The sequence below is a fragment of the Primulina huaijiensis genome, chromosome 2, assembly GCF_012295235.1.
Source record: "Primulina huaijiensis isolate GDHJ02 chromosome 2, ASM1229523v2, whole genome shotgun sequence".
In the NCBI taxonomy this organism is placed as follows: domain Eukaryota; kingdom Viridiplantae; phylum Streptophyta; class Magnoliopsida; order Lamiales; family Gesneriaceae; genus Primulina; species Primulina huaijiensis.
Genome location: NC_133307.1, coordinates 804,238 through 948,416, shown reverse-complemented (window position 1 = coordinate 948,416; position 144,179 = coordinate 804,238). Strand labels below are relative to the sequence as shown.

The 144,179-nt window shown below is 32.8% G+C and overlaps 9 protein-coding genes across 19 annotated transcripts; 5 read left to right on the top strand and 4 right to left on the bottom strand.

Annotated features, from left to right (window-relative positions):
* Window positions 1-11,984: 11,984 nt before the first annotated feature.
* LOC140962960 (protein argonaute 10-like) lies at window positions 11,985-19,687 on the top strand. Of its 5 annotated transcripts, XM_073422101.1 has the most exons (23): window positions 11,985-12,261; window positions 12,350-12,391; window positions 13,465-14,108; window positions 14,412-14,620; window positions 14,977-15,126; window positions 15,220-15,353; window positions 15,450-15,559; window positions 15,646-15,752; window positions 16,173-16,311; window positions 16,393-16,509; window positions 16,636-16,743; window positions 16,833-16,904; window positions 16,991-17,113; window positions 17,204-17,363; window positions 17,436-17,557; window positions 17,636-17,773; window positions 17,852-17,994; window positions 18,078-18,140; window positions 18,542-18,605; window positions 18,697-18,832; window positions 18,925-18,998; window positions 19,089-19,215; window positions 19,355-19,687. In XM_073422101.1, exons 3-23 carry the CDS (start codon window positions 13,611-13,613, stop codon window positions 19,531-19,533), a joined length of 2,973 nt encoding a protein of 990 aa, XP_073278202.1. In that variant the 5' UTR covers window positions 11,985-12,261; window positions 12,350-12,391; window positions 13,465-13,610; the 3' UTR covers window positions 19,534-19,687. The 5 variants fall into 5 exon arrangements, with proteins under 5 accessions (XP_073278202.1, XP_073278231.1, XP_073278221.1 ...); XM_073422130.1 differs by lacking the exon at window positions 12,350-12,391; XM_073422120.1 differs by having other exon boundaries at window positions 12,254-12,391.
* Window positions 19,688-30,710: 11,023 nt separating this feature from the next.
* LOC140962955 (transmembrane emp24 domain-containing protein p24beta3-like) lies at window positions 30,711-34,591 on the bottom strand. Its single transcript, XM_073422088.1, has 4 exons — window positions 34,247-34,591; window positions 32,378-32,564; window positions 32,169-32,276; window positions 30,711-31,105 (listed from the first exon to the last, which is right to left on the bottom strand). The coding sequence occupies exons 1-4, from the start codon at window positions 34,469-34,471 to the stop codon at window positions 30,972-30,974; spliced, it is 654 nt and encodes a 217-aa protein (XP_073278189.1). The 5' UTR covers window positions 34,472-34,591; the 3' UTR covers window positions 30,711-30,971.
* Window positions 34,592-38,119: 3,528 nt separating this feature from the next.
* On the bottom strand, window positions 38,120-39,024 carry LOC140958730 (early light-induced protein 1, chloroplastic-like). The gene is made up of 3 exons (XM_073416297.1): window positions 38,797-39,024; window positions 38,579-38,671; window positions 38,120-38,475 (listed from the first exon to the last, which is right to left on the bottom strand). The coding sequence occupies exons 1-3, from the start codon at window positions 38,941-38,943 to the stop codon at window positions 38,125-38,127; spliced, it is 591 nt and encodes a 196-aa protein (XP_073272398.1). The 5' UTR covers window positions 38,944-39,024; the 3' UTR covers window positions 38,120-38,124.
* Window positions 39,025-50,015: 10,991 nt separating this feature from the next.
* On the top strand, window positions 50,016-51,075 carry LOC140962944 (early light-induced protein 1, chloroplastic-like). The gene is made up of 3 exons (XM_073422077.1): window positions 50,016-50,255; window positions 50,436-50,528; window positions 50,634-51,075. The coding sequence occupies exons 1-3, from the start codon at window positions 50,112-50,114 to the stop codon at window positions 50,976-50,978; spliced, it is 582 nt and encodes a 193-aa protein (XP_073278178.1). The 5' UTR covers window positions 50,016-50,111; the 3' UTR covers window positions 50,979-51,075.
* A 4,058-nt stretch (window positions 51,076-55,133) lies between these two features.
* Window positions 55,134-58,994, top strand: LOC140971862 (uncharacterized). The gene is made up of 6 exons (XM_073434395.1): window positions 55,134-56,238; window positions 56,353-56,748; window positions 56,884-57,015; window positions 57,184-57,498; window positions 57,727-58,593; window positions 58,645-58,994. Exons 1-6 carry the CDS (start codon window positions 55,134-55,136, stop codon window positions 58,992-58,994), a joined length of 3,165 nt encoding a protein of 1,054 aa, XP_073290496.1.
* A 6,634-nt stretch (window positions 58,995-65,628) lies between these two features.
* On the top strand, window positions 65,629-70,354 carry LOC140962928 (early light-induced protein 1, chloroplastic-like). Of its 4 annotated transcripts, none has more exons than XM_073422048.1 (3): window positions 65,629-65,958; window positions 69,734-69,826; window positions 69,927-70,337. In XM_073422048.1, exons 1-3 carry the CDS (start codon window positions 65,812-65,814, stop codon window positions 70,269-70,271), a joined length of 585 nt encoding a protein of 194 aa, XP_073278149.1. In that variant the 5' UTR covers window positions 65,629-65,811; the 3' UTR covers window positions 70,272-70,337. The 4 variants fall into 4 exon arrangements, with proteins under 4 accessions (XP_073278149.1, XP_073278139.1, XP_073278165.1 ...); XM_073422038.1 differs by lacking the exon at window positions 69,734-69,826 and adding an exon at window positions 66,298-66,390 and having other exon boundaries at window positions 65,639-65,958; window positions 69,927-70,330; XM_073422064.1 differs by lacking the exons at window positions 69,734-69,826; window positions 69,927-70,337 and adding exons at window positions 66,298-66,390; window positions 66,482-66,863 and having other exon boundaries at window positions 65,693-65,958.
* Window positions 70,355-72,493: 2,139 nt separating this feature from the next.
* LOC140962922 (early light-induced protein 1, chloroplastic-like) lies at window positions 72,494-73,990 on the top strand. Its single transcript, XM_073422024.1, has 3 exons — window positions 72,494-72,761; window positions 73,191-73,283; window positions 73,566-73,990. The coding sequence occupies exons 1-3, from the start codon at window positions 72,612-72,614 to the stop codon at window positions 73,908-73,910; spliced, it is 588 nt and encodes a 195-aa protein (XP_073278125.1). The 5' UTR covers window positions 72,494-72,611; the 3' UTR covers window positions 73,911-73,990.
* A 276-nt stretch (window positions 73,991-74,266) lies between these two features.
* LOC140971861 (uncharacterized) lies at window positions 74,267-77,019 on the bottom strand. Its single transcript, XM_073434394.1, has 4 exons — window positions 76,010-77,019; window positions 75,074-75,883; window positions 74,869-74,987; window positions 74,267-74,782 (listed from the first exon to the last, which is right to left on the bottom strand). Exons 1-4 carry the CDS (start codon window positions 76,224-76,226, stop codon window positions 74,267-74,269), a joined length of 1,662 nt encoding a protein of 553 aa, XP_073290495.1. The 5' UTR covers window positions 76,227-77,019.
* A 9,002-nt stretch (window positions 77,020-86,021) lies between these two features.
* Window positions 86,022-126,552, bottom strand: LOC140962904 (heat stress transcription factor A-2c-like). 4 transcript variants are annotated; one of them, XM_073422003.1, is made up of 4 exons: window positions 126,308-126,552; window positions 125,936-126,219; window positions 106,784-107,609; window positions 86,022-86,289 (listed from the first exon to the last, which is right to left on the bottom strand). In XM_073422003.1, exons 2-4 carry the CDS (start codon window positions 126,212-126,214, stop codon window positions 86,144-86,146), a joined length of 1,251 nt encoding a protein of 416 aa, XP_073278104.1. In that variant the 5' UTR covers window positions 126,215-126,219; window positions 126,308-126,552; the 3' UTR covers window positions 86,022-86,143. The 4 variants fall into 4 exon arrangements, with proteins under 4 accessions (XP_073278104.1, XP_073278088.1, XP_073278097.1 ...); XM_073421987.1 differs by having other exon boundaries at window positions 125,936-126,549; XM_073421996.1 differs by lacking the exons at window positions 125,936-126,219; window positions 126,308-126,552 and adding an exon at window positions 108,717-109,338.
* Between the last annotated feature and the right edge of the window lie 17,627 nt (window positions 126,553-144,179).

Below are 144,179 nucleotides of genomic sequence, written 5' to 3'. Positions count from 1 at the left end.
TGATGTATTCGTTCCTATTTGTTATGAAAATCCTTGAACCATGTGTTGTTTGATATTAACTTTAATATTTGAAAGCATGTTTGAAATCATTGAAATGCACTGTAATGATTCGTGTCACGCCCCGAGCCCAGGCCCGCTCCTACGTGGCTGCACAAGGACCCATATAGCAACTAATTCATATTCGTTCTCGCTCTACGAAAATGATTAACCCAAGTTGCTATAGAAGTCCATTGTAAGCCATTATAAACCCATTTCAAATATTTGATTTTTAAGATGTGGAACAAGGGTATCACAATCACTCTTCCTTCAGAACGCGACGTCCTCGTCGCGGCCTGACCCCTCGATCCACCAACACCGAGAATCCTAGAGGTGGCTCTTACATGTTCAAGAGATGGCTCCCGTCATGCAGCAATTTGCCCCGCAGGTTCAAGATGTGGCTTCCATGCACGTAGCACTTTGCCCCGTATATCACTTATTTCCTGGTGTTCCATGTTGATGACCGGCTCTGATACCATTCTGTCACGTCCCGAGCCCGAGCCCGGGCCCGCTCCTGCGTGACTGCACAATGGCCCCTATAGCAACTACTTCGTATTCGTCCTCGCTTTACGAAAATGATTAACCTAAGTTGCTATAGAAGTCTATTGTAAGCCATTATAAACTCATTTTAAATATTTGATTTTTAAGATGTGTAACAATGGTATCACAATTCGAATTAGAAATGACAAGAAAATTCTATGTTTGATATGTTTTGACCCTGATGCGACGGGATATAATAACCGTTCATTTGGTTTCACCCCTTAGATGAGTAACATATAGGGAACTGATCAGTAAACCTTAAAAATGAGATGATTTTCAGTGTTATGTTTGTATTTCGGTTCGTATTCGATTTAACATGCTTATTATTGAAACTATGATAATATATTCGTATAATTATAACCTTGATATTTGATATGGATGATCGACCTCCATTTAATGAGTATTTCCCCAAATACTCACACCTTACATTCCCACCTCAGATAAAAACAAGGAACAAATCGAAGATAAAGAACAACAATATTTTTGATGATGGTGATGAAGCTAATCCAATTCAAGTTAAGTTTTGTCATTCGGTCTTTTAGTTGTATTATCGTGTTTTACGCTTCCACATTTCGTTTCAATCGCACTGTAAAGACGATTATTGATTTATGTAATAGACATGTTTTTGGTTATTTGATGTACTATGTGACTTGTTGTTATACGATTTTAAATTGTTAAACAACGTCGATGACAAGTCTCGGTTCCAGGACATGACAATATTGGTCTAAATTAATGATAAGTAAAAAAAATGAAATTATTAATTAAAACTTTAACTATTAATTCAAACAAAAAAAATTTTTTGAAACTTTTTTCTATATATGTTTTAGAAATCAAACCAAACAAATAATTTCAACAAAAAAAAAATCACATTAAATAATTTAATATATTACAAAAAATAATATATTACTAAATGTTTTATATTTTATTAAATATTTATTTAATAAAATAATAATACCAACTATTTCCCCCCTCTCCTGCTTGCAGAAGCAATGATTTGGTGCATTCATTGCCCTGTGAAGTGTCGATATGCATGCACTTGTGATTCCTGTTGTAGTCCATAATTAATCTTGCAGTCTCGTGATGTTACTTAGGGCTAAGAATTAAATATTTTTGAAAATTTAAAATAAGTCTGATTATTCTTGCTATATTCAATTTTATTGTATTATCAAATTTCATTTTTATTTTGTCATCTTTGTTTTCTTTAAAATATAATAAAATAATATTTGATCATATGAACATGACACCGATCAGACATAAACATATCATACTACAAGAATATGATATTAATATGTACAACGTCACGTCAATATTTCTAATAAAAAACTAAAAGTTTATTTTGCCAAAATAGATTTCGTATCTAATTGAGTTTATTGATGTGTAATATAATAAAACTAAGTAAACAAATACAAAAAACTCGAAATTTTACAAAATTTATTAAATATTTTTTCTAAAAATTTATGGAACCACGTAGCTAGACTTTGTCACGAGTGACAATAACAATAGTGGTCCTTCAAATGGCTATTTTTTAAAAAAAAAAAAAAATTCATTGGAATTCAAAATCTTAAAATGAAAAATCTCTGAACAGAGATAAGCTCGTACCTCTGAATTGCCTAGCTCCAAGAAAATGACTTGACATTAATCTGCGTTTCACTTCAGTTTGTTGTATCTGAAAAAGGGTTCTTTTTTTTTTATATTTATATAGATTTATTAAATGGTGAATATTTATTACTATTTTTATCAGTTAAGGGGAATTATATATTCCAAAATGTTGTTTAATTTAAGGGTTGAAATGCACACCGAACGGATTTTCTAAGAACATAACATGAATTTATATGAAAGAATTTTAACTTTTCAAATGCGCGCACACACACACATATATATAAGTTATCCTAAAAAATTGTTAAGTGAGACTTATACGTAACTCAATCTTAAAAGTTAACGGAAAATGATAACTGTCTAAGTCTTCATAGACAACTCTCAAGGACTTAATCTAGCGACAAAAACTTGTGTGAGACGGTCTCACGGGTCGTATTTTGTGAGACAGATCTTTTATTTGAGTCATCCATGAAAAAATATTACTTTTTATGCTAAGAGTATTACTTTTATTGTGAATATTAATAGGGTTAACCCATCTCACAGATAAAGATTCGTGAGACCGTCTCACAAGAGACATACTCTAATCTAGCTGATGTGAGACATTTAACACAATCATCATGCACATGAATGAATAATTGGAGCTTGAAGTTTGTAATGTCGGGTGATTCATAGAATAATTCAACATATAACGGTGAATTTTGGGTCCGATATGACAAGACATTTGACCAGAATTGGTGTATAACATTTCAGTGATGATAAGTTTGAAGGTGATAAAATACCGAACTTTTGCAGCTTGCAGCTTTAATGAAAGTTGTCACAAGAGACGATAATCACAAAGCCAAAGGCTCTAGAAATCAAAAGAGACCAAAATGCAATGAGTATCCCCAATAAGCATGCTATAATTTCCCTTTTCGATTCAAAATGTTATAATTTAAGGATCCACATTTTGATTTTGTCCCATTTTCCCGACAAACCAAGTACGAACACACACATACACAAAAATATACGCAAGCATTGTACATAAATATGATATACTGTATCGTATCGATAATTATGATATAAGCAAATTTTATATCGATATCGTACCAAAATTTTTGTATACTGATTATATCGAAATTATATGGTATATTGAGATCTCGGTATATTATCAGTATATACTGTTTTATACCGAAAAACCTTACATTTTTTAATTTTTTAAAATTTATTGTTTTAAAATATTATGTATTTTCAAATTTTTATATATTTTTTCGTTAGTTCAATATTTCGATATATAGCTAAATTTTCAAATTTCATACTGTTACCGTACCGTAATATTCGATATCGTTACCGTACTGAAATGTTCAAAATACCATATAATAGCGATCGTGGTATATACTATATATGTGTTTAAATAATAAAACGAACTATCCAAAAATTAAAATCGAACGTCTCGTGAATATGTGAGATTTTTTTTTTTTATCATCATGATTATGCAACATAAACAAAAATATTTAGAAAAAAACTTTTTTTTTGGCTAATTATAATCCATACATTATATTTTGTGAAGAGCCACAAAGTACATCACATTTACTAAAATCTCCAGAAAAAAAAAATCCAAACAAAAAAAAAAAGGTAAACATCCACAGGCCACTCGTATCCGCACACGTGTGATGTGGACCCCACCCCATTCGCAACCCTGTAGAGCTCCAAGCCGACCGTTGCAGCTTACCAAGAGGGCTTGACTGTTTTAGTACACAAAAGATTTGGGGGACATTTACCAAAGATTGTAAGAGCTGGTCTAGAGAGAGGATATATACATATATATTATTATTATTATTATTATTATTATTATTATTATTATTATTATTATTTATTTTTTTAAAAAAGACAAAAACTTGTGTGAGACGATATCACAAGTCGTATTTTGTGAGACGAATCTCTTATTTGGGTAATCTATGAAAAAATATTACTTTTTATGCTAAGAGTATTACTTTTTATTGTGAATAGCGGTAGGGTTGACCCGTCTCACAAGAGACCTACTCAAAAAAAAAAAATAATTGCAATTAACTGAAAATATTTCGAAAGATTTTAAGTTTTTTCCCAATAAAAATATAACGATTTTTAATATGGGTGAATCTTAAGAATATTGATAATTTTCTTATTTAAATTAAATGAGTATACGATTCGTTTAGTAGGAACGAAATCATCTGCTCTGTTTTATATAACGTTTCTTTATACATATATACATATTGATCTACCCTATCTTAATTTTCATTACTTGAAATAATATTTCTTTTATCCGCACAAAATATAACAGATGATTATATTCTGGATTATTAATTTTATTACAATGTATATGCTTGGTTTTTTCAGTGTAATAAAAATTTAAAATAGAAAATTTTATATAATAATATTTATATTTATAAATTTATTAAGGGGAAAGGCATTGAAATCTCTGCAGAGGGAAGGGGACTGCCAAGTTCGAATTATTCTTTGTTCTGTGTTTCATTCATTGGTTTCATAATCCTCTCTCTCTCTCTTTCGGTTTCATTTAAAATACACACCAACCTCCCAACCCCACCCTTTTCAATGGTCTCTCCCCCAAAATATGTTGTACTCTATATCAATCTTAATTGTGTAAATTGTTGAAATTTAATATTTTAATATTGAATGTTTTAATATTGAAGGTTGAATATTTTAATGTTGAAAATTAGGTAAAATTAGGTGTTGAATATTGAAATTTGTGTGTGATAATGAAGGTAATGATGTAATTTATTTTTAGATTATTTGTAAATATTTTCTATAAATAGATCTCTCATTTGTGAAGAAAATCACAATTGAGTTGAGAGAAAAATATTATAAAGTGTGTAGTGTGATAATTTTGAGAGTTTGAGATTTTTACTTTTTACCGTAAATTTTTACTTTTTCACAACACGTTATCAGCACGAAGCTCTAAAAGTCCTCCATATTTTTCCAAGCTCCAAAACAGAAGAAAAAGATAACAAAAGTAATAATATTTATTTTATTGTTTATTTATTTATTGTTTATATATTTAATATATAATATAATGTTATTATAAATAATAAAAATAAATTTTTCAAAAAAAACTTGTTATAAATTTTGGGAGGATGTTAAGACGACATCCCACACTCCCGGTAAGGGATACGACAAGTATAAAAGCCTATAAGATTTTTTAAACAAAATATCTTATGACATTTCATTATAATATTGTGATATGATATACATAATTATTTAAAACATTACTAATATTATATACACCATATTATTATCATAAAATTATACAAATACATACATTTATTTTTTGTACATCAACTGTCATAAATGGTAACAAAACGGCTAGTTTTCGCCCTATAAATATGATCTCACAAACATATTCAATCACTCCAACTTTCTCTTCTTCTCTAAAATTATTCTTCATCAAATTTTTGAAGAAAAAAGAAGATGGCTTTCACAAAGTTAATTTTAATTATTTTGGTTATAATACTCACGAATCTTGTACTTATCGGAGAATATCCTCCTCGTGTGTTTTCTTTATTTTTACGAATGCTTGTATTTGTTGTTTATCCATTACTTTGTATTGCAATATTCATTAACTAATAAAATGCATCGTAATTTTTTAGTACCACCATGTCAAACTTGGCAAAGCTCGAATTCATTGCTCTTGATATTACGGGAAAAAATTATATGCCATGAACTTTCGATGTAGAAATGCATCTTGAGTCATTAGGTCTAAATGAGACCATAAAAGAAAATGGCATATGCACATCACAAGAAAAGGCAAGAGCCATGATATTTTTGCGTCGACATCTCGACGAGGGATTAAAATGTGAATATCTGATTGAAAAAGATCTCATGGCTTTGTGGAAGGGATTAAAAGAAAGATTCGAACATATAAGGGAAGTTATACTTCCGACCGCCCTGGATGAATGGAATACGTTGAGATTCCAAGATTTTAAGAAAGTCGGTGATTACAACTCGACGATGTATCGAATAATCTCGCAACTGAAATTTTGTGGGCATGAGATTACTGAATTGGAAATGCTTGAAAAAACATTTTCCACTTTTCACGCATCGAATATAACTCTACAACAACAATATAGAGTGCGTGGATTTTCGAGATATTCTGAACTAATCGTCTGTCTTCTTGTGGCGGAAAAGAATAATGAGCTTTTAATGAGAAATCATCAGGCACGACCCACTAGTTCAACGACATTTCCTGAAGTAAATGTCGTAAGCAAAAATGAATTTAAACCTGGAAACCAAAATTAAAGTTATAGACAAGATTTTGGTCGAGGACAAAATCGAGGTCGTGGTCGTGGACGCGGCCGTGGTTTTGAAAATAATCGAGATAGTTATTTCTATAACTCATCTCAAAAGAGCGTCCCAAATCATCCACCGAAAAGGCATCAAGAGAATATGAGTGTAAATGAGAATCACTCAAAAAGATTTGAAAGTTCTTGTTTCAGATGTGGTACTCTAGGACATTGGTCCTGTATTTGTCGAGCCCCTTAGCACCTTTGTAAACTTTCTAAAGAATCAATAAATGAGAAAGAAAAAGAGACCAACTTTACTGAACACAGTGAACCTTTGAGTGGTTCAACTCATTTTGATGCTGGAGATTTTCTGATTGATTTCTCAGATAATGATCAATTTGCTGGTGGAATAAATATGTAAGATATTTTATTTTTTCATGTACTTGTATGATAATGTTTTATAGTGTGTTATATTGTATTGTATTTTATTGTCAATAATTTTATTTCATTGCATATTTTTTTGAAGTTCAAAGATGGAAAATGCTATGAACCAAGCTGAAGTTTGCATACCTGATAGTGGTACAACGCACACTATCCTCCGAGATAAAAGATATTTCTTGGAACTAAAACCAACAAAAACAATGGTGAATACAATATCAGGTCCTGTAGACTGTATTAAAGGATGTGGTAAAGCACAATTTTTGTTACCTAATGGTACAAAATTTTTGATCAATGATGCTTTGTATTCACCACAATCGAAAAGAAATTTGTTGAGTTTTAATGATATATATTCCCATGGGTATGATACTCAAACAATGAAGGAAGGGAATGAGAAATATATGTGTCTTACCACATATAAATCAGGAAAGAAATATGTGTTTGAAAAACTACCAATGCTCCCTACTGGATTGAATTATACACATATACGTCCCATTGAATCAAACATGATAGTTGATAATTATTCAATATTAACCAATTGGCATGATCGAATAGGACATCTTGGTTCAACAATGGTGCGAAGAATTATAAAAAATACACATGGTCATGCGTTGAAAGACCAGAAGATCTTTCAGAATAATAAGTTTCAATGTAAAACATGTTATCTTGGAAAACTTATTATAAGACCATCACCAGCCAAAATCCAAACTGAATCACCAATGTTTCTTGAACGTATTCAGGGTGATATTTGTGGACCAATTCATCCACCATGTGGACCATTCAGATACTTTATGGTATTGATTGATGCCTCCAGCAGATGGTCACATGTATGTTTATTGTCAACTCGAAATGTTGCATTTGTAAGATTACTTGCTCAAATAATAAAATTGAGGAATCAATTTCCCAATTATACAATTAAAAAAATTAGACTTGATAATGCTGGTGAATTTACTTCCCAGACTTTCAATGATTATTGTATGCCTATGGGAATCATTGTTGAGCATCATGTTGCTCATGTACATACACAGAATGGATTGGCTGAATCATTGATTAAACGTCTGCAAATGATTGCTAGACCAATGATTATGAAAACAAAGCTTCCTATTTCTATATGGGAACATGCAATTTTACATGCTGCTGCATTAATTCGCATCAGACCAAGTGCCTATCATAAATAATCCCCATTGCAGCTTGCATTTGGTAAAGAACCAGACATTTCTCATCTGAGAATTTTTGGATGTATGGTGTATGCGCCTATTGCACCACCTCAACGAAAGAAAATGGGACCTCAAAGAAAGATTGGAATTTATATCGGTTATGATAGTCCATCAATCATTCGATATCTTGAACCTCAGACAGGCGACGTGTTCACAGCACGTTTTGCTGATTATCATTTTAATGAGGAAATCTTCTCAATGTTAGGGGGAGACAAGAAACATACCGAAAAAGAAATTACATTGTATGTATCATCATTGTTACATCTAGATCCAAGAACACAACAATGTGAAAAAGATGTACAGCAAATTGTGCACTTGCAAAGAATAGCAAATCAAATACCAGATGCATTAACAGATGCGAAAAGGATAACTAAATCATATATACATGCTGTAAATGCTCATGCTCGAATTGAAATTCAAAATAAACAAATTGAACAAAGTTATGATGTCGTAAAACGCCTGAAGCGTGGAAGGCCAGTCGGTTCCAAGGATAAAAATCCTCGAAAAAGAAAATTTATAGAGAAACACAATGATCTAGAAATAGAGAATGATGTTCCTGAAGAAACACATGATGATCACAAAATAGAGAATGTTGTTCCTGAAGAAACACATGATGATGAAAATGTTCTGTCAGAACCACAAACTGAAGAGAATCATGAAATCTCTATCAATTATATTAATAATGGAAAAATATGGAACCGAAAAGATATAGAAGAAATTGATGATATATTTTCTTATAATGTGGCAATCGACATCATAAATGATAATGAAGATCATGAACCAAAATCTTTTGGTGAATGTAAAAATCGACAGGATTGGATAAAATGGAAAGATGCCATCCAGGTTGAATTGGATTCGCTAAATAAACGTAATGTTTTTGGACCTATAGTCCTTACACCTGAAGGTGTAAAACCTGTTGGATACAAATGGGTTTTTATTCGAAAGCGAAATGAGAAAAATGAAATAGTAAGATATAAAGCTCGACTTGTTGCACAAGGTTTTTCTCAAAGGCCTGGAATTGATTATGAAGAAACGTATTCTCCTGTGATGGATGCAATTACGTTTCGGTATTTGATTAGCTTGGCAGTATCTGAAAATTTAGAAATGCGTCTTATGGATGTTGTTACAGCCTACTTATATGGATCACTTGATAGTAATATATATATGAAAATCCCTGAAGGATTTAAGATGCCTGAAGCACAAAGTTCAAAACCCAGAGNTATGTGTGTGTGAAAATCCATGAAGGATTTAAGATGCCTGAAGCACAAAGTTCAAAACCCAGAGAATGTTATTATGTGAAATTATAAAGATCATTATATGGGTTAAAACAATCCGGCCGAATGTGGTATAATTGGCTAAGTGATCACTTGATGAAAAAGGGATATGTAAATAATTCAATATGCCCTTGTATTTTCATTAAGAAAACAACATCCGGATGCATAATTATTGCTGTATATGTTGATGATTTAAACATCATTGGAATGAATAATGAAATTCATGAAATTGTGTCATATTTGAAGGAAGAATTTGAAATGAAAGATTTTGGAAAAATCAAGTATTGTCTGGGTTTACAAATTGAACAAAAAGAATGTGGAATATTTGTTCACCAGAAAAATTATACAGAAAAGATCCTTAAACGTTTTAATATGGACAAATCAAATCCTTTAAGTACTCCAATGGTTGTTAGATCATTAAACATAGAAAAGGATCCATTCCGTCCATGTGAATATGATGAAGATATTCTTGGTCCAGAAGTACCATATTTAAGTGCTATCGGTGCCCTTATGTATCTTACAAATTGTACAAGGCCTGATATATCTTTTGCCGTAAATTTATTGGCAAGATTTAGCACATATCCAACAAAGAGACATTGGAACGGAATTAAACATATATTCCGTTATCTACGAGGAACGACAGACTTGGGACTTTTGTATTCAAAAGATGCTAATCCAAGTATAATTGGTTATGCCGATGCTGGATACTTATCTGATCCACACAAAGCACGTTCTCAAACTGGATATGTATTTACTCGTGGAGGCACTGCAATTTCTTGGCGTTCACAGAAACAAACACTTGTAACAACTTCATCAAATCATGCCGAGATTATTGCACTACATGAAGCAAGCCGTGAATGTGTGTGGTTAAAATCAATGACTCAACATATCCAAATCTCATGCGGATTATCATTCGACGAGAAGCCTGTGATACTATATGAAGATAATGCTGCATGTGTTGCTCAAATGAAAGAAGGATACATAAAAAGCGACAGAACTAAACATATTCCTCCTAAGTTCTTCGCATTCACCAAGGAGCTTGAGAAGAATAAATGTATTGATGTTCGTCACATTCAATCAAGTGAAAACTCATCAGATCTCTTCACAAAGGCACTTCCTACGACAATATTCAGAAAGCACATATATAATATTGGGATGCGCAATCTACGAAATCTGTGAAGAATTGTTCGTGTCAACATGAGGGGGAGTTTACGTGACTGCACTCTTTTTCCCTTACTATGGTTTTTATCCCAATGAGTTTTTCCTAGTAAGGTTTTTAACGAGGCAGTATAAAAACACGTAATGAAGACAATCATTATGATCATCATCACAAGGGGGAGTGTTGAAATTTAATATTTTAATATTGAATATTTGAATATTGAATGTTGAATATTTGAATGTTGAAAATTAGGTGTTGAATATTGAAATTTGTGTGTGATGATGAAGGTAATGATGTAATTTATTTTTGGATTATTTGTAAAGATTTTCTATAAATAGATCTCTCATTTGTGAAGAAAATCACAATTGAGTTGAGAGAAAAATATTATAAAGTGTGTAGTGTGATAATTTTGAGAGTTTGAGATTTTTAATTTTTACCGTAAATTTTTACTTTTTCACAACATAAATAATATTTTTTTTCCTGTTTATTCCAAATATATAGACTTATATTCAATTTATTCATTTTTTTTTCTATTTTTTCCTAATATACTTCTATTTAATTTGTGATATTGATGTTGGAAAGATGCAAACAATTCACATGAATGAATGAATGAATACTCATTGAACAAGGATAACTTATGAAGATTGTTTGTATAATTATATTTTCAATGAATTTCTTAATCTGTGTGAAGCTATCACGAGGCCTTTAGACTAAAAGAAGATCTGACTCTAAGTTGTTCAAGAATAGTTGCGTTGGTCTCTGGAGCCTTTGACTTAGGATTAGTCGTTCTATTTCTCGATGGGGGCATAGATGACTATATTTATGGGAGCGAACTCCGAGCGAATATGAAGCGCATGGATACAACAAGCTTATATAACTGAGACGGAGATAGTAACAATTATCATGGTTTGATAATCTTTTTTCAACCTATATATAACAACTTCATTTATCTAAAAATAACATTACATTATCAAGCGTAGACATAAACCTCTGTTGAGGTATTTGGATTTCAGTTGGTAACGAAATCTTGTATGTTTTGTAATAAAAGAAAATTGTTAAACTAAATTTCAGTTATATATTTTTCATTTTTTTTTGGCAATTTTAACTTTTTTATTCGAGAGTTTTGATATGATATCGCATAAGAACAATGTCAACATCAAGTAAACACAAATTAGATCAGTGTTACGTTGGAAAAAGAGCTAATTTTGCCAAAAACACAAAGATAATACTAAATTAAATAACATAAAAAATGAACAAATACATGCTTAAAAAATATAATTTTCCCAAAACACAAAACTATACATACACAATACCTATCTATATATACATGGAGAGCAGTGTTTTCTGAAGAAAAAGCAAAAAAAGGCAGAGTAGTGGCTTCACATAAAGCCTTCTACACGTGATAAAGAAACACCAAAAGCACTTGCATGCGTGTATAAAAGATTCATTTTCATCATCATCATCTTCATCTTCTTCACTATTTTCCTCCCCCATTCAAAAACCCACACTTTTGCGCACTTCGAGTCCTCTCTCTTTCATTATATACGCAATCTAAACCCACTCCAAAGAAACCATCTTTTTTAACCCAGCCTTTTCCCGACTCTTTTTCACGCCTCCTTTAAAATTTTCCAGTTCTCATCTTTTTAAACCTGTCTATATTGTAATGATTAAAGCCCATTTCAGGTTTCAAAGCATTGATTCAAGAAAAAAGATCCAGTCTTTCATGGTGTCATCATTGCCCAACGTTGGTGAGTTCAAGTTTTCGAAAATTTTTGAGCTCTTTTAATTGTTTCTAGTATCCAATCTTTGCTTTATGAGGCGTCATTTTCTGTGAAGCAATGCTGTTTGGTTTCATCTTCTTGGGATGTTGATTTCTCGGTGAGTTTTTCAACGTTTATTCCTTTTAATTCAATGGTTTTGTGTATATGCGCTGCTACTAGCTGTTGCTTTTGGTTGCTTTTTTGTTGCTTTCTAGGTGTATTTTATTTTATTCTCTTTCTTGAGCAGTCATATTAGGTCCTCACATTTATTTATGCTTGTGTTGGATAACACACATAAACACTAGCGTACAAATATGTGGCTGTATGTATATGCCAGTATCTATATATGTTTTGTGTCATTACTATCTTGGATTTATTCACATTTCTCTGTTTTGCTGCTGGAAGTCTTGGTTTTGGTTAGGGGACAAGATGAAGGATGGTTTTGTCTTCTGGGTATTTCCACTATTTGATTAGATTTCATTCTAGTAATCTAATTTGAATATTGTTTCTATATATGTGCACATGTGCATCATTTTTTTGAAGATTTTATATGCTTCTTCTTTTCTTGAACGCATAATTGGTTTCAAAACAGAAGATTCGAAGAGGGTTTCGGTTTCTTGGTAGTGTTTGCTTTTGTCTCCACATGTACGTAGTTTTGCTCAGTCCAAGCTTAAATCTCCAACACTGTGAATAGTGGGTTTTTAAATTAATTTTGAAGTTATTTTCTCCATTTATAGTGTTCATTAACGGGCTCTNTTTTTTTTTTTTTTTTTTTTTTTTTTTTTTTTTTTTAACTGTGAGCAGTATGTTTTTTTTATAGTTCACCTTCTCTTGTAAAGGCTGTACAATTAGTAAAGTTCAAGAAATTTATTTTAAATTTACAGTTTCTTTTGCTGCAAAAACTATTACTGCTGATTTGTCTTCCCGGTGGAGTTTATTTTTAGGTGGTTGTTGAAACATATGTGAGCTATTTTGGTCCTTTGAAATTGCAGTGAAATGGAAACCCCTGTAGTCTGCAATACAGATCTGAATTTTTAAATGCCTGCCCTTTTGCTTTTGCGTGTGAAATCTTGATGCGTTATTATATATTTTTTACCATTTTTGCATACGCTTTTCATTTTGGGTCATCCTGCTGACATGCCTCCTTTTCTACTTCTTTTTCTTGTTTTTTTGCTATTTATTTATGCACAGGGAATCTACAATCTTTGAAGGCCTATAAGCAAGGAGAATAAGTGGAAATTGCTTGCTTTTTGGTCGAGAATATCAATTTCAAACAGATTATTGTGCTCTTTACGTATTAAATCTAGAAGTAAAATCCCACCTTCACCATCTCAATCATGCCTATGAGGCAAATGAAAGAAAATTCAGAACAACATTTGGTTATCAAGCCATTACAGAACACTATAAACTCGGTGCAGAAGAACCCAAGGACAATTCAAAATTGTAAACCACCGCCACCTACTCAAGAATCCCAAAACACAAAGCCTCAAAACCAGTCATCCCCAGTATCAAGAAATCGAGGTCGGAGAAGGGGAAGAGGTGGCAGGAAATCGGACCAAGGTGACGCCTTTATGCCGCCAAGTTCCAAACCTTGCACTTCCGCAAGTAAACCGGTTACTCCGGAGCCCGTTGGAGCCATCGTACCTGCTTTATTAAATGGATCATGCCAGAACGGAGGTGTCAGCTTTTCTGAAATGGAGAATGGCTTTCCTTCTTCAAGCAAGTCATTGAATTTTGCATCCAGGCCAGGGTATGGTCAGCTAGGGACAAGATGCATTGTGAAGGCTAACCATTTCTTTGCTGAATTACCAAACAAGGATTTGAATCAGTATGATGTAAGCGTACTTTTTCATTATCATGGCCTTAAATTAGGCATGCTTGCAGGTTACAATGTGTCATAAATGATGCACTTGAGAAGCTCTATGACAAACATTCGGGGCCCTTGGGGCTGACATTCATTATGCTTATGGATGTTTTCTTCATTTTTTTCTGATGTATCTTTGCAGGTATAATTGAGTAGTTCTGTAAGCTCATATGTCCCTTGATTATGTGGCATTATAGTCTTACACGTGGGACATCTGTATCTTCTTGTTTCTTGTTTTTTGTGTCCTTTTAATTGTCTGGTGTTTCGCTTACAGGTAACCATTACCCCTGAAGTGGCATCAAGAACGGTGAATCGAGCTATTATAGCAGAACTGGTGAAATTGCACAAAGAATCTGATCTGGGGATGAGATTACCTGCATATGATGGTAGAAAGAGCTTGTACACGGCTGGTGAGCTCCCTTTTGTTTGGAAGGAGTTCACTATTAAGCTTATCGATGAGGAGGACAATGTCAATGGTCCCAAGTAAGATTTCATTGCTATCAGCATATGACCGACTAACGATTGACTCAGCAGGAGCTAGAGCTTCGCCTAACAAAAATTAAATAAGAATAATTTTGTGCAGATTTCTGAAAATGCTAGTTTACCCCCTCCCTCCCAAATATATCATAAGTCCTCCCCTCAATACAATTCCTGGATCCCGCCCTTTTGAGGATGTTATGGTTCAATTTACTTTGTGAGAATGTCTTTTGAGGAATGTGTAATTTTGGTTAATTTTGTTTTTAGTAGTAATTCATCTCAAGTGTGATCGTATATGTTAGAAAGTTTGCAGTTGTATGTTACAGTAATTAACTCTAAGTTTTGTTTCAAAAACTTTCCAGGAGAGTGAGGGAATACAAAGTAGTGATCAAGTTTGTTGCTCGGGCAAACTTACATCATTTGGGTCAATTTCTTGCGGGTAAGCGGGCAGAGGGTCCCAAGGAAGCACTTCAAATTCTGGATATTGTACTGAGAGAGCTTTCAATGAAAAAGTATGAAAAAAGCACTTCTTAATGAGTTTGATTCTATTGATATTACTTAGTGATGTTTTCTTAAATAGAAGTTTAACACGCGCTTGCTAATAGGTACTGCCCTGTTGGGAGATCATTCTTTTCTCCTGCTATCCGGAAACCACAACGTATTGGTGATGGGTTAGAGGCATGGTGCGGGTTCTACCAGAGTATAAGGCCTACACAGATGGGCTTGTCACTGAACATTGGTAATTGATTATCATTTTTAATGTTACTTGGAAATGTCGCAAACACAAATGCTGTGATATATATTCTTGCTGAAATATTCCTTTCACGGACTGTAGATATTGCTTCTGCTGCATTTATTGAGGCTCTTCCGGTGATGGAGTTTGTTGCCCAGCTTCTGGGGAAAGATGTGTTGTCAAGGCCATTGTCTGATTCTGACCGTGTCAAGGTACGTGCTCATTTTATGTGACAGGGATTAGAATCAGTTATTCATCTGATTTTCATGTAAATATGTTGACCCATAACTTTATCCAGGTTAAGAAGGCTCTTAGAGGAGTGAAAGTTGAAGTTACTCACCGGGGTAATGTACGGAGAAAATATCGCGTCTCTGGCATAACAACTCAACCCACTCGAGAACTAGTGTAAGATATCTGTGCAAATGAATTATCTACGAGTAAAGTTTCTTTTCTGTAGGCATCAGTTTGAAAGAAAGATTATAACATAAAAGTATCCTTGAACAATAGTCGTGTCAATAAATTTAGCCTATAGGAGGAGTTCACAATGCTTTTTGGAGAAACATTATCTTTTAGTTGTCCTTACCATTTGGTGAGTTGCAACTCACTTGCTGTACAAGTATATATGTCATCAAACATTAGAACACAATATAGTCCTGTGGTACAATGAATAATCTTTGACGCCGACTGCTTTACTAGAAATCTTGTATGATTTTAGCTACCCTAATTTCCTTACTATTACTTCGACTTAAATGTTTGTTGAAATAATCTTAAATGGTAAGGTCAACAAACAATTGGAAGTAATCTAGTCATTCTATTTGGTTTTAGATTTCCTGTGGATGACAACTCAACCATGAAGTCTGTTGTTGAATATTTTCAAGAAATGTATGGTTTCACAATTCAGCACACTCATCTGCCTTGCCTTCAAGTGGGAAACCAGAAGAAGGCCAACTACTTGCCGATGGAGGTCAGAATGAGCTAGTAGCAAGTATATTTCAGTTTTAGTCTGTATGACAATTTTTAAAGTGTTCATCGCTATTCTCTCTAGGCATGTAAAATTGTCGAGGGACAACGATACACAAAAAGGTTGAGTGAAAAACAAATTACATCTCTTCTAAAGGTTACGTGTCAGAGGCCAAAGGATAGAGAGAATGATATTCTACAGGTATTCCACGTTAACAGTATCTACCCCATGTAACTTTCATTTTTTTATTTATGGGATTAATTTTTATCTACATCTTATGATAGTTTTGATTAAACCCGATTTCTTGTCTATGATCTTCAAATTCAGACTGTTCAACACAATGGTTATGATCAAGATCCTTATGCAAAGGAGTTTGGAATTAATATAAGTGAAAAATTAGCTTCTGTGGAAGCAAGAGTTCTCCCTGCTCCCTGGGTAAGTAGAGTTGCCATTTCATGAAACCTCTTTCTTTTCCATATTCTGCTTGATTTTGTCCCTCACATTGTTGAGAATTTTATATGCAGCTGAAATACCACGAGACGGGGAAGGAAAAGGATTGTCTACCACAAGTTGGGCAGTGGAACATGATGAACAAGGTTCTAACATTTTCAATGTTAATTTTTTTGTTCCTTGATAAATGCTAGGCTTACACATAATCCTGTACATGGATTTGATATCACAGAAAATGATCAACGGCATGACTGTTAACCGTTGGGCATGCATTAACTTTTCAAGAAGTGTCCAAGATAGTGTTGCTCGTGGATTTTGTAATGAGCTGGCTCAAATGTGTCAAGTATCTGGCATGGTAGATTTCCTTCCATTTTGCAGTTCATCTTTTTTCCTGATATCCCTGTTGAAATACGTCACAAAAAAACTTTTGATCTCATCTTTACAGGAATTTAATCCAGAACCCATTATTCCAGTCTACACAGCCCGTCCCGATCAAGTGGAGAAAGCATTGAAGCACGTATATCACTCATGCATGAACAAATTAAAAGGAAAAGAATTAGAGCTTCTGCTAGCTATTTTACCAGACAACAATGGGTCATTATACGGTATGCCATGTTTGAGATGCAGATTTTTTTTAGAATATTGACAATATGTTACATCCATGTCTCTGGTGATAGGTGATTTAAAGAGAATATGCGAAACCGATCTTGGTTTGATATCCCAGTGCTGCCTTACGAAACACGTCTTCAAGATCAACAAGCAATATTTGGCTAATGTGTCCTTGAAAATAAATGTGAAGGTACGATCACTTGTTGGAACAGCACACGATAGCGCTTAATGTTTCACAAGTTTTTTGAATTGTTTTTCTGTTGAATAGATGGGAGGAAGAAATACCGTACTCTTGGATGCCATAAGCTGCAGAATACCGTTGGTGAGTGATATTCCTACAATCATATTTGGAGCAGATGTGACACATCCCGAAAATTTAGAGGAGTCGAGTCCATCTATTGCTGCGGTATAGCTGATAACCTGAAACAAACTCTTTTGGCATATTAATTGTTTTGTGTATGAAATCAAGATTGCCAAAATATAGGTTGTAGCTTCTCAGGATTGGCCCGAGGTCACGAAATATGCGGGATTGGTTTGTGCGCAAGCTCACAGACAAGAGTTGATTCAAGATTTATACAAGACTTGGCATGATCCTGTTCGAGGGACAGTTAGTGGTGGCATGATCAGGTTCATTGCTTAAATAGCTAAATGTCGATGGGTTACGGATATGCATGATAAATGATCTATATAATCTTTTTCCTCTTCTGCAGGGATCTTTTGGTTTCTTTCAGAAAGGCAACTGGGCAAAAGCCACAGCGGATAATATTTTACAGGTCAATATACTGTCTTTGTTAAAAAATAATAAATGAACAATCGAGAGAAATTATTAAGACAATTTTATGCAAAAATACTTCTCAAATCATAAGAGGAACAACCTTGATTATCTTATTAATATTCTGTTATACAAGGGAGACTATTTAGTATTTACATTGCATTCGTGGTCTGCTGTAGCCTGTACTGTCCTGTTTGTTAGATTCATGGAAATCCATTTTTCACTTTATGGCTATCAGAAATGAACAGCTAGCTTCTTAGCTGTTTGTGTACCACCACATAATCGATCCCAAACAGGGAGGAAACTAATGATGGATATGTGGGAATTAATGTGTTTTAAACTTTGAACACGATTGACAATCTTAACTATATATTATTCTAATCGGTTAAAGAAAATGAACAGGGATGGCGTAAGTGAAGGGCAATTTTATCAAGTGCTATTGTTCGAGTTGGATGCAATTCGAAAGGTCAGTGAGGTCCAGCAACCTGGACTTGATGCATAAATTGGTGCTTCGATATTATGTTCAGAGCCACCAATCAGTAAGAATTTCCATGCAGGCATGCGCGTCACTGGAGCCAAATTACCAACCTCCGGTGACTTTTATCGTTGTTCAAAAACGACACCACACTAGACTGTTTGCTAACAATCATAGGGACAAGAGCAGCACTGACAAAAGTGGGAACATATTACCTGGTAACTACTAATCCTTCCTGTGTATGAACTTTCTTTTTTGAGTGATTTTTCGCACTCTATTGCATTTCTGATTAAATTTGTTTGTGTTTCAGGCACGGTGGTTGATTCTAAAATCTGTCATCCAACGGAGTTTGACTTTTACCTATGCAGCCATGCTGGAATACAGGTACACACCAAAGTGATGTTTCCTTGATCTCTAACATCTTTCTGTGAGAGTAGAATTGTCAAGTCGAGTATACGATTCATTAACTTGCAGGGAACCAGTAGGCCAGCTCATTATCATGTGCTTTGGGACGAGAACAATTTCACGGCAGACGGAATTCAATCATTGACTAACAATCTCTGCTATACATACGCAAGATGCACACGTTCTGTCTCTGTCGGTAAGTAAAAACATCATCAAAGGGTTTCTTGAGAATACATACGCATGCTACCAAGATAATCTTATATATATAGTTCGTTTTACACTAGTTTTTATCTCAAATGTCGACTATACATGTTATTTATCTGCAATTGCCACAGTTCCTCCTGCTTATTACGCACATTTGGCTGCATTTCGGGCAAGATTTTACATGGAACCTGATGCGCAAGACAATATCAGTCAAGGTGGGAAGGGAGCACGTGGGGTAGTTGGAGAGTGTGGTGTTCGGCCTTTACCGGCCCTGAAAGACAACGTAAAAAGAGTAATGTTTTATTGTTGAAATCGGGTTAGCCTCTTTTAATGATATATATGCGAAACCTGGCAGCATGGTTTTGAAGTTAGAATGAGGGATGTAGAGTTGTAGCGATGTGGCTGTATGTATATGTATGATGTATGACGATTCATGCAGATAGATGCGCATGGTTTTGAAATTAGACCAGTGATGTATATTAATGGTAGCATTAGTTTCTTCAAAATATGGCGTGCAATGTGCATCATATTATCTTAACCTGAATGTCATTAAAAATATACATGCACCCTTTTACCTCGTTAAGTAGGCGTTAAGGTCTTATTCAAGTTATTTTTAGATAATTTAAAAAGCATATATGTGCATGAAAGAGAATGATATATGTGCATATGAAGGCTCTGAATATCTAATGAATGCTCGAGTCAACTAGTATAGCAGTAAGGCAGCCAGAATCATCTCGAGGACTGAGCGATCGACCAATTAGTGAATACGCAGAGACAAGTAGCCGTGTAGAGGTCGGCACTCGGCAACTCGACCGAAACACAGTATACCTGCTGTTTTTGCCGTGGCATAATAGGAAATCTACTCGCTAGCTTTGGCAGATTTGACGAGTTAGGCCTTTATTGAGGGGATGGTATTTCAAATCAGTGCTGCAAGTTCGCAACGACATAGATAAAAAGACTTATTAATGTAAAGATTACCAAGTCTTAAAAGTTATTTGCCGATATTCTATCATCTAAAACTTTTAAAATATATATGTATAATATATGTTTTATTCTCAGTATAAAAGAGTATCAGTGTCAAATAAGTAATATTTGATAGATTTAGTAGCTTCGGGTGAAAAATTATCAAAATTTTCAAATTTTGATTTTAATTTTTTTTGAAATTTGACTTTATTATTGTCATGATTTTTCCATAATTTTTAGTTTATTAATTAAGAATATTTTTAAATTGAAATAAGTGGATGATTTGTGATTTATTGCAATTGAAATATATGCTAATTTTTGAAGTTGAAATATGCGTGATTTCTTTTATTTGTATGTATTAATGAGCAGAAGATTCGAGATATATCGACTCCAACAAAAATATTTTGAAGTTGAAATATGTTTGATTTTTTTATTTGTATGTATTAAAATGTGTATATTGTTCTTGCTGATTGTTGAAATAATTCTTTTGTTGAGTTCTTGGAAACCATACAAACTTATCACATAAACCCGAGTTCTAGAATCTAATTATTGGGAATTGATGGAATGTCAAAAAGTTATGGTGGACTCGGACCGTCTCCGATGGAACCTCCTATATTGAGTTAAATATATATTCTTAAGATTAGATTTCGATTAGTTATCAAATATTGAATGACATAAGTTTAAAAGTACATAAAAATTGAGACCATAAATTGAACAATGATTGTAAAGTAACTTACTTGAAATAATGAACAGAAATGTAGAGCAATGACGGAAAAGTGGAATGTGGTCCATGTCAATTGGCATGAGTCTGTCTCTTTATTTATTTATTTATTTTTCTGATAACTAGACATTAAAGAATTGGAGCAAATAATTCAGAATAAAAAAAAAGTAATATAGGATATTTAATTATATAAGACATAATGTAAAATGTTTAGTAAAGAAGGTCATTTTTAAAATTATGACTTTGAAATGGGTTAAAATAATCAATTTTCCTATATATATTGGTATACTGCACACCCACTGTACACATTTATGTGAGCAACGATGAGGTGACACTCACATATATCATACAAATTTTCTATTTGATGAATGACACTTCATAAATACATATATAAATGTGCACTGTGGATGTACATCATGTAAAAAATATAATATATATAAATTGAGTTTTTGCCAAAAATAGTAATTTTCTCAAAAAAAAAATGATATCTATAAAAAAAAACTTCTATATCTCATTTTTATTATATTTTAACATCTTAATTTGCGTTACAAACTAAAATGTTATTAATTAATGCTAATCAATGTAAACAACACCATTCTTTGGAAAAAAATTAACGAGAAGATGTCGATTAAACTTACTATTAAAACCTTGAGAGTGTATTTAGAGTCTAAGATTATATATTTCGATGTTTAAAAGTGGATTTAGGAATCGAGAGGATCGAAGTCTAAGTCCGTAAATATTGCAACCTGATAAAATGTTGAGCCAAAATTTGAATTTTTTGAAATATGACACACACACACACACACACACACACACACACATATATATATATATAGAGTTTTGATATGCTGCACACCTACCATGCACATCTATGTGAGCACCGATGAGGTGTCACTCACCCATTGAGTTAAAAATCTGTTTTACAAAATTAAATCGTGAAACGATCTCACAATAATTTTTGTACCAACAGTTTGGTGAGGGGAAAAATAAATTTCTAACAAAATTTGTAAGTTACTCCAATTGAGTATATATTCCCATGATACATGCCATAACATCTGTGTCATATTACTTAAAAAAAATTGATGGATGTCGATTCATGGAAAGATTCCATTCCTGAAATTAAATGCAACAAACCTAGAAAATAGTGAAGGTGACAAGTAATGGTTCAGAAATAGCAATAGAATAAACTTATACAATTTGAATCAAGGCGATTCTATTTATTTGATATCCACTTTTCTTAATTATAATTAATAAACATTATAATTTTTGATAATTTAGAGATCTATATAATTATTTTTAATATGATTGATGAATTATATATTTTTTTACATGTTTTATAAATGTCAATTTGTGCATATTATGAATTTCATTTTTTAATTTAATAATATTTTTATGTATTTCTATCACACAATATTTGTCAATATAAACTTTGAATAGGTCTCTTATGAGACTATCTCACGAATCTTTATCTGTGAAACGGATCAACCCTATCGATATTCACAATAAAAAGTAATACTTTTAGAATAAAAAGTAATACTTTTTCATGGATGACCTAAATAAGAGATCCGTATCACAAAATACGACCCGTGAGACCGTCTTACGCAAATTTTTACCATAAACTTTATCATTTGAAATTCAAAGATACTGCAAAATAAATTTTATATAATTTTAAAAATAATATAATTTTATTCAGTATCTATTTCAGTTATTTCAAATAATAATAAACTAATTTTTGTCTGTTTCTCTAACAACACACTTGTTTCCAATTTCAATTTCCAACCAAACAACTTTTAACTCCTTTTTAAAAAAAACAACTTTTAACTTCTAAACATGTACATATTTATTTGTCCTTTTAATAAAATAAAAAATCATTTTCTACAATAAACCAAAATAAAAAAAACATAAATTATAAACAACTGAAAAATGATTATAAATCAATAAATCTTCCATCATGGAAAGGAATTCACAATTCACAAATCACAAATGAAACGATTTTCTTTCTTAAATCTGTCACAAATATATTCAATTTTTTAGCTTCAATCCTCATGATAAAAATATTTGATCGAAGATTCTGTTTAGCAAAAAATCGAAGGGATAAAAATTTCTGGATTATTAATTTTTAGACAATTGCACAATAAAATTGAATTAATTTTCAATCGCTACACGCAGGCACTGTCTGGAAAATAAAATTAATAGAGTTTATTCTACATAAAATCGTTAATGAGTACCATGAAGGATTATGTGCTATACATTTTAGTAATTCTAGCATTTCTTATATACATAACAGACCAAATTGTAACCAAATTAAACAAGATATGAAACTGAGAATCCTGCAGTGCCAAAAGTCGACATGGAATACACGAATCAAAAAACGAAAAGAGAGATATGAAAAAAGAAAATGAGCATCAAAGTTTACTAAATAAAGCTAGGGTTTAAAGCAGTAATTTTAAAATTATGTTTATTGGCACAAATATTGGTAGAAAATGTGATGAATATATATCTATCTATCTATCTATCTATCTATCTATCTATCAAGATTCACAATAATTTGATAATAAATAAAAATACTAAAAAATATAGTGGCAAGTTCATAATAAGCCATTAAAGAATTTTTCGTATTTCTATGCTTAATTTCTCAAGAAAATATGGTATCCAATCCAATCTCGAGTTAATTAATATGGTTAGGGTTTGTATTCGATCGGTCTAGTGAACAAACTGAAAACTTTAGAAAAACTAGGCACAGAGGGCACAACTCTCATCAAAACCGAACCAATTGAACGACACCCTATATAAAATGAAATAGTACTCAAAATCATCAATGGGACCGAACCGAACCGAACCGAACCGAATCAAAATATTACATATAACGGTTTGTTTGGCATGTCCAGTTTCAAAAAATAACCAAAACCAATCCGAACTAATTAATGTTTCTTGGTAGAAAATGTGGTAATATTAGATATCCAAGATAGAATGGGCGACGTCAGTTAAGTCAGGGTGGGGTACATTGTTAGCATCACTTGTCAAATGAATCCAAAAAGAAAGGATGGACGAAGATGCCTAGGTTTGCTGTTATCTCCACATCAGACAAATTTTAACTTGCGGTCATTGTTGCACAACTTTGCTACTTCTATACACATGAATCTCAAGTTTCTTCCATTAATTATTTGCGATTTTATTAATCACGACTTGTATACAAACATATATATATGTAAATAAATAAAAGGGTGTCTAAATCTTGAAATTATAATTGTTTTATTTAAGAGTATTCTTGCATCAAGTATATAGACCAATCATCATAAACATAATTTTTTTTTTTAAAAAAATTATTGTTAACAAGGATTGAGTTGCTTCAAAATAACGAAATAGAAGAAATCGTAAAAAGTAAAAGAGGATAAATATTGAAAAAATATGTATATACGGAGATCCAAACATCAAGATAACATCCTTATATAATCAAGTATACTAGAATCTTGAATATAAATTTAGGATTAAAAATCCGGCCACTCCAAACATCGCACAAATGATTGTCCTAAAATCAACAATAAAAAAAAAAGAAACTCAATCCTACAGTCCAAGGGCATAACAAGTTTATAAAAGACCACAAGAAATTAATTTAGGATATATCTGATCACATACCTTTCTGAAAATCAGAAACCCTTTATGATTTGGGCTGATGGGATATTAATTTCCCGAAATTTATTAGGGTTTCTTCGTGCAACAACCTGGAAACATACCTTTCCATATTAACATGAGAATTACACTTAAGATGATTCAGGGTAGTAACGTTTCTTGAAGACCATCACTAGGCTTGCGATTTACTCGGGCATCCGGTATCAGATGAAGCTACCACATGATCCAATCTTTCCTTAACAACGAAAAAAGGAAAAGCTTAGATCATGCTGGCAGCTTCAGCGGACACCACTGCACGACAAACAAAAAAAGTGCAAAATTCTTCAGAATCAGGGCACATAGACCATGAAAAATAATGGGTTTTCTTCAACTTTTGAGAAAGGTTTTGCTGTATGGAGAAGAGTGCAGCCATATGGGGTTTAAATAGAGAATATGGTCGGATAAAAGATAAGAGAATTGGTGAAGGGAAAGCTATGGAAAATCATTTAGAAAATAGAACAAAAAGTAAATAGAGAGAAGGGGTGGTCCCTATTTACAAAAAATAATTGAAAAATGTCACGCCATCGCCTCCAGCATGCAGATTGCAGACAAGTTAGTGAGAGTTTCTATATTGTTTAAGAGCNAAATTGTAATTCGTCGGTAGGAATGTTAGAAGACGATCACACCCGTTCAGCTGAAAACTTTTAAAATTTTACTTTTTAGACATAAAAAAGTTAATTATATATATTATCCTATCCCTATATTTCTTCTGTCCAACCATGTGTTTTACAAAAGATTAGTTAGGATTAGGGGAGCAAAGGTATTGGTTCTTGTTTTCATCATGTGGCTCATATACTTTTATTTCAAGGCTAAGTTGTAGAAATTTTATGTTCAACATGCATTGATGTAACAGTCGAAACGCGTGCATCACAAAAACCATTATTTTTATCATCATTATCTTTGCCTTCGAGAAAATTTCAATTTTGATCATGTATATTCGCAATTTTTACTATTTGTATGATCAAATTTCAGATTCGTTCATATATATTTTAAGTTATGACAATTTTAGTTTTTTTTTACATGAGTGATGATTTGACGCTGCACATGTCGACGATATCAAATATCAATGTCACATTAGCGTCACATCGAAAAAATGACTAAAATTGCACAGAACACAAAGATAGCGGAATAAGACTGAAATTTGACAATATAGAGAACCAAAATCGCAAAAGTCAAATATACAAAACATAAAAGACAATTTTCCATTATCCTCCTAAAAAATAATACAAGGCTAAATTAGAGATGTATATAGACTGAAATTTGACATTATAGATGACCAGAATTGCAAAAGTCAAATATACAAGACCTAAAAAACAATTTTCCATTATCCTCCTAAAAAAAATAAATTAATGCGCAATTAGAGATGAATATGGAATTTACAAATCGATATATCAAGTAAACTATATGTGAAAATATATTCATTTTATGGCTGTTGGCTAGATAATCTGCGAAAAAGGATGCAACATTAATGGATATATGGAATTTATATACCCATATATTTTTTGTTTATTATTATTATTATTATTATTATAAGAAACTTTTGCAATTCAAAATCAGCTCCATGGTCTCGATAAATTTTTCTGCTTGTCAAAAAAAAAAAAAAAAAAAAAAAAAAAAAAAATAGAAGAAAGAAATTAGCGGTTTATATAGGAAATAATCGCTCCTTTAATCGAAAAAATTCTTAAAATATAAATTTATCTCATTTTCTTTGTTTTAATATCAGGATAAATAGAATTATAATCGTTACGTTGATCGTATCGAAATTCTTGATCTTGCCTATGTTAAAAGGCATCTAACAAGGTGCCAGAGATCAATAATATGTAGCAAGAGGGGACCATAGTTTTCCAAGGCCAAATTTGTTTACAAGTGATGCATAGTAAGATTCACACACAAGAGGAAATCAAGAAGCATCTCATCAAAACCAACATATATTTTTTTAGGTTAAATATCACTATCTATATATTTCTTTTATTAATAATACAATAGTGACATGCATTTATGCCATTCCCTTTTGAGATCTTTTCTTTGTTTAGTTCCATCGATATTTAATTGCCATTTCCGTGACACATAATTATCCAAACATCGTCTAATTGGTGGCCAGCTATCTACATTGTAGGGATATCAATCGCATACTTTTTTTTTTTTTAAAAAAAAAAGTGACACCGGTGAATCTCGAGTAGGTTCCCAAACTTATGTATGTTATGAAAAGCTAGTATATATGTGAATATATCGAGCCGATTTGAGTAGCAAATAAGATAAATTTGAAATTTTTGTTATGAATATTTAAATATTAGTCCTATATCTTTCAAATTTTGACAATTCATTCATTTTTTGACAAGAGTGTTAATGTGATACTGCACACCTCAGAGTCATATACCAGAAAAATAACTAAAATTATAAAAATATCACAGTAAAGCTAAATTATGACAATATAAACGTCTACATTTGCAATATGTATAAATGACGAAAATTATATTTTTTCCTTAATATAAATGACTTTGAGAGCATTAAAAATCCCCAAATTTTTTAATATGTTTATTGATGTTTTATAAAAATATTTAGAACTAAATATGAATATAAATTTTATTTACTTTGGAATGTTAATGCATGCTTGCCGTTCATCCCAAATGCTTAAGTTGATTAGTGTTGTAAAAATTGATACACAATGGAAATTCAAACATTATGGGATCTTCATTCATGGGGTGATCATATGTTGTTTTTGAAACAATTTGTGTTTAAACATGTAAGAGTTGAGGATTATATCCCATGATTTACAATAAAAATATAGGGTGTTGGACTCATAAATCCATCCAATTACCATATCGTAATACTATAAATTAGTTATATCGATATTAATAATTAGAAAGAGCTTGACGAGCTCGGTATCATGAGATCCATATCACAAAAGCTCAAAATATGAGCATTTCCAAAGTGAAACTTGTGGAAAATGGAAGTACTACTTTTTTCTTTTTTGTTTTTTGTTTTTTTTTAATGTACGTCAGTTTAACCCACTGTTATAATCCTTGGTACTTATTGATCACAAAGTTCCATGACATTAAATCGAATAAGAATTTAATTAGTGCTTTGTTATATTGTACTCCACTTTTGTGAATAAATTTGATATATCAAGTGGAGTGCATACATATCACAAAATAGAGCGTAAGCATCATCGACCTTTAATTAACTTATTTTTAGTACGTGTAGTGATCGATTTTCAATGGTTCAGATATACCATAATCATAGGATTGCAACTCTCTGTGATTTTCGAAATGATGAAAACTACAAGAACTTCATGCAATATGGTCATTCCATCGTATAGATCTCGATACAATCTTGGTATTAATTGTTGTGACTTCAATATGAATTCATTAAAACCCAAATCATAATAATTAATTATAGGAATCCCTTAATAACTCAACCATATATCCACTCTTGCAAAAGATTTCTGGGATCCATTCACTTGACATTACATGGAAGGCATCCACGTACATATATGAAATTGGCAAATTCTCAATCACTATGCGCAAATTCCTACTAAATCAGTATCAAATGGCATAAATTATGGTCTCAAAAAAAAAAAGGCATAAATTATAATTTCATTCACTTTTATCATAAAATTTTAAAATAAAAACAAAGGATAGTACATTACAAGAAAGCCTAGGAGGGTTATAAATCAATATACTCCTCCTTCCTTCCTTCGGTTCCATGCCTGAAAAGGACGTTTCAAGTAGCAAATTTACAAACCCTAAAACCTAGCTAGAGTGGTCCTCTGCACCGCAGTCATAATTCTGTGATAGCATGCATTATTCACTGTGTGTTGTTAAAACTGCAGGAATAGCTACTCCAGATGAAAAATATATATTATTAAATAAATAAATAAATAATAAATAAATAAATGGCTTCTGTCAACTCATATTTATGCCTTCTGGAGAAAAGACAGCAACACAAGATGATCCATCAGAAAGTATGGGATGTGCATATATGGTTGCAGATTAATAAATTTCAGGCCATTTCTTGAATTAATTCCATTTCATTTAAGAATCTAAAAGAGATAATTAATCCCAACTCAAACAATTTATTATCCTGCAAAGAGTAGGAAAATCAAGACAATCAGCTATGAATTAAAAAGTTCATTAGTTGTCTTACTGTTAGAACTAGAAAAATGTTGAAGTACAAATTTATTATTTATTCTTGGCCAGTTTCAACATTACATTAAAAGTCATAAGATCATATATATATATATGTGTAAATATATTTCTAAAAATATTATTAAATTATTCGCGTATCTTTAATTTTATTATTAGTTACAGACGTAAACATTAATTTTTTTATATAGGATTTTTTGAGCATAAAATACCCTGCCTAAGTTCGAGTTGGGTGCTACTTGAGCTTTGAGCTCATTTGCACCTTTGTCACTTTTTCAAAATTATAACACGTGCTTATGTTTGTTATGATATATAATTCATATAAACGATCGTTTGAACCACCACTTTTGAGTTCCATCTTTTTCGTTTTCAATATACTAAACTAAATGAAGACGAAGCTGTCACGCCCCGAGTCCGGGCCCGCGCCTGCGTGACTGCACAATGGGCCCTTATAACAACTACTTCGTATTCGTCCTCGTTTTACGAAAATGATTAACCCAAGTTGTTATAGAAGCCCATTATAAACTCATTTTAAATCTTTAATTTTTAAGATGTGTGACAAGAGTATTACAGAAACGACTAATATATTAGTTTGACATGAATTAATAGCATATAACGTAAGTAGTTCACATGTATATCATTACACTTAGTTATAATTTTTGATAAAGTGATAAACGTTCAGTCCTATAATTGATATCAAAGTCAAGGTCATTGGTTCGATTTTCATTGATCGTAAAGAGTGCGAGAGAGAATGTTGGGTGCAATAATTTTCTTTGCTGAATAGATTAATCGAAACATAATGCTTTAATTGATGTATGATTTAAAAGATTTGAGTTGTATTGTTATTATTAATTATAATATTAATAAAACTAAAAACGTTCCATCCAATAATATATATGCACAAAATATTTCACAATTTTTTACTAAAATTTTAACGCGTTTTTATCAAAGATACCTATTTTCTTTGACACGGCAAAGAGTTGGTAGCTGTAAGACTGATATTTAGCATATAAGGCTTGGAGTACTTGTTTTGTAGGCTAGCTATGCATGAAGGTACAATTTCATCAATGCTATTATTTGATGGTCAACTAGCCTCAAGTCCCTAATAAATTATAGGGATTTCATAATAAATGTTGCAAAATCTTTTGATTCCGACAACTATCGGACCCAAGATTAACCAAGGACGAGGAAGATTTTTTATAGTGAAAACTAAAATTGATAATGCAATTTCAAATGCAATAATTTTACTTCATGTTCATATTAATTTGGTTTCTTCGTTTGACTCCTTACATAATTTCAAATATTACTGATTTTTTGTTGATAATGTATATGCCACACATGACATTAGAGATGTAATAATATTAAATGGTTTCTATGTGAGAACATTCATAATTCATTGCATAAATTAAAGGGACAATAATATTTTTTATTGTGATTTTTTTTATTTTTCATTTTGAACTTGCATGGTTTCAACATTTTTAGGTTTTTTTTTCATCAGATGATAATGATGAGATAAGATTTTATTCCATTACCTTGCATATTTTTAATCTTATTTTTAATATTTTTCTCCGAAGTGCTATCTTGCAAAAATTAAAAAAAAACAAAAACTTGTGTGAGACGATATCACGGATCGTATTTTGTGAGACATATCTCTTATTTGGGTCATCCATGAAAAAATATTACTTTTTATGCTAAGAGTATTATTTTTTATTGTGAATATCGGTAAAGTTGACTCGTCTCACAAATAAATATTCGTGAAACCGTCTCACGAGAGACCTACTCATAAAAAAATATGCAAATTACGTTGCCAANCCAAGATATTACTTTTGTGTACATAAATCATTAATTGCGTGATTCGTGAAACAAAACGTTGGAGCATTTGGCCTTTCAAGAAAAAAACTAACTACCGATTATTTATAAGCAGAAGTAATTCAAGAATCATACTTCAAACCAAAAAAAAAATGATTAGATAACTTAAAAAGCTTTGGGAAAAAAATAGCCATTCTCGAATATCTCAATCACCTAATAAATTAAAAAGAAGCACCGATATAATTCAAACTCCACTAAGCTAAATACAATTTGAGTCAACAAATTTACTTTACGATTCTGAGGAAAAACAGCAGCTAACACCAAAATAGAGAGTATATTTTTTATCCGAGCCACATAATTTTTCACATAAACTATGTCAGAAGTACGAGAGCAGCCCTCGAAGGAAAGCAGGATAAATTCTCAGCGAGCGCAGTATGTTCATCAAACACGATTGTACGCGACTGTTTTTCCGAACAAGCGACGTATATACACAACTTGGAGTGAACTTGCAAGAGCCAGCATAATGTATTCTCCAACTGTGTAAAATATAACACGCTTTCTTGTGCTCTCATTTGCTGCACCACCAACATGCATAGAAAATACATCGCAAATTTTTAAGCTAAAAGATAGACCAACTGAGAAACCGAATATTTATATCCTGGAATTGATACGGATCAAACAAATGTTGATCTTTTACAAGTATTGTCAAGATAACAATATACCAACCATGTAAAAAAAAACAATGCCCTGGGATTTCGGACATTTATGGTCTCAAATAACTATTCACCAAACGATGAGGTACAGCAAACATAGAGAAAATTCAACAATAAATTTCATCCAGTTCATTGGATTATCAAGTCTTTGTCATGTATTACTATTATAACCCCAATGCTATGGGTGTGTTTGATGGGGGTTAAAGCAATCCACAATGGCACAACATTTCCACTCTACTTTTTCTCAAATGTTTTCATCTGCTTATAATTTATATTTCAGCCAAACTATTCAAAGCACAACAAAAACACAATTAGTCATTTTTATCTCTACATTTTTATGAATTATATTATTTTACTATTTCACATCATCTTTACACTATATCTCTTTCTGCAAGTCATAAAATTTCAAAATCCATATACAAATATCAAATGCAATCTCTCAAATATTTTACTCAAACCTTTTGAGTTTTTGGTTTGAAGCCCAACTAAATGCCACCTATATTGCTAAATTCGAGAATCCGTTTTTTCTAAAATGCTTATACAACTTATTTTTTTGTTGGTCTCAATGTACAAAAAATTTATCTGATGGGGAGGATATCACTGAGTTCTCTTGATCATGAATGTGGGTCCTGCAGACGCAGAAAATCAGTTGAGGGAGGGGAGGGGAGAGGAGGGGACGCTTAGAGACATTTATCATTCAAAAGGACCAAACGGGTTTTAAAAAATTACAAGCAAAATTTCAAATTTCTTAAAAGGAAGATGACTGGCCCCTCATCTTCTACTGGGTCTTTCCCTGGTTCTACCCAACTAAGATTGCAAAGTACCGAATCCAGATAGCCATTCAACTATAGGATCATACAATCTTTATGCTGAGAAGCACAAAGTCATAATAACTATCCAAAAGAGAACAAAAGAAGGTTCTTACTATGACGATGACGAGCCTCACGTGCTTTCAAGTACTTCTGCTCTGCTGTAACAGATTCCAGGGACTCCCTCAGTTCCGCAATCTTCACATTAATAGGGTCCAAATGCTCTGTAAAATGAACAAGAAGTAAAACCATTAATTAAGAAGAAATGGTAGCAATAGACAAATTTTGATTCTTATGATGGTGCGGTTCTAATATCGAGACAAACCATCCTTAGCTAGGTCATGTTCTGTGGGAATATGGCCAACATGAATGTAGAACGAGACTGACTCTGGTGTGGAATGAGGATTGTGGAAACAAAACTTGTACATTCCACTACTGGGGGCCTTAAACTCGAATTTGTCACCAGATGTTCCTTTCAAACTATTGACAACATTACCTGCGGGAGAAGTCACCTACATAGAGATGTCGATTGTACATATAAGCAATGATTCCAAGTGATAATTGGGGTTCATGCAGGTTGACTTCAAAAGGCAAAGAAAATATTTCGCAAAAAAGTCTCCAAAACCAAATTCAAGCTCCACCCTCAAATTATTTAATTTGAACAATGCAATTAAACAAGCAACTTGTGACTCTTCATCCAATTTCAGATGCTATGATTTATTGTTATCTAGTCTTTGTACCTAAAGATTGTTTGTTGAAGATCATCCCAAATTTGAGTCCGAACTTAAGCAGAAGGCAAGGCTAAGGATAAGAAGTTTCCATTTTGAATGCTTCTAGAATGCTCAAAGGAACTAAATTTCACACTGAGTTCTGTACCATCCTTTTTCCTGCTAAAATGCTCAGCTTGATAACATATTGAGTCAACCACAGTTACGACCACTTATACTACATCCAAAACAGTAACACCATAAACTATCAAACAAACAAAAGATCGTGAAATGGGAAAATGTTTCACTTGAAACAGGAAATAAGTAATTTTCCACTCGGGAAAACGATTTCAGGGAAGGCAAACATAGAGAGCCAAATATCATAAAAATACTAAATTAATTATGCATAGAAATCTTCCATATGCAATAATAAATGTTACCATTCAAAAGCCAAATGCTAATTGGATAGTAAAAAATTGTGTTGTTGGAGGCAAGGAAGATAATAAAAGACTTTGGTAGCTAACAGAAGGGAGCAGATGTTAAATGTCCTCCAAAGAACCAATAATCTCAAATATATATAAATGACAATAAGCAGCTAAACAATGATACAAGTTGAAGCCCATACATAAACAGCACATAACAATTATAAATATCATGCTATAAGCTTGCCAATGTGATGACCACAAAAATCTGAATAAAGTCAAAAAATTAAAATACATGGATACACTTTCTGGTGATCTTTTCAAGAGAGAATATTAGTTAGAACAAAATTAGAACTCCTTGTGTTCTTTATTGAATAACTTAGCTGTTTCAAGTTCAAGTTGCCAAAGATGGTTACTTCTAGGAATGACTTCTGGATTTACGGAGAAAAACATCGGTAGGGAAAAAAGCCAGCACACCCACATTCCCAATTGAGTGACTTGCTTGGCTCAACTGATGACATTAAGTTGCCGAAGATGATCAATTCGTAATAGCTTTGTCTACATTTAGTTTTGTGATACGATTTAACTTAATTGACACTAGACTTTGACAATGAAAGTAATTTTCTGACAATAACTGGATCATTCTAAAGAATTCAATTACATTGAAACATAAATATAATATATGCACCAGCCCGAGAAAAGAATAAGCCCCACACTGATTTATTCATTTGTGTGTGTTAATTCTTTTTACATAATTATATAGTCTAAAAACACAAACCCCTGATCAAGCTAAATATGAACATATCCAACTAATTCGCTTTCCAAAAAAATTATAAATGGCAATCTAGCCGTTAGATAACTCAACAAACAAAATGCCTAAAGGGGAAAGATTTGAACTTTCTTATGCATTTGTACCCAATTTCCAAAAACTACACCATTAACACAACAAATCAACCTTAAAACAATTAAAATGCAGGAAAAGTCGATGCGTAATTTGCTAAGACATAAACTGACCAAAACCCAAATATAAATAAAGGGAATATAATACAAAAGTAGGCGTATTACAGTGAAGTCGATGCCAGGATGATCAGAGCCCCAAAAGATATCGTGATCCACAACAACGAAATTCCCCGAAACGGTGTCTCCTTCGTACAACACGTACTCGTACACGCATTCTAAGTCGTTTACGGTCACCGAAAGGGCCGATACAAGGTTCACCATACCCAGAAACAGGAGCACCAACAGGGTGTAAACCACCCTGGCGCCCCGCAATCTTCGCCTACTCTCCATTAGAGATTCGATTTTCGGAGCCCCGAGTGCGAGTTCCGAGCGGGTTTTTGATGAAGCCGAAGACCTTTGATTCTTGGGTTTCTGGGTCTCGGAGAATGAAGGAGATGGCAGACGACGGAATCTGATTTTGCAATTGATGATATTGATGTTATTCACCAATTCGGCGTCGTTCACGTATGGCCTTTATGACGTGTAGAAAGCTGATTGGATAGTGCGACGAGGCATATAGGTGACAGGGCAGACGATGTTCCAGTAATTATAATTATTTTTAATAATCTTGATAAGAAAAATAACAATAAATCTAATGAAATAAATTAAATATCGTAATAATCTTGAAAAGAAAGATAACATTAAATCATATAAATAAATAAATTATAGTAATAATCTTGAAAAGAAAGAAAACAATAAATCATAAGAAATAAATTAATTATTATAATAAATAGTAATAAAATTAAATTTTTTAAATAGTAATAAAGTTAAAAATTTTAAATTTTAAAAAATTAATTCAATCATAAACAATGTTTAATTCTTAATAGTTCAATAGTATCATAACAAACATGATAAAAAATAAAATAAAATTTAGATTTTAAATTATGATTCATAAAGAAAATTAATGATATAATTAATAAAATAATTTTTTTTGTTGTTTAAAAACTATATTTTATTTCTTTATTTTATGATTTCTAATATTGATGATATGTGTGTGTGTGAGTTTATATGTGTATGTGTAAATTTTTAAAAATACATGATTGTATTAATACGTAACATTGTGTTTAAATTGATAATATAATATATATATATATATATATACATGGTCGAATCAAAAAGAGATTAAATTTAAAAATTTTCATCTTTATGTTGAAAATGGATGTAATTCTTTATATCACTTGCTTTATATTTTGTTACATTTTCAAGATTTAGTTATTCCATATTACAATAATATTGCGGTAGAATTTTTAATGTCAACTGACGATGATTGAAATATTTTGAATAACTGTGTTTCTCTGTTCATAATTTTTAAAGAAACAACATAGACATTTCCTGGTTTAATTACCCTACTTCAACTATGTTTCTATCTTTGCTTTTCAATATGTTTTATAAATGTATCGAATATCATGATGATTTTATTATGCATGATTTTGTTTTAAATATAGAAATCATTTTTTAAAATATTTGGAGAATATCTTAATTGTGCATGATTTAGCAATATTATTTGATCCTAGTCAAAGTCAAGATGGGTTAAACGTGTTTTTCGAATATCATGCTAAATTTCTTAGGAATAATGTTAACAATCAAAATAAATCAATCTTGTATTCTATCTAAGAATTGTTTGATTTGTATGCCAATGAATAATGTGAATCGAGTGCACAGTTGCAGGAGAGGCCGACAGATAAAAGCAAAAGTGGAGCACTCAACTTCTTTGAAAGTTTGAAATGACAAAATTTCAAAGAAAAATCGGTACAACAACAAATTACATTGAGATCCAAATTTATCTAAGTCTATATATTGAGACTATATAGAATTTCGTTGTTCTTGATTGGATTCTCAACTTTATCCAGTGTTAGCTGCAATTGCAAGAAATTTCATACCCGTTAAAAGTTCAAGTGTTGCTTCCGAATTAGCATTTTCAGTATGTGGAAGAATCATTGGTGAACAAAGAAATAATTTAAATCCAGGAAAATTTAGCATGCTAACATGCCTACGAGATTGATTTGCAGTCGAAAAAGAATAGGACTATGGAGCGATCAACGAATTTCAAAGCTTAAGTTTCAATGAAGATCTGAAGCATTCAAAATATATTTTAATAAATCATGATAAATTTTAAATGTTCAATTGTAAAAATCGATGTTTAAATTATTTTATTTTTATGATTAGTTAACATTTTTTCAACTCAAAATACTAAATAAAAAATATCAACTAATTAAAGTAATTTTACATTAAAAAATAATAATAATCGGACCCGAAACCTGGAATCGGTAACCCGGACTGGAACCAGTTTATAAATCTTAGAACCGGTCCATGGATCGGATTGATTCCAATGTTTTTACCTTGGAACATTGGAACCAGAACTGATTTCGGCACCACCCGATCCGAAACCTGTCGGAACCAAACCGAAACAGGAACCAATTAACCGTTTAGCATGCCTAGCATGACTGAAGAACCACTCATTGCGATTCCCTTTAATCCTAAAGAGGAATCAATGTGCAATATCAAACAAGGGAGTACTATTGCAGAGCTTATTTTACAATCAACACTTATAATTTGGGACAAAGATCCAATGACGCATAGTTTTTTTTAAAGCTTGGAATAAAAGCATGAAATATATAATGAGATTCGGCGATCTTTCAAGCCTTCATATGCGTTTTAGAGGCAAAATAGTTGCTTTCGGTGGAGATTTCCAACAAATATTTCCAGTTATTCCGAAAGACATTAGACACAATATTGTTCTTGCCAGTCTCAATTCATCGTACATGTGGAGACATTGCACATTTTTTAGATTGATGAAAAACATGAGACTGTAGAATCTAGGTTATGATGAAGAATGCAAAGAAATGAAAAAAAGTTCGAATTGGATTGCAAATATAAAGGATGGAAAACTTGGAGATGAAAATGATGGTCATGCCACAAGTGATATTCTCGATGAACCTTTCTTGAAATATTGCAATGATCCAATCATAATAATTGTTCATGTTACACATATGCCCTTTGGCATTACTATCAGTGATACAACATATTTTCAGTAGAGAGCTATATTGGCATTGACACTAGATGTCTACGGCAAAATAGTTGTTTGAACCATTCTGAGGGAATGTTGTATTTAAGTTCGGATACAACATGTCATGCAGATAGAAATATTGATCTACTGCATGATGTGCATACCCCTGAATTCTTGATGAAATAAGATTTTTCCGAATACCAAAGCACGATTTTAAATTTGAATATCGGAACTTTGGTTATGTTGTTGCGGAACATATATCACTATCTTTTCTTTTATGCAATGACACTAGATTGATTGCGACAAGACACAAAAACTATGTTTTGAAAAGAAATATTCTCAAGTAATACAGGTCACAATATGAATATTCCAAGAATGTCATTGACGCCTCTGGTCCAAAAATTTCTCCTAATTAAATTCCAACTAATACAATTTCCTTAATTGTGTCATACACTATGACAATAAACAAAAGTCAATGTCATTTATCTAATGTAAGACTTCTTTTGAAGAAATCCGTTTATAGTTATGGTCAGTTGTATGTTACAGTATCCAAAGTTACGATTCTCAATGATCTAAAATTTTTTATGTATCATAGCATAAAAAAACTTCAACAACTCAAAATTTATAAATTATTATTAGTATTTTTTAATTATATGTTTGTTATCAATTTAGTTTATTTGGACTTTAAAAACTTTCCAAAATTTCACATTTAGTAACTTTTAATAATTAATTAATTATATAAAATGACATTCCGTATATGAAATATGTGAAATGCTAGTTATTAAAAAAAGCTCCTTTCGAAAATAATTATTGTAAAAATTCTCATAAAAACATCATTATATTATTCATATTTATAATTATATATATCAGTTTCTTTACATAGAATTTCTACATAATCATTGAAACAAACACATACTTTTCTTTACAATATGTATGCTCAGACAAGGGGTCCTCCCTTCAAATACTCGGTATATGCCAATGCCACTAGCCCGACCATGGCAAGCCTCCCATTCCATAGCTCTGCGTCGGATGACATCAATCCTCCGGGTTTCGATGTCGCCTTCGCGCTCACCCCTTTAAAAAGCGGGACAAGAGATGCCACGGAGAAAAGAATAGTCGTACCGATGAACCACTTGAAACCCCCACTTTGTATTTGTGTGAAAATGTCCTGTCCTCGGGTTAGTTCCACCGCAATGGCTGTCACAAATCCAAGCATGGCTAGACGGCCGTTGATCCTCTCTGCGGCAGGCCCGTCAAAGGCCATGATGTCTGTAGCCTTAGTGCTCTCCTGCAAAAATAGTTTGAGGTCGCAAGTCAGCAATATATATGTAACAAATTTATCATAAAAATAAATGTAACAGTACTGAAACATTATTTTGATCTGAAATTACCTCAGGTTGCGGTCGTGGAGGAGGAGTGGAGAACACCTGTGGTGGAACTGGAACTGCTGCTTTTTCTTTCTCCTCAACAAAATCACCACCATCCTGTTGAATCAATAATTAAACTCAAATATTTCATATTCAATCAAATCATACAAGTATCAAAATATATGACCATCATATATATTATACACACTGACTTAAAATTTATAGTTTAACATTTTACTCACCTCTACATTGCTTCGAACTCTGAACTTCAAATCTCTCTTGAAGAGTGGCACGCTTCTCAAAGGAACAAACTGGCTCAGACCAACAACTGATCTGGAACTCAAACCAGCTCCACAGATCACTTGCATTCCAGTTGCAGCAGCTGCCATGTTGTGTGTTGGTGTGTGAAATAAGACACTTCGAATTGGTTTGTTTATTTCAAGAAAATTAAGGTTAATTTCGAACACAAGATTCGTACTTAGTTTGAATGTAGGGAAGTAGAGCAAGCGGTCTCATTTATTTATAGTTGCATGGGGCAGACCAAATTGTGGGCAATATTTAGGACACGTAAACTGGGTACAATTGGTACAACATTGTACGTAACATGGATTCACGAGGCACCGCACAGCTAGCGTAGGTATTTACTTAGATTCATGGCTACCGTACACATTTCTCTACGTGTCTGTCTTTTGTACATTAGGTATCACGAGAAGCAAATCGTGTTACTTTTAGGCACGCCTTTCAAAAATTTACTCGGAATTATTTTTGAAATGTGCAATTTTTTTGTTTTTTTTCCTAACAAATTGAATGAATCGCCGACTCTGACTTGTATTTATATAGTCGAGAATAGTTAATGGGTAAATATTAAGTGTATGGTTGATACGTTACACGTGTAGATACATCATTCATATTTTTTTTAAAAAATATTTAGTTTTGAGATATTAATTATTATGGGACAATATATCACAAACGGATTTGGGCCTTTTCCACTAAATTAAATTCCGATTCAAAGATTATTCTCAGTCATAAACATAATTTTTTTTTATTACAACACGAGCAGGGGAGGGGATCGAACCCGAAGAGGGAAGCCAGCTAATCTGACGGGTGAGACTACTAGGCTACAAGCTCGTTCTCATGAACATAATTAAACATATGATATATTTTTATTGTTTAATTTAAAAGATAACGAAATTGTCGAATCTACTCAAAAGCTGACATATGATGAGAAACAATCGTTTTACTAAAAAAAAATTTAGTAGAATAATGTAATTACAAGGAAAATTTATAATTTTGATTTATATATTTGTCTCTTTGTAAATTTTGATTTTCGTATTGCTAAATCTTATTTATATTTAGTTATTTTTTCAATATGATACTAACGTGGCATGTATGAGCAAAACCAAATTTTACATAGGGAGTGTTTAAGTTTATCGGTAAAAAAATAAATGGAACAAGAGATCCCCTATATTATTTTAATACGTAAGTCAAATAATTTGTGTGTGTGTGTTTTTTTTTTTTTAAAAAAATTGGTATACCACTCTCCTTAGAAGTGATAGAAAAAATAAAATTTTATTATGTCAGTGTTCTCTAAATCTAATTTAAAAATTGGATTATATTTAAGTGATTAAAGTTTTTTTCGAAGAATAAATGAAAAAAATAAAAAAAAATTGATTGGATAATTTTTTGGATTTTCTGCAATAATCGAATAGTTCTTAATGTGTTTAGAAACTCTATCAATCTTGATTTTGATGATAATAAAAAATTTTATTGTGTTTTTAACATATTTACTAAAGTGTAAAGTAGCTAACTCAATATGAAAACTGAAATTCGAATTTTGCCAAACTGAAAACCGGGCAAGCTAGAGTATTTCGACGATATCTCAAAGATCGGTGATGTAAAGGACCAGCCGCCAAAAAGATTGAACAAAAAAAATTAGGACAAATCGTATTTCACGTCAGTTGAGCTAAATATAATGTTATTTAGAAAAAATTATGGTTGCAAGGCCAAACTGATTGCAACGAAAACAACAGTCTATTGAGCATGAGCAATTGCAATATTTTGATCTGCTTAATCAGCCCAGTTATCCAAATGAAACGATTAAGTATGCATTACAAAGCTAATACATTGATCTACAAATCATATTCACAAATCGAAGTCCGAATAAGAGTTTAAGATGTTGATAAATGAAGAAGAATCTACTAGTTCTGCACAAGATGAAATTAGACCTCCTCGGTTTGGTACATTCTAGCCGACGAGCCGAACTAAATGAGAAGTCTAGCTGATGAGTCAAATTGACAGCATACATCAGAATCAGTCAGGCTTGAGAAAGCGTCCAGCAAGACGGAAATGACTGTTTTAATGTCAGAAACTATCCAGAATCTTTTCAAACAATCATGTTTTTTTTGCATAACATATATATCATTCTTGAATCCTACAAATACAATATCTTGAAGATCAAATACAAGGGTTGGAAGTGGATTCAAATCATGAGCAGTCTAAATGAAGAAATTAGTTGGAATGAGAGCAAACCCAAGTGTGAGGATACATTCGATATATAAATACAATGTAAAAATTCTCACACACAATCACTCACACATATACATGAGACTAGTTGAGCATCAAAGTTTAGATGAGTGAATCTTTATACAAAGACATTAAAGATTGTGTTTGTAGTCTTGACATAAGAGACGTTAAAAATTATACGGATTGTGAGGTTGCCACTTACAATCGAGATTGTGCTAGGAATTTCAATTAGGCAAGCGATAAGTCCTAAATTGAAATAAGTTTATACAAATAGTTGTATAAATCAAATATTAAAGATATAAAAAACAATCAATATATAGCCCGTATAAATTAGAAACTACTAAAATTTATAACGAACACATTGCTAAAGCTCATATAGTCAGTATATCACACATTATTGGATGGGCCAGCATGAATCTACCCACGTCACATATATATCTCATTATTGGATGGGCTAGTATTAATACATAAACCCATAGTGGATGGGCTAGATATGATGCAATATATTTGAATTCAGCTCAAATTGAATATATTCGAGTTCGAGCTTAATTCGAAGCTCGATTTTTTTTTTTAATTTTTTTGCTCTAGTTCGAGTTCATCTCGAAATCTTCGAACCTCTAAGCGAACTATTCGAACTATTGTTCAGACAGTAAGTTTCGAGAATGAAATGTCCGAAAGACTCGAAATGTCTGAAAGACTCGAAATGTATATATATTTAGTATATAATTATATTAATAAATTAATGCTCGCGAGCGGCTTGTGAACTATCGAACAAAATTATTTCGAATCGATTTCGATATATTCGAATACAAATAAAATATTTATCGACCGGGCTCGAATATTTTACATCTCTATTATGCCAGTTGATTCTCAGTCCTAACAAATTCCAGTCGAATTATGCCTTTTTCAACCAAATCTCGAATAAAGTGATGTCTTATGTCTATGTGTTTTGTTCGAGAGTGTTGAACATGATTCTTAGAAATGTCTATAGCACTAGAGTTGTCACAATATACTATCATGATGTAACTATGAAAGCCATAATCTTCAATCATTTGATTCATCCAAACAAGTTGTAAACAGCAACTTGCAGATGCTACATATTCAGACTCAGCAGTGGATAGGGACACACAGTTTTGTTTCTTACTGTACCAAGACACAAGGTTATTCCCTAGGTAGAAACACCCACCCGAAGTGCTCTTCCTATCATCCAGGTCTCCAGCCCAATCAGCATCAGAAAAACCTACCAGATTTGTGTTTGTCTCTTGTGTGTACCACAATCCTAAATCTAGTGTACCTGCAATGTATCTAAGTATACGTTTCACAGCTTTTAGGTGTGAAAATTTTGGATTTGCTTGGTACCTAGCACACAAACACACATTGAACATGATATCGGGGCGAGTAGCCGTTAAGTACAAAAGGCTATCGATGATGCTGCGGTACATGGTGTTGTCAACACCATCGACAACATCATCCTTAGACAATTTTTCACTTGACCCCATGGGAGTTTTCATATGCTTAAAATTATCATTTAAGAACTTTTTAACCAGATTCTTAGCATACTTGGATTGACACAAAAATATACCATCATGCAATTGTTTAACTTGCAATCCAAGGAAGAAATTCAACTCTCCTACCATGCTCATTTCAAATTGTGATGACATGCATTCAACAAAGTTATCAACAAGCTTTTGTGATGAAACATCAAAGATAATGTCATCTTTATAAACTTGGCAAATCAAAATATCATGCTTCAATTTTTGAATAAAGAGGGTTTTATCAATCTCACCTCGTTTAAAGCCCAAGTTGATCAAATAATCAGCCAACCTACCATACTGTGGGGACTCGAACTTAATTCAATTCTTAATTACTTTCTGGGAATAATTAATCAATTATAATAAACAGGGTCTAAATTTTTTTTTTATTACGAGAGTACGCAGCATATGAAATAAGTCTTATCTTATTTACAAGATCACTATCCAGATCTAAGTACAAGTCCTGTACAACAGTAAATCATAATAACTACCGTCTCTTCACTACATCTCAGGTGATGTAATAGATATACTCCTAAGTCCGGATCTCCACGCTAACTGTCTTCTCTCATCCTCTTCTTGACCCTGATCTAGCCCTACCTGTTGTCATGCACACATACAAAACAAGACAACAGCCGGATAACTCCGGTGAGAAATACATCCCAGTATAAACAATGTAAACATGCAATCATATAAAAACATATATAAAAGCATATAACAGCTATCATTAACATGTAGCAAATCAACAAACATGAATGATATAAAACTGTAAATCAACTAGTCATCTCAGACTCGACTCAATCGATGCGTCATCTCAGACTCGACTCATTCTTAATCTAGGGATCCCGGGGTTTGGATATTGACAAATAAATCGAATCTCAGTCGATAGGAATGAATCAACCCTAAACGGCATCGATATAATGTATATATCCAGTATCGGGGCGAATCAGCCAACAGAATAAGCGAATCAGCCAATGGAATAAGCGAATCAGCCAAGGACTAGGCGAATCAGCCTATGACTCAATACATACATTGTCTATAAATCAATAAATCACACACATCAATTCTTATAAATTGCAAATATCAATGCAATAAACTAAAGTATGTGATTTAAGGAAACTCGAGTCAAACCTCACTCGAGTTGTGCAATCCCAACTCAACATTAATTATACCTTTCACTCTGTTACTCTTACTATGTCGAAGTCTCTGATTTAAAGCCTGTCAACTTCAATCTGGCAATAACAATATCGAGGGTACGGTATCAATACACTATTCAATCAATACTGGATATAATCAGAATTCAATCAAATTCTTTTTCAACAGCACAACGTCAAAATCTCAATATACCCAGCAATACCATATCAATCAGATCTCAATCCCAACACCTCATAATCGATAACAATTCAATTCTGATATCAAATCGACTCCAAAATTCATAACAATTTCATATGGTATCTGTTCCTCAATCCAGTTTTGATTATACGATGTCTAACATGTCAAGAACATCATATAGGAATCATATCAGATTCTGACTATATCATAATTTCAAAACATATCAGAACGTAGCAAAACTTATGTCCAGTTGTAGCCTACGTCGATAGAAACACAGTACCGAAGTCGGATTGAAATTCGGACGANTATACCTACACGTGCATGCACAAGCCAAGTGGCTCACTTTTTTGCAAAACACGTCTCGCGCGACCTTCATCGGCGCATATGCGCGAGACAATGTCTCGGCGCGTTCCGAGCACGGCAGCTCGCGCATATGCGCGCCTCATCTCCGCGCATATGCGCGAGGTTCTATGGACCCAGCATGCACAGATCGCGCATATGTGCGCACCTCTTTCGCCCATATGAGCGAGGTTCTCTGCCCAAATCGCGCATATGCGCGCCTCCTGGTTGCGCATATGCGCGAGGGATACTGTCCTCGCACATACGTTACATCTTTCCTCGTCTTTCCCAGTCCGATCCTTTCCATCTATAATTACGTCAAATTATAAATCGATAATCGCAATTAGTCAAATAAAAGTCTGGGGCATTACACATACCATGCTCGTGGAGTCTATTTCAGTCCATATAGAGCCTTCTTCAGCTTGTAGACATGCTCCATGTGATGAGGATCTTCAAATCTTTTAAGTTGACTTACATATACTTCCTCATTCAAAATTCCATTCAAAAAAGCACTTTTTACGTCCATTTGATACAACTTGATGCACATATGGCAAGCTATGGCAAGCAACAGTCGGACTGACTCAATTCGGTCTATAGGAGCGAAGGTTTCATCAAAATAAACCCCCTCAACCTGCGTATACCCTTGAACTACCAACCGAGCCTTATTTCGAACAATGTTACCAGATTCATCTGTTTTATTTTTGAAAATCCATTTTGTTCCAATAACATTGGTATTCGAAGGTCTAGGAACTAAATCTCATACATCATTGCGCACAAATTGTTCAAGTTCTTCATGCATTACATTGACCCAAAATTCGTCTTTTAGTGCATCGTTAATGTTCTTAGGTTCAATGTGAGAGACAAAACAAGAGTGACTTACCTGGGAGTACTCGGAGCTCATGCACACTAGCCCAATCATCTTTCGGTAGTCGACCTTCTCCTTTTTCCTAGTTTGCACACCTCCACCAATGATTTGTGATGATGGGTGATTTTTCTGAATCTTGTTGGGAATTTCTTTTTCACAATTGATCACCATATCATCTTCATCGTTATCATTATCCACAGTTTCTGTTCGGTTCAGATGCGGTGTTGTGTTTGGTGTTGCCTCACTGGACTCAACACCAGGCTCAACACCAGTACTGTTCAGTGGCTCACTTATATCCAGCAGTCCTTCAGTATCATCCTCATTGGTTTTTCCTGTTAGATCTGCAAAATCATCAAACACCACATTAATTGACTCAATAGTTGTTCTAGTTCTCAAATTAAAAACACGGTAAGCCCGACTATTCATTGAATATCCGAGAAATCGACATTTATCACTTTTGGAGTCAAATTTTGCACGATGATCACGATCATTTATAACATAACAAACACAACCAAAGATATGAAAGTATTTAAGGTTTGCTTTTCTTCCCATTAAGATTTCATAGGATGTCATGGTAGATCCACTACTTAAAAATACACGGTTGAAAATGTGACATGCAGTATTTAAAGCTTCAGCCCAAAAACGTTTCGACACATTCTTGGAACTCAGCATGACTCGAACCATTTCTAGAAGGGTTCTATTTTTCCTCTCAGCTATGCCGTTTTGTTGAGGGGTCTTTAGAGCTAAAAATTCATGAGTGATACCTTTCTTGTCACACAAATAACTAAAATGTGAATTTTCAAACTCTTTACCATGATCGGTTCTTATCTTGACCACCCTTACATTATACAAATTTGTTATCCTACCATGCAATTTCTTAAAAACATCAAAAGTATCAGATTTTTCTCTAAGGAAACTTACCCAAGTAAAACGTGAAAAATCATCAACACAAGCAAATGAATATTTCTTACCACCCAAGCTCTCAACATCCATTGGACCCATTATATCCATATGTAAAAGTTCAAGGCACTGTATTGTCCCAAAGTGTTGCAACATTGGGTGCGCAACACGGGTTTGTTTACTTTTCTGACATGGACCACAGACATACACAGCACCTAAATTTAAATTGGGCATACCTCTCACAGCATCAAACTTACGCATATTCTTCAAGGTATTGATACTCACGTGTCCCAATTTTTGATGCCATAGGTCCAAATCATTTACCTTGACACTTCGACACTCCTCACCTTCTCCCAAAAGATAGCAATTGTCAGCAGACCGAGTACCTGACATAATACAAATATTGGCATCATTAAAAACTTCACAATTATTTTTGTTGAACCTAATATGTAAATCATCATCACAAAGTTGACTTATGCTTATTAAGTTCGAATTAAGTCCTTCAACATGTAGAACATTGTGAAGTTCAGGAAGCCCATCAACGTTCAGGGTTCCTTTGCCTACACTTCTCCCTTTGGCACCACCACCATAGGTTACATTCCCACGTTTTACTTCAACATAATCCGTGAGGTGTTCTTTAAATCCGGTCATGTGGCGTGAGCACCCACTATATTTTCCTTGAGGAAGATTTTTTGATTGCGGTGTTGTGCATGGTGTTGTGCAACACTGTTGCACACTGTGTGCAACACCCGATTTGATTGCCAATTCAGGTAGTCATCTCTTAGTTTGTAGCAGAAAGGTTTGATGTGCCCAGGCTTATGACAGTAATGACAGATAAAATGTCGCTTTCTTTGCTTTGGTTCTGAAGTTGACCATGATTTCTTGGTTTGAGACATTATCACCAGAGGATCAACTTTCAAAGGAGAGGGAGAAGCTCTATTTTGTTTCGGTCTTTGTTCCGAGGCTAGCTTTGAGATTGGCAGATTCTTCATAGGAGGGTTCACCATTAAAGGGACATAATTGTCTTCACTTTTCTTTACAAACACAGTTGATATTGATCCGAAGTTGGAAGATTCACCATGTTCATATACACTTTCAACATATCCAAGACCAGCTCTATTATCTTTTCCCATCATTAACATCGAGTCAAGTTTTGTTGAACTCGAGTTAAATTTTTCAAGAGTTTTTGAGGCCTTCTCAAGATCATCCTTAACTCTACAAAGCTCAAGATCCTTCTTGTTAAGCACAACTTCAAGTCGAGACACACATTCTTTCAGATCAGTGTTCTCCTTAGACAGGATTGAATTTGTTTTATTTATTTTGATCCAATCTTCGTATAACTCTTCATACATAGCCTGCACACTTTCAAATGTGAGTTCATCAGAATCAGTATCCTGAATTTCATGATTACCTGAGTCATTGTGAGATTTAGCATTGAGACACAAAGATTTTGAAGTGGTGTTGCGGCCTGGTGTTGCAACACCTGCGACAACACCGTGCGGGTTGACTTGCAGCCAGCATTTTTCCTTCAAAACAGCAGACAGGAAAGAGTGCTCTTCTCCTTTACAAGATTCCAGATCTTCTTCTGAGTTGTCATCACTCAAGAAAACTGCCATGCCTTTGTTCTTACGAAGGCTGTTGACACATTCATTTGCATTAGATCCATCCAAGACCGGTGGTCTAAAAACAGCACTTGAAGCCAATACATCCATTGAGCTTTTGTTATATTTCCTGCAAAAAACAACAATAAACAAGAATCAATCACTTAGTGTATCAAGCGTTGGCTCTGATACCACTTGTAAGGGACGTTGTACAGGAAATAAATATATTTGTGTGTATCAGTAGTTAGTGTTGTGCTCGGTGTTGTCAACACCAGCACACAACACTGCAGCGGAAATTAATTATTAACATACAAATGTAAATTTAATAAATAAACACCAGTTTTAAATTATGCACAAGTACGAATACTTGTGCAATGCCTCATGGCAAAAAATTCACTAGAAAAATATGTAAATCGTTTATACCAAAACAATACTAGTGAGATTAACAAAACTAAATTCCTTGACACTCTAAGGAATTAACATGCATCAAACATTAAAAGTAAATACTAGATGCATGAACCAAAAAGCGTGTTGCTTAAAACCAAACGAAACCGCTCTTCGTCCAACACTCTGCGTCAGTGTTGTTCTTCGAGTGTTGGAAACACGGTAAATCTGCAACTCAATCACACAAATTTTTCAACATAAAAATCTTCAACTCTGAACTATAAGTATGTTCAGAGACAAACTCCAGCAGCTCTCATGTGCTTTAAAGTGATCACCCGATCACACAAAAACGTCTCATCAAAATAGGTTCGGCTCTTGTATTTTTTCTTCTATGTGAAAAGCTCTCTCAATCGACCTCACGAAATAGTCACACCAAAAGGCTCACACGAAAAGCTCCTACAAAAGTGATCGCCGATCACATAAAAACTGTAGAGCAAATATATGTTGGACTTCTTGTAATTTTCTTCTCAATGAAAAGTTCTCTGTCCAACTTTCTCTACCACACCTCTTCTCTCTCCAAAACACCTTTTCTCTCTCTGAAAACCCATGTACGGCTGTGAGACTATACATATTTATATCAATGATTTGACCTAAAAGTTATTCCATAAAAGAGTCCTACAAAATATGGAAACAAGATTTTCATTAGATATAAAACTCTTTTTAACAAGGATAAAATATCTTGGAGATAAAAATCATATTAAAAAACAAATAATATAATATCTAGATATAAATCAACCAAGATCTTATCGTATAAGAATAAATAAAAAAAGATTTCATAATCTAGAAATAAATCAAGCAATAATCTAGAAATACAAAATCATAAATTGATAATAAAAATTTATCAAAATAATAAAGGAATAAAATATTCCTTTCAAGAACGAATTAAAATTATCAAAAACTAAAATATATAGGATCACGAATGAATTTAGATATAGAGAATCAAAATTACAGAGAGTCTGATACATAAAATTAAAATTATTTCCTAACTATAAATTTAGGCAAGAAAGAAATAATTAACATGGGAATGCTGTGTAACTAAAATAGGGGGAATAATGTTTTTTATTTAATTGTTTTGTTTAATTAAGATCACAGCTGATGGATTTTAAAAGAGTCTAGATATCACAAAAGGACAATACGCTATTGAAATTTAATACAGTACTATTTAATCACTAAAGTTAAAATTGTAATTATCTTTCATTAGTGTAATGGAATTTATCTTAATCACAACTTTTTTATATAGTAACTCGTACAATATTTGATTTTAGTGCATTAACTCATCAAAATTAGATTTTGATGCAACGAATTTAATTTACAACTATTTTAATTTAATTGCTGATGTTGCGCTAGACTAATAAGAAATTTTAGTGTTACATCAATAATTTTAGTGTCATAACAGCACATCGATAAAATAGGGTTAAAAGAAAAAACTAATCAAAATTACTACATAGTATAACTAAACTTTAAATACTTAATAATCCAAAACACAAAATAAGACAATTCAGTAGATCAAAATATTATTTTCCCATCTAATCGATATATCCGAAAAAATATTGACACTTTGGCGAAAAATAGACTCAAAATAAAAAGGACATAACCTATTCCAAAATCCTCATATCGACCTTTGGATCTCAACATCCTCATTTTAATTTTGACACCATTATCATAGAAAGGTGAATAACTACATAAAGTTTGAATTTTGTGTGAAATAATTATTACTACATATATAATTTCATACACCGACGCAACTAGAATTTTATAGGCCTACACATCCTGAAAAGAAACCTGTGCGGTGCCTATGAGTCCATATTCACACGATGTTGTTCGAATAATAGCCAATTTACGTGGAACGAGAAATACCCACAATTTCTCTGGCCAAAAAGCTCCGATATTGCATCTATAAATAAACCCACAATCCCAACATACTCCCATACTCAAACTAAATACTTCTTTTGTACCAAAACAACTTATTTTGATTATTAAAATAAGTAGAAAAATTCTTAGTTTTCTCACACACAACACACAATATGGCAGCTGCAGGAACAGGGATGCAAATGATCTGTGGAGCTGGTTTTAATTCAAGAACCGTTGGTTTGAACCAGTTTGTACCTTTGAAGAGTGCGTCACTATTTAAGAGGGATTTGAAGTTCAGAGTTCGAAGCATGGTTGAGGTACATATATAATGTGAAACTATTGAATGATTGTGGTTAAATAACAAAAAAAGTGATCCGCAGATCTTATGCAAAGTTTATGATGTACATTTTATGAAGTAAATAATATATATTAATACGAGGGTTATCTTGCTTCTAGATTAAAATAATATTGGAGTTTATTAATTCTTGATTTAACAGGATGGTGATGATGTTGCTGGGGAGAAAGAAAAAGCAGCAGTTCCAATTCCTCCTCAGTTGTTTTCAACACCTCCTCCACGGCCGCAACCTGAGGTTAATTCAAATCCAAACAATATTTCTTCTTGTTACAATTAATACGATACATAATATATTCATTATTCATATATTCACATGTGAGCTCAATCTACGTGCATGCAGGAAAGCACCAAGATTACAGACATCATGGCCTTCGACGGCCCGGGCCCTGAAAGGATCAACGGCCGCCTTGCCATGATCGGATTCGTGGCAGCTATTGCAGTTGAGATAACCAAAGGACAAGATATCTTTTCGCAGATACAAGACGGAGGGATCCCGTGGTTTCTCGGGACAACTGTTCTGCTATCCGTGGCATCTCTAGTCCCTTTGTTCAAAGGCGTGAGTGCGGATTCGAAATCGAAGGGATTGATGACATCTGATGCAGAACTTTGGAATGGAAGGCTTGCAATGGTAGGATTGATAGCTTTGGCTTACACCGAGTATGTCAAGGGTGGCACTCTTGTGTGAATATTTTGAATATGATGGTGTTAATATCGCGTGGTGTGTATACTGTAAACAATGATGTGTATTTGAATAATATAAGTGAGAATGTTTGATTAAATAATTTACGGTTTGTTGGGTGTAATAATTGTTCTTGGTAGAGTGAACGAACCGTGGTGCTTGAGCTGCGGTATGATTTAAAAGATTTGAGTTGCACCATAACCACTAGTTATAGCTTTTGGTAAAGCGGCAAACGCTTGGTCCTACAATTGGTATCAGTGCCAAGGTCACGGGTTCGATGCTCATTGATTGCAAGGAGTGTAATTATTGAGAAGAAGATTGTTGGTTGCAATAATTGTCCTTGCTTGGTAGAGCGTTCGAACCATGGTGCTTGAGCTGCTGTGCGGTTTAAAAGATTTGAGTTGCACCATTACCAATAGCTATATCTTAGTGACTACTAAATTTTTAATTATTTACTTAGAAATTTTGTTTTAGAATTCCCCATTCTAGTTAACTTTAAATTGCTTAAAAATCGTCAATTAATCATACATACTTTCTGGACAATTAAATTTTTGATCTTATAACTTGTATATTTTCATTTTCATTATTTTTTCGGTTATTTTTCATTTTAAGTCAACTAATTATTTGCACGGTTTTTATTATTATTATTATTTTAGTTCATTTTTTTTGTTGAGTGCTAATGTCATGGTGGACATGTTAAAAATGTTTGGTATCAGAAAATATGGTTTAGTAACAATAATATTTAGATATCAAGTCAATTTATAAATGAATTAATAAAATTAAAAATATCAACTCATTAGTTATTACAGAAAAAATAAATTTGGCGATTTACACTACCCTAGCGAAATTAGGCAACAAAATTTTGAATTTCCTGAAAAAATTCTACTTCCTCAATCTCATTGATTTAGGTTTTTGTATTTTCACACTGATAAAAAATTATTAGAAAAATAATTTTTATGAAGAAATTTTCTATTTGACCCTTGTTTAATAAATATTTTAATTAGATAAAAAAATTATTGGAAAACAAATTAAATAAGGGTATACCATATCTAACAATGAACGAGATTTCAAGACTATGCATGTATGCGACTATAGACTGTGCTTGTATGAGACTGTATAGTTGAAAATAGTTTAAAAGATTTGATAAGTACTATTCATATAATTAAGATACATATTATTTTTGAGAGATCATCACAAAATAACTTCAAAATTAAGGGTGCTCGATTTGAGACAATTCTGGGAGTGAGAACATAAACATACTGGAAGACACGTGTTGGTATAATGAAGATAGTTCATCACATAAAAACTCAAAAATTAAAAATGCTTGATTTGAGGCAATTTTGAGATAGGTAACCTATGTGAAGTTTCTCAAAATCGTGTGAATGAAGATATAAGCACTTTGCAAAAACTCAAGTTAATACAGTAAAAACAAGAGCAACATGTCTACCCCAACAAGAGGACAAAAACAATCAATTGGACACCAGACATAAATATATTGGAAAGACTCGAGACAAAAAAAAAAAACTTGCCTACCTCAACAAGAGGACAAAAAGCAATCAATTGGGACCATAAATTACAATAGTTGCATGACAAAATGGAAAATGGTTTAGATATTTTATTTTTCAAAATTTTTATAAATATTTAATAAAGTGACATAACATAAAAATATCATAATTTATACATATAACAATTTAATTAAATTCTATTAATCCTACTCAAACGATTAGATCTTCTTATTCTGAATATATAGGGTGAACAGCAGGAAAATTATTATTTACCAAAAAAATTAAAATTTCATTTATATTTTTTCAGTGTTCTAAAAAAGGTAAACGAGCGGCTACTTATCGCCTAGCACCTAGCCGTCTAGGCGGCCATCTAAGCAGTTTTTAAAATTAGTTTTTATAATATTTAGTTACATTATATATTAATATCTCTAATTTTTTTAATTTTACTTTTATTTTAGAATATTAAATCACTGATTGATATAGGTAGAGATAACATGACTAATAAAAAAATAAGATGAAGTTTTTATTTTATAATATTAAATCATTGTTTAAATTAACTCAATATCATCATTGTGATCCTCCATTTTTCGGATGCAAAATCACCTTCGTGAAGTTTTCACTCTCTAGATCGCAGATGAAGATTAAGTTTGATATATTATCCATAAATCACATTTCTTGTTAGACTTTGTCTAGAGCCTATAAAACAATACATTTCATTTTTTAATTGGATTTTTAATTTAAATTAAAATACAAAAAACTTTTTTTTTTAAAAAATAAATAAAAGCCCTAATTGCCTAAAGCCGCCTAGGATAGCCTAGCACCGCCTAGGCGACAAGTCGACTAGCACTTTTTCTAGGCGGTCGGTTGCCGCCTAGTGCCTAGGAACTACCTTGGCCGATTTTTAGAGCAATGTAATTTTCCAAAGGACTAGAAATTTGTGTTCTTATGCGTTCGAAACCTTTAAAAGAAAACATGTGAGGTGCCTATGAATCCAGGTAAGGATGTAATTGAGTTGAATTAGTGAATGTTTTAGTTTAACTCGTTTATAATCGATTTGAGCTCGAACTTTATTTAACGAATATATTAATGACTCATAAGCTTATTCGAGATTTTATCGAGTCTAAACAAACTCAATAAATATAAATTATATATTTAAATATTCATTAAATTCATTAAAAACCAAATTATATATTTAGAGAAAAATATTATAATATTATTAAAAATTGTAATTTTATTCTAATAAATAGCTTTAATCGATTTTTTATATTTTTCATAAGTAAAATGTATAATATTAATCAAATATCAAACTTATTATTTTTTCATCTATGAAATGACTCATGAGTCTACCAACGAACCTGTTCATGAGCTAACGAGCTGTATTCTAACGCTTGAACTTGGTTCGTTTATCTTAACGAGCATCATTAAACGAGATTTTATCGATTCGAGCTTCGAATAACATACGAGCGGCTTGGTTCATTTACGTCCTTAAATCCACGTTACCCCCACGTGCATCCCACCCACCCTTTGTAGATGAAGGGAAATAATATTGTCGAGTTTGATAAAATTACAGAATTAAATTATTTCCCTAACTATATCTTTCTTTATTGATTTAACTTGAGTATGGTAATATTATGTGATTTTGCATTTCTTAAGATAATGAGATAATTGTGCAAATATATTTAAGCTTATTGTTGACTTATTGAGATATTATATTTATGTTAATGATTTGATGAGATATGATATCAATGTTTAAATAGAGTTTATTTCTAATCAAACTCTTATCTTCCCTTGTTTAATAGGTTTCCTTATGTGATAAGACTCTCATCTATAAAAAGGAAGACCAAGGACTTTGTAGGGCTGGCCGTTTTCTACTCAACATAATACACGCACTTTGCACGTTCTGAATCTCAGAGAAAAACACTGTCAACGTTGCTGCTGCCTTGAAGACTGCCGATAGCAAGTGTTGCCTTGAGTGTTGGGAACATCTGCAGACAATATCCGTGACGAAGTTGGCTGAAGAGTGTTTCTGTGACTCTAGTTTTCGTTGACGTTTTTTTTTGCTTTCTTATTCACGTTTTAATATTGTTGGTTGTTTTTAGAAAGCTTTATTTTCTCAACTTGTTGAGAAAATTGATTTTTGTCATAATCACTAGTGATAAGTGTTTGTATAAACGATTTGGTTTTCTAGTGATTAATTTTTGCCATAAGGCACCGCACAAGTATTTATACTTGTGCATATTTAATTTTGTCCATCGATTTATTTCAAGTCAATTTGTTTTATAAAAAGTTTCCGCTGCATGAAGATGTTGTCCGAGATGTTGTAACATCTGGCACAACATTTAATTCTGACAAAACACAAATTTACTACTTTTACCCTTATTCTGATATTTTCATTATTTATTGATATATGTCGGACAAAATAATCCTTACAAGTGGTATCAGAGCCTACTCTTGATATACTAAGTGGTGATTCTGGTTTTTATTTTTGTTTGACAGAACTAATCAAATGGACAATACATTTGCAAGCGCAACACTTCGACCACCAGTTCTAGACGGTACGAATTACAGCCTATGGAAGGTCAAAATAAGATGCTACATAAAATCTCTAGATGAACGGGCATGACAGCGTGTCATCAATGGATGGACTCCACCAGTCATGATAGATCAAGAGGGTGACAAACGGCCAAAGCCTGAAACTGACTGGACTGCTGATGAAGTGCAAAATTCGAACCACAATTCAAAGGCCTTGAATGCTATATTCACATCGGTTGACATGAACATGTTCAGTTTAATCACTAACTGTACTTCGGTTAAAAGTGCATGGGATATCCTCCAATGTCACTGTGAAGGGTCTGAGAGTGTGCGACGAACCAGATTAAGGATGCTTACTTCCAAATTCGAGATGATGAGGATGGAAGAATATGAGAACATACTCGAGTACGATCGCCGTCTACGGGAAATTGCTAATGAGGCATTCAGTGTTGGAGAATCTATCTCCAATGAGCGTCTGGTTAGCAAAGTTCTCCGTTCTCTGCCTGAAAGATTCAACATAAAAATTTGCGCAATAGATGAGGCTAAGGACACTTCTCAGATGTCATTGGAAGATCTTATCAGTTCATTACGCACGTTTGAAATGAACCTGGACTTGCAGAAGAAGAAGAAAGGGAAGACAATTGCACTCCAAGCTTCAAATGACTCCTACAATGAACTCCTTCGAATATCTCAAGAAGTCAATGATTCTGATCTCTGCGAGGATTCTATCTCCTTTATCACAAAGAAATTCGGTGATTACTTGAAAAGAATCCGAGATAAAAAGAAGAATGCACAACCGTCTAAATCTACTAGCCTGCCTGCATCTGAAAAGTCACAAAAGTACCCTGTCAAGCAACAATTTCAGCCAATGAATGAAAGCAAGGGACAATACAATTCAAAAAAGTATGATTCAGTGCAGTGTAGAGAGTGCAAGGATTTTGGACACTATGCCAATGAATGTGCTAACCGACTACGAAAAAACAAAGGCTACAATGTATCTCTAAGCGATGAAGAATCCGATGCTGAGGAGAAATCCACTGATGAAGAAAGTCAAACCTCCTTGACTGCACTGTTCACAGAGAATCACTGGCTGCAGGTGAATCCTTTAGGTGTTGCCACACTTGGACGCAACATCTGCAAAAATTCAGTATGCTTGAGATCCACAACTTCTGTAAATGTGAGTAAAGATGATGAATCAGAAGCAGATGATGAAGAAATCACTCTTGAGAGTGTGCAAAAACTTTATGAAGAGTTGTTTGAAGATTGAACCAAAAGAAACAAGTTGAACTCGAGTCTTATAAAGGAGAACATTGATCTGAAAGCTGTGGTTGCCAAACTTGAAGTAATTTTGAGCAAAAAGGATTTGGAACTTGGTAAAACCAAAGAAGAACTTCAAAAGGCAACTGAAACTTTGTCTAAGTTTAATTCCAGCACATCCAAGCTTGATTCCATACTTTTGATGGGAAGAGATGACAAGAAAGGCTTAGGCTTCAAAGACAGTGTGTTCGAGATTGGTGAATCTTCCAAGTCGACTATCTTTGTGAAGGGAAAGGATGATACATCCACACAACCACAATCCAAATCGCCGATCAAAAGATCTCTTCCAAAAAGACAACCTGCTGCACCAATTTGTGAGAAACGAAAACGCAGGTATGTATGCCATTATTGTTTTAAGCCTGGACATATCAGGCCTTACTGCTTTAAACTCAGAGATGACCGCATGAATCAAAAGTCGAGTCGTATGTTGCCCCAAATGTTGTCCAACATTTCCCGCAACACATCTCATTATCGACCTACAGTAAGACAAATTTGGGTACCAAAGGTAAAAACTCACTGTAATGCTGTCTATACTTCATTGAAAACTAACACTGCAGGTCATTGGTATTTTGATAGTGGGAGCTCACGCCACATGACGGGATCACGAGAATATCTCATCGATTATGTTGAGCAAAAATGTGGTAGAATGACCTATGGAGGGGGAGCCAAAGGAAAAATTGTTGGAAAGGGTACATTGAATGTTGAAGGACTACCAAAGCTCCACAATGTGCTTCATGTTGAAGGATTAAATTCAAATTTGATAAGCATCAGCCAATTGTATGATGATAACTTGCTGGTTAAGTTTGATAAACATACTTGTGAAGTTTTTGATGAAACTAACATGTGCATTATGACAGGTACAAGGTCTTCGGATAATTGCTATCAAATAGGTGAAGAACTTTCGTGCAAACATGTGCAAATCACCGAACTTAACCTTTGGCATCAAAAACTCGGACATGCAAATTTCAAAACCTTGAAGAACTTGAGTAAGTACGATGCAGTACGAGGTATGCCTAATCTTTCATCTGAAATATCATATGTGTGCGGAGATTGTCAAAAAGGAAAACAGACGCGCGTGTCGCACCCAGTGTTGCCAACATCTGGGACAACATGCTGTCTGGAATTACTGCACATGGATCTTATGGGTCCCATGGAAGTAGAAAGCGTTGGAGGTAAGAAGTATTCTTTTGTGTGTGTTGATGATTTCTCACGGTTCTCATGGGTCAGTTTCATTAGGGAGAAATCAGACACTTATAATGTGTTTTAACAATTGGTCACAAGAATCTCAAACTTCCATAATCTAAAGGTGAGAAGGATCAAAACTGATCACGGTAAAGAATTTGAAAACACATCCTTCTCATCCTTCTGTGATAGGAAAGGTATCTCACACGAATTTTCAGCACCGAAAACCCCACAGCAAAATGGCATTGGCGAACGCAAGAACAGGACTCTGCAAGAAATGGCAAGGGTGATGCTAGCTTCAAAGAATATCTCAAAGCGTTTTTGGGCAGAAGCCCTTAATACAGCATGCCATATTTCGAATAGAGTCTATCTAAGAAGTGGTTCAACCATGACTTCTTATGAAATCATGATGGGAAAGAAGCCTAACCTTAAATATTTTCATGTTTTCGGTTGTGTATGTTACACGTTGAATGACAGGGAGCAACTTACTAAGTTCGATTCAAAGAGTGATAAGTGTCTGTTCTTGGGATATGCTACTAATAGTCGTGCTTATCGTATGTTCAATCTAAGAACGAGGACTATTATGAAATCAATTAATGTTGTTTTTGATGATTGTGCAGATCTCAAGAAGAAAACTACTGAAGATGACGTTGAAGACCTTCTGGAAACTCGAACCTCACTGGAAAGAACAGATGTTGCCCCAGATGTTGCAACATCTTGCACAACATGTGACACTGAAGTCACTGGATCTGAAGAACTGCATTGCGATGATGATACGATAGACGATGGATCGTGTATTCCAAGCAAAATTCAGAAAAACCATCCATCATCTCAAATAATTGGAAACATGCGTGGAGATGTTCAAACCCGGAAGAAAGAAAAGATTGACTACCGAAAAATGGCTGGGCTGATATGCATGAGCTCTACATACTCACAGGTTAGATTTTCATGTTTTATATCCAATATTGAGCCCAAAAATGTTGATGAAGCTTTGAAAGATGAGTTTTGGATTAATGCTATGCATGATGAGCTTGAACAATTTGTTCGAAATGATGTGTGGGACTTGGTTCCACCCCCTGACCATGGTAACATAATTTGTACAAAATGGATTTTCAAAAATAAAACTGATGAGTCAGGAAACATCATTAGAAACAAAGCAATGTTAGTTGCTCAAAGGTACACACAGGTTGAGGGGGTTGATTTTGATGAGACCTTTGCTCCTGTAGCCCGTATTGAGTCAGTCAGACTACTACTAGCCATTGCATGCTACATGAAAATCAAACTTTTTCAAATGGATGTTAAAAATGCGTTCTTAAATGGCATCTTGAGTGAGGAAGTGTATGTTAGACAACCGAAGGGTTTTGAGGATCTACACCATTTGGATTATGTCTACAAGCTGAAAAAGGCACTTTATGGATTAAAGCAAGCACCACGTGCATGGTATGGAAGATTGACTGAATATCTACTCGAAATTGGCTTCAAATGAGGTGAGGGAAACAAAACTCTTTTTATTCAAAAGTCCAAAGGTGAGATTCTTATTTGTCAAGTTTACGCTGATGATATAATCTTTGGCTCTTCCTCTCAAAAGCATGCTGATGAGTTTGTTGAATGCATGTCATCTACATTTGAAATGAGCATGGTTGGTGAGTTAAATTTCTTTCTTGATTTGCAAATTAAACAAATGCATGATGGCATCTTCTTGTGTCAAAGTAAGTATGCTAAGAATCTGGTAAACAAATTTGCTACTAATAACACCAAGCACATGAAAACACCTATGGGCTCAAATGAAAAACTATCCAAAGATGTTGCGGCCGAAGATGTTGACAACACCTTTTACCGCAACATCATAGGAAGTCTCTTGTACTTGACTGCTAGCCGCCCTGACTTGATGTTTAGTGTTTGTTTATGTGCTAGATACCAATCTGATCTTAAGATTCCTCACTTAAAAGCCGTAAAACGTATCCTACGATACATACCCGGAACCATTAACTCAGGATTATGGTATACACACGAAACCAACTCAAATCTAGTAGGGTTCTCAGATGCTGATTGGGCCGGGGATTTAGATGATAGAAAAAGTACTTCTGGGGGGTGTTTCTATCTTGGCAATAATTTGATTTCTTGGCATAGTCGAAAACAGAATTGTGTTTCATTGTCCACTGCTGAATCAGAATATGTGGCAGTTGGAAATGCTTGTACCCAACTTTTGTGGATGAATCAAATGATAGAAGATTATGGGCTTAAAAGTGAATCCCTAGTTGTGTACTGCGATAATTCTAGTGCAATTAACATTTCAAAAAATCCAGTACAACACTCTCGAACAAAGCACATTGACATAAGACATCATTTTATTCGAGATCTTGTAGAAAAAAGATTGATCCGAATGGAGTTTGTTGATACAAATAACCAACTGGCCGATATATTCACCAAAGCATTGGATTTTGAGAGATTCTCCAACCTTCGGAAATCTCTCAGCATGTGTTCTGCCTAATCATTCTTGGATGTTGTCTCAGATGTTACAACATCTCGGACAACATCTCATTTTCATATACATTTTTAGGACTTAGACATTCTGCATTACATTCATACTGTGATATGATGTGTAGAAACTATGAAGCATGGTTTTCTGATGCACTTACAATTCCTTGTTATCCTTTAAATCTTCACACATATACATTTGAACTTTGTCACAAAGAACGTTAAGATTGGTCACTTGACTCTAACCAATGTGACAGGTCACCTAAGAAAAATTGAAAAGTAAAGTAATGGGTTTGTGATTAGAAGGAAAGATGGAAAAAGCTACCTAAAAGAGCCCAATGAAGGCTGTGCTTTTAGTGTGGGAGCTACCCCTTCTAAAATTAACACAGAAATAGAAGAAAATGGAAAAAGCTACCTAGAGGAGTCCAATGAAGACTGTTCTTCTAGTGTGGGAGCTACCACTTCTAGGTTAAAAATGTTATTAAGTCACTGAGTGTGAAGATAATCAAATTTGTTGTCTGGAATTGTGCGTGTTGTCAGGAGATGTTGTCAACATTTGTGACCACACTTCATCTGTAAACATATCTCATATTTGCCTCCATGTTTCTATTTCTGTTACATTCTGTTTTAGGCATAATTAGGTCATGCATAAACATATCTTCGTGAATATTGGTGTGTCACAAGGATATTGATAATTTGACAAAGGAAAATTCGGTGAAAATCCAGACTTTGCAAAAATCTCGAATTTATGTGATCCTTGATGTCCAGTGGAGCGAAAGTCGTTGTGGGTTACTTCTGGAAATTTTTGAACCATTTTTGTGCGAAAATTAATTCAGTAATTAATTGATGGAGTTAACGAATAAATTTTTGCGTTTCATTTTTATTACCGTTAGACTTAAGGGCAGTCACATTGTGTTTCGTTGCGCTGAGATGTGATGATTATCTTCTACACCCCCTCACTCACATCACGCTCATTCTTACTGTTCCAGAAACCCTCGAAAAAAAAAATTTACACTAGTGTTTTCTTATCTCTCTGTAATTTTCCTACTTTCTCGGCTTAACTTGCAATTCACCATCAATGGCAGGCAAAGGTTTTGATCCCCTTGATATTCGGAGTGAAATGGGGCACACAGAAGATGTTGCTCCTAGTGAGACAACATCTGCTACGACACCCACTGTCGAATCATATCTACCATTGGTGCTTACGGCTGAAGATCCTGTCTCCTTGGAAGTAATTGCGCCAGGCGAACCCGGAAATGCTTTCGACGTTGAAAATCCACCAATTATCCAAGTATTCAATCCTCCGCGTCAACCTGTTTGTCGATCAAAGAGACAGGCTGGGTATAACTTTGACCTCACACCAGGGAAACGGTTTCGATACAAAGGGCAATCATCCACTCGCCCATCGTTGATTGACCTGGCAGAGACTTCGGGAGATGACTCTGCTGATGGTGACTACGAATTGGTTGCTCGTAAAAAACCTGCACCTCGGGTTGCTGTTGACCCTTCATCTTCTTCCTTGGGCCAGGATGATGATGCTCTTTTTTATACTGCTCCTCCCCCCACACAACCCTCGCAGAATCTTTTTGAAGATAGTGAGGATGAAATTTCGTTGGCCCAATTTTTGGCCAACTTGAAAAATCAGAAGGGTAAAGCTCCATCTGCCTCTACTGCTCCCCAAATTTCTAAAATTCCTAATTGATCAAGCCAGTCTACTGCTAAATCTGCTGAGGAAGCGGCTTCTGGTGGTGCAAGACAAGCAAATACCCCTGAACCAATGGATGTCGACTCAGATGTTGAGGACACTGAGGACGACATTGATCTTTCTGCTTATGATTTGGCCAACAGCTACAACAACATGTTTTACTCTGAGACGGCATTCTCCAACTGCCCTCTCTATGCAAATCGAGAATTTGTTGTGGAACGCAATGTGGATTTGGAAGCATTTTCCCGGTACAATTTAATCGAGTTTATGAGGTCTCGACGTCTGTTTTCTACAATCTCGTCTGTTCTCCCTTACTGTCATAAGGCCGTCCTCGAATTCAATGGCAATCTCTCCTCGAGTGTTGGCGATCCGCGATCGGCAAAATTTGGACAAGTTTTTGTGCGAAACAGGGTGTACGACTTCACCCCCGATGTCATTAATGCACACTATGGTACACCTGCTGTTGCTGAAGGTCCTCCTCCAGATTTAAATGCGGTGATTTCTTTCCTAACTGGTGGAATGGTCAGTAAGTTTCCTCTCCATCCCCATAAGGTCTCAGCTGCTACACTCACATCACTGTATTCAGTACTGCACAAGATTGCCATCCACAATTGGACTCCGACTACCAATACCACTGTTGTCACCAAGGCTCACGCGCTGACTTTCTTTGCAATTGGGAACTCAGCCTTAAATTTTGGAAGCCTGGTCTTCAACACGGTTCTGTAGTATGCCAACGGGAGATTGAAGTCGTCCAGACTCCCATTTCCATCTCTCATCTATGGGATTCTGGTGTCTCAGGGGTTCGTTAAGGACATTGGTGAACCTTCTATAACTGAAAGCGTACATTTGAAGATTGCTCATGCTCTTCTACACGGAAAGAGGAAGGTTGATCTTCCTTGGAATGCCTCTGCCACCGTACCCTCTACTGCTGGTCCTTCTCTGCATTCCACCTCTGCCACATCACCCCCTGCTGCTGGTCCTCCTCCACATATCACTTATTCTCCACCCACATCTGGGTATTTGAAGATTCCAGTCGCTGGTGCTCAGGCTCATCTCGATCATGCCCGTAAAAAGATTGCCCAGACCAAGGCTGATTTGGCTTACTATGAGAATTTGGCTACTACCATCGATGTTTTGTTGGCAGTAGGTGTCTTTCATGGACAAAAAGGGGGAGATGATGCTGGTCCATCTGGAACTAAGAATGACAGTGATGAAGAAGAGGATGATAGTGATGATGATGAGAATGATGAATGAGGGTTATTCTTTTACTGGTTTTGGTGTTTCTGCTCTTCTAGTGTTAGTGTTTTGCGGTTTTTTAGTTGTGACGAGGTTCTTATACTTTACTCTTTGTGTAAGTTTGTTTCTCATGCATTACTGAAATATCAAAGAGTTTGTGCAGGTGTTGCTCTGAATGTTGCCAACATTACTAACAACACTTCTGCTAACAGTATCTTATTCAGGGGGAGACAAACATTCTTGAATTCAGGGGGAGTTGATTTGAGCTAACAAGGATAAATGGAGTTGATCTCATTTTGTCCAAGAAAGACAAAGGGGGGAGATTGAAGGGAAATAATATTGTCGAGTTTGATAGAATTATAGAAATAAATTATTTCCCTAACTATATCTTTCCTTATTGATTTAAATTGAGTATGGTAATATTATGTAATTTTGCCTTTCTTAAGATAATGAGATAATTGTGTAAATATATTTAAGCATATTGTTGACTTATTGAGATATTATATTTATGTTAATGATTTGATTAAATATGATATCAATGTTTAAATAGAGTTTATTTCTAATCAAACTCTTATTTTCCCTTGTTTAATAGGTTTCCTTATGTGATAAGACTCTCATCTATAAAAAGGAAGACCAAGGACTTTGTAGGGCTTGCCGTTTTCTACTCAACATAATACACGCACTTTGCACGTTCTGAATCTCAGAGAAAAACACTGTCAACGTTGCTGCTGCCTTGAAGACTGCCGATAGCAAGTGTTGCCTTTAGTGTTGGGAACATCTGCAGACAACATCCGTGACGAAGTTGGCTGAAGAGTGTTTCTGTGACTCTAATTTTCGTTGGCGTTTCTTTTGCTTTCTTATTCACGTTTTAATATTGTTGGTTGTTTTTAGAAAGCTTTATTTTCTCAACTTGTTGAGAAAATTGATTTTTGTCATAATCACTAGTGATATGTTTTTGTGTAAACGATTTGGTTTTCTAGTGATTAATTTTTGCCATAAGGCACTGTTCAAGTATTTATACTTGTGCATATTTAATTTTGTCCATCGATTTATTTCAAGTCAATTTGTGTTATAAAAAATTTCCGCTGCATGAAGATGTTGTCCGAGATGTTGTAACATATAGCACAACATTTAATTCTGACAAAACACAAATTTACTACTTTTACTCTTATTCTGATATTTTCATTATTTATTGATATCTGTCGGACAAAATAATCCTTACAGTAGACTTTCCTATATGCAAACTAAACATGAATTTTATACCAATAATTTCAACAGCTACTTTGTCCTGAAATAAATAAACACGAAGTTGTTTTTCATACACAAACATTCGATATGGCAGCTGCAGTAAGTGGGATGCAACTGATCTATGGAGCCTGTTTGAGTTCAAGAATTGTAGGTTCGAAACAGATTGTTCCTTTGAGAAGTGTGCCATTTGTTAAAAGGAATTTGAAGTTAGAGTCCCAAGCGTTGATGAGGTAAACGTAATATGTAAAGATTATCATGCATATTTTTTAGTAAATATTATATATATTTATGGGAAAATAATTTTTGTCCAATAAATTATCTTTTTTATATTTCAGACCACTTACTTTTAAGTCGTTGATCTTGGTACAATAACTTTTGAATTTTGTATATTTTGGTCTATTTACCACCAAAATATTCAATTCTCGCTAAAAAAAAAAAAAGATGATTAGATGATGGTTAATGAATATTTTTGTGTTACAATCATTGAATAATTACGATGAAATGCATAAAACTTGTAAAATTTATTTGATTTATTCGAATTTTTTTATGTTAATTTACTTTAAAAGAAATTGATTTTCCTCCAAAATAAAGAATTCCGCATTTTTTTTGCAACTTTAGCTTTAGCCACTGCCTAATCAGTATTTTCCGACAACATTTCTACATTAGATGGTCCAAAATAGCCAAAATTCAAAAGTCATTGTATCAAGACCAAAAATTGAAAGGCCTAAAAAAAACAAATATAGGACTAAAAAAATTATTTTACTTTTGGCGTCATGATCTGTTTTAATAATTATATTTATTAATAAAATGTTAAAACTTTAATATAAGTTACATGTAGCTTAGTGGATAAAATCTTTTATTCTTAAGAATCAATTGTAGGTTCAATTCTTACTTTGGGTTTTTTTTCCTTTTTCTTTTTTTAATTTATATATCAAAATTACAATGTAGTTCCTCACTATTTTTTATAATTACATTTTGATCCTCATTTAAATATAAACCAAACGAAATATAAAAAATGTTGTACAAACATAGAATGCGTATGTCAGTTCACTAATATAAATAAGTTCTACACCTAATTCTCAAAGTATTTTGGCTTGTTAATCGCCATAGGATGGACTCCATGGGAGGATTATTTATTTATTTATCAATAAAATTTGATAAATTCTAAGTCCAAAATCACATAACCCAAACCTCTTACCCCTTATACCTCGACCGACCTTTTGATAATATCCTCAAATTAATACCATAAAGAAATTAAAAGGCCAATAATTAAAATCTCATTTATATTTGTGAAAAGTTTTTAAAAGAAAGATCCAGAATCCTTACACACACACCAGAAATTTTGTATCCTTACGCGTCCCTAGCTTTAATTAAATTTCTCGTGACCTTGGAAAGAAACCTGTCCGGTGCCTATGAATCCATCATTCATACGATGTTGTACAGATTATAAGCAAGTTACGTGGAAAAAGAAAGACCCGCTGTTTCTCTCCACAAAACCTCTATAAATACCCCCCACACTTCATGTACTCCACCATATATTCAACCTAATTGCGACTTTTGTTCTTTTATTTCGAATACTGTTCAACAGCTAATTACTTGTTCTTCATTCTCAGACAAGCTTTTGTTCACGCACAATATGGCAGCTGCAGCAACAGGGATGCAAATGATCTGTGGAGCTGGTTTCAGTTCAAGAATTGCTTGTCTGAACCAGTTTGCTCCTTTGAGATCAAGCGTGCCACTTTTTAAGAGGGATATGAAGTTTAGAGTTCGAAGCACGGCTGAGGTGTGTACGCCTATGGAAAGCCCGTGAGGGAAGAGTTCCATAGATGGGCCAAGGTCTACAGAGCAGAGCCCAAGATCGGGATAGCCTTGGGTCGATTGGGGCTGTGGGGCACGGCCCACTGGGCCTGTAATGGGTCGTTACAATAAAAGGCGCCTTTTATTGTAATGACCTGGGCTATCCCGATCTTGAGCTCTGCTCTGAACTCTTGGGCCTTGGCCCCTCTAGACTCTGGGCTCTCCCCCTCACGGTCTTTCCCATGCATCATATATATATACATACAATATGTGAAGTTTATATATAGTTTGCTACTTTATTAACAGTGAAATACTGATTTAACAGGAAGGTGGCGATGTTGTTGATGAGAAAGAAAAAGCAGCAGTTCCAGTTCCACCACAATTGTTCTCGACCCCTCCTCCCCCGCCGCAACCTGAGGTAGTTCAGATCAATTTTTTTTGTTTTGTTTTAATGTTATAATTGATTTAGTACATTTATATAATCACATGTGGTCTCAATTTCCATTCAGGAGAGCACAAATATTACAGATATCATGGCCTTCGATGGGCCCGGTCCGGAGAGAATCAACGGCCGTCTAGCCATGATCGGATTCGTGGCAGCCATTGCGGTTGAATTCACCAGAGGACAAGGTATCTTTTCGCAGATACAAAACGGAGGGATCCTTTGGTTTGTCGGGACAACTGTTGTGCTATCTGTGGCATCACTTGTTCCGTTATTTAAAGGTGTGAGCGCGGATTCGAGATCCAAGGGATTGATGACATCCGATGCGGAGCTTTGGAATGGAAGGCTTGCAATGGTAGGATTGATAGCTCTGGCTTACACCGAGTACCTGAAGGGCGGAACTCTTGTGTGAAGATAGGGTGTTTTTGTCTCGCTGATGTGTTGATGAAGCAGTATGGTGTATAAAAACTAATGTAAATTTGAATAATATAGTGATATTTTCATCGTTCGAATGTACTACTTTTCTTTATCAACTTCCAACTCTATAATTATTTACTCAGAAATGTTAAAACTCTATATTTTAATGGGAAACTGTAACTTTTGGGCCTGTTTGTACACTTGATGTAACAAGTATGCAAAACAATCTATAAACTATCATTCAAATTTAAATGGCCATGACTTTTAAAATTGCATATTAATTGAATTTTATTTCTCATTTATTCTCGTTTGTAGTTAAAACTGTCAAAACGGGTCGACTTTCTATTAAACAAGACAAGTCTTGTTTGGTTGGAAAAATCGCAACTCATCTCAACTCAACTCAACTCGAATTGCAGGTGAGGCATGTCAACCTTGTCAATTTATACATTAAATGGCCATGGGCTAATATGGACACTCACTTTTAGAATTGCATATTAATTGAATTTTATTTCTCATTTATTCTAGTTAAAGGTGTCAAAACGGGTCGACGTGGCCATTAAACAAGACAAAATCTTGTGGATTAGAAAAATCTCAACCTTACCCAACCCATCAAACGTGCCAACCTTGTAAATTTTTTTTTATAAAAAAAATTTACAATTTAGTCTTAATATCAAATCCCAATATTACTCGTAAAATTTCTCAAATATTTGATGACATTTATCATTCATATGAAAATTTTTTGTATACAGCTAACAAATGATACATTAAAAAATATTATTAAAAAATAATCAATACACACACACACACACACACATATTTATTAAATATGAGTAATGATGTGAAATTTGATATAAAAAAATTACATCGTTTAAAATTTTTCCACACCAATAACGAGATTCTTTATTATATTTTTGCTTCTCAGATAATCTCCTACCTTTTTAAGTTTTTTTGAACATTCCAATTTTAATTTTAATTTTAATTTTGAAAATGCTAGAAACAAAACCACACTTAACTTTTAGTCACACATATAAATTTCAATATATATAGATAATACAAATTATCAAATCCCACCCAACCACATAACAATTAATTCCAAGAGATAAATTTCTTGTTTAATTATTAGTATACATTTTAATTTTTTTAAAAACAAATGGCAGAGGCCAACCCACCTCGATTCACCTCAACTGAATTCTAAATAGATTTTAAACTTAACCCGTCATTTTTTAATGGCTGATTGGATTGGCCCAATACGTTAAATAAATCTAAATTGACGACTTTACTTGCAGTAGTGTTAAATGTTCAATTGCAAAATTATTATATAAAAAGTATCATATATAAAAGCCTAATTTCGCATGAACTAAAAATAAAAAAATTAATAATTGCAACACAAAAATTAACATAGATATTTAAAATTAGAAAGAATTTATATATATAAAAAAATTTCTATTTACATTTTTATTATATTTAGATATTTTATATCATGCTCGAGTTTTATATGTTGTTCAAATTAATTTGTGATTAAATTAATGACAAAATTTCTAACAAAATTTGTTTCATGATGTATATTAAAGAATAAGTATCGAAACATTCGTCTTCTGCTTTATTTCGTAATCTCGTATTAACAATTTTAAGAGATGAAATTCACGCTCTATTGTTGTAATAAACATAAAAATAGTTAAATAATAAATCTAATTAATACATCTACGGCATACTGATTTATCATGTTTCTAGTTTTCTATAATAGTCAATGCAATTTTGGTATTTTGATACATACGAAATATGGTGATTGTATTAAATATCAATTTCAAAAACTCTAAGAGATCATTGAAGTGTAATTGTTGTATATTTGTGAAATCGTATAGTTTTTTAATAAAATGTTTGCAAATTTAATTAATGTTATGTGATTTTCTGTATAAAGTTGGTATTCTTGCATCGATCTCACAAATATAATTAGAGCTCATGTTTTTATCTAAAATTGAAGATATTTATAATTTTTTTTTATAAAAAGAATTGAGGGGACGAAATTGTTTCTTAGCTTTTATGTCAATCTTTTATTGCTCTTTATTTAATTAGTTGTATACTTATTTATATATTAAAAAATTATTATCTTTTACAAAACATAACTTATCTAAATATTAGTGGTTAAAAAGGTAAATAATTTTCCCTTTTCATTCTTCCTTAATTTATTTAAATTTTCTGTCAAATTAATTTAAAATTTAAAATAAACTATATATATATGTGGGCAAATAAGGTTATTAATTTACACAAGACCGCCTTTGAAGTGATGACCAATCACATAACCCTTTAGTTTATTGAATAAAATAATGAGTATTATTCAATTATATTACAGAGGACTACAATTTAATTTGTGTCCGTACACATCCTAGCTCGAATGAATTTTGTCGAAACCTTGAAAAGAAAACATGTGCGGTGATCATGAATCCATGCTACGTACGATGCTGTACAAATTATAGCCGATTTACGTGGAATGATAAATACCCACGATTTTATTTCTCACGAGTCTATAAATAAAGCCCGCACTTGGTAAACTCAGCCACATTCAAACCAAATATCGACTCCTGTACCAAAGCCTTATTTTGGCTTCATTGCAATATCTAATTTATTCTGAGATAAATAAATATACACAATATGGCAGCTGCAGCAACAGGGATGCAAATGATCTGTGGAGCTGGTTTCAGTTCAAGAATAGTTGGCTTGAACCAATATGTTCCTCTGAGAAGTGTGCCATATTTTAAGAGGGATTTAAAGTTCAGAGTTAGAAGCAAGGCAGAGGTAAATGAAATAATAAAGTTTATCACGTATATTTTTAAGTAAAATATTATCTTTTGTTGCTTGATTAATTGAATAATGAAATGTTTGAATTTAATTGTTGATTGAATAGGATGGTGGTGATGTTGGTGATGAGAAAGAAAAAGCAGCAGTTCCAGTTCCACCTCAGTTGTTTTCTACGCCTCCTCCACCACCTCAACCTGAGGTTAATTTAGTTCCAAGTCATATTTCTTGTTATTACAAAATATAACTATAATCTGATACATTCATGCAATTATTCACATGTGACCTTAATCTATATGCAGGAGAGCACCAAGATTACAGACATCATGGCCTTCGACGGGCCCGGCCCTGAAAGGATCAACGGCCGCCTTGCCATGATCGGATTCGTGGCAGCCATTGCAGTTGAGTTAACCAAAGGACAAGATATCTTTTCGCAGATACAAAACGGAGGGATCCCGTGGTTTCTCGGGACAACTGTTCTGCTATCCGTGGCATCTCTAGTCCCTTTGTTTAAAGGCGTGAGCGCGGATTCGAAATCGAAGGGATTGATGACATCTGATGCAGAGCTTTGGAATGGAAGGCTTGCAATGGTAGGATTGATAGCTTTGGCTTACACCGAGTATGTCAAGGGTGGCACTCTTGTGTGAAAGTTTGTTGTGGGCATGTTTAGTTCCATGATGGTATTGATGAAATATGGTATGTAAAGAATTATGTAAATATATGAATAATGTAGTGATGTTTTTATGTTGGAATGAATAATTATATATTTCTGGATTCTGAAGTTTGATGCCTTTTTTCCCCGAGTTACTTCTAAATTTGTAGTTTATAATAATTTACTCGGATATTCTAAAGTATATGTTGTACAATTCTCCATTTAAATCAACTTTAAATTACTTATAAATCTTTAATCTGTGCGTGTGAAGTCAGGAAATACCTAACTAGGTTTGGTATGTGATTTGTTTTTACATGTCTTAAAATTTATTTCTTCGTGTTTATGGACTTGAGACATTGCAATTAATTTGTCGTAGAACACTTGTTATTATGTTTATTTGTTATGTTTTTTTTTTCCTGTAATAATCTTATTTCTCTCATCCATATAATTATATTTTGTCATTTATCACCATACCTATATTGTGTATATATATTTCTAATTTGAGGACTAAATAACAAGATTTCGATGAATATTTGTGGAATCTAATTAGCGACACACACTTCTCTTTTACTGGGTGAAGATGACGAGAAAGGCAATTTTCAATAGCAAATGAAGATTTATATGGGCATATAACGTAAATTAAACAACTTTTTCATTTTTTTTCTTTTTATTTTTTTCTTTTTTTGGGGGTTTGAGATTTGAGCATATGTTTTTTTTTTTTCAAAAAAATAAAAAATAAAAAATAAACCACCCTATTTAATGCTGACAAAGTTGTTGAATTAGCTGGTATGCATTAACTGCTAAGCTTCAATGAATCAATTCGTCTTTATTGAATTTTATTAATAATTTATTCTCTTGTTAGTAATATTAATTAAAATTATAAATGATCATATTAATTGTTAAGATTGATTTGGATATAACTCAATTTTTAAAAATTAGCTAATGAAAAAATTTTCTAAGCCCATATATACAACTCACATAAATTTATCGAACCAATATGAGACAACGAACACATCATCTGATGCTCAAGAATGAACATTTGAAACATGAAGTTTAATTACAAGTGGTCCAACTATGGGCAGAACGTGTGACCCAATTATGTGAAGTCCAATACATAATGTCGGAACCTGAATTCTGATCCCACGCTATTATTGAAACGTGAATCTAACTCAATCTCAAAAACTCAAAGAGAGATGATTGTCGAAATTCGTATATGTAACTCCCAGAGTTACAAGTCAACGCCGGAGCGTGAAGTTTACAAGTCAACGGATTTGATTACTTGTAAACTTAACGTTCCAAATATTCATTTCTGAGTGTGAACAGAGTATATTAAGTTGTCCTCTTGAGAGTTATATATATGAACTTCGATAATCTTCTTCTTTTGAACTAATTTTTAAAAATAAGTTATATTTAAGTTTCAAATTTAATGACAATCTAAATACATATATATATATATATATATATACACACACGTGACTAGTTTGCATCTTTTGTAGTGATTTAAGATAAGAGCAAACAAACCAAATATAATTTTCTACCAAGAATGTGATGATATTCGAACAGTTTGAATTCCCAAGAGTAATTCTCATCCATATATCTTTCAAATTAAAATAAAACAAGGAAAAAAGTTAATTATGGTTCATGCACCTACCGGGGGACTAGAAAATTCTAGCATCACCATTATTGGCTTTCAAATTTCAATTTCCTTTCTAGAACATGTCTACCCTAAAAAGTTGAAAGGACAAAAGCTATCGCAACCATATTTACTAGCATTTAAATTTAAGATTAAAATGGAAAATTATTTAAATCTTTCATTTTCCCAAAAAAAATTGTATCAACGAGTGAAATAATATAGAAAAATCCTTATTTATCTAGTTTTGCCTACTCAAAGACGTTGGGAATGCAATAATTATTTTTAATACTGTTGCAAGAGAACAATAAAAATTGAAGTTCAGAAATTCACGATTTAAAAAATTTGAATTATGACATTATAATTTTACACAAAATTATCACTGGACTACACATCCTACCTAAAAAGACCTTTCTCGAAATATTGAAAATAAAACATGTGCGATGCCTACCATGAATCCATCTTTCGTACAACGTTGTTCAAATTACAGCCAATTTACGTGGAATGATAAATACCAACAATTTCTCTGCCCCAAAACCTCCCACATGCATCTATAAATACACCCACACTTCGTAGACTCCGCCATATTCAAGTCATACTAGACTTGTAGCTCTACTTTTATTACATTTCAACAACTTCTTGTTTTACTCTTCACAATAATTATATAAAGTCAGAGTTCCTTTTTTTCACGCACAAACTAACAATATGGCTGCTGCAGCATCGGGTATGCAAGTGATCTGCGGAGCTGGTTTGAGTTCAAGAATTGTGGGTTCGAACCAGTTTGTTCCTCTGAGAGTGAGAAATACGCCACTCTGTAAGAAGGATTTGAAGTTTAGAGTTCGAAGCAGGGTTGAGGTACATATAATATGAGCAATTCTTGATTATTATTGCCTTTGGTGTATTGTTATATCTTTTTCGAATCATCCTGCAGCAATGGACTATTTTAATTTTTTTTATTTTAAAGATTATGAATTTGGTTTTCAAATGTTTGAATCAACTAAAAGAAATCAGATCTGATAAGGTGAAGTTTAACATGTTTACTTTTTTTATACCATTTTCAATCCATAAATCTATTTTGTATCAATTCTGCAGTAAAATAGTGTAATTTTTGCACCAAATACAACGTCAATCTCTAACCTATTTACTTCAAATCTTACGCAAAAAAATATATTCTTAGAATGTTCTTAGTAAAGATTATACTTTTATGAAGGTTATTTGTATATTTTGCTACTTATTAAATATTTGAATAATTAAATGTTTTGACTTTAATTGTTGATTGAATAGGATGGTGCTGATGTTTCTGATGAGAAAGAAAAAGCAGCAGTTTCAGTTCCACCTCAGTTGTTTTCCACGCCTCTTCCGCTGCCGCTACCTGAGGTTAGCGGATTCAAACAATTTTATATTTTGAAATGTTCTTTCTAATTGATTTTAAATAATTTTGGTGACGTTTGTCTCAAAAAACAGACACAATGTAATTTGTTGTGATTTGGGTAACTAATACAAAATTCTTGCGAATCTTCCAAGTTTTACAGAATTCTTATCCGTAGATTTCCTTGTTCTAACATTGTTGGTGAAACTAATTATTGCGGATGTGACGAGAGAAATTATGTAGCTATACTGGGAATATATATCAAATGTATAACTTTACTATATGTCTAGGAGAGCACTAAGATTGCTGACATCATGGCCTTCGACGGGCCTGGTCCGGAAAGAATCAACGGCCGTCTAGCGATGATAGGATTCGTGTCAGCCATAGCTGTAGAATTAACCAAAGGACAAGATATCTTTTCACAGATACAAAACGGAGGGATCCCTTGGTTCGTCGGGACAACTGTTGTGCTATCTGTAGCATCACTTGTCCCATTGTTCAAAGGCGTGAGTGCGGATTCGAAATCGAGGGGATTGATGACATCTGATGCAGAGCTTTGGAATGGAAGGCTTGCGATGTTAGGGTTGATAGCTTTGGCTTACACCGAGTATGTCAAAGGTGGGGCTCTTGTGTGAAGGTTCTGTTAGTGTTGATGTAGCATGATGATGTAATATTTTGAATGTTTAAATCAATACATCTTGGTTCGAGAAGTTAATGGCTGCCCTTTTTTTTACTCGGAAACTGTTAAATATATGTTTTAGAATCCTATCTAAACTTAAGTCTAGATTTTAGTTAAAAGTTCTTGATGTATTCATATAAAGTCAGGACAAGACATAGTTATTTGGGGTGCAAGGCGCACTAAAGCGCAAGGGTGTTTTGGGGCGCTTTATTGAAGTAAGGCGTNATAAATCATAGCAAAAAAAACAAACTCCAATCATCTAAAATTCATTAATAAGTCGTAAGTTGAGATTTGAGCATAAACCAAAAAACTTCAAAAATCTAAATCATCAAATTCATCTTCATCCTCCCCAACTACATCATCATCATCATCATCATCATCATCATCTCCAGAAGCTGAAGCTCCAGATTTGTATCCTTCTGATTCCTCGTCGTTTTCGCCAAAATCAATTTCTTCATCCTCTTCATTGCTATAACGATAGCTAGTAGATCTTCTTTTATACGTATTTAATGTACTCGTACTACTAGCTTCTTTTGTAGAAGATGTGCCTCGAGATCTAAAATTATAGGCATCTTCATCAACCCCAGAAGCTCGTCCAACTTCACCCCAAGTCAAACTATCATCATCAAATACGAGATCATTTTCGTCACCACTATTATTATTTAATCCTCCCATCAACCATTCATTACTATCATCGATTTCAGCCAAAGAAATAGGATCAATCATATCACGCATATCATATCGGCGCCTCAAAGCCCTGTTATACTTGATGTAAACCAAATCATTCAATTTTTTTTGCTCCAATCTATTTCTTCTTTTGGAATGAAGCTGCACATATTTGATACAAATTAATTTTAGCTTTAAAATAATAAATTTATTTAATATTTCATTAAAGACTAATACTTAGTACTCACATGTTCAAACACACTCCAATTTCGTTCACAAGCAGATGAGCTACAAGTAAGGCTAAGAACTTTCACCGCGAACACTTGCAATTCGGGTGTCGAACACCCATAAGCCAACCACCATTCCGCTGGTAATTTTGAAACAAAATAAAAAATTGAGCATTAAAACTATTACATATCAATTATCATATAATAAAAATAAAATATTGATTACCTGGTGATTTTTTGTTTCTTTGTCTGACTGCCATGGGCATCCCAAAAAGTCCTTCGGCCCTTTTGTACATTGGCAATTGGTCCATGATCTTATCCTGTAACTCCTCGGTTTCACACATCCTAGCGATACATTTATACAAACCCGTCACAACTTCATTATCATTTTCTATATTAGAATTCGAGTAGAAGAACTCCGGGTTTAAGAAATGCCCAGCAGCATGTAAAGGTCGATGGAGTTGTATCGTCCACCTATGATCAATTATAGCAAAAATATCTTTATATTTATCCTCTTTGTTATCAAATGAGGCAGCAATAGCTTCTTTAGCCCGATCCATTGCCTCATAAATATAGCCCATTGGAGGTTTTTTTTCCCCATCAACCAATCGAAGAACTTTAACCACAGGACCACCCACTTTAACAGCATAAACAATCATATTCCAAAACGAAGGCATTAGTATAACCTCTGCTGCCCGCTTACCTGGTGCCTCCTTTGCAAATCTACTAGTGGTCCATTTCTCAGATGTAAACATTTTTCTCAAACTCGCTTTGTGATTTTGAAACCGCTTTAAAGTCAAAAAAGCGGTTGCAAAACGAGTTTTTCCAGCTCTGACCATATCTTTCTGCCTCGTGAATTCTCTCATCATGTTTAAAACTTGGGGCCTGTTATATATATATCCATTAACCATCATTGCTCTTTCATATACCTTTTTCAAGTGAGGAAGTTTAAAAAAATCTTCAAGCATCAAATCTATACAATGAGCAGCGCATGGAGACCAGTATAAGTGAGGATATTGTGCTTCCAAATGACGTCCTGTTCATTAAAATTTAAATGCAATATAAAAATTACATATTAGAAGTTACAACTTTAATTTAAATAATATAATAATTTATATAAAGTGATATAACCAATATAAAAATTTAAAAATTAAAACCATACCAGCTAAAATATTTGCGCTTGCACTATCAGTAACAATTTGAACCACATTCTTTGCCCCAATTTGTTGCACATATTTGTTGAACAAATCAAACAATTTCGCACCCGTGTGAGAATAGCTCGACCCATCCACTGATTCTATAAAGACAGTCCCTCTAGGATCATTTACCAAAAAATTAATCAATGTCCTATTTTTTCTATCAGTCCACCCATCTGCCATCAAAGTGCATCCATATTTAACATGGTCATCCGTGTATTCTTTCAGTATCAATCTTGTATGTTCTAACTCCTTTTTTTAAGCATGTAACTCTAACCTCATGATAAGTAGGGGGCTTCATTCCACAACCAAATTGTCCAACAGCTTCAATAAATGGTTTAAAACTATCATAATTCATGGCGTTAAAAGGAATACCTGCATCATACATCCATCTAGCGAACTTTTGCACAGCATTCTCTCTCAGTTTCTTCTTATTTTCATCATACAACTTCGCTGTCTTTGCATCTTTTTTCTTTCCTTGCGGTACAGTCTCATCAACATCTTGCCGGAAGTATAAATCTATTGAACCAGCTTGTTTTAGTTTCTTCCCAGGAAAATCAAGTGCAAGATTAGAACGCTGACCAAATGAAACTGATTTAGGTCGTTTTCCTTTTGTCGGTATATCTTCTTCAACTTCCATATCCAAATATTCTTGTTGTTCTGCAACTTCATCAAAGTGAGGAATCGCATCCATTTGATTTTTCAGTTCTTTTTTTTTTACATATAAGAACTAATTTCTTCTTTCACGTGCTCTGAACATTTTGAGCAAGTTTTCGTATTCCTATTGCCTCCGACAAGATGTTGTTTATGTCGATAAATCCCACCATTAGTTGTTTTCCCACAAAAATTGCACTTCACTTTATTGGTATTTTTTGGGTCTTCTAGTGTTGCATAATTCCATGCTGGATCTTTTCGAAGGACTTGTGATTCAGAATTTGACATTTTTATCTGTAAAAACCGGTTTTATTCTAGAGATCAAGCAACAGTAACAACATGCAACATTATAACAGCATGCAAAAAATTATAACAGCAACAACATTATAAAAGCATGCAAAATTTTTTAGGAAAAGTAAACAGCAACAACATTATAACAACAGCATGCAAAGATTCTTCCTTTCTGACGTCATATCCCACATGATATAGAAAACATAAAAAAAATAGACAGAAGGAGAAACAAGGCTAGATATGATTGAGAAGGCTAGATATGATTGAGAAAGTATGAAAGACCTAGAACAAAAGATTTCTGGTAATGATGAAATTTCTTGATATTATAGATGAACTGGCTAAGTCCTTCAAAAAAACATTAAACATGAAAATTATGAGGACTTTCATGTATATATTTTTTGAGTATTTATTGGCATGACAGATTTTGACTCGCATTAAGTAATCTACATCTCTGTACACACTACACAACAAGTATATGGAGAAAAGTACACTGCTAAATGCTATCCCTGGCTACAGAAATATTCTCTTGAAAATGCTAACTCGTCAATCTCTTAGCTATCCCTGGCTACAGAAATTTTAAGTGATGTAACAACTATTTGGATTTAAATTAGGATACACAGCGCTATCATGGATTAGCATTAGGGAGCCAAAAAATATTTTTTAATAAGATTTGCTGCCAAAAAACAAGAATTCTTTTCCTAATCACAATTCACAGCCACATCCACAGTAAGACATCAAACAAAGCCATGCAGATTGTAGGGCTGCCTAGCACAGACAGATGATCAATTATCCATATATAATAAATCTTATATTGTAATCAACAAGGCACAAAAAGAACAGAATTAGGTGAAGGATACAGAGAGAATTTGTAATCTACAAAGCACAAAAAGAACAGAATTACGTTAAGGATACAGAGACGTAGAGAGTTTCAGAGTTCAGAGTCACTTCACGTAGAGAAAGGCCACTGCTGCGCACTCCAGAAAGAATTTGAAGGAACGGTAAGAAGAAGAACCGACATCAGATAGTATGGCTTTTTTAAAACATTAAAAAGGGCTTTTGTTTGTTATTGGGCTTTAAATTTTATGGGCTTGAGTTATATATAGTTAATCGCAGCATAAAAACACCAAAGCGCACAGGCGCGCGCCTTTCTGCCTCGGCGCGCCTGGGCCGAGGCGCAGGTCAGGCGCGCGCCTGTTTAATGGCTTGCGCCTGGGTTATGCTGGCGACAGGCGCAGTCAGGCGCTCGCCTTTCACAACAATGGGACAAGACAATATGATCATGTTACAAATCCACATCCTCCATGTGCTAGTTTTTTAAATATAAAGTCAGGACAAGACAATATGATCGTATTACAAATCCACATCCTCCATGTGCTAGTTTTTTTTTTTAAAAAAAACAACACATACTCCATATTTTGATGTATGTTGTGCATGAAAATTCGTTTTGTTATATGCAAAGTTCGATGTATTATGGTTTAAACAATTTTTGGAAAATTTTGAGTCACAAAACTCGCAATTTGTTGTCATTTCGATTCCTCCGGTTTATCCGTCAGTTTTCTGGAAACTTTTTCGACATATGATTTGTATCACTTTGTATTATCTTTGATTCGATATCAAATTCGTAATTTTCTGATAAAAAACGAGGGAGATATGATTTTTATCGTAAAATCGCACAAGCTGTGAAATTTCTGTGTTAAAAAACTTCACCCTTTGTTATTTCGAATTCTGCGACTTATATGTTGGTTTTCTGGAAAAGTGTTCAACATATGATTTGTAGCACTATGTGTTTTCTTCAATCTGATAGCAAATTAATAATTTTATGATAAGAAACGAGGGAAATATAATTTTTATCGTAAATATGAAATTTTCGTGTCACAAAACACATCACTTTTTGTTATTTCTAATTCTGCGACTTATAAGTTGGTTTTCTGGAAATGTTTTCAACATATTATTTGTAGCACTCTATGTTCGTTTTGATAATAAATTCATAATTTTCTAATAAGGAATGAGAGAGATATGATTTTTATCGTAAAACCATTAAAGATGTAAAAATTTGTGCATGTTTTTCACGTTTTCTCAAGTTTTTGGTTTCAGGCTTTGTTGGGATCTCCTGGATCTTTGCTGCTATGGTTAGGGCAGCATGTCCAGAGCGTTCCAACGAAGCCCACGACGTTGTAAGTATGATTGACGTGCAAAAATTTTTTTATTTTGGAGGTATGCGATTTTTCTTGTGGTCACCCGGTAAATCATGACTGGAGATATATGATTATGGGATTGGAAAGTAGTAAAACATGACCAGGGACCTCTCCATTAGGTAAAGTATGACCGGGGATTTATGTATGTGGGAGTGGACATCCGGTCGAAAGGCTGTGGTAATCCCTGTCAGCCCAGTACTGTGGTTTAGTCTCATCAGGCGATTTATGTTACGTTCCACTTGATTTGAACATATTTCTACGTATGTTATGATGGAAGCACTTTTATGAAAATGTTTATGCAGTTATGGCACGTTTATGTTTATGTATATTCAGCTGTTGTTTTGTACATGTTACTTTCAAATGCATGTGATTTTATTAAGTACTATTTGTTATTCATGGTTTATGTGTATTGAGTCTTTAGGCTCACTAGACTTGATCGACGTAGATGTTGATGTTTTTGAGGAGACAGGAGATGCTGACCAATGAGCTTGCTCGGACTGTGTGCAGTGAAAACCCGAGGACCGCTATTGTTATGAAAAGATTTTATGCACGTTAACCTTTTTACTCTAATTTTTATTTATTCAAAATTTTGTTGGCAAACAAGTATTTTCAAATGCTCGTTTTGGTTAACGTTTTTATGGTAGTGATGAATGATAATTTTTTTATGTCACGGAAATATTTTGTACTTGGATTATTTTCAAGAATTTAGTAGATCGTTTTTATAAATTCAGAAGGGGAGGATTTACTATTTAAATAAGAAAAAATTTTATTTTTCGCAAATTTTAAAGTAATATTAGTTATTTTAATACAAGATGTTACATCATCAGTTTCATTAGGCACGTACTTCCCTTGATTCTGAAACACCTTGCATCCATCCAAGCCTATGATCACTTAGAGTATGTACCCAGGATTAGTATCTTTCTTTGATATTGTCATTGCTTCTATAACCAGTTGAGCTGCATCATGGTGCAGCATTGCTTGTATCTCATCTTCATCCTCCATTTCCAGCTCACCTCGAGCTTGATCTCCTTCAAGGCATTGGTCATTAAACATGAACATGACATACACAATAGGCATTAATAAGCTTATTTGTGCTTCTCTTCATCAAGAAAAACACCTTATCCCTATCCTAGCCATGCCCTTTAAGACTGATATTGGCATCCATATTTTGTAAGAATAGGTGTTCAGTGAGCTAACTTGTGGCTTGAACTTTATTGACTCTTATGTAAAAATATTATTTATTTTAATAATATTTTACGATTTTATCCAATTATGACATTTAATTTATCTGTATACACATGCAAGCTGCATAGATAGTCTTTGAATATGCATAAGGTATCATGAGGTCTGACTCTCAAAGTATGATCATGAAACTCATTAGGAAGTGTATCATATATTCTTAACATGTTCATAGTCGAATCAGCCGCCTCAAATAAAGATAAAGGTCATTTGAACTTGAGACTAGCATATGTGATGTAAATGAAATGTTTCATTAGTAAGACCATAGAGATGTCCATTCATATAGATGAGTGATAATTTGATGATACACTGAACAACCCTCTTCCAGACTGTCCAAGTGGTTATCACTTATCGAGTAGAATAGTCAGTGGTTATGATTGTAGATAATTAATCCTTTGTACCGGGACAACGTAAAAGTTCTATGTACTAACATGTATTTTGATCCGTTTATCGACTCCATTGAAGATCATCAGATGGCGAGCTAGGGTGTAGTTTCGAAATACGTAGGAGCCAATACATTGTAGTCGGAGATTCATTGTTTGCCTATGGGTGAATATATCTTATGTGATCTGATGAGTTAATAGTACAAGAAATATTTGGTCGTAGTAAGACATGCATTTTCGAAAGATGTTTCTTCAGTTGCACATACCATATCACTGTTATTACTCAAAGACATATTACATCGTCATCGAATTCATTTGAAACTCTCGATATACTAATGGTTACAGATTCGATCGTGATATATGAGTTGAAGGGACCATACCGTACGCTAACCATAACTTAAGGTTTTGCAGGTATTATTAGTGATACCTAAGAGATCGTGGGGCGATGCTACTAGACGGTCTTACCATGATTCGATCGGTGAAATCAGACTTGAGTTCTGACATTCTTGATCAATATGTTGATAAAAAGAATGAGGCTAATTATGGTAACCCTAAATAAGAATAAATGTTATTATGAATCACAAGATGTTGTGAACTCACAGCTAGCTGTATTCCAGAACTATTGAGGGTCACACATGTATTGGATTCTCTATTCTGGTTGAGATAGTCAAATTTAAGAAGTTGAATTTGACGACTGCAGTTTGATGAATATCAAACAGATTGCTCATAAAAGAGTTTATAAGTAAATTCTATTATTGAAAGTTTTGGAAGTTTTATTAACTGCTAATTTTGTGAGGAGAGAGGAACTGTCTGTTTTCATAAAACTGTCAATTGGAAAATAGATTAGTGGAAATTTTGATATTCAAAATTTTCAATTTTCATTATATGAACAAGATTTGTATCATCGGTACATCGGCAATGTCAAATCGTTGATCGAAGTTATAATAAGTTCACAATTTATTATTTAATAAATTTAAAATCAATTAATTAAATACTAATGTTAGTAGCGATGACTATTATATGTACATGATTCTTAAGGAATATTCTAGAGGGACCTGGAATTGTTAATTAATTGATTAATTAATTAAAAACTGATTAAAAAAATTAAATAATGATTATTTTATTTTGCGTGTATATCTATACATGTGTGTGTGTGTGTGTGTGTGTGTGTGTGTGTGTGTGTATATATATATATATATCCTCTCGTCCTTCCTCATAAAATTTCAGCCACCCCATTTTTCACAAGAAAAATTCGCGGCCACTTCCACAGCCATATCGCCGTCGGATTTATGGAATTTAGGCAATCCAGTCTCGACGTAAATTTCGTTGAGATCTCTAGTTTGATCTAAAAAAGGAACTCGGTCTCTTATCTTGGACTTGATTAGACGATTAAAGGAGGAAAATCGATTCGTAGCGATTTACAAAGCTATATCCGCTCAAAATCCGGAATAGTTGGAGTCGATGTTATATACGGAAATCGTTTATAAGCATCTTAAACTCCGATCAGACTTTGACTTGTGAATATGATTTGTAGATTATTGTCCTAGCTTCATAACGCATACTGAATCGTTTCATTTGGATAACCGAGCTGATCAGGCTAACCAAAAAATTGCAACTGCTCATGCCCAATTGATTGTTGTTTTCATGCAATCAATTTGGTATTTCAACTGTCAGTTTAGCCTAGATAACATCCGATTTAGCCCAACTAACATGAAATACTATTTATTCCAAATTGGGTTTTCTGTTCAGTTATGTTGGCGGCTGGTCATTTGGATAATTGATTTGTGAGATATCATCAAAATATCAATGCTTGCCAGATTTTTAGTTTGGCTAAATTCGATTTTCAGCTTTCACATTGAGTTAACAACTTCACATTTGAATGAATATGTTAGAAATACAATATTAAGTTTTGTTGTCATCAAAATCAAGATTGTCAGAATTTTTTAACCGAACAATCTCCCCCTTTTTTATGATCACAAAACTTTTGTAAACTTGGATAAACAATGATTTCAACTAACATATTCAACTGGTCTCAACTGAACCAAACTGATGAGGTATACTGAAACCAGCCTTGCTGATTTCAGCATGCACAGAACCAGTAGCTTTGTAATCATTTATCAGAATCTTAAACTCTAATTCAGACTTTGACTTGTGAATATGATTTGTAGATCATTGTCTTAGATTTGTAACGCATACTGAATCGTTTCACTTGGTTAACCGAGCTGATCAGGCCAACCAAAATATCGCAACTGCTCATGCCAAACTTATTGTTGTTTTCGTGCAATCAATTTGGTATTTCAACTGTCAGTTTGGCATAGATAACATCCGATTTAGTCCAACTGACATGAAATATGACTTATTCCAAATTGGGTTTTTTGTTCAGTCATGTTGGCGGCTGGTCATTTGGATCATTGATTTGTGAGATATCATCAAAATATCAAAGCTTGCTAGATTTTCAGTTTGGCTACATTCGAGTTTCAACTTCCATATTGAGTTAACAACTTCACATTTGGTGAATATGTTAGAAATACAATATTAAGTTTTGTTGTCATCAAAATCAGGATTGTCAGAATTTTTTAACCGAATAATCTCCATCTTTTTGATGATCACAAAACTTTGATAAAATTTGATAAACAATGATTTTAATTAACATATTTAACTGGTAAATTGAACCTGCTCAACTGAACCAAACAGATGAGGTATACTGAAACCAACCTTGCTGATTTCAGCATGCGTAGAACCAATAACTTCGTAATCATTTATCATAATCTTAAACTCTGATTCTGTCACGCCCCAGGGACGGGGTTGGTCGACATCGGCGTTGTTCTCAAATTTACATTCGAAAACAACAAGCCTCAGAAGTACAAGATTCAGAAACCAATCTTTTATTCATAATACTGAATATTCATTGTCTGATACAAAGTCAAATAATAATTTTTTACAGCGGAAATGTAAAACCAGACATGACATTGTCTTGACAAATACAGCGGACATCATAATTTAGAACTAAAAAATTACAATCTTTTTCACCAGCCCCAGAATTGGTTCCGATCTTCTTCTTCTAACATCTTTTTCTCGTTCTTATCTGAGATTGGTTTGGTGAGTGAGTGATATGATTGTCACTCAGTAAGCGGGGGCGGGAATAACTCCCAGTTTTCAAAATCATTTTCAACATAAACAGTAATACAAATAATATACAGAAACTCTTATTTTCAGAACAGAAATCAGAAGTTTAGTAAGTAAGCACTGAGCACGTTTGTGAATTTCATGGCTAAACTGATATCAGTCCCATAAATGTTCTCTCCTCTAAGGGGTGAAGCCAGTAATCAGTAATCAGAATTCAGTAATGTTCAGAATATATATTCCTACCATTAGTTCACTAGGTTTCAGTGCTTCAAAATCAAATATCAGGAATCAGAAATACATATACTTTGTTTCAAAACAGGATTTATAAAACTGATTTCGAGATATTTATACATAAGTCCACTTACCCTATTTTGTTAGAAATTTTGGTTGAAGTCTGAATTCTGCTTGCTCTTGCTACTGGATTTTACAGCTCAAAAATACACTCTCTTAGCTTAAATTTCAAGTGATAACTCAGGATTTGTGTAACACCATTTCAGAGATTTGGGGGTGTTATTTATAGGCAAAATTCTGACTGTTAGCCACCCAATTAATGGCCATAATCTGTAATGAAGAGCCATTTACAGCCTTTATTCCATGTTAAATACTTCAGTTACAAGTCATAAGCAGAATCAGTAGCTTTCTGCTGGATTCTCTTGCTACTGAACTCTTCTACTGCTGGATTCTATCTGCTGGAAAATACCAGTTTCTGAAATCTTAGTTGTTGGAATGGTTAGCTTCTGCTGAACTTTTGCATTGCTGCTGAATCTTGCTAGCTGGTGCACAATGCTAGCTACTGCTGGAAATTCAGGTTCTCACAGATTCAGACTTTGACTTGTCAATATGATTTGTTGATCATTGTCTTAACTTCGTAACGCATACTGAATCGTTTCATTTGGATAACTCAGCTGATCAGGCTGAACAAAATACCGCAATTGTTTATGCCCAACTGATTGTTGTTTCGTGCAATCAGTTTGGTCCTTCAACTGTCAGTTTGGCCTAGATAACATCCGATTTAGTCCAACTCACGTGAAATAAGACTTGTCTCAAATTGAGTGTTCTATTCATTTGTCTTGGTGGCTGGTCATTTGGGTTAAGGAGCTGTGAGATATAAAAAAAAATATTGAAGATTGCCAGATTTTCAATTTTGCTAAATTCGAGTTTCAGCTATTTTGAATTAACAACTTCGCACTTGAGTAAATATATTAGAAAAACAATAACAAGTTTTGTTATCAACAAAATCAAGATTCTTAGAGTTTCTAAACCTAACAACTCGGATAAAGATTTCATCGAATATTCAACAAGTAGCACCGTATGTGAAAATCATGGGATCTTCGAATTTTGATATTGAAAAGTTCTATGGGAAAAATGGTTTTGGCTTGTGGAGAGCGAAGATGAGGGCATTTCTTGTCTAGAGAAGAGTGATAGAGACGCTGAAAGGTGAAAAATCACACCCCGATTCAATGTCTACAAAAGAGAAAGTGGATATTCTTTAGAAGACACACATCACAATCATCTTGCGTTTGGGTGATAGGGTTCTTCGGGAGGTGTCCAAGGAACAGTCCGCAAGTGCAATATGGATCCTAACTAATCAAGCGATCCTTCATCACACATTCAATAGTTTCTTATCCAATAATTGATGATCAATTTGTGTTTAGTATTTTGGTTCAAAAATACTTGTAATTGAGACTAAGAGTTTTATTGATCATTTGTTAAGTTTGAGAGGTATTCTAAGAGTTTCAGTGGGCAAGAAATAATCTTACTGAATCGTGTTTTTGCAAATTACTTATAATTATAAAAATCTTCTAGTGGATCAATTTGTACTTAGTATTTTTCTTCAAAAATACTCATAATTGACATTAAAAACGTTGGATTGGAACCGGGCCGGAACTGGACCGATGATACCAAATTGGACTTCCCATTCGAAAGGTAAAACCTTTGAAACAAAATCAAACCTGTTTTCAAATGGTTCCGTCCGGTTCCTGGACCTTTGGCACCAAAATCGGTCGGAACCAGAACCAAAGAACCTTTAAGCATGCCTACCTAAAATATGCATGAATCTCAAACTTCATAATCTCATTTTAAAGGAGCAATGATTAATAATTATTTTTAAAATCATATAATATACACATATTATTCCAAGAGATAAGGCTAGTCATATAATATACAAATTACGTTCTTACTTAAAAGCCAGAACCATATAATCCCTAAAAACTTAAATCTCCTCGACCTTCTCAACACCAAGTGTCCCAATATCATCTAACTCCTCATTTATTAATTCTTCCCAGAACCTTTCATCAACTGACTTGTATTTTAGTTTTCCAACCAATAATCCCAGTTGCTCAACCAAATCATCTCCACCTTCCAAAATCCCTTCGTCAACTGGCTTACATTCCCCTCTTTCCAAAGATTTTTCCCCCATAACCAGTTGACGTTTTTGCATACTCAAAGCCAATTTCTCAAGCTCCAAATCATCAAATCTTGGAATGTAACCATACTCTTGAGGCTCTACTTTAACATAAAAGTCTCCATCCCCAAATTTCCCAGTTCCAACATCAATGTTTTCCCCATTTTCTTCACTTTCTTGGCCTAATTCTGGAAAACAAACATTACCAATTGTGGAAATATTCGAATTTTCCCCTTCATGGAACACTAATTCTTCAGGCCCAACAATTTTTGAGACATGGTTTAATATTCTTCTTCTCCTTTTGTTGCTCGTTACTCCTTCTGGGTCTTTCTTCTGGACTAAAAGCTTCAATATTCGTTGCAAGAACGTCGGGTTTTGTATAGCTTTTGCCAACAAACTTACAGTTTGTTTTTGCTCCATTTCTACCCTTTTGAGCCTTTGTTCCATTGTTTTAAGATATGACAAAGTCTTTTGCTGTTGTTGCCTGAGTTTCACTAATTCCATCACCAGAACTTGCTTGTTGCGACTTAAACGATCAATTTCTGCATCTAATCCAAAACTTCCCACCGCCACGCACGAACCCAGACTTCGATTCGATGTTTGAGAACTCGAATATTGTATCTTTCTTCTGATGACGTTTTTTAGAAGATGCCTCTGTCCCCTTAGAAACACTTCATTTGCAAACTCCCACCTGTCTGGATTAACCTTCTTGAAGCCCTGAAATATCACTTTCCACAGTCTATACTTCACAATATGTCTAGATCGTGTGTGTATTGCAAAAACCATAATTTCTTTTAGTATAAATTGCAGAATTTCATGAAAACTAAAGCATCGAGGACTTTGCTTTTAGATTCATTCAACACAAACTAAGGCTCTGGCACTAATAATTAGTCGAACTTATACCGATTAATTAGAGGAACCAGGATTTTTTTTCCCCGAAAAAAGAAAACCTTATTAAACAAATTACATCAGGAAAAAAATTGAGAATATTACTCACATAAGTATTAAGCTGCCTCACAAAACTTGAGAAATTACTGTGCTTGAAGTACTTTGGAAGAAGATTGGTTGCAAAGTTTTGAGGATCCCAAACAATGAAACTGTTGTTTCCTCGACTCCACGAAACGAATTCATCTGTACTTGGATCTTCAACAAAATCATAAGTTTTGCTGAGAAATGGAGGAGGACCAGCCTCTAGCAAAGCCTCCAATGGCTGAGGAATCAGTTCCTCACTATCCCAGTACTCTAATGAGCTCGATCTTACATACTCCTCCTTTACAAAATCTATGGAAAAATTCATAATATTTTCTCGGATTTTTTTTAATATAATATACTATAATAAGATCTGTAATCAAATATTTTCGAGCAAATAGCTATCCTTTCTATTGTGAGATTTTTTGAGTCAAATCTTGAGGTTAAATAGGGTTTTAACAGAAGATTATCAAGAATATTAAATCAAACTGTAAGTTGAGAGACACTATGATAACACGAAGATACAATTTCTTTTTTGTTTTCTTTTTGTTTTTGCTTTTTTCAAAGAAAATTGAAGGGATTCAATTACTTTTTTAAAACATATATTAGAAGAAGATTAAGGTTAAATAGAACAATTAAGAGACGGTCTCACGAATCTTTATATGTGAGAGGGGTCAACCTTACCGATATTTACGATAAAAAGTAATACTCTCAGCATAAAAATTAATATTTTTTCATGGATGACCCAAATAAGATATGCGTCTCACAAAATACGACCCGTGAGGCAGTCTCATACAAATTTTTTCCGTGTGTACTGAATTATTTAATGGCAACATGCATTTTTTTTTAAAAGCCAAGTGTTTAATATATAATTTGAGCAAATGGAAACTTGATTATTTAATAACAATTTGTATCTGTTAACCAATCAATATTTTGTATTTTATTATAATTTTTATGCATTTGAGTGTATATTTGTATATTTATTAACTAAGTATATAAATACAATAAATAAACTATTAAATTTAGAGCTCTAAATTTACCTATATCACATTTTTTAGCAGGACTTAATCGAATGTTCCGATTTAAAACAAAAACTTTTATTTCTTTTAAGTAAAATTTTCTCCTCCTTGTAATGCTGCCTTAAAAAATAAATTCAAAAGCTTGCAATATTATATATTAAATTCGGCAATAATTGTGCCAACATTGTGCCAACTCATATTTGACACGCGGCACATTCTTGTATGGACAATAATTCTGACAATGTAGTGCCAACTAATAATTAGACACGCGGCAGCTTGCTACGACAATGAATCCACTGGCACTGAAATATTTCAAAAAGATCCTCCAAAAGTCAAGTATTTGTTTTCTTGCCTCTGCTACTTTCCGAGTCTCTTCCATTTTAAGTTGCGCACGGCATTGTCACTTCCTTTTGACGGCAGCCACAAATTTGAAATTATATTTAACAGCCATATTTCGATGAAGATATTTTCGGGATTTTACTGATAACCAATGAATTATTAATTTTTTTCATTGTATATATTATATTTCAGTTATCTGTCTTATAATTGATATCAAATGTGATACCTTGTCTAGGGGTGATAACGGTGCAGTTTTGCGTTTTTTTAAAAAAAATTCAAACTGAATTGTCATATACGATCGGTTAGTATTTTGAAAAAATAATCGCGGTTTTACATGAAAAATAACCCTTACGATTTTGAGCAGTTTCAAGCGGTTGCAGTCGGTTTACAGTTTTTTTAATGAAAAATATGAGAACATATATTCTAATTTATTTGAAAACAACAACAATATATTGTCTTCAAATATAAAATATAGTTCAAAGCATATAAAGATCAAATAGATAAAATACTAATCAAGATTCAAAACTAAGTTAATAATTTAACACCACAACACATTCACAATAAAAATGACATTTACACTATTTTATAATTTTTTTACTTTCAAATTTCAAACAAAACACTGTAGCAAAAGAAATAAATACTTTAATAAAAGACTAATATGAAAAATAATTAAGAAAAAGATAATTTTTATTTGTAAGAATAATAGTTTTGAAGATAGTTAGGTTATAATGAATAATGACTTCTTTATTTGAATATGTTGTTTACAAATTATTATAATTCTAGGCCCAATATTATGACAAGAAGTTTAGACGGTGCGGTTTGGTGCGGTTATTGGCAAAAAAAAAAAAAAAAACCGAACCGCTTATGCGGTGCGGTTTATGATTAATATTATTAATCGCAGTTTTTATAAAATATTATGAAAAACGGTGCGGTGCAATTCGGTTTGGGCGGTTAATAAAAAATTTGATCACCCCTACCCTTGTTCCACATCTTAAAAATTAAATATTTAAAATGAGGTTATAATGGTTACAATGAACTTCTATAGCAACTTGGGTTAATTATTTTCGTAAAACGAGGACGAATATGAAGTAGTAGCTATAGGGGCTCATTGTGCAGTCATGTAGGCGTGGGCCTGGGCTCGGGGCGTGACAGAATGGTATCAGAGCCGATCACCGACATAGAACACCGGGAAATAAGTGCTATGCGGGGCAAAGTACTACGTGCATGAGAGCCACCTCTTGAATCTGCAAGGCAAATTGCTACATAACGGGAGCCACCTCTTGAATCTGTAGGAGCCACCTCTAGATTCTCGGCGCTGGTGAATCAAGGGGTCATGCCGCGACGAGGACGTCGCGTTCTGAAGGAGGGGTGATTGTGATACCCTTGTCTCACATCTTAAAAATTAAATATTTCAAATGAGTTTATAATGACTACAATAGACTTCTATAGCAACTTGGGTTAATCATTTTCACAAAACGAGAACGAATACGAAGTAGTAGCTATAGGGGCTCATTGTGCAGTCACGCAAGCGCGAGCCTGGGCTCGGACTCAGGGCGTGACATCAAATACAAAGTCACTGGTTTGATTTTCATTAATTACAAAAAGTACAATTATAGAAAGAAAAATTGTTAATGTATAATGATTATATTTGTTTGTTTGAGAATTCGAAACTTGTGACAATATTAAATTATGTGTAACATTGACAAGGGTCTAACAAGAATCCAAATAGTCATGTTTTTTTTACTAGACTAGACTAGATTATTACTGTTTAGGAATTTTCAGACTCTTGTCGGATATAGACAAGTGGGATGGGAATGGTCGAATATATTCAGATATTTAGACAAGTGGAAATTAAAATAGATGAAGCAACATTGTGAGATAATTTCATTTTCGTTTTTTTTTTCCCTATTTTGGAGGCATGTTTGGGAGAGTGTCATCCATCCCTTAGACCAAAGCAAAGATTTATCATGTATAGGAAAATATTTGGTATACAGATTTGTGGCCAATAAAAGACGATCAGTTAGTACCTTGAAATAGAGATATTAACGCATGATAAAAATTATGTTCAGTACAATTTTAAAAGGAAAATATTACGTTTCATATTCGACTACTGTCCTCATTGTACCAAGACGAGTTTTTTCAGCGCACTTATGTCCTCACTCACACGCACCATTGGAAACTTCTCATGGGGTCACCTATCTCAAAATTGTCCCAAGTCAAACATGCTTAACTTTGGAGTTCTTATTTGATGCGTTCTCGAAAAAAGAAGAGAACGCGCATCTTAGGAAACTTCTCAGGCTATCACTCATCCCAAAATTGTCCCAGGTCAAGCACACTTAATTTTGGAGTTCTTATCATATGAGCTCCCAAAAAAAGATGCGCATTCTTTCTGGGAGCTTATCACATAAGATTTCCAAAGTTTAGAATGCTTGACTTGAGACAATTATGTGATGAGTGACCCTCTGAGAGGCTTCCTAGGATGCGTGTGAGTGAGGATATAAGCATGCTGTAAAGACTCGTCTTGGTACAGTGAGGACAGTCGTCGAATCTAAATGTTACAAAAAATTAATTTATTATGAAAATTTGTAGTTCCGAGATATGTGCGGTCCATAAAAAATTAGGAAGAAATAGTTTTTTATTTTAAAATCAAATTACTAATTTTTGAATTTGGAAGGATGGTTTTAAAAAATTAAATAAATTTTACCAATATACCGAAAGTTAGTATGTCTAAGGATATAACTTTAATTAATAGTATAGATATATTTCAGTACAATTTGTTCCTTTTGCTACATAATAAGATAAAAAACTTTAAGATATTTTGAGAGAGAAAAAAATCTAGATTTTTAGCCTGTATCTATATATATATACACACACATTTATATATTACAGATGCATATCAGTTTTCTAAAAAGGGTTAAAAATTTAATTAACTGGTCATGAATGTGTATATGTAATAATTGAATAATATATATATTTATATACACTTGTTGAAAATTTATAATAATAGATATTGAATATCAACCTAAACAAAGTTTGAATTAAAAATCGCGACATGGAAGAAAAAAGGTCCCCTCCCTTTGAAGAAAATAAGAGCGGACAAAATAACGAAAGCATTATGGAAATGACATAATTTGTAAAGCTTAATAATTTTCATTTTCATTTCTGCAAAGAAGGTGCGTGTCCCCCACTCATGAAAACAATGACGCGATTTGTTCTTTATTATTAGAAAAAAAGCATAGCACCATCGTATGGTGGATAGAGATACCCATTCATTCATACTAGTAAATAAATAATATATAATTTGTATATAAGTACGAATATATATTTTATTTTAACTTGTTGAGCAACAAATGTTGAAGATTTTTGCTAATGATTAAAATCTATTAGTTATCAAGATTTTAAGTTTGGGATTTAGATTTAAATCTATTCATAAGAAATTTTCTCCCAACTCAAAAAAAAAATAATGGCTCAAGTTTTTATTTTGTATACTTGATAAATTTCGTATAATTTATGGAAAAAATAGCAAAACAATACATCGTTACAAAAAAAAATATACGTAAGATACCAAAGAAGATAAAAACTATAACTCAAAAAATCGTAAACTAACAACTTATAACACTAAAAAAAAGTTAGGATTGTTTTGTTCGGAAAATATACTCTTTTCTTAGCATATCTATTTTTATATGTCCGTATATCCATATGATATAGCAGGCCTAACATTTATGTTGGATAGTTTTGATGGGTCAAAGTATTTACACTACAACAAAAATGGCTTTCCGCAGCGCGCATATGGGCTTAATGCGNAAGATATGTTTTCACTAAAAGACTTTGATTGATTACAGAAATTGTAATAACCCACTTCAGTTTGGACTTAAACACTGCTAAACTAAAACTCTTAGTTTCTTACAACTTATCAGTACACAAACTATTTATTNGCACGCTGTAAATATTAAAAAAAATCTAAATATTAGCGACGGTTTTTGACACAACCGTCGCCCATTAGCGACAGTTTGAAACTGAGAATGTCGTCGCTACTGAGCGACGGTTTACAATCCGTCGCTAAATTAACGACGAAATTTAATTTAGCGACGGTTAAATTTTGCGTAAAATAAAAAGAAATTACGCTTTGTAATTTAATAAATTTTAAAAAAAATACAATACAACTATAATAAATTGGACTGATGAACTTAATTAACACTTAAAAAATTAATCTAAAATTGAAAAAAAAAATTAATCTAAATCGAAATTAAAAACGTATTTGAAATGAAAATTTTAAGTGTTGTGAAGTGAAAAAAGTTGAACGAAAATCGGATATTTATAGACAATTTGCGACTATTTGCGACGGTTATCCACTAGGCCGTCGCCATTAGCGACGGTTTTTATATAACGGTCGCTGATTTACGTCTATTAGCGACAGTTATATAAAACACGTTGCTAACAGCGACGAAATATTCCTTAACCGTCGCCGATCTAAGATCGGCGACGGTCGTTAAACATAGCGACGGTTTAAAAACCGTCGCAAAAGTAAATTAGCGACTGTTTTCTAAAATCCGTCGCTAATTTAAAAATCACACATTTAAATTTACAGCGCACATTATTGCACGCTGCGGATAGTATATAATATTACTTTCCGCAGCGTGCTTTTACTGCACGCCGTTAATGTATATGTTATTAACGGCGCGCATTAAAAGCACGCTGCGGAAAGTATATAGTATTTACAGCACACATAAATGCACGCTGCGGATACTACTTTCCGCAGCGTGCCTTTACTACACGCCGTTAATACTGTCAAGTGCAATATTATTAACAGCGCACGTATGGATGCACGCCGTTAATAATACTATTAACGGCGTGCTTTTAATGTGCGCCGTTAATAGTGCGCTGCGAAAAACTATTTTTGTTGTAGTGTTAGAAGTTGGGTTGAATGAACACTTTAAGATTTTTGACTCTTTTCAAAATAGTGAATCAGTTTAGTAATAAACTAAATTCAAGAATTTTGTTGTCGATATCAGTCAGTTAACTAGTTTGAAGTGCGGAAATAAACTAACTGATAGATTGAATACTCAAAGAATAAATGAATTGTTGAACACAAATTTTTTTATGGATGTTCGGAGACTTCAAACGCTCCTACATCATCCATTCTATCACAAAGATATGTTTTCACTAAAAGACTTTGATTGATTACAGAAATTGTAATAACCCACTTCAGTTTGGACTTAAACACTGCTAAACTAAAACTCTTAGTTTCTTACAACTTATCAGTACACAAACTATTTATTTTTCATAGCACAACTGATCTCAAAAGATCGAATATTTCAATATAAAGTGTTTAGTGATTTTGCTCAAATGATAGCCTGAATGCAATGAAATATGAGCTTTTTTTTCTGTGTAAATATCGTAACCGATCTTGTATAACCGAATCTTTCTCTTGTTCTCTCTTTCAAGAATTCTCAATTCAAAAATCAATCAGCTTCTCACTGAACTTCTCAGCTATTTATAAGTTTTTCTTCCAACGGTAACATTGAATGCATAAATTAATACATCCGTTGATTCGTCCTTTCTGAGTGTGTCAACATTCTTCTGACAATAGTACCATGTTGCAGATTTTTGTGTGGCGCTCCTTCTGTTAGTTGCAGTCTGCTTAGTATGATTTTTTGGTTTAAAGCTAGTTAAACTGATGACGTGTCAAACTAACTATTCGATTGATCAGTTGAGCTGACTTAAGCCGTCCTATTCAAATCCAACTGCTAGTTCAGTTGTCTTTTCAGATTCAGTTAGCTTTGTTCAGTTCGATTGCATCCGATCATATTAATACTTCAGTTTAGATAGCTTCAGTTAGAATTACTTCAGTTGTATGGTTTCAGTTTAGCTGATCAGTTCTGAAGACTTTGATACTTTATTTGTCGAACTCCGAAACCTTTAATTCTAAAAATTTCTCCTTTTTAGGTATTTGAAAAAACTTAGATTTCAAGAACTGATATAACTGATAGTTGATAAAATAATCTTCAATAGAAATGTACAGATTCGTACATAATAAAATACAGATCGAATGAACTGCTGAACTATCGAACTGTACATTATTTTTTTGCTTTCTTATCAGATGGTACTTGATCAGTTAGATGTCCTGTTCTTTTCTTTGAAGCACCGCCTTGACCTTGACTTAGCTGGTGTTTCTCTTCTCCATTTTTGTCAACATCTACCATGTGAGAGAGAACGCGGAGTTCTGAATTGACTTGAGATACTGCATGAAGCATTTATTCTTGCATTAATTCCATTTTCTTGGACAAAATTGTATGCACGAAGTCAATTCTGTTGATTAGCATATCCTAGGTTTGTAACAACGCTGGAACCGTGACTCTATCCTTCTTCAGTTGGTCAACATATTGTGAACTAGATCGGAGATCATTCAGAGATCTTACTAATCTACGTGGATGCATGAAGAGGTCAGATCATTATCCCAATTTGAGTTTGATCAATCAAAGATGGATCATTCTTCTCCACTTCTCCATGATCAAGTCGCTGAGTAAGAAGGTGTCTGCACTAAGGAAGACTTGAATATGGAGTCGATATCAACCACTTATGTTGGTGTACTGATAATCGCTGATCAAATCATTTCTCCTCTGAATCTGACAAGCGGGGAGATGGTATTCATTGTTCATTCTCTTCGGAAGCTGATTAGGACCAACCGGGACCAGAATTGATAAAAGATAAGGCGGATCCCCATCATGTTATTGATCAAGGCACGAAAGCATTAATCATTCCATTAGTTACTCCAGACAATGAACATCCAAGTGATGGAGAATTAATTATCCGGACCGCGTCTTCTCCTCTCCACAACAAGACGATGATAAATCTTATCCCCAAATCAATATGAAATTTTTTTTTCAGAATTTGTTGAGAAAAAATCTCCTCAGGTCATGCTTCAACAAATTTTCTCTCAGATGAAAGATTTGTCTAAATCAGTGACAAATTTCGAGATAAAGCATTTAACTCATACACTAGCTTTTGACAAATTTAATAAACAAGTCCTTCGCGAGATCGGTTCTTTAGAGAACAACTTCAAGCCGATGGCCAAAGATCAAGCCATTACGAGAAATCAAGCCGTCGGCATGAACGTTGATCTCTCGAGCTAGATCATACAAATAAAACATCGTGTGGAAGTTTGGTTCAATCACCTTCAAGCTACCCTCGACTGCTAGTTGCATAAATCCTTGAATATATGCACCGTGGTGTTGCCAAAAAAGAGAAATATCACAGAAGAGCTGAAGAACAGAGAAGAATAGCTGAGGAGAAGAGGAGATTTGAGAAAGATGCCAGAAGAAAAGGATGAGGTGGAAGTGGCGGTGACTGTTCAAGTTCAAGCTTTCGTAGATATGTTATATTTATTGCTTATTTTGGCGTGATAGTTTATTTATTTTCATACACATGTACCAATGAAATTTCATTTACTCAATGACATATCACTTGCTTGAATCATCTTTATTACTTAAACATTTATTTTTCTATAAGTGTTGTATAGAATTAACCGCAACCTGGTTTTGTCATTACGAAAAGGAGAAATTGTTAGAATATTTATTTATCCTAAGTAAAAGAAAAAATATATTTTACATTAAGTTCTGATGATTGAAAAATAACAACATTGAGTTGTTTCATGATCCAGCTTCTTAAATTTTGCATTTACAAATTTTCCAAACCAATTGGATCAAGTAAAACCGCTCGAGGAATACTATCAACTCAAGCTGTTAAGATCATTTATTTTCAAATCGGACCAAATCAGATATAAACTGCACAAGTATAACCGTTAAACTCCAACAGCACTTCAACCAGTAATACATGTATAAATCGAGGAGGATACGTTGAACTCAAACCATTTCTGTTAAAGTATTATGAGACAGTATCCTATCAACTCCGAATGACATATTGTTTCCTAAAATGTCTGAAGTCGATAAACTTTTCAGAAGCTACAAAAATTCGGAAAAGCTAATAAACATTAAATGAAATTTATTGCAGTGTAAGATGATGAAATGTCAAGGCCATTATATCGAGAGTTAGTACAGATGATCGTTGAAAAAAATATTCAAACGTTGGAGCTTTTCAACTATAAATATACATATTCAAAAGTAAAGAAAGACTATCAGTTGAACAACGATTACACGCTTGTGATAGATACCTAACCAACTCAAGTTGTTCAAATTAACCGTTGGATTATACTGTTTGTTTACTAGTGAAGCGAGAGTTTTTTTTTTCCTTTGAATAGAGATAAATGCCCAATGTCGGATGAATGGCCGGGGCCAATTCGGCTTCATTATTTGATGTTGTTCCCCGATTCGCCAATCGAACTCCAAGCCTTGCCTACTGCACTCCGGTTGGAAGTGCAAGAACACAACTGGCGACATTGATCAAAGTAGTGTAACATGAATACCCGTGCTTATTGCTATACATACATATGTATGCATGTTCTTTTTGCAACCAAGTTATGTCTTTTGATCATCAATTTATGAACACATTAATTTTAGTGGCACTAAGGATTTAGTTTTCTTTGTATTTGAAGGGAAATATATTTTCTTTATTTAATTGATATGATTTCTTATCTTAAATAATTTTCCTAATATTATTCTTCCTTGTTGATATGATATTTAATATTTAATTATGGTTTTGCCTTTCTAGATAATTATGTTAAGATTTTATTGTGATATAATATCTTTATTAAATCTAATTTCATTCTTGATAAGATTATGTAGAATATTGAGTTTGTTTTTTCTAGATATTATATTTATGATAAAGATCTTGTAGATATGATATTTATTGGAATGATTTAAAGATATATGATATCAATGTTTAAATAGAGTTTATTTCTAATAAAACTCTTACTTTTCTTATGATATAGGTTTCCTTATGGAGATAAACATCTACATCTATAAATAAGAGATCAAGGACATCATTGAAGCTCTCTCTTCCTCGGTCAATAATTCACACACTTGTGCACGTTCATAATTTCAGAGAAAATCCTATTCAAGAGACGTGCTGTGTTTGAAGAGTGGGAACACTACAACAAAAATGGCTTTTCGCAGCGTGCAAAGTTCTAAGCTGTTGAAAGTTCAAGATTATCCGCGGCGTACATGTGCGCGCTGTTAATCTTATTATCCGCGGCGTGCATATGCACGCCGTTAATACTATTATCCGCAGCGTGCAATGTACGCCGTTAATAATCAGTGCAAAATCTAATTTTAGCGACGGTTTTTAAATTGTCGTCGCTAAATTTATAGACGACGGTTTTTAAACGGTCGCTAAGTTTAGCGACGGTTTTAAAACTATCGATACATTTAGCGACGGGATTTCATAATTCGTCGCTAATCTTTTCGTTAAAATAAAAAAAATTTACTTTTATAATTTAATAAATTTTTTTAAAAAACTTACAATCTAATAACAATACTCGTGATTTTTAATAATATTTACAAAGTAAGTATAAATTGAAACNCGACGGTTTTTAAACGGTCGCTAAGTTTAGCGACGGTTTTAAAACTATCGATACATTTAGCGACGGGATTTCATAATTCGTCGCTAATCTTTTCGTTAAAATAAAAAAAATTTACTTTTATAATTTAATAAATTTTTTTAAAAAACTTACAATCTAATAACAATACTCGTGATTTTTAATAATATTTACAAAGTAAGTATAAATTGAAACAAAAAGTACACTAAATCGAAATTAAAATCCTAAAATCGAAACTAAAATCCTAAAATCGTGAGAAAAATTCTGAGTGTTGTGAAGAAATGGGAAGGAAATGCGGATATTTATAGACTATTAGCGACGTTTGTATGAATAGCGACGGTTTAATATTAAACCGTCGTCGATGTAAAAATTTGCGACGGGTAAAATAAAATTGTCGCTAAATATAGCGACGATTAATGCTAAATTGTCGCTAAATTTGGCGATGGTTATTTTAAACCGTTGCTAGTTTTAAATCGACGACGGTTTAATATAAACTGTCGCTAATAGCGACGGTATAAATACTACCGTCGCTAAATTTAAATCGGTGACGGTTAAATAAACCGTCGCTAAATGATGGCGCACCCATTTTCCACCGCGTGCTTATATATGCACACCGTTAAAAAAAATTATTTTTTTACAAAAAAATGATTTACTATTAATAGCGCACATAAACATGCACGCAGTTAATAATATTATTAACAACGTGCCTTTATTGTGCGCTGCGAAAATTGCATAAGTTATTAACAACGCACATACAACTGCAGTAATATCCGCAGCGTGCTTTTAATGCACATTGTTAATACTGTCAAGTGCAATAATATTAACAACGCACATATGGATGCACGCCGTTAAAAGTAATATTCGCAGCGTGCTTTTAATGCACGCTGTTGATGACGTGATGCGGAAAATTATTTTTCTTGTAGTGGAATAACGTGTTGCCGTGAATGTTGGGAACATCTGCAGACAACATCTGTGAAGAAGTTGGTGGAAGACCGTTTTCGTGGATTCTCTTTTTGGCATCACGTTTTTAGCTTTCTTGTTTTAGTTTTTATTCTGGTTATTTGTTTTTAGAAAGCTTTATTTTCTCAAAGTTGAGGAAATTGATTTTCGTGAAAATCACTAATGATAGGTTTTTTTGTAAACGATTTGGTTTTCTAGTGATTAATTTTTGCCATAAGGCACCGCACAAGTATTTATACTTGTGCATATTTAATCTTGTCCATCTATTTATTTTAAGCGAATTTGTGTTACAAACTTTAAATTTCCGCTGCATGTCGTCCGAGATGTTGTAACATCTGGCACAACACTTAATTCTGATAAAACACAAATTTACAGTTTTACATCCTAGTCTGATATATTTATTACTTCTAGTATCTGTCGAACAATATAATTCCTAACAAGTGGTATCAGAGCCTACTCTTGATATATTAAGTGCTGATTCTGGTTTTTTGTTTTGTTTGACAGAAATATTTAAATGGACACCTCCTTGACTGCATTATTGACAGGAAGACGCTGGCTGCAAGTGAATCCTTTAGGTGTTGCCACACCTGGCCGCAACATCTGCAAAAAATCAATTTGTTTAAAATCCACAGCCTCGGGAAACTCAAGTGCGGATGATGATTTGGAAGCTGATGATGAAGAAATCACTCTAGAGAGTGTACAAAAGCTTTATGAGGAGTTGTTTGAAGATTGGACCAAAAAAAAACAAGTTGTACTCAAGTCTCATGAAGGAGAACACTGATCTAAAAGCTGTGGTTGTCAAACTTGAAGTAATCTTGAGCAAAAAGGACTTAGAACTGGGTAAGACCAAAGAAGAGCTTCAAAAGGCAACTGAAACTTTATCAAAGTTCAATACGAGCACATCCAAGCTTGAGTCCATACTTTTGATGGGAAGAGATGACAAGAAAGGCTTAGGCTTCAAAGACAGTGTGTTTGAAATTGGTGAATCTTCCAAGTCGACTGTTTTTGTTAAAGGAAAGGCTGATACATCTCCACAACCACAATCCAAGTCACCAATCAAAAGCTCTCCACCGAAAAGACAACCTGCTGCACTTATCCCTACGAAGAGAAAACGCAGGTATGTATGTCATTACTGTTTTAAGCCTGGACATACCGAATGTTGCCCTACTGTTTTAAACTCAGGGATGACTGCTTGAATCGAAAGACGAGTCGGATGTTGCCCCGAATGTTGTCCAACATTTCTCGCAACACCTCCAACCATCGACCTACAGTAAGACAAATTTGGGTACCAAAGGTAAAAGCTCACTGTAATGTTGTCTATACTTCATTACAACCTGCCACTGCAAGTCCTTGGTACTTTTGTCGTGGAAGCTCATGCCACATGACAGGATCACAAGAACATCTCGTTGATTATGTTGAACAAAAAGGCGGTAAAGTAACCTATGGAGAGGGAGCTAAAGGAAAGATTGTTGGAAAGGGAACACTGAATGTTGAAGGACTACTAAAGCTCCAAAATGTGCTTCATATTGAAGAATTAAATTCGAATTTGATAAGCAAAAGCCAATTGTGTGATGATAATTTGCATGTGAAGTTCGATAAGCATACTTGTGAAGTTTTTGATGAAACTAACATGTGCATTATGTCAGGTACAAGGTCTTCGGACAATTGCTACCAAATAAGAGAAGAGCTTTCAAGCAAACATGCACAAGTTAGTGAACTCGACCTTTGGCATCAAAAACTCGGTCATGCAAATTTCAAAATCTTGAAAAATTTGAGTAAGTACGATGCAGTACGAGGTATGCCTAATCTTTCTTTTGGTATACCATATGTTTGTGGCGATTGCCAAAAGGGTAAGCAAACTCGCGTGTCACACCCAGTGTTGCCAACATTTGGGACAACATGCTGTCTGGAACTGCTACACATGGATCTTATGGGTCCTATGGAAGTGGAAAGCTTTGGATGTAAAAAATATTCTTTTGTATGTGTCGATGACTTTTCACGATTTTCTTGGATAATCTTTGTTAGGGAAAAGTCAGACACCTTCGGTGTGTTTAAAAAATTGGTCACAAGAATTACAAACTTCCATAATTTAAAGGTGAGAAGGATCATGACTGATCATGGTAAGAAATTTGAAAACTCTTCATTCTTATCTTTTTGTGACAGGAAAGGAATTTCACATGAATTTTCAGCACCAAAAACCCCACAGCAAAATGGCATTGCCGAACGCAAGAACAAGACGTTACAAGAAATGGCAAGGGTGATGCTAGCTTCGAAGGGTATTTCAAAGCGTTTTTGGGCAGAGGCCCTAAATACGGCTTGTCTTATTTCAAACAGGGTGTATTTAAGAAGTGGTTCAACCATGACTTCTTATGAAATAATCATGGGAAAGAAGCCTAATCTTAAATATTTTCATATTTTTTGTTGTGTTTGTTATACTTTGAATGACAGGGATCAACTTGCAAAGTTTGATTCAAAGAGTGATAAATGTTTGTTCTTGGGATATGCCACTGATAGTCGAGCTTACCGCATGTTTAATTTACGAACTAGGACTATTATGGAATCCATTAATGTTGTTTTTGATGACTGTGCAGATCTCAAGAAGAAAACAGCTGAAGATGATGTGGAATACCTACTGGAAATTCCAATCATACTGGAAAATGCAGATGTTGCCCCAGATGTTGTAACATCTAACACAACACCTGACACTAAAGTAACTGAATCTGAGAATGAGACACACTGTGATGATAATGCAGTAGATGATGGACATAATATTCCAAGTAAAATTCAGAAAGACCATCCATCATCTCAAATAATTGGAAGTGTGCATGGAGAAGTCCAAACTCGAAAGAAAGAGAGAGTGGATTACCGCAAGTTGGCTGGACTTATATGCATGAGCTCTACATACTCACAGGTAAGATTTTCATGTTTTATATCCAATTTTGAACCTAAAAATGTTGATGAAGCTTTAAAAGATGAATCTTGGGCAATGCATGATGAGCTTGAGCGATTTGTTCGAAATGATGTGTGGAACTTGGTTCCACCTCCTGACCATGGTAACATAATTGGTACAAAATGGATTTTTAAAAATAAAACTGATGAGTCGGGAAACATCATTCGAAACAAAGCAGGGTTGGTTTCTCAAGGGTACACACAGGTTGAGGGGGTTGATTTTGATGAGACCTTTGCTCCTGTAGCCCGTATTGAGTCAGTCTGACTTTTGCTAGCTATTGCATGCTACATGAAAATCAAACTTTTTCAAATGGATGTTAAAAGTGCATTTTTAAATGGAATTTTGAGTGAGGAAGTATATGTTAGACAACCTAAGGGTTTTGAGGATCCACACCATTTGGATCATGTCTACAAATTGAATAAAGCACTTTATGGTCTGAAGCAAGCACCACGTGCGTGGTATGAGAGATTGACTGAATATCTACTTGAAATTGGTTTCAAACGAGGTGAGGTAGACAAAACTCTTTTTATTCAAAAGTCCAAAGGTGAGATTCTTATTTGTCAAGTCTATGTTGATATAATATTTGGTTCGTCATCTCAAAAGCATGCTAATGATTTTGTTGAGTGTATGTCATCTACTTTTGAAATGAGCATGGTTGGTGAGTTGAGTTATTTTCTTGGCTTGCAAATTAAACAAATACATGATGGCATCTTTTTGTGTCAAAGTAAGTATGCTAAAAATTTGATTAAGAAATTTGCAAATGAGAACACAAAACACATGAGAACTCCTATCGGCTCGAGTGAAAAATTGTGCAAAGATGATGTTGCCGAAAATGTTGACAACACCTTATATCGTAGCATCATAGGTAGCCTCCTCTATTTGACAGCAAGTCGCCCTGACATCATGTTTAGTGTATGCTTATGTGCTAGATATCAATCTAATCCTAAAATTTCTCATTTAAAAGCTGTGAAACGCATTTTACGTTACATAGCAGGAACAATTGATTTAGGATTGTGGTATACACACGAAACCAACTCAAATTTAGTAGGGTTTTCAGATGCTGATTGGGTTGGGGATTTAGATGATAGAAAAAGTACTTCTGGGGGATGCTTTTATATTGGAAATAATTTGATCTCGTGGCATAGTAGGAAACAAAATTGTGTTTCACTTTCAACTGCTGAATCTGAATATGTGACAGTTGGAAGTTGTTGTACTCAACTTTTATGGATGAACCAAATGGTAAAAGACTATGGGCTTAAGAGTGAAACCTTAGTTGTGTACTGTGATAATTCGAGTGCAATTGATATTTCAAAAAATCCAGTACAACACTCGCGAACTAAACACATTGACATTCGACATCACTTTATTAGAGATCTAGTAGAAAAGAGGTTGATTCGAATGTAATTTGTTGGTACAAATAACCAATTGGCAGACATATTCACTAAAGCATTAGACTTTGAGAGATTCTCCAACCTTAGGAAATCTCTCAGCATGTGTACAATCTGATCATTCATGGATGTTGTCTCGGATGTTACAACATCTCAGACAATACCCCATCTGCATGTGCATTTCTAGGACTTAGGCATACTGCATCTGCATGCATACTGTTATATGATGTGTTTTCACAATGTTGCATAATCTTCTGGTGCACTTACAATTTCATGTCTAAACTTAACACACTTGGATATGATTAATAATCTGATTAAATCACAAAGTAGTTGAAGGATGATCATGTACTCCATGACATTGTCCCATACGAAAAGTGACTTGAAAAGATTGAGTAAAAAGACAAATCAATTATGCATATGCTCTGTATCAGAAGAAAAGATGGGAAAAAGCTACCTAAAAGAGTCCAATGAAGACTGTGCTTTTAGTGTGAGAGTTACCTCTTCTGAATTTAATAAAGAATTCAACATAGAAGAAATTGAAAAAAGCTACCTAGAGGAGTCCTAAAGAAGACCGTTCTTCTAGTGTGGGAGCTACCACTTCTATGGTTAGAAAGTCTCTAAGTGTGCATAAAAATCAAAATTTTTGGAATTGGACGTGTTGTCAGGAGATGTTGCCAACATTTGCGAAAACACTTCATCTGTAAACATATTTCATACTCGTTTGCATGTTTCTATTTTTGTTTCATTCTGTTATTAGGCACAATTAGGACATGCATTTACACTTCATTGTGAATATTGTTAAGCCAAAAAGGGAATGAGTATTTCAACAAAGAAAATTCTGTTAAATTCCAGATTTGACTAGAAATCCAATATTTGTGATTTTTAATGTTTCAGTGGTGTTAAATCGATGTGGGTTTCAATTCTGGAAATTATTTTGAAATGATTTTGGACACAATTATCTCAGTAAGTTTGGTAAGTGATTACGGACCAAAGCTGATCTGATCTAGTACGAGAACTTGGTTGTCCATTCTGGACAAAAAGGGGGAGAAGACTTAAACTCAAACTTAAGCTGATGCTGATGTTGATAATGTTCTGCTCTGTTAGGTTCCCTGATGTTTCTATTTTCCCTAATGTAATCCTTTTCAATGAACTGTTAATGATATTTTGCAGGTGTTGTCTCAAGTGTTGCCAACAACTCGAACAACACCCGTACTAACTTGATTTTATTCAGGGGGAGAAAAATTCACATATTAATGGGGAGTTAACTGGAGTTTAATTGAGAAATTGAGTTTGATTTGATTTTGTCCAGAAAGGCAAAAAGGGGGAGATTGAAGGGAAATATATTTTCTTTATTTAATTGATATGATTTTTTATCTTATATAATTTTCCTAATATTATTCTTCCTTGTTGATATGATATTTAATATTTAATTATGGTTTTGTCTTTCTAGATAATTATGTTAAGATTTTATTGTGATATAATATCTTTCTTAAATCTAATTTCATTCTTGATAAGATTATGTGGAATATTGAGTTTGTCTTTTCTAGATATTATATTTATGATAAAGATATTGTAGATATGATATTTATTGTAATGATTTAAAGAGATATGATATCAATGTTTAAATAGAGTTTATTTCTAATAAAACTCTTACTTTCCTTATGATATAGGTTTCTTTGTGGAGATAAAATTCTACATCTATAAATAAGAGATCAAGGACATCATTGAAGCTCTCTCTTCCTCGGTCAATAATTCACACACTTGTGCACGTTCATAATTTCAGAGAAAATCCTATTCAAGAGACGTGCTGTGTTTGAAGAGTGGGAATAACGTGTTGCCGTGAATGTTGGGAACATCTGCAGACAACATCTGTGAAGAAGTTGGCTGAAGATCGTTTTCGTGGATTCTCTTTTTGGCATCACGTTTTTAGCTTTCTTGTTTTAGTTTTTATTCTGGTTATTTGTTTTTAGAAAGCTTTATTTTCTCAAAGTGTTGAGGAAATTGATTTTCGTGAAAATCACTAATGATAGGTTTTTTTTTTGTAAACGATTTGGTTTTCTAGTGATTAATTTTTGCCATAAGGCACCGCACAAGTATTTATACTTTTGCATATTTAATTTTGTCCATCGATTAATTTCAAGTAAATTTGTGTTATAAAAATTTCCGCTGCATGAAGATGTTGTCCGAGATGTTATAACATCTGGCACAACATTTAATTCTGACAAAACAGAAATTTACTACTTTTACTCTTATTATTATATTTTCACTATTTATTGATATCTGTCGGACAAAATAATCCTTACAGTATTTATGCAAGTTATGATAAATTTCAAGTTGTTACATGCATGCAAATAATATTAATTTATTGATTTCGAACTAAGTATATAGAATTATTAAAATCGATTATCTTTAAACACAATTATGATTTTGATACTCAAAAAGATTTAAGAACTAACATTTATAATATATGAATAGCTAATCGACTAATTTTCAGATCAAACATATATATAAAAGGAATTTTTTTATTAATGATAATGAATCCAAAGACTAATTTGGCATTCTGAATAGATAAAAGGAAAAGTGTCACAACCCTACACGAAGCGTGATGAAGCGTCACTATCAAGTTTCCAGCTGAAACAAATTTAATATGAGATTAAGCGTGAAAAATCTTTTAATTTTAATTATATAAAATCAATTACTATATTAAATAACAAGATAAACATACAAATTTTAAAAATAAATACATAAATTTTCAAGTTATAAAAAAATATTTTCAAAATGACAAATTGTGAGTAGTAAATTTTTTTGTCAATCGTTATCGAGCCAAGTGTTTTTTCTTAGTCGCAAGGAAGGGCTCATGAAAAAATTATTTCGACATTTTTAGGGGTTATTTGTTTGAAAAAATTATACTATTAAATATTAATTATTTAAAATAAACTTTAAACTTTACTTTAAATTTTATTAAAAATAAAAATTACTTAAAAAATTGAATTTTTCGCGTTTTTTACACACATAATATGATCAACCAAAATGTTAACCTCTTTTTCACACTTTTGCTAGAAGCAAAACTTTTTCCTCACACTTTGTCCTCAATCGCACTTAAACCGTTCTTTTTCATGTTTTTTAGAATAGTGTTACACATACAAGACCGTAAAATGAAGTTTTACCTCTAAAAATACCATACTAATATCAAATACTATTCAATATATAAAAATATGGTACTATTAGACAGCCAAAAAAAAAAACAATATGCCCAAAAAATTTAGATCTTTTTTTATTTTTGGTTTGAACCTAAGATTAACTCCCATTGCCCAGACAAATCATGTCCACCCTCCTCAACACCAAGTGTCCCAATTTCACCAATCCCCGCATTTATCAAATCTTCCCAAAATCCTGCGTCAATTGACGTGTGATCACCCTTTTCCAAATATTGGGCCCCCATAATGAGTTGAGGGTTTTTCATACTCAATGCCAATTTCTCAAGCTCCAAATCACCAAATCTTGGAATATCACCGTCGTACTCTTGAGGCTCTAGCTTAACATTAAAGTTCCCATATTCCCCAAATTGCCCGATTCCAAGTTCATATTCGCATGCATTTTCCATACTTCCTTGGCCTACTTCTGGAAACCCGCCAATACTCCAAATTGTGGACAAATTAGCATTTTCCCCTTCATTGAAAACTAATTCTTCAGCATCATCAACATATTTTGAGACTTGGTCCAGTGTTCTTCTTATCCTTTTGTTGCTAATCACTTCTTCAGGCTCTTTTTTCTTGTCTTTTAGCCGCAATATTTGTTGCAAGAAAGTGGGGTTTTGTATAGCTTTTGTCAAGAAACTTGTAGTTTCTTTTTGCTTCATTTCTGCCCCTTTAAGCCTTTGTTCCATTGTTTTAAGACATGACGAAGTCGTTCGAAGTTGCTGCCTAAGTTTCATAAATTCCATCATCAGAACTTGCCTGCTGCACCTCGAACGATCGATTTCTGCATCTAATCCAAAACTTCCCTCCTCCGCATACGAGCCTAGGCTTCGATTCGATGTTTGGGAGCTCGAGTGTTGTGTCTTTCTTCTCATGATGTTTTTTAGAAGATGGCTTTTTCCCCTTAAAAACCCTTCATTTGCAAACTCCCACCTCTCTGGATCAACCTTCCTGAACCCCTGAAAAATCAAATTTCTTCATTCTCTACATTTCACAAGATCTCTATTTCACAATATATCTAGAGATCTTGTGAATTATTGTTAAAATCACAATATTTTAGTAGAAAATGCAGAATTTGATGAAAACTTTAATTATAGAGACATTTGCTTTTAAATTCAGTTAACACAATTTAATTAAGAAGCTCTACACTTAGAAATAATCCATTGGAAGAAATTAAGATTTTAGCAAGCAGTGTTAACTAATTGGTTACTGCTAGACCTGAATGATTTTTAGAACTCTAGCTAGTCATGGAAAATTACAGACTCCCTAAAAAAAAAATTAAATACAACAAAATCTGCACGCAAAATTTGAAGTACTAGTCTTATATTTTTCTTTTTTCGAACATAGTACTAATCTTATATTAACTATAATAAGAATGAACAAATATAAAGATCACATTTACACCATGCACCAGAAGATTGCATAAATATTTGATTTGTAGAAAGTGATTTAAAATTTTAATTAACTTGATATAAGGTGGATTTTTTACATTCATTTTGACTTAAATTATCCAAACTAGTCAATAAATTTTAAATCATGGATTGCAGGGGTAGGATGGAATAATCCTGGATCTAACTTCCATCTATCCCATCCATCCCTATCAAAGGCTGCAGAAGCTTTTTTGAGCTAGTTACTAGATCTTCCAACAAATTACATATAGGTCCTATAATTTTATTTTTCTAATAAATTTTTATTACTAATCATGTAATTTATATTTTTTTATTTTAATCACGTTACAAAAATTTTTATTTTTAATAGTATAATTAATATGTTTTTTTTTTAATTTTTGATCTTTATTTTATTGGAGTTTGTCGTCTATGTCGGAAAAAAAAACCAAAAATAAAAGTAACATAAAAGTTATGTGGCAAAAAATTAAAAAGACATACAGGAAAAATTATTAAAATTGTAAATTTCTCATAATAAAATCAAAAATAAAAAAAAACATGTAAATTATAAAACTAAAAATATAAATTTACAAGTAACAATAATATGATCAAAAGTGAAAAAAATTGTAAATTACTGGATAAAAAATGTCATTGATAAAACTGAGAATTAATATTACTCACATAAGTATTAAGCTGCCTCACAAAACTTGAGAAATTGTTGTGCTTGAAGTACTTTGGAAGAATATTGATTGCAAATTTTTGAGGATCCCAAACAATGAAACTGTTGTTTCCTCGACTCCACGAAACGAATTCATCTGTACTTGGATCTTCAACAAAATCATAAGTTTTGCTGAGAAATGGCGGAGGACCAATCTCTAGCAAAGCCTCCAATGGCCGAGGAATCAGTTCCTCACTATCACAGTACTCTAATGAGCTTGATCCAACGTACTCCTCCTTCACAAAATTTATGGAATAATTCATAATCTGGGATTTTTATTTTCTTCTGGTCGTTCAAATCTTGAAGATAGACAGGGTTTTATCAGAATATTATCAAGAATACTAATAAATTAACTACAAGAAGAGATGCGACAATAGAAGGGATGATACATTATTCTCTTTCACCTTTTGATTTTCCTTCGAGAAATTTGAAGGAATTCAATTACATGTGGATAAACAAATAGAAGAAGAACAAATAGGGTTTAAACAGAACAATTAACAGCTGGTAGAAGATGGGAAATGGGGGAGGCTAGTTTTTAGGGAAGCTGGAGAAAATATTTAATTTAAATAGAAATGTGTGGAATTATTTAATGGCAACATGCATTTTTTTAAACCAAGGATTGAATTCTTTGAATAAATAGAAACTTGGCTAAGTAATAATAATATATATTATATATTATCGATATTTTATATTTTATAAATTCTTATGTGCTTGAGTTCATATATTTATTAAATAAATAAGTACGAGTATATAAATTAATATTTTTTAATGATAGTGGAACGCGTGGTCACTATTTTTCGTTGTATTGATAACACTGAACTAATGCAATAGTTTGTCAACAATATTAGGCAGGAAAACTACACTGAGCAAATCATGTTTGTCATGTTCGTTTGAGAAAGTGTTGGTAAGAGAAATAAAACTCTTGACTATTAATTAAACGTTTAACTATTCGACCAACTTGAACATCTTTTTAGACACAATATATAAATTATTGATATTATTTGTATTCAATTTTTACATCATTCGCACTTCAAAGTTTGAATCTTAAATGCACTCAAGTTGTCGTCGTTTGAGATCTAGTCGTCAATCATTTTTCTAAATTAAATCTATTAATTCAAACACAATATAAATTATATATTCTTATTTTTAAATTAAATATACCTCTCTCCTTTTGGTTTACCATGGTGGCCCGAAAAAGATAAATACAGAAGCATGCAATAATCTCCAATATTATTACATTTTATAAATTTTGATGAACCTGAGTTCATATATTTATTAGTTTTAGTATTTAGTATTAGTATTATATCTTTGAATTTTCGTTAATTTTAGTCTTTTTTAAGTGATAATGCGGAGCTGCCCACATATATCATCCTCATGTGACAGCCGCAAAGGCGTCGTATCAGCTCCACATCTGAAAAAGACTAAAATTGCAAATATGAAAAAGATGGTACTGAACCAAAATTGACATTTGACTAGGGATGAGAAAAAATATCAAATTTTTGGTATGCCGAGATTATCGTACCGCAAAAATGCCGAATTTATCGAATTTTTGGTATACCGAAAATTTCGGTGTACCGAAAATCGATATACAAAAATTTTAAAATATATAATATTTTAAAACAATAAATTTATAAAAAATATTAAAATGTAAGATTTTTTTGGTATAAAAAGGTATATACCGATACCGTACCGAAATCTCGGTATACCGTACAAGTTCGGTATAATCGGTATGATAGTTATATGTACCGAAATTTTCGGTGTACCGAAAATCGATATACCAAAATTTTCGGTACAGTATCGGTATGAATTTTCTTATAACGTAATTTTCGGTACGATATACGGTATAGAATTATCGATACGGTACGGTACAGTATACCATCTCTACATTTGACGACATAAAAAACCAAAATCACATAGAAATAAATATACATAATGTGAGGCCCCAGGCCGAAGAGGTGGAGGGTGATCGCCGGTGCCATGAGGTTGCACGGAGAATGCGCGGCTTCTGACATGCTTCTAGGCGAAGGGAACATGAATGAACCGATTTTACACCGGAAGGAGATGGATACCAAAACTGTTTAGGTATGAGACTGTGCAGTTGAGGAGGACTTAAAAGTTTTAATTTGTACTACTCATATCAAGAAGATGCATCTTCTTTTCAGTTACTCATCACATAAGAACTCCAAAATTAAGCGTGCTTGACTTGGGGCAATTCTGATATGAGTGATCTCCTGAGAAGTTTAGTAGAGTGCGTGTGAGTGAGGACATAAACACGCTGTAAAGACTCATCTTGATACAGTGAAGATAATCGTCGAATCATTGACGTTACACATAACTTGTAGCATTTTTTGCCAAATATTATTATTCATAAAAATTATATTTGATCAAATATTCTTATTTTTAAATTAAATCTTTCTCCTTCTGGTTTAATAACATCGTTGACTCGAAAAACTAAATGCAATAATCTCCAATATTAAATTCTGCAATAATTACGACAATTTAGTGCCAACTAATATCTCCACACGCGGCACTTTGCTACGATGAATGGGCTGCCCGTGTCTCATTTGTCACGGATACGGCAAAGAGCTGATTTGTCACATTGTAAACTTTTTATATTTGTAAAAAACATTCAGTTAAATTTAGTCATGAAAAAAAAAATTTATTTGAACCCAAATAAAAACATTGTATTAACTTTTTCCCATATCACATGGTCATTTATATCATCAAAATTAGGTCTCAGTCCCTTAATTTTTATTTTTTTTGCAACTTTAAGTCTTCATTTTGTAATACTTTCTCCCAAAAAAATGAATAATACAAAAAAAATAATTGATTAACAATTTAAATTACAACGAGACAAACAAAATAGTTTTCACCTTTTTCACTATTCTGATGTGCTATACGTGGTGAAGATGCGATAAATTTAATATTATTTTTTTATGAAAATTATAAAATGGTCAATGTCTGTGGTGAAAGGACAAGTGTCCAATGGAGATGGCAGAATCATAATATTTTATAGATTATTATTGTGTGTAGTACTCAGACTTTTGTTGGATATTTAGACAAGTGGGAATTGTTAAAGATATTCAGACAAAGTGGGGAATTGAAATCGCTGAAATAATCTCATGTTTTTTTCCTCTTTTAGGGTCATGTTTGGGTCCATCCATTACAGAAAAGATAAATGAAACCCGATATAAAATGTTGAGGATAAAGATGATTTCGTGTCAATAAACGAGGGGCACGTAGTATTCCGAAATGGACTTACGATTAAACAAACTTTTAACCAAGTAAGTCTGAAAAATTCATTTAAAAAAAAAGTCTGAAAAATAAAAAATATAAAATAAATCTAAAATTTTTGAGGTAGGATTTGTTCTGTTCCCGTATTTATAATTAATTTTTTTAAGTAGTGATTTATTGTATCCATAAAACTATAAATATCTTTCATAAGACATGGAAAAAAAAATACAAAGAAAAAAATTTGAATGAAAATTGTGAAATGATCATCTCAAGAACATACAAATTGTGACTTGGGAGAAAAAGGGTCCACTCCATTTGGAGAAAAACTATTGATTTTCGAAAAACGTGTTTGTCTTTGATACACGTTTTATACTGGAAATAAGAGAGCACAAAAACAAATCCGGAAAAAGAAATTAAATAAGAGAGGACAAAATGACCAACGTGTGCATTTATGAAAATGACAAGAATTTCTTTAAAGAAAAGTGGTGATTTTCCCAAAGGAGGTAGGTGAAAAATGGTGACTTTTCCAAAGGAGGTACGTGGCCCAATCACGGAAGCAAAATTGGCAATTGATGCTTTTGGGTATTTAAAGAAAAAAGGTTAGCGATAGACTCATCACTTAAATTCGTAAGACGGATATAAAAATTATTAATTTTTTAAAAATATTAATCGAGTTAATTCATCTAACAAACATAAATATGTAAGACTGTCTTAGACTTAGTCTCGTTTATAATAACCAGTTGTGACACATGATATGTGATCCATAGAAAAAATGGAGGTCGAATACATTTTTTTAAAATTTTGAAAATGAAACTTAACTATTTTTTAAATTGAAATGATATGATTAGAAGATATAATGGAAAAAATGTAGAATTTAGTGGTTACGCTGTATTTTGGGATTACAAAAAAATTATTTAATCAGTTATCAACATTAAAAATATTATTAGGATCAATGGAGGTATTTAGAATGAGTAAATAAATGCCTTACAAACATTTCATCTTCTGAGCTTAGAGAATCTCAACTGGTGTTAGCAGTCAAGCTCAAATCTTGATCTTCTGAATGTAGCCGACAACTTGAATAATCACTACTGAAAAAGTCCTAATGAACTCTGTGAAACAAAGCTTCTCAAAATCATTAGACCATAAATCAAAAGACAATAAAAGTAAGTGAAATGCAGACAGTCAATTGCACAAAGATTTATTTGTAGAAGTTCAAAGGATAAATGTCTTCTACGTCACTCATTTTTCTTTTTCCATAAGAACTTCAATAAAAGACTTTGATAATTACAAAGATTGTAACTATTCACTTTACAAGGACTCACCAACTATTTACTTAAACTCTTGGTGTACAACTTAAACACTTTTGAATAAATTCTGCATATAAAAACTATTTCTGTCAGTTACAAGATTTACACTAGAAATAATAAATATTTGATATACTTTTTAGTGAAAATCTTCATATGATCCTTAAAATATACTTATCAAGCGTATTCTTGATAATATATAGTAGAGCTTGAATCTCATATAACATATGTATGCAATTTGTAGAGTGTGTAGAGGAAATACTGATTATTGAATTTGGTCTTTTATAGAGGAATTGCAACTTTCATATTTAAATGACTATAATTCAATCGTACATATGTCATAACAGAAATATTAATCGATGGTAGATGTCATTTGTTTCTTCCAGAAATGTAATATGACGATAAATTTTTGAAAAACTAATGTAAAACGATCATAATAAATTTGTTTTTATGACCAAAACTTTCTCTGAATCATGTGATTGTTGATGATTAAATTTATTCATACAAGGAAAATTCCAGAGTTCAGCTGACACAAAGATTTAGTAGAGCCTATATATATTAAGTCAAATTCAGTGACTGACTTCCCATGCTAAAATAGGTGACCTGTAGAGATGTCTTCTGAGATAATTGCAAGACGTCTACTAAAATATGTTTCTACTGAATTTTACTTATCTGCTATAATTCCCAATAATTTGCCCTTTTTGGGGATGCGAGTACTCGGAAAATAACAACTTCAAATAAAACATATTCAATACAAATTCAAATAGAATTCAACATTTCATAAAAAAATTAGAAATACGAAAGTTTTCTTGAACTTTACAAACATCTCAAGCTTCCGCTGGATTATCTTGTCTGTCTGATTTTTTGCATTTGAGCTCTCAGGTCTTTCCCTTTTTTGGCACCAACCTCCTAAATATATTCAAAAAGTTCATAAATTTGTGTAGTAAAGGAGGATTGCACATTATCTATCTTTTCATAAAGTTCAAGATGACTCTTTTGCTGATTGTCTAATAATTTATTCCGATTGATAACAATAGTAGACTGAGAATCCATAAGATTGGTCTTGTATTGAAGAAAATATATGTGGAGGGTGAGAAAATCATTCTTAAGGGTCTCCACATACTAAAAAAAATTGGCTCTGAATTTTTCAAATGAGGTGAAGCCGTCAAAGACACTATATTTGGTCTCTTTGATCAGAAGTTCAAGAGTCTGGTAGTGATGTTCAAGATCAGCTAATTTTGATTCAATTCGAGGAACTAACTCAAATTCATGACCATACTAATCTAGTTGTCTCAAAAATATATCTCAAAAAGCTTTAACATTTGCAGCAATAGCTTCAGGAGTCTCTTCTGGATGAATAAACAGGGCACCTGGATTTTAAGAAATCAGAGGAACAATAACCAGTTAGATAAGCAGAAGGTCTGGAGATGGTGAAGGGAACAGTTCTTGAACATGTGAGGTTCTTTGAGCATCTTCTTCCATAGCAGTAGCATTAGAACCTTGGATTTCTTGATGTTCAGTTAGGGGGATAAAATGGATGATCTAGACATCTGCTCTATAATCTATATATTATTTGTTGCTGAATCCATAAAATTTGAAAACAACTACTTATAGCATCCAAATATTCAACTTATGTTGTTGATGTAGCAATGAAAGTTTGTTTCTTACTGAACCATGAATTCAATCTGACCAAGAAATTTACAAGAGCCAATGGTATTTTTCTTGTCAATATTACACATTGTACGGTCAACATTTGAATATCTAATAAAATTAAACATTGAATTTTTGGGATAACATAAGCCGACATTTTGAATTTTTTCAGACATTTATTATACGTTTTGAAGCAAGATAATGTTATTGCTTATGATTAGGCTGAAATCTTGCATGAATACACAAAAAAATATAATATCATATCTACATGCAGTTAGATATAGCAGTGAACCTATTAGACATTGATACATGGTTCTTTACATTTGTCTGATTTAGTTGATGAACTCATGAGAGTTGTTGTAGCAAAGTATGTTGTCATGCCAAATTTGTTCAGTAATTCTTTTGTATATCACAGGTAATGAATACTCATTTTTCACAAATTTAAACAGAGTTTTATCCATAGAGCTTATATTAAAATCATGATCAATTAAAAATTGAGATAAAATATTATATCATGTTCTAGGTGATTGTTTCAAGTCATACAAAACCTTATTTAACTTGAATACATGATTAGGCAGTGTATGATCAATAAATCCAGGAGGTTGTTCAACATAAACTTGTTCTTACAATAGGTTATTCAATAATACACTTTTCACATCCATTTTACATACCTTAAAGTTCATAAAAACAGCATAAATAAGAAATATTTTAATGACTTCTTATCTAGAAATGCAGCAAATATTTCAGCAAAGTCTATTCCTTCTTCTTCTCTAAACTCTTGTACTATTAATCTTTTCTTATTTCTTATTATTAGTCCATTTTCATTCAGTTTATTCCTATAAACTCATATGATTCCAATATCAAATCGATAATTAGGTCTAAGTTTCATACTTTGTTTATATCAAACTGATTTACTTCTTACTGCATAGCTTCTATCCAACTAAGATCAACAACGACATCATCTATCTTCTTAGGTTCAAGTTGAGATATGAAAGCAACATACATATATCCATTCATCATTTGCATTCTAGTTCTAAGAAGGGCTGAAAGGTTACATATTACCACGAAAGAAGGTGAGTTTTACTCATATCCTCAGCTAGTTGAAGGAAACATTAGTATGTACTAGAACTTTAGTAAGGGGTTCTTGATCAATGTCATTCTCTTCTTCATTGTTTTTCTCTCTACTTATCTGTCGTTCTGGTTCTAGATCAGGTACTTATGGTTCAAAAGATTGATGAGATCTTTTGGAATAATTACTTCATCATCATTGTACTGTAAGCCTAAATGAATGATTTACATTCTATTACTCAAATCATTTAGATTACATTGTAAAGGTGTATCAATTGATTCATCAAAGACTGCATTAAGTGTTTCTCCCACATTTAGTTTCTTTTTTTAAAATATTCTAAATACTTTACTGATATGAGAATATCCCTAAAACAAACCAACATCAGACTTAACATCAAAAACATATAAATAAGATTTATTATTATTATGAATAAAACATTTGTATCCAAATACGTGAAAGTAAATAATAGGTTGCACACTATTCCAAATTTCATATAGAGTTTTACCAGCTTTTTGTTTACAACATTGTTTTGTTTTGAGTATAGCATGAGTTTTTTGCTTCTTTTACAAAAAAGACATTGAGAAATGTTTGAATCGGCTAGCATTGTTCTCGTAGCTTCTTTTAAATTCATGTTTCTTCTCCAACAACCCATTTTGTTGAGGAGTTCTCATTGCAGAATACTCGTGTCTGATTCCACATTCATTTAAATAGATCTCAAGAGTTTTGATAGCAAATTCAATACCGCGGTCAATTTGACTTTTGGTAATCATAAAAGACTTTTAATTTTGAGCACATTTCAGAAACTTGATCATTTGAGCACTTTTGTGATCTTTGCTAATGTTTGTCTTCGTTAAAACCAATGAAAAAATTATGATGTTCAAGTTGACCATGTTTCTAATCAATTTTATATATATTATCATTTCTTGTTCCAATCAGAAATGTATCATCATTAGCATTTTTTTTACTGTGTACGTGTTTTTGTGAAACTCTACTGAATATCAACTATCACATAATTGACTAATACTGATCATATTGTAATACAAATTATCAGCCAATAAAACATGTTTAATAACAATATTATCATGAATAATCTTACATTTACCCCATGATCTTATCATTTGAGTTGTCTCCAAAAATTATTCCTGATCCTCTATATTCAGAGACTTGTAATAGTAGTTTATCTTGACATGTCATTTGCTTTGAACATTCACTATCTAAGTACTAAATGTAGCTACTGACATCAACAATATCCTTTTCTTCCTGCATAAACAGATGTTATTAACTTATATCCAATTTATTTAAGTCTAAACTGCATTAGTACCCTAAGGACCCACATTTGTACTGGAATAACATGTCGTGAACAATATATGTCCAAAAGAGTGTGTGCATTAGAGGATCTAAAATAATTTCCATCATAATTCATCCTATCACGTTGCTCCAATATGTTTTTCTCGTCGTTCAGTCTGTATCTCTTCTGAACTCGTCAACAAATCTGGAATCGATGATGTTTGCCCTTCATTGAGACATGCTTTGCTGAGACTGACTATTTAATGGGTCTAGTTTGCTGGAAAAAACTTTTCTCTCAGGCTGAGCATAACCAAATACAAAGTGTCTACTGCTGTTTATCTGATTTACTGACTTTTCAACTTGAATTTCAAGTTCCTTAAATTCATATGTTGTACTAGATCTGGTAAAATGAATGTCTTTCCCTTTGAATGTTTCTAGATACAATTGAGTACTGGTTTCAGAAGATGTACTTCCATTATTGTTAAATCCTAAACCATTTTTGTCACCAGATTACTTTTGTAACTATTGCATATTTTTTTATTGAAACAAAAGACTTATTTCATGCATTTACCAGTAAAGCCAACTTCTTGTTTTCGTTCAGTAGCATATGGTCATTTGCATTTACCATTTCATTATATGTCTTCAGCTTAATCGTCACTACAAGAAAAAAGGCCTACGACAACGGTTTTTCCCCGTTGTTGTAGGCCTTTTAAAACCGTTGTTAGAAGCCCTGTGGTTAAAGGGTGTGCTCAAAGACAACGGTGAAAAACCGTTTTCGTAGACGTCTAAAGATGACGGTGAAAAGCCGTTGTCGTAGGTATATAAAACCGTTGTTAAAGGTCCTGTGGTTAAAGAATTCGCTAAAAGACAACGGTTTTGGATTGTTGTGGTAGTTACAATAAGCGACGGTTGTTTAATTTACGGCGGAAATCATCGTTAACCGTCGCTAAAATTAGCGACGGTCGTAATTAAAATAGTCGCTAAAGAGCGACGGTTTTACACACCGTCGCTAAATTTAGCGACGATATTTTTTAAATTTCGTCGCTAATATTAGCGACTGTTTCTTATGCTTTCCGTCGCTATTTTTTTCAGTAAAATAAAAAAAAATTTCACTTTTAATATTTTAATAAATATACAAAAAAAACTAACAATGCTAATTATATTCTTGATTTACAGTCGAAAATACTATATTCTTGATTTTAAAAATTTATTAAAATTTAAAGATAAAAACGAAATTAAAATTGTGTAAGGGAGAAAAATTTTAAGTGTTGTGAAGTTGTATGGTAGAAAATAGACTGAGGGTGGGGGTATTTATAGACAGTTTGCGACGGTTTTGACTTAAACCGTCGTAATTAGCGACGGTTATTTTTTTAACTCGATTTAAAATTAGCGACGCTTTTACAAGAACTGTCGCTTTATTTAGCAACGGTTACAATAAACCGTCGCTAAATATAGCGACGGTTAAATATAAACTGTCGTTAATTATAGATCGGCGACGGTTTACCGAAACGGTCGCTAAATTTAGCGACAGTTATACAAAAACCGTCGCTAAATTTAGCGACTGTTCTCGTAAATTCGTCGCTATATCTACATCGGCGACAGTTTTACTTAAAACCGTCGCTAATTTTAGCGACGGGTATACTTAAACCGTCGCAATATTTAAATTAGCGACGGTATAGTGTAACCGTTGCTAATTTTAGCGACAGATTTTACTTAAACCGTCGCAAAATCTAATATTGACAACAAAATTTGTAGAAAAACTAGTTGAAAGACAACGGTTTTTTACAAACCGTTGTCGTAGCTTGAAGAAAAACGCTAATAGACAACAGTTTAAAAACCGTTGTCGTAACAACGGATTTTAAAAACCGTTGTCGTAGATATATCAAAGACAACGGTTTTAAAGAAACTGTTGTCTTTGAGCGGATTTTTTAGGCTACGACAACGGTTTTTGTTAAAACCGTTGTTAAAAGTAAAAAGACAACGGTTTTTGTTAAAACCGTTGTCTTTGATGTGTTGTTAAATACGATTTTTCTTGTAGTGCGTCTTAGCCTTAAGACCCTCACAATTATCGTTTTGTAAGCAATCAGACTTATTGATTTGGTCGATCGGGCTTCTGTTTTCAGTTTTGATTTCTTCGAATGATTGTGTAGCTTCGGGTACTCTTCTATCACATCATTCAATGCTATATATAATAAGATCATTACATGTAAATTCTTCATAGTAAAAGTTAAATAACTCATCATTTTCCATTTTTTCCATATCAGCATCAGCCATATATCAGGCATTAGACTTTCTCATCGTCATTGTCACTTGATTGGCTTTCTAAGCCATAAGACTCAGAATCTGAATCGGCCCATTTGTTTTTGTTTTCTTCATCAACCACAACTTTTATTTCCTTTTTGAAATTTTGTATTCTTTTTTGAACTCTTTATGTTTCCTTGATTTAGCTTTCTTATCCTTAGGACAATCGGCGATGAAATGTCCTTTCTTGTCCACAGTATGTACTGCGTTGTTAATTTTCTTTTTTGCAGTGTGTATTGTGCGTTGTTGATTTTCTTTTTTGTGACATGCATTAGGCACTGTCCATTGTCTTTTCCTCAACTTGCATTATGCGTTTTTGATTTTTTTTCCTGCGACGTTCATTAGGGACTCTCAATGACCTATGACTTTCAACAGCTTTTAGTTGTACAGCGTGCAATGTGCGCTACGGAAAGCCGATTGTGCATTGCAAAAATCAATTTTTGTTGATTTCATATCGCTGTTGATTTTCTTTTCCACGACGTGCATTGCATGTTGTATATTGTCTTTAACGAAGTGTGCATTGCTCGATGTTTATTTTCTTTCCGCAGCATGCATTGGACATTGTTGATTCCGGAAAGTACATTGTGTAGTGTTGATTTTATTTTCTGCGACGTGGATGCACGTTATCAATAACCTATGACTTTCAACAGCTTTTTGTTGTGCAACGTGCAATGCGCGCTATGAAAATGATCTACGTGCTGCAAAAAAAAAAAATTGTTGTAGTGACCTCATGATCACCTCCATCGTCCATTGCCAGCTTGTCTTAAGTTTCCTCTCCTCAAAATCTGATAACATGAACTCAAATGAGTAGAAATGCACATATTGGTGTACACAAGAATCATTCACAAGCCCCCATATGAGTGTGCATGATTCCGTTTATCCTGAAAAACACATCGTTTCCATCTTGAATGAGATATGATGGATAGTTGGGTTAATTTAGTTTCTTTATTCGACATCGTCAACCCCCTTTCACCAAGAACTCCAAGCATTGACTATTGCATTATCTGCATCATAGTGAATGAATACAACTAAGTCATATTGATCAGATTGAAGAATCTGGGATCAAGATCCTCTATGGTGCTATGGATTTTGTCCACAACACTATTTAAAAAATGATAGCTTTTTTATATTCTAATTTTTTTGAAAAACTATTTTCTCCTTTTTTATTGTTAATTTTTCTCATTCCTTTTTAAAGTTTTAAATACAAAAAATATTTTTTCCTTTCTTAGAGATTTAAGAAATAATCCAATTTAAAAAAAAAACGTAAAAAAAATTAAAAAAAAGACTAAGAGTTTGAACAAAAAAAAATTATACAATATAATTTTTTTTATGTCGTCTCAGTTTTTTGGTATTATTTTTAATTGTTCGATAGGTTCAACTTTTTAAAATTTTTTTTGCATTTTTTTAATTGGATTATTTCATATATCCCTAAAAATATATATATATATATTTTCTGTATTTAGACGTTAATTTTATTTTTGTTACAAATATGTAATTAATAAAAATTTAACTTCTAAATAAAAAATTAAGAAGATAAAAAAAAGGAGAAAATAGTTTTTTTTTAAAAGAACTATAATATTAAAAAAAATTGAATGTACCGTCGTTTTTTCTTGTTCGTTCGGAATCACATATTTGTAACAAAAAAAATTAAATTTTTATTAAATTTTTTTAAAAAAAAGAGTTGAAAAAATTATAAAAGAAAAATTAATAAGAGAGACTTCATTTTACCCCACAATATATATTTGTAACCAAAAATAAAATTGTAACTTTAAATTAGATTATTAATCACATATTTTAATATAATAAAAAATATAATTTTGATTTTGAAATAATTAAAATATAAAATACCAATTTTTTAAAAAAATAAGTTTTTATTTAAATTGTGTTGTGGACAAAATCCATAGCACCATCTGCTGTGAGGAACCCACAGCAAAGGATCTTGATACAAAAATCTGTAGCTCAACTATGCGTGCTTCTTACCATACATACATATGTACCTCGACTTTTTTGCAACCAATTTTTAATATTCTATTGATGAATACATGAATTTAAAAAATAATAATAATAGATACACTGCTAATTTTAAGTTATGTTTGAGAGTTGATTTATTTAACATAAAAGGACAAAAATTGATTAGATTGTGTGTATTAGATTTAGGTGTTGTGTCCAGGTGTTATAACATCTATCACACAAATAAAGTTTTAAGATTAAAACAAGACATAATAAATCATGCACAAATATAAAATTTGTGCGGTGCCTCAGAGCAAAAGAATCACTAGAAAATTGTAAATAGTTTACAAAATTAATACTAGAGAAACTACGAAAAACAATCTTCTTTAATAGGTCAAGGAAGTAAAGTGTATCCCAAATAAACAATTACAAAACCACATATACACTGATTGTATTGCCGAAAACCCGGAGCCATGCATAGCTCTTCGACCAATACTTTGCACGAGTGTTGTCTGCAATTCAACACCTTATAGTAACACAGCAAAACCAGCGTGAGTTATTCACGTGAAATCTTCACTTCTCAGTTTCTTTGCATGCCTCGACAAACAACAACGAACGTTACACACAGTCCTCTCTCTGTATCTCTAATGCTCTCTTGTTCTCTCTTATTTCTTTTACTTTTTCCCTATATTTGATTCCTCGTGGCGAGTCCTGCACAATTAGGAAACAAAGAGTTTTATAAGGAAAAAGAATTTTATTGAATAGTAATAAAATATCTAGAGAACTTTTCATAATATTATCGAACAAAAACAACTACACGAGGAAAATCTAATTAGTTTAGAAAGTCAAAATTTCATATTTAAATATATCAATATTATCGACAAAGAAGAAATTTATTAAGGAATATTTTATCCTTCTAATGTTGAACTTAAAATTGTTACGTGCTTGCAAATAAAATTAATTTGACAGTTTTGAATTTAAATAGTTATCATTTTAAAAATCGAAAATCATTAAAAACACACAATGCGAAATTTGATATTTAAATAGAAAAAGGACAAAATTGTTAATGTTTAAATAGTTACACGGCTAATTTCCATGATCAAAGAGATAAAAGGCAAACTTGAGTTTTCTAATAGAAAAAGGGCCCAACGTGTGAATAGTCTCGCAACCCTACCTATACATGCAAGACCTAAAAAATGAAGTTTTAGCTGCATGAAAGAAGCATTTGGATTCATTAATATTTCAAATATATTATAAATGTTCGGTTAAATTTAATTAAAAAGAATTTAATAATAATTACTAAGGATTTCAAATAGACATATTAATACATTCAACATCTGTGACAATTGAAAACTACAATTCAAATAGTACTTCAAATAAAATTTTTGTTTTTAAATCAAATTTTTTCCAAATACAACCATAAATAATATTAAATTTTAAACGATCCATCACAAATCATATAATAAAAAAATTTACATTCTAAGTTAAGGAAAATAACATTTTTATCGATTAACTTTTTATTTTTGGAATTTAATGGACTAGATTTTTAAAATTTGGTTTCGGGGCACTAACTTTGATTTTTTCTTTTACTTTAGGTTCAATGTCATTGTATTGTTGACGTTACACTAGAAAATTCTGACACAACATCAAAATATTTGATTTAGCATCAAATATTGTTGACATATATGATGTCACATCAACGATTTAATCAAAATAAATGAAAATTAAAACTTAAAATATTGAAACTAACCAAAACCTAGGAGTGATCAAATTTTTTTATTAACCGTCCGAACCGAATTGCACCGCACCGTTTTTTCTAATATTTTATAAAAACCGTGATTAAAAATAGTAATCATAAACCGCATCGCATACGCGGTTCGGTTATTTCTTTGGTCAAGTACTGCACCAAACCGCACCGACTAAACCGTTGCAAAAATATTTGGCATAAGATTACAATCATTTGTAAACAACATATTCAATTAAAGAAGTCGGCATTCATTATATCTCAACTCTTTTCAAAATTATTACTCCTACAAATAAAAATTATTTTTTTTAATTATTCTTCATATTAGTCTATTATTAGAGTATTTATTTCTTTTACCACAACATTTTGTTTGAAGTTTGAAAGTAAAAAAAAAGATAAAATAATGTAAATGTCATTTTTTTGTGACTGTGTTGAGTTGTTAAATTATTAACTTAGTTTTGAATTATTTAGTTTTATCTTTTTATGATTTGAACTATATTTTATATTTGAAGACACTATATTGTTGTTGATTTGAAATAAATTATAATATATGTTCTAATATTTTTTATTAAAAAAATTCGTAAACCGACCGTAACAGTCTGAAACCGCTCAAAACCGTAAGTCTAATTCTATATGTAAAACCTCTATTCTTTTTTTAAAATACTAACCGACCGCATATGGCAATTCGGTTTGAATTTTTTAAAANAGTCATCAGGTGGGGAGGTTGGGTATAGTTGCGACACATATAGGAGACAGTGCGTTGTAGTCGGGGATTCATCGCTCACCTACGGGTGTAGATATCCTATGTGATCTGAAGTAATAATAGTGCATGGAATCTCTGGCCAGAGTATGAGATGTACGTTGGAGAAGGAGTTTTCCAAATAGTACACGCGATGCCACTATTATATGTGTCACATAGTTATCGAATTAATATGCAACCCTCGATGAACTAATGGTTGCAGATTCGATAGGGATATATGAGATGAAGGGACCGTACTGTACGTTAATCATAATTGACTGGTTCTTGCAGACACTATCAGTGATACCTAGGGGATCATGGGGCGATGCTACTAGACGCTCTTACCATGATCCGATGGGTGCAATCAGAAATGAGTTCTGACATTCTTGATCAAAGTGTTGATGAAAAGAATGGGGCTAACTAGGGTAAGCCCGAATAAGGAATTATGTCCTGAATCACAAAGAGTTGTGAACCCACGGCTAGCTGTATCCCTGAACCATTGAGGGTCACACAAGCACTGGATCGTTTGTTCCCGTTGAGATAATAAATTCAAGAAGTTGAATTTATATTATATAGTAAATTCAAGGAGTTGAATTTATGATAATTAAATTTTGAGAGAATAAATTCAAAGAGTTGAATTTATAAAATTTGAGAATTTAATTTATTAAACTCAAATGTTGGGTTTATTAAATATTAAATTTTGGAGGTGATGAAAATTCAAGTAGTTGAATTTATAATTTAAACAATAAATTCAATTTAAACAATAAATTCAAATGTTGAATTTATAATGTATTTAATTTATTAAGCTCAAAAGTTGAGTTGATTAATTGATAAATTAAATATTGTGGGTAATATGTTTAATGGGCTTATAGGAGTACAAGTCCAACATAATAATTAATTAAAATTTTAATGGACCTTGATTAAATTAATTAAATTAGTTGGACTAGCTCAATTAATCAAATCAAGCCCATTAATGTTAATTATGTAATTAGGCTATGACTTATTTATAAATAGGGGTTGCAAGTCATAACCCTAGCCTACAACAATCATTTTTTCGGAAAACCACTCCTCCAAAGAAAGAAAAATCGGCCACCTTCTTTTGAGAAGATTTTTTNATTCTTTTCAGTATAAAATGCAGTATTTGATAAAAACTCTAAGCATCAGGGACATTCTCTTCTCAAAATTATGTTTCCAGTAATCGGAGTTGACTAATTAGACAGTACTTGCAGATCGAAATGAGTTTTTTTCCGAATTGGAGAAGGGGTTTATGGGTCTTGAACATGGCGCGCACCTCGTCCCAAACTTGGGACCCTGAATCCAGATGAGTTAAAGACATGACGATCTAAATGATTTCTGAAAACTTGAATCACAGAAACTTATACTAACACAAAGCAACCTACACAACTTATTATAAGTACTCTTGTATTAACTATAACAAGATTTGTTGGTTTCGAACACGACACCTCGTCCCAAACTCAGGACTTGAATCCAGATGAGTTACCTACCGGCCGTGATGATCGAAATGATTTTTGAGAACTTGAATCACAAAAACTTATACTAACACTACACAACTTAATTATTATAAGTACTGTTATATTGACTATAACAAGATATATTGGTCTCGAACACGGCATCTAGCCCCAAGCCCAGAATTCAGATGACTTACAAGCCATGACGATCGAAATGATTTTTGATAACTTGAATCTCAGAAACTTGTATTAACTGTAAAAAGAATATAACGAGCACATATAAAGGATCCCGTTAAATACTTATACTTCTTCAATGTCCCATATACTTGAATATTTTAAAAAGCTTTATACTGAACCAGAAGAACCAAGAATTGTTTTTCGAATAAAAATACGTTATGTAATGAATTGGGAAAAAAACGAAAGAATATTCCTCACATAAGTGTTGAGCTGCCTCACAAAACTTGAGAAATTATTGTGCTTGAAGTGCTTGGGAAGAATATTGGTTGCAAACTTTTGAGGATCCCTAACAACAAAACTATTGTTACCTGGACTCCACGAAACCAATTCATTCGTACTTGGATCGTCGACAAAATCATAGGTTTTACAGATAAATGGCGGCGGCCCCGTCTCCAGTACAGCCTCCAACGGCTGAGGGATCAGCTCCTCGTTATTCCAATATTGTGAAGAACTTGATCCAACAAACTCCTCCTTCATGAAACCTGTAGAGAAACCCATGATTTTGTTAGAGATTTTTCGATATGATAAGACTAGTAATCATATAGATTTTCTAGGGAAAAACTAGCTAGCCTTTCTTAGTTTTTTCTGGGTTTTTTTGGGTCAAATCTAGAGGATAAATAGGATTCTAAGAGAAGATTTCTAAGAATAACAAGATGAAACAATCCCATCTTTCTTTGTTTTCTCCTACAAGAAAATTGAAGGGATTCAATCACTCGTATTCTCGGCAAAAAAATACATATATATGGAACAATTATCAGCAGAGGAAATGAAGTGGGGGTACGTTCTAGGAAAATGAAGAGAAGATTTAAATAGAGTAAGGTGATTAATTATTTAATGACAACATGCATTATTATACAGATTATATCAAGGCAATTGTTGAATGCTTTAAACAGGTGTAAAACTTGATTATGTAATTATGATGTATACATGTTTTAATCCATATTTTAATTTATAAAAATATAACTTTTTAATATATATATATATATATATATATATTACAATTAAAAAATTGAGTGTAAAATTACTATTAAATATATTATAACTTTACAAATCTACAAGAAGAAGGGTTTAGTTCAAAATATTCGATACTGTCTTCATGATAAATTCCATTATCAGTATTAAATTTTAAAAAAAAATTATGTGAGATAAAATATAAACTTTAAATATTTAAATCAATAATAATTCCGCGATTATTACAAAATTAATGCCAACTAGCTACATGTTACACGCGGCACCTTGTGCACTAGCACCACATCTTTTGTTTGTCCAACGAAAAAACAATGAATTATATATATATATATATGTTACAAGAATTTCCTTTTTGCGTTGATACAAATTCACCAAGTAATAACAATGAAAAACGATTTCACAGTGATTGAGAGGTTTGAAGAAGAATGAAGAAATCAGAGAGCTTGTTATTCCGTGGAAGTGGTTGAAAGTTTACAGTAGATCCTCTATTTATTGCATGTGTTTTCTTGCCTATCCACTAGGCAACACAAAAATAGTTTTGAACTTAACTAACTCTCCTAACACTAGTTAGTTACACATAAGTGGTTAAGTTCCTTTATTGACTCTCACTTCACTTGTGCCTTCAAAATCTCGGCCACAACTTCAACATTCTCCACCTTGGCTAGATTTTTCCATCTTCTAGATGCAGTAGCTTCACACAGTGCCTGAACTTTGTTCCTGACAAAGTTTTGGTCATCATATCCGCAGGGTTTTCAATGGTTGATACCTTCTCCAACTNTCTATAATTTTTCCAATACATGAATGTGTGTAATTTAGCGTCTTAATTAATTTTAACGTATGTTTTTAACCTTTTCTAACGAAGTCTTCAGCTCTGTTATTGTTACAATTTTTTTATAAAAATTATATTAACATGTTCCATAATCTTGTTCAAAGCAGTATTTTCAAAACTGGATCGTATTGTCGATTCGACTGATATTGATCACGGATCCGATCCGAAAAATACTAAAATATGTTTGATGTGTCAAACCGGTCAAAAATCGGTTCAATCAGTTCGTAGATTTTAATTTTTTAATTTTTCTTTAAAATTTTTTTAAGAATGTTATTTTAGTAATTTTAAGATTTATTTTGATTTATTTATTATTTTAAATATATATATAAATATAATATTATGTTTGATTTGTTGGATCAATTTTAATTTATATAGGCTTATATGTGAATAATTATGTGTGTGGGTTGTCTGTTAAGTTAAGCCCAAAATAAAGTGATCAAATAAGGTTTCGGGTTATTGGGCTTTAATGTATCTGATAGGTTGTTGGGCCTTTAATGTGTAGAGACATAAGTGTAATTTCTGTTTTTATGATGGGCTAAAACAGAAATATCAGAAAATATTGATAATATTATCTATATATATGGGTCATGATCCCCAGATCTCGCGTTATCACTTTCACTATTCTCTCTCCCATTAAGAAAATAGTTCTGAAGAGAAAATTAAAGGATTCTCTCAAAGAAAGAGCGCGTAGATCTGGAAGATCAAGGCACGTTCTAAAGAATTCAGGATTATGGCATCAGGTACGCTTCCGCTTAAGTTTTCAGTCAAATTCTTAATGATTTATCATGATTGATTCTGCGATTTATGGGTTTTCCCCAACATGATTATAGTATTTTATTTAGATTTTAAACTAGGATAAATATTTTTTTTATTATTTATATATATAGACTTGGAGATGGAAATCTTTTTTTATTTTTCGACAGTAAAGTAAGACCAAGCTCGTGAGCTTAGTATGTTAGATCATAATAAGTTGATAGGATCCTTTTTATTACGATCCCATTTCCCCACGTGTGGCGCCATGAGGGTGAAAAAAAGAAAGAGAGAGATGAGATTTAAGATAATTAAAATTCAATAAAATATATTGTCTACTATTATTTTATTATTTTATATAATATAATAATTTTTCGTTCCGTTCTTCAATTTAATTGATCAAACTAATTAAATTATTTATAAGATGAACTTTTTCATTTTATTAGTTATATATATAGACTTTTTTTTTTATTTTTCGACCGTAAAGTAAGACCAAGCTCGTGAGCTTAGTATGTTAGATCATAATAAGTTTTCGTTCGATTCGATTATGAATTTTTTTTTAAAAAAAATTTGTTTGCCCATGAATGATGGTGGTAAGGACAAGTGTTCATTGAGTCATAATATTTAATAAATTTATATTGGGACCAAGATTCAGACTTTTGTTTCATATATTCAGACAAGTGGGAATTTTGAATATATTTATACAAGTGGATTTTTTTTTTTAAACTAAAGAGAAGTGGGAAGTCAATGATACGAGCCTTATATTATTTGGTATAATAATGGTTCAGTTAAGAGATTATTGACACATTATATTCCAGATGTTATATCAATTTAAAAATTTTGAATTATACCATTAAAATCAGCTATTTTTTATTAAAAAAAAATAAACTTTCGATTCTAAATTCTAATTAGCCATTATTTAGTGAAATTGTATGAGACAATTGTATTTACCGTTTTTCGCCATTTGGAGGCATCTTTGCGAAAAAGTGTCACTTATTTTATTTTATTTATTTATTTATTACAAGTGTCACTTGTTACAAGAGGACTAATGCAAACCACATAAAAATTTCTCATATGACGTTTAAAGAATATAATTATTAAGGATAAAGATGCCTAGCAACATATGAGCACAAGTGGTATTTTAAAAGGACAATTTTAATATTTAATTTATAATAAATTTTCCTATACCATCTAATTCAGGACACGTAGTTCATCAAAGAAATGATTCTGAGTGAGAAATTTTGCTAGTCAAACAGATTTACACATGTAAATTACACGTGCATATTTATCATAAAAACTTAAACAATTTATTTATTTAATTTAACTTTGATATGAGCAAAAATATAAATAACACAAATGAAATTCTTGATCATGATTGACTCCAATGAAAAACTTATATATGTACTATGAGATAAATAAGTTGAGATCAAATTACAGGATTTTTTTAGATATTATTGATGATTTGATTTATCACAAAAGTTCAAAAGACAGTTGCAAACAACATTATTAGCAGAACTGTTTAAAAAAAAAAGAGGTTACTCTTATCAAGAGATCAAGGTTTCAATCTGTCTCTGTTTTCGTCATTTCAGTTTTGAGTTTGTCACACAAAGCTTGTCCATTGTAATTTATCTGTTTAACGTGATTTGAAAGCTACTTATTGATCTTTTTGGTTTATCCAAAGTCCACAAAAAATAACGGTGACACGTTCTCAAAGTTAGAAATAATAATAATATTAAAGTTAGAAATAATAATAATATTAATGATCCAACGAAAAACATAAATAAGCCAAAGCAACCACAAATTCAACCACATGAAAAAACTGAACAAATATACCCCGTAATATCCATAAAAAGCTTTGAAAAGTTTTGGCCTTGAAACATATTGGATATCAATAGAATAATCGAAACGTAATATTTGTACTGTTATATGATTAAAAAAAATTAAACTGTATAACTATCACAATCTATAATTTTTGTTAAAACAAAAAATATTCGATCTTACAATTAATAATACCGAATCGTGCTGTAACAATCTGCAAAATTAAGTTGGGTTTTTTTGTTGATGATTCACTTCCAATTCCTGGACAAAATGATGATATTTCCAAGTAGGGACAATATAATGATCTAGTTCAAATTTAGATTCTTAACTCCGTACGTACAGGGAGATAATTCCAAGTAATTTTTATGCTAAATCTACATCACAAATTTTATAAATACTACTCTCTTGACAAGATTAATTATTACATGTCAACATATAGATAAAAATTAAATGGCTAGAGTGAGAAAAAAAGGATACAAAGGTTCGAGAGATGGATAAGGCTATCTCCAACCCAGAAATCTATTTTGAATTTTTGATGTAAATTCTGCACTAAAATAGTGAGATTTCTGCACCAAATGCAACGTCTATCTCCAACCCATTTACTTCAAATCTTACATTAAAAAATATATTCTTAGAGTATTCTTTTTTTATTTGATTTATTTAATTATTTTAAATATATTATTCAATATATTATTATTTAAAAATATCTAATTATTAAATTAATATATTATTATTATATAAATAATATTTATAATTTTTAATATTAATATTTATAACTAAAAAAAACAAAAAAAATTTTAAAAAAATAGAGAGCTCTGGCGCAGAGGGGAAATGGAGCTGCGCTATTTTAAAAATAGCGCAGCTCCGTTGAAGGACAACTCTTTCACGCCATTTTGGTGCAAGGGTTGGAGATGCCCTAAAAATATTTGGATACGCTTATTTCTATTTTGGTTTTTCCGGATATTTGATTTGGAAAAAATAGGTTCCTCGACAATATCTTGTAAAATAAATTTTTTTTTTAATTCTATTTTTGAAAAATAAAATAAAACTGGGAAAAAATTGTGTCTTATAAATTGGATTTTGATCATCTCATCAATAAAAAAAATAATTCTTACTACAATAACTTGATTTTTTTTTTTTCATATTTTAGTCGATTTTGGTCGGAAAGTTGATGACGCCGTGTAAGCATTAATATCGCGTGGAAAAAATCAAAATATTTGTGTTAATTATTTTTTAAAAATATTCAAACTATATAAAATTATATTTTATAATATTTTTTGTTACAAAATTATGGTTTTTATATTTAATAAAAGAAATACCCTTATTTATTTAATATTAGATTATTACAAAAACTGTAAATAGATTAGCATTCAAAAGTATATAAATCTTATCCATATTTAAATAATCATATCTTATCCAATTCCACAAAATTATTAAAAAACAGACCATAACAATAAAGTTTGTCGGTATAAAGAGCTCATATTTAATAAGATATTATAATATAGATATTATAGTTATTGTAAATTAACAATGATAACCTAATTGATTGTTCTTATTTTTAGCAAATTCATTAATAGTTTCAATTTATAAATAAGTTATTTAAAACATTAGTTATTGTTAGGATGGAGAGATTTATTAGAGGAGGTGAATAAACCATTTCTACAAATCCTGAAATTTGGCTGGGTTAGCAATACTTGAATTTTTATTCTTGTCGGTTAGGTTTCAGTAAACCAACAGTTAGGCAACTGTGCGGAAAAGGCTCACTTAATCGGTTTGAATAATAAATGGTGAGTCTCAAGAACAATTAGACTAGAAAAATTGAAGTACATGTTCAAAACAATTGTTTATAGAAGTTAAGAAAATTAAACACTCTTACGTTTCTCTTTCATTATTTTCAGAAATGAATTCACTAGAAGACTTTGACTATTACAAACAATTTGCAACAATCCACTTCTGTAGGGTTTATATCTAGCCTACTAAAACTCCTAACTATTCTCACAACTTAAAACAATATGATAAGTAAGACACTTCCTATCAGTTGTACGCATTTCTAAACAAAATACACTCTGCACAATTTATTCTCAATGATCTGATATAAACACTAAGTGTGTGCTTCAAAGTATGCTTGATCAGTAAGGGTCTGAAAACTAAATATACAAGATATGCAAGGCTCGTGTAAAAAAATGTAGATCGCGTGTATGTTCGTTAAACTGATATATTTATAGCCTTTTCTAAATTTAGTAATCATTGTGTCACTTTATCATCCTGTCTGAAAAAATGTATAATCTGGTAGTGAGCATGAAATCAGAATTTTTAGGATTAAAAAGTTGTTATGGTATAGAGGATATTCATTATGATCTCGTCAACTAGACTTCGGTTCTGCAAGAGAATGTCATGAAAATACTTCAGAGTTTGTCTGTTGAATTGTCTGATTGATTCGGTCTGAAATGTCTTTCGGTGTTCTTTGTGAATCAGTTGGCTTAGTGAATCAGTTTCCTTCTAATACTCGATTACTTGGGAAAGCATATAAACATGAATATTCAATTTTTCCTTATGAATTTAGTCTGGCTAAGTCTTATTAAATGTTCATATTAAATCAATAACATTTTTGTAAATCAAATAAATCTAATTGATCCAAAAATTACTCAAAAACTATAGTTAAAATGTCAATATCCTTCGATAGATAAGTTTTGATTTAAACGAAGAACTGATAAATCCAAGATCAGTCCTGGAAAAATTATCGATTCCAAACTCAAAATTCAAACAAGCCAGAACTGATGAACCTTGCAATGTAAATATAGTAATTGAACACAAAGGACAGAAGCATTCAACGCGAATCTAGTTCGTTAAGGACAAAATACATAAGTATTTTAAGATAACGGTATATAGTCTTGAGAAGAGCAAAGATGACCGTTAGAAGAAGCTCATATAGAAAGGAAGAAATTCCAAGGAAGGAAAAAAAAGAGTGATCATCAAGAACAAAAAGAAAAGCATATGGTTTGCATTATTTAAGAATGCACATAAGTTCTCCTATCAACATGAATATTCTACATCTCAAGCTGAGAAGCATTCATCTTTATTCTCACACTAAATAGGCATATTTTCTAAGAGAAACACCTTCAAGTACCAAAACACAACATAACTGCCAGATCTGATAATCAAGATCGACGTGCTCGTTGTACAGCAACAAGTTGTTGCACCCTACTCAACATTCAGACCTGTTCAATTCAAAAGATGAAATATAACATTGAATGAGTTAAAAGTTGATCACCAAGTTTGTCGTCTAGTTGGTTGGTTGTAGTTCAGTTAAGATTGTCACTTGATTGACTAAGTATTATAGGAGTCTCAGACGAGAATGTGACATCGGCTGAAATTGTACAACGTGATTGTATAAATTAAAATCTTCTAGTAAATCTTTATAGCAACGTAAAAATGAGAAACGTAGAGATTTGGTCTTAGAACTTCGAGAAACAAATTTGTGTGCATATTTATATGTTTCACACAAATAGTTTTGACACACACTTTCTTAATTTGTTTTTATGTTTTGTTATCAGTTTAACAAAAATATTTGCTCAATCAGTTCGAATTATTTTCATACTCTCACGCAAAGTTACTCGACTCATCAATTTAGATCGAGAATAATTTAATCGGTTTATTACCCAACCATGAAATACTTTTAAGAGTTCAAAACCAATCATAACATCCTTAAATGTAAAAAAAATATGCAAAACAAAAATTTTGAAAATATTATTCTTATGTTGTTTTTGGATGGAAAGATTTGAAGCTATGAATTTTAAATCCATTTGATTGCCTGAATGAATTTATGTTTTGTTATTTTTTTTCCCGGATGTTACCTCGATTTCATGTTGGTCTTTTTCATCACTTTCAATATATTGTGTTCTACTATAGGCTTTTGACCAATCATTGAGAAAATATTGTGCATCCAAATTTTCCAGCCTTAAGCTAGAACGTCTCTAATCCAATATATTTCCTCTAATACTAAAATTTTGCTCCACTGCAACCATTGAAACGAGTCAAGCTAGAATTTATTTTGTCATTACAGACAAAATTGAATATAATTGTGTTATTTGCGACCACCATCGCAAAATATCGAAAGTTTCCTTATTTACATAACTAAAATCAAAAGTAGTGATAAAATAATTCTCAAGTTCCTAACTAGAACTTGAAAATCCTAACGTTTCATCCGCTCCCTTAATAAAAGTTGTGTTTTAGTAAGTTTAGAAGTAATATTATCGGTGGTAGTTGATTGTGTTTCATGTGAAACAATTTGTCCACTATATTTGGTGTTTTATTCATTATAAATATATATAAATGAGTTTACTATTAAACAAACTCAATGAGATATAAGAAACTTCTGCGTAAACAGAGTCTAAAGATTCATAATATAATATTAACATTTATTGTAAACCATCTAATTTAAGTATAGGATCTAAAACAAAAACAAATAAAAATATTTAAGGAATTTGTAAAAAATATTTTTCTCGTTTTTCTTTTATGACATAAATACAATGTGCTAAAACATCATTAGATTTAATATATTCACTAAAAATACATACAATGTTGCAAAAAGGTGTTAAAAAATAAATGAGAAGTGTGATAATAAACACCGAATAATTAGTCACTAACATCATTAATTTTTTTAAAAAAATTTCACAAATACTAATGCATATGTTCCGTTAATTTGAAAACAAAAAAATTTCACTAGTTTGAACATGTTGATGAAAAAATATACATAATAAATCTTTATATTCAAAAGACGATAATAAAAATTTATGTGTTGAATTCCAATGAGTTGGAACGTCTTGTGCAAACAGTTTAGGCCTCATATCATTGATTTTGCAAAATTTGTTCCATTGTTTCATAACTTGAGGATGTGTCTATAAATAATGAATTGTGTTCTTTATTGGTTGAATATATGATGATAAATTTTTTGCTTCATTTTGAATAAACAAATTTAAAATATGACATGTGCACCTAATATGAAAAAATTTATCACATTTTCATGGTTTATATATTTTAATAAACTCAGTAATATTAGAAGTATTTGAAATAACATTATAAAAAAAATTGAAAAAACTTGATAATTTGACCATATTATTCTAAAATAACATATATAAGTTAAGAAATATTTTTTGTCATTTGTGTTCATTAAAACATATATATGCAAACAATATTTTTTAAATGTTTTAAGAATTATCAATCTAATGACATGTATACACATATATGAACAACTTTTCCAATGATCAGTACTCAAAATATTGAAATGCAAAAGAACTTTATTACTTGCACTAGAAAGTTCTTTAATTAATTATTTTTTTTACCAACAACTAACTTTTAAAGTGTGCGTTTGAGAGTATTTCTTGATATACGTCTAATAGAAGGATTTGCACTTGTAGAAAGCCAATTGGCTTGATTCTTTATTTGTTAGTCAAATTGTAATAATGATAATTTATCACTAAAACTAAAAGAAAGTTGTTCAACCACACAAAATTTAGTTATTTCTTATGTAAATTTAGCCTCGTCAAATTTAAAGAGTTGAGAATCATTAATAGATTGAGAAGAGAATATCGGAATTTGAGTTTGAAAAAGATAAATAATAATTTTCACCGGATGTTTTTTCTCCACGTGCAACGTCAAAGTTCCATAACCATTTCCTTGTTGAAATTTATAAGTTTTCGAACAATATTTCTCCATCAGATTGCTCATACTTTCTTGACATTGATGATGACGTGTTTGTTGAGTCTCTTGTCCACGTTCTTAATGTTCTTCATCGTAAAAATCAAGATCATAGTCAGCGACATTGAATGAAAGAAAATCGCGATGCTTAAAGTCGTGTAGCATGATGCCCTTTTCCTTTTCTTTGTCATCCCTAAGACTTGATCCGGCTCCGGTCATTTGTATAAATATGAAATTGAAGTAATTATCAAAATAAATCAACAGTTGAAAATAAATCAATAATTGAGACTTAATATTTTAATAATCAAGAAACATTTTAGAATAGAGATTGAGAGAATATCGTGTAAAAAATGAAGGGGTTGAGATATTTATAGAAAAAATTTCAGACAAAAAAAAAATTGCAACAGTAACGGTCACGTCATCATAATCAACGACCACAAAATCTTGGCGCGGTTGACAACAGTCAAGTAATCATGATCGTAGATCTTCAACGGTTACTTGATCAACCGATCATGGTCGTTCATTTAAAATATATATATAAAAATAACTGGCTGACCCGACAAGTCAAATCTGTCCAACCCAAGGGAACGACAGGTTTTACATCCGTCAACCATAACTGGACTGTTGACCATGGATCGGTTCCGTTTCATGTCTGAGTTTGACCCAGCCCTTGGCCAAGTCTAGTTGCAAGAAAGAGGAGTTCTGTATATATAGCTTTTTCCGAGAATCTCGTAGTTCGATTTTGCTTTTTTTCTGTCCCATCAAGCCTTTGTTCCATTTTTTAAAGATATGATAAAGTAGTTTGTTGTTGCTGTTTAAGTTTCATTAATTCCATCTTTGGACTTGCTTGTCGTGCCTCAAACAATCAATTATGCATTGTTGATTTGGTTTTCTCTTATTTTTCCTAAATTTCATAGTTAGTTCAATTGATAAAAATAAAAAATAAAACTTAAAGCAAAATAAAAGACTAACAATTTTAACGTTGTTCGGTCCAACCAACCTATATCCATGGAGTCACGCTCAACTAACAAGCAGATCCACTAAATATAAGTAGTTAAAATCATATAAGGACTTAGTCAAATAAAATACTTCTTTTTTCTAATGACACCTCTATGAGGAACACATTTTGTAAACTTCACTTGACGAGTACCACTCATTTTCAACATCTACTCCCTTCGATAACATGCGGATTGTTCTCTCCCGAGAATGTCATCTTCCTCTCCCGAGGAATGAATCATCAATCACTGAACGCTTGTGCACCACCAGCAATAGAAAAACTCTCAAAACATAATGATAAAAGTAGTGTTGTTTGAATCTTGTCGTTGTAGTTATCGCGATACAGAGTGGCCCACGAAATTATGAACATAATAGTTTTGACTCGTTAATTTCACGCCTAACCAACCTAACAAGCTCACAACATCAAATATGTAAGAAATATTGTTGTCTCCCGAAATTCACCTTCTTCTCCAGAAGAATGTCTGAATGAATATAGTGCATAAAAACAACAACCAACAAATCAATTCTGAAAGATTTGACATTAGAATCTCATCGGTCTCCATCGACCACAAATTGTCACTCTCGGAAATTTTCAAAATTAATGAACATTATTTTATATAGAAGAACTTATCAAATCCATAATAGACATTATCTTTTTAAATCTTGTATCATATCTTTTCAAGATAATGTTATCCGATATCTTCATCATATCTTCAAAATATATTAAAACAAATATCTTGTTCATTATCTCTCTATCTCCAAAAATCTTTAGATCAATATTTTATATTTTTTTGACAAATCGCAAACTCTCACTGTCTGGATCTACCTTCCTAAAACCCTAGAAAATCACATTTATTCATATGTAGTCTATATTTCATAATATAGAAAGCCTGGAGATTTTATTTGACAGTATAAAATGCACATTTTGATTAAAACTCTAAGCACTGAATATTTTTCTTTGCAATCCATTCTGCACAATTCAATTAAGATGCTCCACACTAAGAATTATAATTCCTTAACACACAGTACATTGTAAGAAATTAATTCTTTAACAATCGGTGTCAACTAATTAGATACCATGATAGATCAAAATCATGATTTTTATGAACCAGATTCATAAAAAATTATACCCACACAGTGGATTCTACACAAGTTATTTCTTGTATATAACAAGAATGAGCTTATATATAAAGGATCCCATTTAAGTTCTATACTTCAAGATATTTTTCGGATAAAAAGAACGTTAATAAAAAGAATAACCAAATAGAAAAGATAAAACATAGATTAATATTTCTCACATAAGTATTAAGCTGCCTCATTAAACTTGAGAAATTCTCGTGCTTTTGGAAGAAGAATCATTGCAAATGTTTGAGGATCCAGAACAATAAAACTATTGTTACCTGGACTCCGCGAGACAAAGTCATTCGTACTTGGATCGCCGATAAAAGCGTAAGTTTTGCTGATAAATGGCGAGGGGCCAATCTCTAGTAAATTAAAGCCTCCATTGGCTGAGAATGCAACATGCTCCTCCTCTATGGCATCTCTAGAAAAATTCATAATATTGTTGGTGAATTTTCGATATAATAAATTTAGCATTCATATATTTTCCGGGGAATTGAAAAAGAAAGTCCTTCTTTCTGGGTTTTTTCGGGTCAAATCTTGAGGATAAGTAGGGTTCTTACTTAAGATCATCAAGAATATTGATTCAAACAACAAGACGAAACAATCTCTTATTTCCTTTTTTTTCTTTTTCCAGAAAATTGAAGGGATTCAAACACTCGTATTCTGGGGAAAAAAAAAAAGAAGTATATATAGAACAATTAACAGCCGATGAAAGACAGAAAGATTGGAAATGAAGGGAGGCGGGGGTAGCTAGGTTTTAGGAAAGATGAAGAGACAACCCTATTTAATGACAATTAAATATTATAATAGAATAAGGTGCTGGGTTATTTAGTGGCAACTTGCATTATTTTATATATATTCTTAAGGCAAACAATGCAGTCGGCTTTATGATGTTCATGCTCCAATCTTTTGCGGCCAACTAATAGACACGAGGCACCTTGCTACAACTGAATGCTGGCACTACATTTTTTACGGTACAATGAAAAAGAATTTCCCCATAACCTTGGATTTATTTTGGAGTTTAGTTATGTAGTTTTTTAAAGTTTAATTTTTATTTAATAATTTAAATTTTTTATTTATTTTGGTTCACTAACCTCCATATTTTTGCAAAAAATCTCTAGCATATTTTTGCTGACTCAGAAAGAAGTCTTTCCCTGTTCTAGCTGATATTGTAATGCATGACATGGATGAATAAAATATTATCCTTTTCGTATCCGCGGATCATAATAGAAAAACATTAAAAAAAAGAGTCAGTTTTTTGTTCAATTGGGTCGAATATTATATGAAATAGGTAGAGTAACTGAAAATATAACTAAAAGGGCTATTTTAACAGCAAGATCGAAAATACCTATAGAATATTGCATATTTGGTATTATATTTTTCAAGTGACTTATGTCATAAAAATATAAGACATGTTATACATATTAAAATTCATATAAGTAAAATGATACCCGATGTTTCAAACTTGGAATAAAAAAAACTTGTTAGTTCTCTTTGTTTTTATTTCGGAAGATTTTAATTTGTGTAATATTGGCTTTATTCTTACCACATGAGTCATGGAAATGAAAAGTAAAATTTGCCAAATTAAAAAACTAAAATTAATTTGAAAGCATTGGTGCCAAAACATGAGTCATGTAATATGAAAGCATTGGTGCCAAAACAATTTTAAATTAAGTTATTGAATGAAAAGTAAATTTTACCAAATTAAAAAACTAAAATTAAAATTATAACTTTTATTTATATATTTCTTCTATTAAACATTTCTTTTAATGTACTTTATTTAAAAGTTAAATGGGAAAAGTCATGAATTACTCTTGTTTGGTGAAGATGGCTTTTTTTTAAAATGTTGTTTGGTAAAAATTATTAGAGTCCAAAATCTTATGTTTTTTATACATTTTTTTTCCTTTTTTTTTCTTTTTGAAAATCGATGTTTTAGTATGGCCATGAATGGTGGTCATAAAGACAGGTGTCTAAAATCATGATTCATATTCGGAACTTTTCTTCCAAAAAAATAATAATTCGGATTTTTGTTCGATATATTTTGACAAGTTGGGATTGTTAAAAATTAATATTTAGACAAGTGGGAAATTGTTGAATATATATATAGACAAGTGGGAATTCTTGAAGCAACGGTGAGATAATTCCGTATTGCCCTTGTGCTTCTCAACTTGTTTGCTTTTTAAAGAACCTTTTAGTTAAGAATATAAAAAGATAAACTACTAAAACATAATTTTGACAATATAACGAACCAATATCATGAAATTGCAAACATGACGAATAAAAAACAATTTTTCCAGACACGTTTGGACTTGGTTGTGAGACCCAAGTCTTTCGGGCTCAAATCAATACTCTGGCTCAAGCTCGTCTCAAAATCTATATCCTTAGTTTTAAAATTAAAAATCCTACCATTATCTCATTCTCTTCTATACGTATAAAAATATATTTTCATTCCAAAACTTTTTCTCAAAAATTCATAAAGGCATATGAGGCAACAACTCGAAGGCTCAAGGTTCTCGTGCAGTCAACCTTGAATTCAATGTTAATTAATAGAAGATCAAGGTAAGTGGAACGTGTATTTTCAGGTATCTTCGTAGTATTCTAAATCTAAACATGTGTTTTGTTGTATGAGATTCCTTAACAATGATTTTTATGTTACAAAGTTTCTATTTTGATTATGAACTTGTATAGTAGGAAAACTAGATACTTATGATCCAATCTAGAGAGTTAAGCCTAATACTTGTGATCCTTCCTTTGTTGGGAGTTAAATCAGAAAATTATGATATATGATCATTTTTGAGGAGTTAAGCAAAACAATTATGACCCAATTTGGGAATTTGAACCGAACATTTATGATCCATTATGGAGAGTTAAGATAGAAATTTATGATCTGTTGGATAATGACTCAACATGTCAACTTGACTTGGTAAATTTAATCCAGCACATGGTTATCTTCTAGAAGGATGGTGGGTTATGGTAGTTAGGATATTTTTCTATCGTAAAGTCTTGCAAAACACATGTATATATAAGTGTGTGCAAGACACGTGAAAGAGATAAGCTCTCTCTCATTTTTACACCCATGTACGAAGCAATAGATTTAGAGAGGAAAAGCTTTTGTGAGGAAGAACAGATTGCTCTTACAAAACTCTCATTATTGTGTACCATATGATTCTTGATTCTAGTGAAATTTCTTGGCCGTGCTCCAAAGTGGATGTAGGATTCAATTTGAATCTGAACCACTATAAATCCTTGTGCACTTGTTCTTTTTCTTGAATATTCATTCTTGCATGCATTCGATCTTGTGTTCTCGGTGAATTTGCCGTTATTCTCGGTTTTTCAATATACTCGTTTGCTGCGCATCACAACAAACTTGTATCAGAGCCTCGTCTCGTGACAAGAATGGGAATATCGAAAGTTGAGATTGAAAGATTTGATGGCAAAACTGACTTCTCGATCTGGAGAAAGAGGATGAAGGCTGTTTTGGTCCAGATGAAGGTGGCGAAAGCACTGGAAGGAGAAAGTAAATTGACTGCGACGATGAGTAACGATGAAAAAGCGGATATTCTTGAACAAGCCTACAGCACGATAATCTTGTATCTAAGTGACAGAGTTCTGCAAGAGGTTGACAAAGAATCAACGGCTGCAGGAGTTTGGCTAAAATTAGAGCAGCTGTACATGACCAACAATCTGTACAATCGCATTCACTACAAGGGAAAGCTCTTTGGGTTTAAAATGTTGGAGGAAAAGAGTTTAGAGGACAATCTTGATGACTTTAATCGCATTGTCATCAATCTTGAGAATCTTGGCATCAAAGTTGAAGATGAGGACAAGGCAATATTAATTCTGAATTCATTGCCGAGAACACACTCAAATTTTGTTGAAACGATGAAATACGCCAAGGAAACCTTGCCACTGGAGGAAGTACTGACAGCTATTAAATCCAAAGAGGTTGAAGGAATAAATACGAAAGAAAATTACGATGGCATAGGACTGTCCGCTAGAGGCAGATCAGAGAAAAGAGATCAAAAAGGGCCAAGAAGAAAAAGCCGATCAAAGTCTAAAGGAAAATTAAAGTGTTTCCACTGTCACAAAGAGGGTCACTTTAAGCGTGATTGCCCTGACAGGAAAAGAGAGGGAAATGAGAGACACAAAGGCTATAACACTGAATCTGATGATGCAGCAATGATATCAGAAGGATATGAAACTTCAGACGTCCTAACTGTCTCAATAAATCAAGAGGAAGACAAGTGGATACTTGACTCCGGCTGCACCTTCCACATGACTCCAAACAGAGGTTGGTTCGAGACTTATAATAGTTGTGATGGTGGAAAGGTGATAATGGGAAATGATGCTCAATGTTCAGTAATAGGTGTTGGAACAATCAAAATAAAGATGACAGACAACACAGTCAAAACAATTACTGAGGTGAGACATGTTCCCGGGCTCAAGAGAAATTTGATCTCACTTGGAAGCTTAGACAGTAAAGGATGCACATTTAGAGCAGTGGGTGGAGTCCTAAAAGTTTTCTCAGGATCCTTACTTCTAATGAAGGGTATTAAAACACATGGCCTATATGAGCTACAAGGAAAAACTTATGTGCCTAATGTTAACACAGCCATAAAGGAAAAAGCTGACATGACCAAGCTATGGCATTTACGTTTAGGACACATAAGTCAAAGGGGCTTAGATGAGCTGAATAAACAAGGTGTATTTGGTGAGGATCTAGTTGGGAAATTAGAGTTCTGTGAAAATTGCATATTTGGGAAACAAACCAGAGTGAAATTCGCAAGTGGATCTCATACAACAAAAGGGACTGTTGATTATATCCACAGTGACGTTTGGGGGCCAAGCACTACAAAAACTCTAGGTGGAGCCAGATATTTCATTACTTTCATAGACGATTTCTCAAGGAAAGTTTGGATATATACACTAAAGCACAAGAACGAAGCCTTCAAGACATTTAAACAATGGAAGACCTTAATTGAAAATCAAACGGGCAAGAGGATCAAAAGGCTACGTACTGATAATGGTCTTGAGTATGTTGATGGGGAATTCAATGAGTTTTGCAAAGAACATAGCATAGCTAGACACAAAACTGTAAGGAAGACTCCACAACAGAATGGGATTGCAGAAAGAATGAATAGGACCATTCTTGAGAAGGTGCGATGTATGTTAACATTTGCAAACCTTGGTAAACAATTTTGGGGAGAGGCTGTGAATTCAGCAGTGTATTTGATAAATAGATGCCCATCAACAGCCTTGAACTTTAAAGCCCCAGAAGAAATATGGACAGGAAGAGCAGTTAGTTACAATAACTTGAGGATCTTTGGCTGCCCAGTATATGTTCATGTAAATGAAGGCAAATTGGAACCAAGATCCAAGAAGTGTAAATTTCTTGGATATTCAGAAGGTGTAAAGGGTTACAGATGCTGGATGACTGATGATAAAGGGTCAAAGGTAATTTCCAGCAGAGATGTGATTTTTCATGAGGAAGAAATGCTTGAACAAAGATCAAAAATCACAACTGAAATCACCCTCCAGGAACCTGAGAATACAAGTGATAAAACCACTCTTGAGGTGGAGTTAGAAGGTGAAACTTATCCAGATGTTTCTCAGACACAAGCTAATAATGAAAATGAAGAACTTAGAGGATACCAATTAGCTCGGGACAGAATAAGAAGGGACATAAGACCTCCTGACAGACTTGGATATGCTGAACTCACAGCATATGCACTTGCAGCAGCAGATGAAGTAGTTGGTGATGAACCAAGGAATTACAGAGCTGCCATGATCAGTAAAGAGAAATCTGAGTGGAAGAAAGCCATGGATGATGAGATTAATTCGCTTATAAAAAATCAGACATGGCAGCTAGTTGATGCACCAAAAAAACAGAAGATAATAGGCTGTAAATGGGTGTACAAGCTCAAAGAAGGGATTCCTGGTGTTGAAAAACCAAGGTACAAGGCTAGGCTTGTAGCAAAGGGATTTGCACAAAAGGAAGGAATAGACTTCAACAAGATTTTTCACCTGTTGTGAAACATACCTCGATTAGGATACTTTTATCCTTGGTGGCCTACTATGACCTTGAACTTGAGCAAATGGATGTTAAAACCGCGTTCCTTCATGGTGATCTTGAAGAAACAATATACATGGCTCAACCGGAAGGGTATGTTAAAGCTGGAAGTGATCAAAAGGTTTGTCTACTAAAGAAGTCGCTTTATGGATTGAAACAAGCGCCGAGACAATGGTATCTAAAGTTTGATC

Bases quoted from the DNA above. Each gene is read 5' to 3' on its own strand.
- LOC140962928 (XM_073422048.1), top strand. From the start codon at position 65,812: ATGGCAGCTGCAGCAACAGGGATGCAAATGATCTGTGGAGCTGGTTTC. The intron at 65,959-69,733 runs GTGTGTACGCCT...TTGATTGAATAG, and splicing joins GAGTTCGAAGCACGGCTGAG to GATGGTGGTGATGTTGGTGA. The intron at 69,827-69,926 runs GTTAATTTAGTT...ATCTATATGCAG, and splicing joins CTCCACCACCTCAACCTGAG to GAGAGCACCAAGATTACAGA.
- LOC140958730 (XM_073416297.1), bottom strand. From the start codon at position 38,943: ATGGCAGCTGCTGCAACTGGAATGCAAGTGATCTGTGGAGCTGGTTTG. The intron at 38,672-38,796 runs GTGAGTAAAATG...TTGATTCAACAG, and splicing joins GAGTTCGAAGCAATGTAGAG to GATGGTGGTGATTTTGTTGA. The intron at 38,476-38,578 runs GTAATTTCAGAT...CTATTTTTGCAG, and splicing joins CTCCACGACCGCAACCTGAG to GAGAGCACTAAGGCTACAGA.
- LOC140962944 (XM_073422077.1), top strand. From the start codon at position 50,112: ATGGCAGCTGCAGGAACAGGGATGCAAATGATCTGTGGAGCTGGTTTT. The intron at 50,256-50,435 runs GTACATATATAA...TTGATTTAACAG, and splicing joins GAGTTCGAAGCATGGTTGAG to GATGGTGATGATGTTGCTGG. The intron at 50,529-50,633 runs GTTAATTCAAAT...ACGTGCATGCAG, and splicing joins CTCCACGGCCGCAACCTGAG to GAAAGCACCAAGATTACAGA.
- LOC140971862 (XM_073434395.1), top strand. From the start codon at position 55,134: ATGATAGATCAAGAGGGTGACAAACGGCCAAAGCCTGAAACTGACTGG. The intron at 56,239-56,352 runs GTGTGCAAAAAC...CCAAACTTGAAG, and splicing joins TGAAGAAATCACTCTTGAGA to TAATTTTGAGCAAAAAGGAT. The intron at 57,016-57,183 runs GTACATTGAATG...GCATTATGACAG, and splicing joins AGGAAAAATTGTTGGAAAGG to GTACAAGGTCTTCGGATAAT.
- LOC140962955 (XM_073422088.1), bottom strand. From the start codon at position 34,471: ATGGAGAGTAGGCGAAGATTGCGGGGCGCCAGGGTGGTTTACACCCTG. The intron at 32,565-34,246 runs GTAATACGCCTA...ATCTCTATGTAG, and splicing joins ATCCTGGCATCGACTTCACT to GTGACTTCTCCCGCAGGTAA. The intron at 31,106-32,168 runs GTAAGAACCTTC...TTGGTGGTGCAG, and splicing joins TGAGGCTCGTCATCGTCATA to CAAATGAGAGCACAAGAAAG.
- LOC140971861 (XM_073434394.1), bottom strand. From the start codon at position 76,226: ATGGCAGATGGGTGGACTGATAGAAAAAATAGGACATTGATTAATTTT. The intron at 75,884-76,009 runs GTATGGTTTTAA...TTTAATGAACAG, and splicing joins AAGCGCAAATATTTTAGCTG to GACGTCATTTGGAAGCACAA. The intron at 74,988-75,073 runs GTAATCAATATT...CAAAATTACCAG, and splicing joins AAGAAACAAAAAATCACCAG to CGGAATGGTGGTTGGCTTAT.
- LOC140962960 (XM_073422130.1), top strand. From the start codon at position 13,611: ATGCCTATGAGGCAAATGAAAGAAAATTCAGAACAACATTTGGTTATC. The intron at 15,753-16,172 runs GTAAGATATCTG...ATTTGGTTTTAG, and splicing joins CAACCCACTCGAGAACTAGT to ATTTCCTGTGGATGACAACT. The intron at 16,312-16,392 runs GTCAGAATGAGC...TATTCTCTCTAG, and splicing joins CCAACTACTTGCCGATGGAG to GCATGTAAAATTGTCGAGGG.
- LOC140962904 (XM_073421987.1), bottom strand. From the start codon at position 126,235: ATGGGTTTCTCTACAGGTTTCATGAAGGAGGAGTTTGTTGGATCAAGT. The intron at 107,610-125,935 runs GTGAGGAATATT...TTGATTTTTCAG, and splicing joins TGAGGCAGCTCAACACTTAT to GGGTTCAGGAAGGTTGATCC. The intron at 86,290-106,783 runs GTGGACATGATT...GGATTTTGGAAG, and splicing joins GACACTTGGTGTTGAGGAGG to GTGGAGATGATTTGGTTGAG.
- LOC140962922 (XM_073422024.1), top strand. From the start codon at position 72,612: ATGGCTGCTGCAGCATCGGGTATGCAAGTGATCTGCGGAGCTGGTTTG. The intron at 72,762-73,190 runs GTACATATAATA...TTGATTGAATAG, and splicing joins GAGTTCGAAGCAGGGTTGAG to GATGGTGCTGATGTTTCTGA. The intron at 73,284-73,565 runs GTTAGCGGATTC...CTATATGTCTAG, and splicing joins TTCCGCTGCCGCTACCTGAG to GAGAGCACTAAGATTGCTGA.